At 47.1% G+C, this 144179-nt stretch overlaps 1 protein-coding gene across 5 annotated transcripts; it reads right to left on the bottom strand.

Annotated features, from left to right (window-relative positions):
• Positions 1 to 24225: 24225 nt before the first annotated feature.
• On the bottom strand, positions 24226 to 114380 carry CSPG5 (chondroitin sulfate proteoglycan 5). 5 transcript variants are annotated; one of them, XM_068235310.1, is made up of 6 exons: positions 114125 to 114379; positions 105168 to 105950; positions 104363 to 104753; positions 52416 to 52604; positions 42909 to 43065; positions 24226 to 29106 (listed from the first exon to the last, which is right to left on the bottom strand). In XM_068235310.1, exons 1-6 carry the CDS (start codon positions 114198 to 114200, stop codon positions 28945 to 28947), a joined length of 1758 nt encoding a protein of 585 aa, XP_068091411.1. In that variant the 5' UTR covers positions 114201 to 114379; the 3' UTR covers positions 24226 to 28944. The 5 variants fall into 5 exon arrangements, with proteins under 5 accessions (XP_068091411.1, XP_068091406.1, XP_068091407.1 ...); XM_068235309.1 differs by adding an exon at positions 32521 to 32570 and having other exon boundaries at positions 29020 to 29106; positions 42990 to 43065; positions 104363 to 105950; positions 114125 to 114380; XM_068235305.1 differs by having other exon boundaries at positions 104363 to 105950; positions 114125 to 114380.
• Positions 114381 to 144179: the final 29799 nt, after the last annotated feature.

Here is a 144179-nt window from a genome sequence, read left to right as displayed (position 1 = left end):
ACACCATGAAGCGTTGCGTTAGGGGCACATTATGCGACCATAACGTCCCTTAAAACGCAATGTCTTAGTGTGTAAGTAGCCTAAAGCTTGGGTGCATGTTACATAAAATGGGTAGGGGCACTCAATCCAACAAAGTAATTTTCAAAACTATGATCAAACTTGGGAAAGTCTCCTAGCAAAACTACAAGACATGCGTGGTAACATTTTTAAACTCCATTCTACAACTTGTCAGGGTTAGTCTTAGGGTTGAGGCCCATGTCTTCTGTGTTGCAAACTGAATCAAAAAATTACGTTTTTTTGCATATTCTGTACCATAAGACTTGTAAAAATGAAAACAAAGTGACAGAATATAAAAGCAAAAGCCTGTATTGTTGCCTTAGGAACTTGGCTTTTTAACCTCCTCGGCGTTATGGACGAGCTCAGCTCGTCCAGTAACACCGCAGTGCATTGCTCAGGCCCTGGTGGGCCGATATGCATAATTTTATTTTTAACACCCAGCTAGCACTTTGCTAGCTGCGTGTTTGTTGCAATATCTGCCATGAAAGGGCCCCCGCAGACCCCGTTCAGAATGTGCTTTCCTGTTGGGTATGATCGCCGGCGATGATCGGAGGGGTGGGTGGGATGGCGAAGGGAGAGGGAAGCGTGTAGCTAGCGCTAGGCTAGCTACATGGTAAGGAAAAAATGACTGAGGAAAAACCCTCCCGTGGCCATGCGCCGCAATTGATCAAAACGCCAGGGAGGTTAAATATGTATGCCATGATGGTATACTATTTTGCAAACAGTCTCATAGTCATCGATGGTGTACAATGAGAAAGCAAAAACCCAACAAAAGACAATTTTATTTCCAAATACAGTATTGTCAACATTTAGATTATGTTCCTGGCACTATGTATGGTAGTAACCAGGATGGGTAAGCAAATAAAATTTGTGGGTTTAACTTATACTTGGCACAGTTTATTATAAAGCTACAGTATATTGGATGTCAACGGGGAGGTTTTTTAACCCTCATTCCCTTTTTAAAATGCCTAGAAAATAAGAGAAGTACACTTTTCACACACTAAAAGCCCAATTTGTCCTGAAATATGTAGCAGTAGCTCTAATTACAAACTCGGCACTAAGCAACCATGGCACAAATGCAGTAATCTTTTTGAGATGCTCCCTGGAAAATGAATATAATGTATTTGCATCTTTTTATGTACATTTCTCAAGATGAGCGATGCAAGATGTAGGGCTAAGCATTACTGGGATAGGGTAGTCCTTGGCTATGGCGGTTGGGGTAGAAAGGGGGGTCCAGGAGTAAATGGAAAGCCTGGGGGAGAAAACATTTAAAGTAACACTAAAAATCTTGATTGTACAAATGTATTTTAATACCAAATCTACTGTATTTAGTAAATGGTGAATATACTTTAATTGGATAATTTAGGTAGTCCCTCATATTACATTTAAAGGGATATGGATTTTTTTCTTTCCTTATGAGCAGTTATTGCTATCCTGCATATCTTTGGCTGCAGGAGTATATGAACCACACACCTGAAACATGCAGCTTGCAACTGCAGTCCAACCAGATGAAGTCTGACTTAAGTCAAACCTCTGAGTTGTACACAATTCAATTCTTGGGCAGATTTACCAACCTGTCAACCCCCCCCCCCCCAACATGTCCAATCTGAATTTTGGTCGATTTCCATAGACGTGACTGGAAAATCTATCAAAAGAAAAAACTGACCTGGCATGCTCAGCACACAAATTTTCTGGCAATTTACCTAACGGGTATATGCTTATTCACCTTAAAGTATTAGAGGCAGAGGATCAGCAGGATAGTCTGGCAACTGGTATTGCTTAAAAGGAAAAGAATATGGCACCCTCCACATACCTCTTAGAGGAAAAATTTGTACTGAGGTAAGATTGTAACATTAATTGTAGACTTTTTTTTTTGTGCGTGATGGAAGATTTTGCATATTTGTGATCATCCCTACTCCTGACAAGTCTGTCTTCTGAGTTGATGCAAATATATGCAGCTTGGGGAAAAAATCAATTTAAACCTGGGTTTAAATTGGTCTATTTTCACACTGCTTATATTTTGTGTAATTTTGGAAGAATTTGCATCTAGTTAATCATCCCTAGTCAGGAGGGAGAGTTGTGGTGAATGTGGTCAGCCTTAAAGTGTACCTGAGATAAAAAAAAAAAAACCTAGATTTATACTTGCCTTAAGTTGCCTTGAGGCTTAGGTTGCCTTTAAGCAACATTCACATGTATTAGGGATTGTTGCCTTCTTAAAACCTCAGCAATGAGTACTGAAGCTGAGTACTGAAGATCCAAATTATAGCTGATGCAGGATTGGTAATCTGTGCATCTTGAAAATGGACCATTTAAAAAAACTAATTGAATTAAGCAATGGAGGGATTTAATGTGCATATTCTTAGATCAGTATGGAATTGGCCAGCATCCCAGCAAGTTTGCACCAGTAAATTAGGACATTTGTGTTATCTGTTATAATCAACATGACTCTGGCCACTGTATAATGCATTGCTTTTTATGTGTTCTGATTTATTTTTTTTGTGTGTTTTTCATTGACACCTGGGTAGTGTGTGGTTATTAACCTCCTTAGCGGTAACCCCGTGTGTGACACGGGGTAAGCCGCCGGAGGGTGCCGCTCAGGCCCTGCTGGGCCGATTTACATTTTTTTTGATGGATGCAGCTAGCACTTTGCTAGCTGCGCCAGCACACTGATCGCCGCCGGCCCACGCCCGATCGCCGCTATCCGTTGCGGCGCGTGGGCCCCCCCAGACCCCGTGCGCTGCCTGGCCAATCAGTGCCAGGCAGCGCCGAGGGGTGGATCGGGACTCCCAATGACGTCCCGACGTCGCTAACATTGGTGACGTCATCCCGCCATGGCGACGGGGGAAGCCCTCCAGGAAATCCCGTTCTTTGAACGGGATTTCCTGATCGGAGATCGCTGAAGGCGATCGAAGCGTGGTGATGCTGCTGAGCAGCGGCTATCATGTAGCGAGCCCTGGGCTGCGCTGGCCCCTGGCGGAATTTTTCATACCGCCAGGGGGGGGTTAATGGGAGTTCTTTGCTGGAAGAATTTTCTTCATTGCTGGTTGGTATAGACATGTTTTGAGTGGGAGAGGTAGATGCAATATGTTAAGTGGTCACTAGGGGGAGGCAGAGAAGCGTAAGGTGCATGTTGGTTTTGCCTATTGGAAAATAGTCACTAAACTAGGTCACCAAGTCTCTTCCTAAAAACTCTGCAATAATATACATTTGGAGTCCATAAATGATAAAGTGGAAATGAGTTAATATAAAGATAACGGGAACTTGGTTCTGAGTCTTCCAGCAACAGAATTTCAGCATTTCCCCAGACATAAGCCGTTGTGAATTTGCAATAGTCAGGTTGTCATCTGAAGGGTTAAGTACAGATTGTGCAGCACAATACTACCGCCTGCAGGTGCTGCATCTGTACAAGAGAGGGTGACACCTACCATGTGACATCATCCTACCCAGGTACAGATCTCTGTATACTATGCTACTGTGTAAGACCTTACACTACCAAGCTTCTGCTCTATACAGTATATCACACAGCTTTCAGCTCTCTATCTTGCTATTGTCTTGCCAAGGCACGGCTCTCTGTACATTTGAGATGAGTCCAGTCCCTTTTTTTATGTAATTAAAGTGTACCTGAGAGAGGGGTTAGAGAAAAACAAATTATACATACCTGGGGCTTCCTCCAGGCCGATAACACCCTTGCTATCCTGCGCAGCCTGGATCCTCCGCAGTTTGCCCCGAAAAGTCCTTCAGTTGGTGCAGGTACAGTCTGGACACGCGCTTCCCTGTCATGCCAAGGCCGGATTTCTGGAAAGGTCACAAAGGCCCGGGTCTTGGGAGGCAGGATCCCAAAGGGGGCATCTGAACATAAGAGGTGTTGCTATGTACAGTGTAAAGGAAGGCTGAAAATGGGAAGCAACACCCCGAAAAAGGGAAACTGATGCATGAGGTGTTCATGAAAGAGATGGGCTGCTGTACATGGATGATGCACATGGAAGAGGGGGCTGCTGTACATGGATGATATACATGGAAGAGGGGGCTGCACATGGAATGGGAGGGGCTGCAGTACATGGATGGTACACATGGAAGAGGGGGCTGCACATGGAATGGGAGGGGTTGCTGTACATGGATGATACACATGGAAGAGGGGGCTGCACATGGATGATACACATGGAAGAGGGGGCTACAGTACATGGATGATACACATGGAGGAGGAGCTGCACATGGAATGGGAGGGGCATTGCTGCACAAGAAAGGGGAGCCGCAACATACTTGGCCTAGGAGGCACAAAAAGTATAAATCCAGCCTTGCTCCTGGTGACGAGTGCGTGTGACTGGCCTATGCATGCGGATTAAGCCCTAGACCAAAGGACTTTCTGGTGTGAATTGCGGAGGCACCAGGCGGCACAGAAGGACGGCGAGGGAGTTAGCCTGGAGGAAGCCCGAGGTATGTAGAATTTTTTTTTCTATCTCAAGCCTATCTCATGGGCTTGATAGAAAAAGGCGCTGGGAAATTTGGGTGTAGGGTTAAAGTGTATAATTGTGTGAAATATGAATAATCGTCTGTGTTAAGGTCGTTAACAATCCAACTTCTAGCAAAAAAAAAATAATTTGTGCGATCAAATAATTCTGATCGGAAGCGAAATATGGTAATACATCATTCACTACACCATTAACAAACCAATCTTTGCTTCCTCTCTATCACAACCAACAAAATAAATCCAAATTTTGGTTTGACGAAAATCCAATTTGACGACTGTTTTTATAATTGTAATCGATTGTGCCCATCAACAGATTTTTTTTTTATTTAAAACCAATCCGATCAGAATTATCTGATCGATCAAATAATTTTTTTGCTAGATATTGGAACGTTAGTGGCTACCTTAAAACTGTCAATGTTTTACACGGACACAAGTGTGGCCTCTTAAAGAGAGTCTGAAGCTTTAAAAAATATCTATTTTTACTTACAATTCCTATAGTATGGCGCTAGCTAAATGATGCTTCTTAGCCCCCCTACTCCCTGAGGCAAAATATGGGGGGTCGCTTCCTGTTTGAGGCAGAGCTTTCCGCTTTAGCTCTGTCAATCGGCGCTGATCGGCGCCTCTCCCTTGCCACACTCTGTCTTACTTCACAGCGAGGGGCAGGGGAGAGGCGGAGATACATGCGCAGATTGACGCGCATGAGGCAGAGCTAGAGCAGAAAGCTCTGCCTCTCCGGGCAGCAAAATCTACGACCAAGAAAGTTGTGGATTTCTGCCCCGGGGATTTGAGGGGAAAGAAGCATCATTCAGCCGCGGGATAGCGGCGTTTCAGCTTGCGCCATACTACTCTATAGGAATTGTAAGTAAAAATAGATATTTTGTAAGGATTACAGGCCAAAAGAGAACCACAAATGTTTATTGAAAAAAAAAATTGCACCACTTTTAGATCCCAACTATCCAGAAAGAATCTGAACACCAAAGAGGTTAACAATGAGGGATTTTAATCTCACAGTATTGTGCGCTCTCATCAGTCTGCCTGTGGAAGGGTTTCCTAAGAGGATACTCCGCCTAAAACTGTCAGGAGGAGTGGGAATACCACAGGGACAGAGAAGAAAGCCAGAAATGGAAGTCCTTGAGTGACTTGGGAAGCAGGTACCTCAGCCTGGCTGACTCCACTGATAACTCTGGCATGACTAGGGTGGAGCAGCGCTGATGTTACACGCTCTGTTTCAGTCTCTCGGTGGACTCTGACACAGGAAGGTATATTTAGGTACCTGCCTGTTCTGCACGCGTTATTGTAACACACAGAAGTGCCACAGCTGCTGGGAGGTGACATCACACTTCTATTTTCAGTGTCGCTGGAATTTCGTAGTGTGCAGTGAGATGATGGAGGTTGTCTGAGGACACCTCAGTACAAATGTTAACCTTCATATCGCATCTACTGTATAGAAGAGTTTCAGATTCCTGTACTCAGCGATGCTCGAATGTACCCAAATTCGATTAGAATCTGGGTCAAATTTGGATTCGGCCGTGATCACGGCCATAGAATTCGATTCAAATTCGAGTTGTGATCAGTAATTGAATTTGGGTAATAGTCATGATCGCGAATTCGGATGGCCTAAAGCAAATTTTTATTTTTTTAAGGGAAATCACGATAAAATAGGTGTAATAAAAAAAAAATGGTGGAAAACTTTTTTCTGCATTTTTCGTCCCCGTCTTCACCTTCTTTTTCTTCTATCCATCTTTTTCTTCTTTTTCTGTTTCACCATCTTCTTTCTCATCACCATCATCTTCTTCACTGGCACCTGGTTCTTCTTCTTCTTCACCTGTTTCTTCTTTTTCTGGTTCATCTTCACTTGGTTTTTCATCTTCTTCACCTGGTTCTTCTTCCTGTTCTTCTTCATCATCATCTGGTTCATCATCATCATCATCATTGGGTTCTTCATCATCATCTTGTTCTTCTTCTTCACCTGGTTCTTCTTCACCTGGTCTTTCTTCTTCACCTGTTTCTTCTTCTTTTTCTTCCCCTGGTGGTTCTTCTCCTTTTTTTTTTTTAATTTAATTTTTTTTGTGTTCATATTCTTCCTCTTGTACCCAACTTAATGTTTTTTCCCTTACAGAACTCAACTGTTGTAAAAAAATTTCTTCAACAGCATAGCTAAATTTGTTGCGTAATAGCTAGTGGTGCATGGCAGCAGCGCATCATTTTGTGGACCCTGGCGGTGGGAACACAGCAGCAGGAGGAGGAGGAGGAGGAGGAGGAGGAGAAGTAGGAGTGACTTGTGGCAGCAGACAATGTAACGGGCCATGGCACCTAGCGTTGGTACCACGGCTGTAAATAAACACCAACAGCAGGAGGTTACAGGTCGCAGTCGTGAAGCCCACATTGTGTTCAATACGCAACTGGGACAGCACAGTTTTCAACCCAGATAACACTGAATATATATTTTTTCTAACAAAAAATGTAGCTATTGTAGTGGCGTAACAGCTAGTGGCGCATGGCAGCAGCGCATAATTCTGTGCACCCTGGCAATGGGAACACATACAGCAGGAGGTTAAATATAGCAGGAGGAGGAGGAGTGACATGTGGCACCAGGTAATGTAACAGGCCATGATACCTAGCATTGGTGCCACGGCTGTAATAAACACCATAGTTGCATAGTTATTTGGGTTGAAAAAAGACATACGTCCATCGAGTTCAACCAGAGAGTAAAGTACACCAGCCTGCTTCCTCACAATACCTGTTGATCCAGAGGAAGGCAAAAAAGTCTTACAAGGCATGGTCCAATTAGCCCCAAAAGGGAAAAAAATTCCTTCCCGATTCCAGATGGCAATCAGATAAAATCCCTGGATCAACATCATTAGGCATTACCTAGTAATTGTAGTCATGGATGTCGTTCAACGCAAGAAAAGCATTTAAGCCCCCTTTAAATGCAGGAGGTTCCAGACAGTAGTTGTGAAGCCCTCGTGTTCAATACACAACTGAGACATCACAGTTTTCAACCCAGACACCTCAGAATTTATTTTTTTTTACAAAAAATGTAGCTATTGTAGTGGCGTAATAGTTAGTGGCGCATGGCAGCAGCGCACAATTCTGTGGACCTTGGTGGTGGGAACACAGACAGCAGGAGGTTAAATACAGCAGCAGCAGGAGGAGGAGTAACGTGTGGCAGGCAGCATACCATGTAACGGGCCATGGCACCTAGCGGAGGTACCACAGCACCTACAGAAAAACCAGGCCAAATTAGCAGGGGACTGAAGGTTGATGTTTTGAAAAGTAATTCCCAGGCACCTCATGTCCTACTCTCGCCGACAACAGGTGCCTGGAACGTGCCTTCAATCCAGGCCTGGTTGATCTTAAGGAATGTTAGTCTGTCCACGGACTCTGGGGACAGACGAGAGCGCTTCTCGGTGACCAGGCCACCAGCCGCACTGAAGCACCTCTCGGACAGCACGCTGGAAGGGGGGGCAAGACAGGACTTCCAGGGCGTACTGCACCAGCTCACTCCAGATCTGCAAGCGCTCGACCCAGTACTCCAAGAAGTCCACAGGCTCCTCGCTGGTGTCAAGCCCACTGAAGCACCCCATTTAGTCGGCCACCATCAGGGTCAGGCGCTGGCTATGTCTTTGAGAGGAGGATGCTGCTGCACGCACCTCCTCTCTCGGCTGCTCTACCGTCATGTAAAGTGCCTTTGTCAAGGACAGCAGGTCTCGTGGGCGCCTGATGCTGCTGCTGGCTGCAGGCACAGGCTGCTGTGCTGGCTGGACAGGGACAGAGAGGGTGGAAGGGGAAGGCATCCTCCAATCGACGAACAAGGATCTGCTGCAACTCCCTTGTTCGCTGCTCAGGGTCTCCAGCAGGCAGGAACTGACCCACCTTCCCCTTCAGCCGTGGGTCCAGGATCATGCTGATGCAGGCGTCCTCCCGAGCCCGCATTTGCTTAACCCTGGGGTCTGTGCACAGGCACCACAGCATGTGTGCTGCCATAGGGAACAGGGTGGACCGTCCAGCAGAGACATCGGAGTCAGTGGCCACAAGTTCCCTGTCCTCCTCTGGCCCCTGAGCCTCTTCCTCCTTTCTCCACCCTCGCACCACTGCAGCAGCGCTCCGCTGTTCCCCTCAACAGCAACGTCCAGCACCTCCAACTTCTCCTCCTCCAACAACTCAAACTCCTGCGCAGAAGTGGACTGCGCAGGTGGCTGCTGTTCCAGCCGGATTCTCTCCCACATCCATCAGATCACCCCGGGCCCTGTCCAGCAGACAAACAATGGGCACGCACTGGCAGAGGGATGCCCATTCCTCGCTGACCAGGTTGATTCCCTGCAGGAAGGGAGCCAACACCAAGCAGACCTGCTGCATCTGCCCCCACTGTGCGTTGGAGAGGAGCTGGAGTTTGGTGGTGCCGGCGAGAGTGACCTCAACGATGTGGCGGTTGACAGCCCTCCTCTGCTCAGCCAGCTGCTCCAACGTCGCCAGGGTGGAGTTCCAGCGATTTGGCACATCGATGACAAGGCGGTGTCGTGGCAGGCCCTTGCGCTGCTGCATGCCGGCCAGGTTTGCTGCAGCAGCGGCTGAGCGGTGGAAACTGCGCACAATTTTCTGAGCGCTTCCAAAAGATTGTCGAATACATTTGAATTCGGGATCAGTATCGATCTTCGAATTCGAGTTCTGGAACCATGGCGAGCAACCCTGCCTGTACTTCCCAGATTCTAGACACTTTGATAGTTCTATGATGGTTCTGGGACCTAGAAGAACCATCAAGCTAGGAGCACACTAGACAGAATCCCTTGTGTTGCAGAAAACGCATGCCTTTTTGCACATAATCAAAGTCTATGGGCTGCATAAAAAAGCACTCATCTCAGCACATAATGTATTTCAATGGAGAGGCAGATGATGTACATTTACACATGCGTTTTTAATTTTAAAAATAGACTGTATCCTTCGCTATTAACCATTTCCGTACCAGAGGTCTCTGCCTCTGTATGGTAAAAGACTGCCTCCCGAGTCCCGACGAATCGCAACAATAATCCGTCGGTCACACCGTTCTGTCCATGCTGCAGGTCCCTCTCGCTGTTGTTCCTATGACGGAAGAGTGCTGTGCGCCGGTCAGGAGCCGCTTTCATTGGGTCCTGACCCTGTCAATCCATGTAAGCCAATGGGATTGGCTTACAGTGATGACAGGGCCAGGAGCCAAAGAAAACGGCTCCTGACCGAGTCACAGAGCTCTGTCGTCATAGAGACGACAATGGCGAGTGTATTGCGGCGGGGAGAAAACGGCACGATTGGTGGGAGTGGCATGACTACGCAGTGGGATGATTGAAATCTACGTCCTGTCATATCCGCACTGCCACATGCAGGACATAGATTTCAACTACATCGGTCCGCAATTTGTTAAAAAAAGTTGAAAAACCTCAAACGCACAAAACACGCAATGGCAAGCTCACAGAAAATGCAAAGAGAGACGCTGTGGAAATAAGTAATTCGGCTTCCGCTTATTGCTGGGGGTGCAATTACGCTGCTTTTATAGTTTGGTGCCCAAATATATCTGACCGCTGCTACAGCCGTAATTAAAAATACAGCCTATTTTTTTTTTTTTTTTTTTTTTTTTAGCTTTCTTAGCCCCTGTGGCATGCAACAGGAGCCCAGAGTGAGCAAGGCTTGATGCCAATGCATGGAAAAAGTGAAGGTGCATAAACACCCCACAAAAACATACATGGGCAGCCCCAAGCCCCGCCGAAGCAGGGCCCTTTCCGGTGTCCCCCAAAGGGGACCTCCATCTTTGCCTTTCGGCGCAGGGGGCTTTTGGTTCCTCCGATACCCGAAGAATTGGAGTACCCCAACCTAGGGCCTCGCCATGTGGACGCCCACATGGTCTGGGTGACTCCCCCAAGAGGGAGCCGGGTTGGGGACCGAAGTCCCTGGGGGACAAGGCCCCAGTGCCAGCAAGCTGGCCCTGACCTTGCGGTCACAATACAGCCTATGGTGCACCTAAATTTCCAGTGCTCTTTTTGCCTGTCTCGTGTCTGGCAACACTCTTCCCCCCTCTCCCCTCCCTTCCCTTGCATAGTAACAGAACACGTCGCTAGCCTGTAAAGTTAGAACTTTTTTGCCTTCGGTAAATCGATCCTGAGATCTCGGTGTATACCTCCAGCCAATCAGGACCTGGTCACATGACCCCGTGCAGTAGCTGACCCCAGAACATAGATGCTGTTGGCCAATGTGATGGATAACAAAATACTTATTCTGTGATGATGGCACTGGACGGTTGTCCCCTCGCCTGTGACGTGTCTTCCCGGCCGGAACGTGGCTGTCACAGTAAATCTACAGTGTAACGAAGCGCCGTAATCTAATAACAGGCGCTGCAGCTCATGCAGTGAAGACGGAGAGATCCCTAAAGTGTTTATGACATGGACGGGAATGTAGTGACCTGACACAAATCCGGCAACAAAAGCGACCTAAATCACAACGCCGTCTGTGAAAACAGCATCGCTGTCTGCGGTATCTGCATGGAGCCATAAGCTCCTCTCTGCATCATGTTCCTGGGAATATTCCAGGGGCCACATTCATGTGTCTACCAAAAGAAGCCATATCCACTGCCAAACACATTGTATGAAGCCTCTTTGCCGAAGTAGTTCATTTCAGCGCCCAGCCCAATCGTTAAAGTGTACCCGTTATTTTTTAAAAACTATGGTGTGTAGCAGCCTCAAGAAAATATTAAAAATGTGCAAAAAACTGTTCAGATTGTGGACTTTATTGTGGCACAACTACTAATTCACTACTAATTTCATATATCCCACTATGATCTGATGTGACCCAGGTGAGAGCTGAATTCTTTGCCAGCTAATAAAAAGTTTGAAAACAAGAGTTTTATGGATAAGGGCTGGTTCACAGGGGCTTTTGCCGAGCTCAACGTCTTTTTTAAAGGGACTCTGAGTACCTCTCATGGGTATGCCTTTAAGACTCCGACCAGTACTGCAAAGTACTTAAATATGCATACATTTCTGTAGCTTGTGCTCTCCTCTTTCATTTGATGCCTGAATCGCCATTCTACACCAAATAGTTTTCGTTCGATTTTAACTTAAAAATCACAGCTGCCATCTTGGCTATGTTATAACTTCCGGGTCACCCCTGTCTTCTCTGTTAGAGAAGTGCATCACTGAATGAAGCAGGAAGAGGAAGTGACGTGCATGGCCATTGCAAGAGGCTCCTCCAGAGGGTCATAGCACGACTTTGTTGGAAGCAGAAATGTAGCGAACGGTTCGCCGGCGAACGGTTCCAGGCGAACTTTAGTTGCGGAAGTTCGATTCGCCCCATAATGCACTATGAGGGTCAACTTTGACCCTCTGCAACACAGTCAGCAGGCACATTGTAGCCAATCAGGCTACACTCAGCCCTGGAGCCCCACCCCCCCTTATATAAGACAGGCTCGCCGGCCATTACACTCACTCGTCTGCCTGCTATTAGACAGACTAGGGCGAGCTGCTGCAGAATTGTTCTCCTAGGGACAGATTAGTCAGGCTCTTGGCTTCTTAGCTGCTCCTGGCTGATAATTATTGCTTTAATAGCACCCCTCATTCAACAGCTCTTTTCAGAGCTAATCCTGTTCTTTGAATTTTTTTTCTGTGTTTTAAACTGACATTTTTGTTGTATACACAGCCTTGCTAATTCATACTGTGTGTGTCACTGCCAGCAACCCAGCACATTCAGTGGCTACCTGTGTGTGTGACAGGGAGCTGCACATTGTACTACCCAGTATTGCATATACCCAGTACCTGTTGTGTTAACCCACCTCATCACTGCATATACCTACCTACCTTTGTGTTGAGTGAACCACCTCACTGCATCTAACTACCTTTTGTGTTGAGTGAACCCAGCTCACTGCATCTAACTACCTTTTGTGTTGAGTGAACTCACCTCACTGCATCTAACTACCTTTACTGTTGAGTGAACCCAGCTCACTGCATCTAACTACCTTTACTGTTCAGTGAACCCACCTCACTGCATATAACTACCTTTACTGTTCAGTGAACCCACCTTACTGCATATAACTACCTTTACTGTTCAGTGAACCCACCTCACTGCATCTAACTACCTTTACTGTTGAGTGAACCCAGCTCACTGCATATAACTACCTTTACTGTTCAGTGAACCCACCTCACTGCATATAACTACCTTTACTGTTCAGTGAACCCACCTCACTGCATCTAACTACCTTTTGTGTAGAGTGAACCCAGCTCACTGCATATAACTACCTTTACTGTTCAGTGAACCCACCTCACTGCATATAACTACCTTTTGTGTTGAGTGAACTCACCTCACTGCATCTAACTACCTTTACTGTTGAGTGAACTCACCTCACTGCATCTAACTACCTTTACTGTTGAGTGAACCCACCTCACTGCATCTAACTACCTTTACTGTTCAGTGAACCCACCTCACTGCATATAACTACCTTTACTGTTCAGTGAACCCACCTCACTGCATCTAACTACCTTTTGTGTAGAGTGAACCCAGCTCACTGCATATAACTACCTTTACTGTTCAGTGAACTCACCTCAATGCATCTAACTACCTTTACTGTTCAGTGAACCCACCTCGCTGCATATAACTACCTTTTGTGTAGAGTGAACCCACCTCACTGCATATAACTACCTTTACTGTTCAGTGAACCCATCTCACTGCATCTATCTAACTACCTTTTGTGTTGAGTGAACTCACCTCACTGCATCTAACTACCTTTACTGTTGAGTGAACCCAGCTCACTGCATATAACTACCTTTACTGCTCAGTGAACCCACCTCACTGCATCTAACTACCTTTTGTGTAGAGTGAACCCAGCTCACTGCATATAATTACCTTTACTGTTCAGTGAACCCACCTCACTGCATATAACTACCTTTTGTGTTGAGTGAACTCCATCACTACATCTAACTACCTTTACTGTTGAGTGAACCCAGCTCACTGCATATACCTAGCATCCCCCCGAGATGGACAAAATGGACAAAGCAGGTAGAGGAAGAGGTAGAGGCAGACCCAGAGGAAGGCCACCTGGCAGGTCTGTGCGAGGTCGTGTAGATGTGATTTCGTGCGGCCCTGGCCCAAAGTACAGTGCTCAGAAAAAGGCACATCCCATCACTTCCCAAGATTGTCAAGACGTGGTTGACTATTTAGCAACACAGAATACCTCATCTCCCGCAGCCACCAGCGCTAGTACAAGCACCACATCCACTGCATTTGACACTTCGCAGGAGTTATTTGGTGGTGAAATCACTGATTCACAGCCACTACTGCAACAACAAGATGAAGGCGCAGGTACACCACCTCATACGTCAGAGTTAGGTGGCGATAGTATGGACGTAACGTGTGAGGAGGGTGATGATGAACCACCTGATGTTGGTGCAGTTGTGGAGGTGTCTCCGGAAAGCGAAACTGGTCAGGAGGATTATGATGACGATTATACGGATGCGACGTATGTTCCCAATAGAGGAGATGACCAGGGAGACAGTTCAGAGGGGAAGTCAGAGAGGAGTAGGAGGAGACGAGTCCTTGAAAGAAGCAGAGGGAGCTCGTCCTCAGAAACAGCTGGGGCAGTGTCTGGCGCCATGTATCGCCAGCTATGGACAGGCAGCCAACATGCCCTTCAACGTCAGCTGCTGATGCCACCGTAGCGCCATCACCCCAGGAGGGCTCAGCGGTTTAGACATTTTTTAACATGTGTGTCTCAGAGCAAAGCCGTCTGTTGTCTCTGCCAGCAAAAATTGAGCCGTGGAAAAGCCAACTCTCACTTAGGGACAAGTACCTTACGAAGGCACCTGGAGAAAAGGCACAAACAGCTATGGCAAGAACACCTGAGGAAAAGCAGCACCCAAAAGACAAGCCACCCTCCTTCTTATCTTCCTACTTCAGGTGCATCATCTTCTTCAGCTGCTTTCTCCCTTGCACCTTCACAGCCACCCTCCTCCACACCGACTCTGCCCCCTTGAGCGGTTCCTTCTCCTCTGCCCACAGCAGTAGCCAGGTGTCCGTGAAGGAAGTATTTGAGCGTAAGAAGCAAATTTCTGCCAGTCACCATCTTGCCTGGCGTCTGATAGCTGGCGTGGCGGAACTATTAGCTTGCCAGCTATTACCATACAAGCTGGTGGAGTCAGAGGCTTTCCGTAAATTTGTGGCCATTGGGACACCGCAGTGGAAGATACCAGGCCGAAATTATTTTTCACAAAAGGCCATACCCAAACTGTACCGTGCAGTTGAAAGGCAAGTGGTGTAATCTATTGCGAAGAGTGTTGGGTCAAGGGTCCACCTGACCACGGATGCCTGGTCTGCCAAGCACGGGCAGGGCTGCTACATTATGTACACAGCCCATTGGGTCAACCTGGTGACCGATGGCAGCAAGCAGGGAGTACGTGGCTGCGCAGCAGATCAACTTGTGACACCTCCACGGCTTGCAGGCAGGCCTCCTGCCACCTCCTCTCCACGTGCTACATCCTTTTCGCTGTCGTCATCCTCCTCCTTGGCTGGTGCCGTGATCTCCTCTCCAGCTACACAGCCCCCGCACCCCATGGCCTATGCTGCATGCCAGGTACGACAGTGTCACGCCATCTTAGACATGTCTTGCCTCAAAGCGGAGAGTCACACTGGAGCAGCTCTCCTGGCTGCTCTTAACAAAGAAGTGGAGCAATGGCTGACCCCGCACCAGCTGGAGATCGGCAACGTGGTGTGTGACAACGGCAGCTATCTCATTTCCGCGTTGAATTTGGGAAAGCTGACACATGTACCCTGCATGGCACATGTGCTGAATCTGGTCGTGCAAAGATTTATGTCAAAGTACCCAGGCTTAGAGGACGTCCTGAAGAAGGCCAGGAAGTTGTGTGGGCATTTCAGGCGGTCTTACATGGCCATGGCACGCTTTGCGGACATTCAGCGGAGAAACAACTTGCCGGTGAGACGCTTGATATGCGATAGCCCGACTCGCTGGAATTCCACCCTGCTCATGTTCTCTCGCCTGCTAGACCAGGAGAAAGCTGTCACCCAGTACCTGTACAATTACAGTAGAAGGACACAATCTGGGAAGATGGGGATGTTGTGGCCCAACAACTGGACACTGATGCGAAATGCATGCAGGATCATGCAGCCCTTTGAGGAGGTGACCAAACTGGTGAGTCGCGCTGAAGGCACAATCTTGATCCCCTACGCTTACTTCCTGGAGCGTGCCATGCGTAGAGTGGTGGATAAAGCTGTTGAGGAGCGTGAACGAGAACAGTGATGGCAGGAGGAGTCGTGGGAGCAATTTTCATCCGAACCAGATGTTTCCTCAACACCTGAGGCAGCACAGAGGGGGAAGGGGGAGGAAGAAGAGGAGTCGTGTGGGGAAGGAGAGGAGTCAGACTCGGATGATGATGATGAGGAAGGTGTTTCTGTGGAGGAGGAAGAGGCGGCGGAAGAGGAACAACCGCAGCAGCCGTCACAGGGGGCTTCTGCTGCTCCACGTTCCCGTGGTATTATTCGTGGCTGGGGGGAGGAAGAGGATTTGCGTGACGTCACTCAGGAAGAGCAAGAGGAGATGGAGAGTACGTCTGCATCCAGCTTTGTGCAGATGGCCTCTTTCATGTTGTCCAGCCTGTTGAGGGACCCCCGTATCAAAAAACGAAAGGGGAATGACCTGTACTGGGTGGCCACGCTACTAGACCCTCGGTACAGGCACAAAGTGGTGGACCTGTTAACAACTCAACAGAAGGCGGAAAGGATGCAGCACTTGCAGAACAAGCTGTCAATGATGCTTTACAATGCGTTTAAGGGTGATGTGACAGCACAACGCAATCAAGGTACGACTGGCAGTAATCCTCCTCCTCCCAAGTCCACGCAGGCAAGGACAGGACACTCCAGTGATCTCAGGGTGATGTCGGACATGCGGACATTCTTTAGTCCAACGCCTCGCCATAGCCCTTCCGGATCCACCCTCCACCAATGCCTGGACTGGCAGGTAGCGACTACCTGGCCTTGAGTGTGGATGTAGACACTGCGAGCAGCGACGACGAACCCTTGAACTACTGGTTGCGCAGGCTTGACCTGTGGCCAGAGCTGTCCCAATTTGCCATACAACTTCTTTCTTGCCCTGCCGCAAGCGTCCTGTCAGAAAGGACCTTCAGTGCAGCTGGAGGCATTGTCACTTAGAAGAGAAGTCGCCTAAGTCACAACAGTGTTCAGTACCTCTCCTTTATCAAAATGAATGAGGCATGGATCCCGGAGGGCTACTGCCCGACCGAAGACCAAGTCAGTCCCCACACACAGCATCTCTGCCTGCAGGCCGCTTGACTGCCTTCTCCGCCACCACCAACAGGGTCCAGGACTCTATGCGGATTCCTGAATTTTTAAGGCCGCTGCTGGCAGCGGCCGCTATACTAATTTTTCTGGTGTGTGTACATGCCTGCCTATTTTTTCTGGCTGCATTGCGGGCGGCTGCAACAAAAAAACAAAAGGCATGTACATGTGCCCATCCCCCTTCGTGATCATTACCTTGCCACGGTGAAGGGGCTTGCGTATCACAATGAAGCAATGACCGCCGGCTATATGAGTGTCTCGGGTGGGGGTGGCACACCAAAGATAATAAGGTCGTTGCTTCATTGTGGTCAGACCAAATTTGATCAGCTGGACAGTCACTGTTGTTCTTTCTATCATTGAGCTACCACAGCCCGGCGACCATATGGCCTGGAAAACTGCCATGTTGCGCACCAGTCCAGCACAGCCATCACTACGCAAACAGCTGTTTGCGGTGCGTTACACAGTGAGTTTGGTGTGTCAGTGTGAAGCAGTACTCTAATTACACTCCCTGATTGATGTATACACAGGCAAGATGTTTGAAAGCACTTTAGGCCTGCAATTTAGCATTCAATGTGATTTCTGCCCTTAAAATCCAGATTTTTCCCCAGGACTTTTGGCGTGTATCCCACTCCGCCATGCCCCCCTCCAGGTGTTAGACCCCTTGAAACATGTTTTCCATCACTTTTGTGGCCAGCATAATTTTTTCTATTTTTCAAAGTTCGCCTCCCCATTGAAGTCTATTGCGGTTTGCAAACTTTTGCGTGAACCGAACCTTCCGCGGAAGTTCGTGAACCGAAAATTGGAGGTTCGCGACATCACTAGTTGGAAGTCGTCTGGCTTAAAGGCATGCCCACGAGAGGTGCTCGGAGTCCCTTTAAAGGGGAACTTTAGCCTAAACAAACATACTGTCTGTCATTAAGTTACATTAGTTATGTTAACTAAAATAGATCGGTAATATAATCTCTTACCCACCCTGTTTTAAAACAACAGGCAAATGTTTGTGATTTCATGGGTGCAGCCATCTTTTTGGTTTAATGGAGGTGACAGAGAACATGAAACACAGTTCCAATTGACCTGTGTCCTGATCACCCCTCCCAGCTGCATGCGCTAGGCCTCAAATCTCAAATTCAAAATTTAAAAATAAAAAAATTGCACCAAAACAGTAGAATAAGAACAACAACATCAGAAATCCCATCATGCTTTGCACAGCATCAGGGGAAAAATGCCCGGGCAGTTTCCTTTTGTGCAGCTAAAAATGAGGCTTGGGTAAGAAAAACAAAGTTCTGATGCTGTGAAACTGTTAAAGAAACACCAAGCCTTTTCAGTGCTGCTGAGTAGATTTTTAGTCTGTAGATTCACTTTAACAGCTAAGTTTTTAACGTCTTATGAAGTCTTTTAATGGCTTTTAGTGCATAGCGTTTGAGAGTGTTGCGCTTTATGGGCTTTTGTTGACCTTTGCAGGAAAGGGCTGCAATTTGTCTTTCAGACAGTTTGCAGGAAGTAGAAATACGGGCTTTTGTTGGCTTTCAGTGGCTTTTACTGGCATTCAAACGCATCGACAGCAACAGCAAACGACTTCTAGAAGCTGCAAGTTGCTTTTGAGACGAGACACCAGGATCTACTGACAGGCTTTCATGAAAGTCTGCAAAAGCTCGTACTAAATGCTCTCCCATTCGCTTGCATGGGATGGCGCTCAATCCCTAAAAACATCGCTTTTGCCCTTCGCCCAAAATGCCAGGTTTAAAGTCCGCAAGGCATCCATGTGAACCAGCCCTAAATCACATTCTCCGGTATTTCATTTCCAGATCACCGCCATGGTAACGTACAGCCCTGATCTGCACCCAGCAGGAGACGTCTTGTTGGAATAGGCTGTATACCAAAAACAAAAACCAATGACCTCAAAATAACCGCACCAGAACAGTAGTTGTCAAAATACAATATATTATCCTTTATTTGAAATTACAAAACATTAAAAACTGTTAAAACTTGAGCTTCGAAAAAGCCACGTTGTAGGTGGCGAATCGCGATAGCGGCGGTGGGGACCCGTGGAGACATCACACTGGTAGGATCATATTCTTCACTTTGACTTCAGTACTTGGTTCTGCCTCTTTTACTATTTCTATTTCAGATTTTATTCCTTATGCACTATTTTCTATGTGGTCACTTTGAGATGGCTCCTTGGCTGTTTTCTTTGAACTGATTTTTCACTTTTCAGGGGTCTGTTCCCCTCTTTGATGCTATGATCTCCTTTTCCCTTTCTAATTTGTTTTTTTGCATTGATTTTGGATATTCATTGGACATGTATATTTTTCTACGATTTTTTGCTATTTTATGTGTCACAACAGTATTATGCACGCTTAGTGCCATGTATATGATTTTTGAGGATGAGCATGTTTGTCACTAGCATTTTATAATTCCGCCATTTCTCCGATACTGTGGGTTTATACATTTCCCCACCATGTTTTAACAGTTTTTAATGTTTTGTAATTTCAAATAAAGGATAATATATTGTATTTTGACAACTACTGTTCTGGTGCGGTTATTTTGAGGTCATTGCTTTTGTTTTTGGTATACGATTCTGATTTTCTGACCGTTCTGCACAGTACAGACCCAAAACAATCCCCACTTACTTTGACATTTATTGGGTGATATATTGATTTTTTAGGGGATGGTGCTCCCTATGTGGTAGCTGTTCAATTCCATTTTGTTGGAATAGGCCGTCCTGGGATCGCCAGGCTCTCCTCGTTTTTGCATATGATCAGCAAGCAGTGCATTGTGGGGTGAATTCGGGTCCTCTCAGGACAGGGGGCGCGGTGCTGCTGTGTTCAGCACGCAGCTAATTAGCTGTACTCTCAGCAGACAATGATGTTGGCGGTGATTTGCAGCTGGCTCGCGGGGGTCATCCTGTCATTTAGTATTATGATACAGCTCTGCTTCGGTCGGCGTGTGATGCTGACACGCGTTCCGCACATCTGACATGGCAAAGCGTGCCGTCTGTCATTACCTCCAGCTGTGCATCGATTCTCCTCTCCCCCTGTTACTATGGCAACACAGCATCCCTCCGACCTTGAAACTGCCACACTAGAAGCAAGCGGCAGCTTGCTCCGACGAGCAGAAGGCCGAGAATGACACCGCCGCGCCAGAGAGTGGTACGCGACTCGCGAGTACTTACCTGTACCAGGAGATAATAAGGTCAAGGCTCGGCCTAAGGCGGCAGGACTTCAGGGGGTTCGTGTAGTTTAAAGTTCAGGGGTAAAATAAAAGAAGACATTTACATAGCTGTAACTGTAAAATGTAAAGTAATACGTTAAAACAAATTGTTTAAAGTGAGATGAAACTCAGCATTTCTTCATTGTTCTAAAAGATTATTTACAGCATAAAATCTACTGCCACAAAAAACATTTAGCAGGACAGCATTAAAACAGTTAAACACAGCACCCTGTTCTTTAGTGGAAATCTCCTTGCTTCAGGGGGCAGCTTCTGGCCACATTCGAATAGGTGAAGATTATCTTTTGTTTACATTCCTTTGTCTGCAACAGTTAGTATACATTCCTAGCTGTGCTGAAAATGAGAAGTTATCATTAGATAGATTTTAATATATAAATATAGCAGCTATGCAAGAAATGCAATAACAGCTTTAAGGGCTGGTGCACACCGAGCGGCTTTTTCAGCGTTTCTGCAGCCGCTTGCGACTGCGGATACGCTTGGTCAATGTATCTCAATGGGGTGGTTCACACCAGAGCGGGAGGCGTTTTGCAGAAACGCATACTCCCGGGGTGAGGCATTTTTTGGATTGCGGATGCCTTTCTGCCTCAATGTTAAGTATAGGAAAAATGCAAACCGCTCTGAAAAACGCCTGTTCAGAGCGGTTTTGCCGGCGTTTTTGTTACAGTAGCTGTTCAGTAACAGCTTTACTGTAACAATATATGAAATCTATTACACCAAAACCGGGAGACAAAACCGCAAAATGCTAGCTGAAACACTACAGAAAAATAAGAAAAAGCGTTTCAAAATCTGCTAGCATTTTGAGAATCTGCCAGCGGGTTTTGGTGTGCACCAGGCCTCAGAGTAGATGAACTGTACTTTGTAACCTGTAATTTGTAAACAGACAAAATTACTTGTGCACAAAAGCAAACATGGTATTTATATGGGTAATAAAAAGTAGAAAAACACTATTATTGAATGCTATGTCAAAGTTTTATCCCACTTTAAAGGATATCCGAGCTGAAAAGGAAGAGTTAATCCTTACTTAGCTGGGGCTTCTTCCAGCCCCTAGCAGTCTAGGTGTTCCCTTCAGTGGCGTAACTAGAAATCACTGGGCCCCCCTGCAAAACTTTTGATGGGGCCCTTTAGCCCACATTTTGTGCAGAAAACGCATACAGAAAACAGACAGACGAGTGATTTCCCAGCCTCAGCTTATTACACTCACTCTGTCCATCTCTGATGGAGCAGAACTGATTCTGCAGACTTCTCCGGCATCACTACTGTACAGAGCACTTGGGGAGGGGTAGAGAGGTTGGGGGCTGGGCGCACTGAATAGGACTGTCTGATTTGTTATCAGTGGCTGAGCAGATGCAGTCATTAGAACAATTGTGCAGAGAATAGAAGAAGTTTTTTCGCTCCATGCCTTTAGTTGTCAATTGTCTCAGGATGGGGCCCCTTGTGGCTTCTGGGCCCCCCTGCAGCTGCATCCCTTGCAGGGTCTGTTGTTACGCCCCTGGTTCCCTTGCAGTAGTTTCAATGCCCTTCGGTGCACTGCTAGCCCCTCCATAAGATCACAACCACATCTGTGGTTGCAAACTTCTGCGCATGGCGGGCATGTTTTGCAAACCTCTTGATCATGCTCCTGTTGATGAGAGCGTTCTGCACCTACGCAGTTTAAGCCTTTGTGAACTGCGCAAGCCCACAACTACAGCTGGGGTTGAAGGGACTAGCGGCGCACTGGAGGACAGCAGAACTGCAGAGTGGAACTACATAGACTCCTAGGGCTGTAAGAATCCACCAGGTAAGTAAGGCTTAACTTTTTTTTGCTTTTCAGTTTGGCTATTCTTGAAGTATGCAGCCCCTTTAGGTTAGGCTTTATAAACTAGAAGGGTCAGTTTACAGTATGGGGTAGATTAACGAAACTGCGGTAAGCAAAATACCAGGCATAAAGTCTTATGCATGAAGGTGAGCAGCACAGTGGTTATCACTCTCGTCTTGCAGCGGTGGGTCCCCGGTTGGAATCGCAGCCAGAAAACAATCTTCACAGATTTTGTATGTTCTTCCCGTGTCTGTGGAGGTTTCCTCTGGGCACACTGGTTTCCTCCCACAGCCCAAAAATATACAGATAAGTTAATTAGCTTACCCCTAAAAATTAGCCCTAGACTATTGTGGTGATTAGATTGTGAGCTCCTGCGAGGAACAGTTAAAGAGAACCCGAGGCTACCCCATATTAGGTAGACCCCATAGTAGCCAGATGTGCAGGGCCGGATTTAGGCCAAGGCCACTGAGGCCATGGCCTAGGGCACCACAGCAGCAAGGGCACCAAAGCAGCAGGCTAAACCGGTGCAGCTTGCAAATGCAGCAATGCAGGGAGATCAGGTGAGCGCCTGACCGTGGTACTCTGCTGCCAGCCGCCTGTGTGTGTGTGGGGGGGGGGAGGAGGGATTAAGAGTTATCTAGCTACCTATACTGGAGGGAGGGGTCATCTGGCTACCTAAAAATTTAACTTTTTTATGTTTTCTTTTTACGGTGGTTGGTGGCCAGAGGGGTGGTTTAGGTTAGGCGTGTGGGAGGGGTTGTTTAAGGTTAGAGTGTTTGTGCGGGAGGGTTAAGCGTCGGGGAGGGTGTTTGTGTGGGGGGGATGGTTAGGTTAGGCGTGGGGGGAGTGGCGGTTAAGGTTAGGCGTCAGGAAGGGTACTTGTGTTGGGGGACCAGTTAGGGTTAGGCGTCAGGGAGGGTATTTCTGAAAGGAGGAAGGTTAGGTGTGAGGTAGGGTGTTTGTGAGGAGGAGGGGGAGAGGGTTAGGCTTAGGCGTCGGGGGAAAGGGGGGGGGGGTTCTGTGTGAGAGGAGGCTTAGCTTATAGTAAAATATCAGTATTTCATTATTCAATTTTACGATCCAACTTTACATTTTTGGCTTTTCTGGGTGCCCAAACTTCCAGATGCCCTTTTATTACATACACATATATACTATATACACAGGGCCGGATTTGTACTCTTTACCGCCCTAGGCCGCAGTCACCAGCCGCCCTCTTTCAGTATAGGTAGCGAGATGAACCCTTCCTCCAGTATAGGTAACCTGATGACCCCTTCCCCTTCCCTCTTGTATAGGTAGCCTGATGACCCTCCAAGTATAGGTAGCCAGATTACTCCCCCCCCCCTTTCCCTCCAGTATAGGTATCTAGATGACCCCCTCCCCCTTCCCTCTAGTATATGTAGCCAGATGACCCCCCCCCCCCTTTCCTTCCAGTATAGGTAGCCAGATGACTCCAGGTGGCTAGCAGCACCGCGGTCAGATGCTTGCCTGATCTCCCTACATTGCAGCATTTGCAAGCTTGCAAATGCTGCACTAGTTTAGCCTAATGCTTTGGTGCCCTTGTTCCTGTGGTGCCCTAGACCATGGCCTAGGTGGCCTTGGCCTAAATCCGGCCCTGTATATACATACTCTGTATTAAATGCTAAAATCAATGATTGAACGTTTTTTAACCTTGGAGGAGCCGTGGAGCCAAAAAGCCTAAGAAGTTAGCCTTTAACATTGTGAGTACTGCCAGCGATTTGTGCTTATTGGTTTAGACTGCTGGTTAGTTGAGTTCCGGATAACCAGGACTCAACTGTGTTTATATTCCTGCTTTTAAACCTTTTATATTTTGTTTATTTGCTAGTGTATATTAATGACCCGAGGCAAAGCTACCTAAGCAGGCTTGGTCCGCCCATGATGCCAAGTGAGGTGACTTCCTCAGGCAGCAAAAGTCTGGGGGAAGCATAAGACAGAAACAGGAAGTGAAGAGAGTGCCTGGCCTGGCCAACAGCTATAACGTGCGGTGCAAATTGTCGGGTTCTGTGGGACCATTCCAATTTGGGGGGACACCCTCACAAGTTTGTCTCAGGGAGCAAACAATCTAGAATTGCACAGTACCTAAGGTAGGTACGGAGGTAGGTTCATGCTGGATCCACTTACCTCTGTGTGTTGTTCAATCCTCTCCTTGTTCCCCCCAACCCTGTAATCATTCCTTGAAAATTTTGACTTTCCGCTAAAGTCAAATTTACAGACAGGAAGAGGCGGGCTTGCGGTAATGTTGCCTCTGATCACCCTCCCATTTCCTGACCGCCATGACAGCTGGTCCGCCATAGGGTCTTCTAATCAACAGCTTAATCTTATGCCAAATCAGGGACGACAGTTAGGTTTAAAAACTTTTTTATTAGGATTCTTCTCCTTTTTTATTGTTTTTTGTATTTTACAGTATTTCCAAAAAAAGTCGGGTGAAAGTACAAAAAAATTCAGCTGCGCACAGCGAAGGTTTATCGTCATCTTGTCTTATAAGAAATTACACATGGCAGTAGTACAAGGGCACGTGGCCGACTCAAGCGGAAACGGAAACACGCAGGGCACACACGCCAAACAACACGCATTACATGTCAAATGTTCATCTACTTCTCTTAGTGGGGGGAAGGGGCGCTGGAGGCGGAGCAGCTCTCTCTCCGTGACGTCATTTCCGGCCGTCTCTCACATCACCAGAGATGAAATGTTGTCGGTTTATATTGTACAAAGAGGAAACATTTCCCTAAGAACAACCCTACTAGGTTAGTAAAGAGTGTTATGTGTATAATCACACACAAACGGCACAAGCTAACTTCCTGTCAGCTGACTTCCATACCCAATGGGAAGCCTACCTTTAGCTGAAAACTGACATTAGCTTGGTTTCGAGTTGCACACTATTTCCATCCAAACTCAGAATACCCCGGTTGTTAGTCACTAGTCGAGATCCTCAAAAAAAAAATCAACTAATGTGCAAATTCAGGTTTCACAGGAATCGGATTCCACAAATCAACAGATTAATAGTTAGTTTCCAAATAACTAACCAACCCTATATTTGATTGGCCCCTACAAAAGTGCAGTACCGCCCATGTAAGTATCAGTTACCTGTTGAACTGAAATTTGTATATTAGTGGAATCTTTTGCTCATCACTAGTTGCTAGGCAACACCCTGTCAACCATTCATTTGTAAGCATCCAGCAGTGCCCAGTTTCCTGTCAGCTCTCTGTTATACCAAACTGTTCCATAACAGCAACATACAGACCAGAAGGTCTGTGCCGAGATTTACCGATGCCAGTGGGAATCTATTTTATTTAACTTTACTTATAAACAAGTATTCTGCCCTCCACAAATACTGCGGCTATTTTGACTATCGTACCGTCACAGCCATGTTGTATGGTCTCATTATTGGCCAGTCTGAAAACCACAAATTCGAGACAAGGTTCCTTTACCCGAAAGGACCGCTCTGCGTTCATCTTATCAGTTATTTATACATCTATCCAGGCTTCCTATCAGGGAAAGAGGATTACTGTAGGATAAGACGGGGGAGACTAAGGACTTTATACTCTCGTAAGGTAACATGACTGGTGAGCACAGATTATAGAGAACAGCTTACCGTGTCCTCGAAAACATCTATCCTACTCTATAGCTCAATGCAGGCCTTCAGTGTTGAGACTGCCAATATCTACTAGAAGGTAAAGATGCTTTGCTGGGCTAATATAGACAGTTTGTACTTGCCCTTTAAGGAAATGTTTGCACAAGTTGGCAAACAAGACTCCTACAAAATGGATTCTTCATCTTGACCAATTTAGTGGCTTGCACAAGATGCCACTTTACCGGTTGTGAAGAGAACTTGAGAACTTCAAACTTTCAAGAGTCGAAGCACGACCTTCGGTAATAATCAATATGATTGTTAAATACCTAGGACAAAGTGCACCAGTCATAACCAATGAAAAGCTTCAAAGGAGGCCTCAAGTTAAAAAGCATTTTTTTGTCATTTGGTTTTCAGAAGATCAAATTCTGAATGTGGCAGCTTTCTGGAGCTCAGTGACCCATGCGGGCTGTGTGAAGCAGAGCAGGATCATCCACCAGGCAACCTAGGCTGGTGCATGGTGCCTAGTGGAGTCAAGGGGCCCACCTAACACTTTCTTTGACCTCTCTTCACTTCAGCTTACCAAAAGGACCACAAGAGGGCCGCAAACCTTGCCTAGGGCCACATTACATCCATCTCTGATGTGAAGTGATGCAGACACACCCTGGCATAAGAATTAAAGCTCAACTAAACAGTACGGTAAATAAGTCAAATTTTGAACGATGTCATGTTCATTATTGTAAATTGTATTACCTTGGGAAGCAAACTTTTCAGAGTGAAAAATCCTTAGTGTAGCTTTGCTTGGCGCACCTCTCTATATAGACTTAAAGGACTCCCAAGGTGAAAATAAACTAATAAAAAAAATCAACTATTGTATCTATCTTCCTTCTCCTAAAATTACTTTTTAAGATATTCCACAGCTTTATTTCATGTTTAAATCTACTTTTTAAGTTTTAACTGTTTTATTGTTTTTGCTCAATGACACATTCTTGCCAGAGTATGCCAGAGCTAAAATCTATGAACTATTATCTATGAACCCTTTTTATCTCTTTCCTGCCCTCAGAAGCTATTTTCTGCTAGGAAAGTGTTTTATAGTTGGAGTTTCTTATATGTGACGGTCACACTGTAGTCACTTCCTGTCTGAGTCAGGACTGAGTCAGCCACTTACATATCTGATATTTAACTCTTTCAGGCAGAGAAAGAAAAAAAAGGAGCACAGCATAGTTATTTGTGTGCTAGGCACTGTACATACCCATGTCTATCTCATCATGTCACATGTCACCTCGGGTATCCTTTAAGACATTGCCAGCCTGTTATCAGAGAAGGTCTTGCAGTTGTTTACGCCTACTTCCTGTGAACTACAAAGTCCCTCCTCTGTTGTTCTTCCTAGCTTGCCTGTCATATGGACACACCCTGAACTGATGCTCCCAACAGATTTATCAGTGGAAGCAAGTTATATTGCCTTGCAAATATATCTGTCCACTACCACCGGTATTCTCTCCAGCACCTTGCTTCACCGAACCATGTAAATGTGTTTATCCTGACCGCTGGTAAAATTTGTCCCTGCGCTATTAGAATTTGCCTTGTTCAATTCTGGGAATAACTCCCAAGGTTAGGAACTAATAGGTGATAAACTGTAGCACAGGCACTTCGGAAGGACAGAGTTAAAAGTAGACAATGGCCAAGGGATATAATGCATTATTGAATATTTTTTTCCACTGGAGGCCTTATGAATATAGGTCATAGGATAATGGGTGAGTATCGCTCAGCAGCCACAGGCAGATACAAGGGAAGTATTGTAAATTAGCTTCCAGGCACACAATAATACTTAGCTAGAGCATGTCCATTATTCATACCAGATCAGATATACGGTGTCTTCTATATATATCCCTATATTAATAGACTTTTTATTACCGGTAAAAGATTTGCTATTGTGTTATTATAGCAGGCATATTCTCACAGTTAGCATCCCCTGTCAGGTTCTCTTTCCCTTAAAGCGGATCCGAGATGAAAAACTAACTATAACAAGTAACTTGTCTATATATCTTATCTAAAGTTTAGATAGTTTACACAGCAAATATAGCTGCAAACAGCTTCAATAGAATATGATTATTTATTCTTGTGATACAATGAGGGCAGCCATGTTCTGTTTGTCACATTGTCACAGGCTGAGGGCTGGAGATGCTACCAGCTTGCCTGTGTGTAAATTCAGTCCCCTCTCCTCCTCCCTCCTCCCCTCTGCCTCTGAAATCAATGGCTAGTAACCTCCTCCTCCTCCTGCCCAGACTGAGCTCCCATAAGCCCTTGCTACAGTGCCAAGGCACAAAAGGAGCTGTGGGGAATTAGATTATTAAAACAAAACAAAAAAAGTATTTGGCTTGAGGAATGCCCTATAAACTATATGATAGGAACACAATTATGCAATGAGTAAAAGTTTATCTCGGATCCACTTTAAGCAATTTAAGTATCTACGGCAGTTAAAGGGAACAGATTTTTTTTTTTTGCTTTTTTTAGCTTAATGGAACTAAACCACAAACCAGAGAACATGTTCTGTGGCGGAGACCATCTAAATTTAGGATTTTAGGATCCTCCTGTCCAATAAGAGGTATTCCGATTTATATTAAAGCATAAGGTTTCAGATACTGGAAGAGCTCTCCTTAAAAAATTTATTTGATTTATTAATAACTTATTGATGGACTGTCACGATCCTGTAAAGTACAGGAAAGGCTCATCGTCCCGCACTCCGCCTTAATGGAGTCATATTTCCATTGTTAGTTCCCACATAAGAAACTTGTAGAACTAAAACAGCCCGATTAAATGTATAGTATGGTTTCAATAAAGTGGCTAGAAAGAAAGTCATCACTGCAAAGGGTAAGTGTATCATAAACAGGCGCTGATCAAAGCTGAGCGTGGGCTCAGTTGTCCACCAATATTTTTTTTTTCTGATAAATAAAATGGAACCAATAATCCATTTCAAAGAAAAAAATGCAACATGGGTCTAAAGGAAGGATTTTCTGGATGAACAAAATGGCAACATAGACACCTCATCTGCCCTGGAGGACACTTCAGAAACTGGACAACGGCTGGTACCAGAAAGTGAGAAACACAAAAAAGTTCTACCTCCTTCAGCTTGTCAGGATCAGTGAAACTGAGTTTCCCCATCACATTTTTTCTCTACATTAAACCACGTAAATGTTTCCTCTTTGTACTGACGCAGAAGCCTAATTCTTCCCATACATTGTACACCGGATGCGGCCTGTCTTCACCTCCATAACACGGGTTCATCTTTCTGCATATCTCTGTACAAAATACACCAAAGCATGCCAGGGGCAGGGGGCACATTAGAGGGGTGGTGTGGCTATGAAAGAAGAAACCCCTCGCAGTGCTGGAGAGGGCTGTGATCCGTCCTACCACCACCCCCTTCAGCACTGGAGAAGCTTAGAAAAAATGGCGCATTCATCTTCCGCCAGTTTCATCTGCTTATAGTTCTCCTCATGTTAAGTTGTTAAGGACACAGTTGACATCCACAATGTCTGGATCCCCTTTACTGCACTCGTGCTTGGGCGAGAGAGAGTTCTGTATGTTAAAGGGTTCCTCGTCCTTCAGGCAAGCCTTGGGCAGATCTTGGACCTTCTGAGGAGCATTGGGATCCTCCTGGAAAACAGATGGTAACTGTGAGCTGCATAACACACCAAAGAAGGGTTGATGAGAACCCATGGCAGTCCCCCAAAAATTGCCAATCATGCACATTCCACAACATTTTTATGAAGAGCTGAAATAATATACATCTAGGTATCTGATGGAATACAAACCTGCTACATATCTGAAGGAAGATACAGTCGATACAGTCATGTGAAAACGTAAGCGCACTATGAGTAAAGTTCTTATTTATTTTAATGAACTTGGATAGAATATTTTCTCTTAAGTAAATGAGGTGATTAAAAACTGTATTCAACAAACAATTAAAGAGATATGCAATTCCCTACTGTGGTAAAACTGGATACACCCTGGGATCCAATACTTGGTATTTCCCGGCTTAGAAACAGCCACAAGTAGGTGGTTGTTATAACTGCCTACCAATCACTGACTTCAATAGTTCGATTTGTACCATTCTTCCAAATAGATTTTTTTGGATGTGCTATGCTTGGAGGGGTTTTTGTATGCACAGCAAATTTCAAATCACCCCACAGAATCCTAATAGGCTTTAGATTCAGATTTTGCCTTGAAATTTCCAGGACCTTCCATTTTTATCCTTTTTTTTTTTTTTAGCCATTTTTTGGTGGATTTACTGAAAAGTTTAGGCCTCGTTTCCACTAGGGCCAAAACGCTCTGTTTTCCCATAAATGAAAATCACTGTAAGGATCTGCACAACTCTGAGAAAGGCCAAATGGTGGGTAGATGACTAGGTCACTGCATCTCCAAACAGCAGGTCAAAGATTGCCCTAGCTGTGCATAGTCCTGGCTAATCTCAGAGGGGACTGGGAGCACGCACAAGATGTTGGGGGTGCTGCTATTATCACTACTCTCTATAAAGACTCATCTGTAAGAAAACGTCTGCAGACTGCGGATCTGAAAGGATTGCTGAGAATACAACTTCGTGTAAAAAGAGTGCCAGAGATCGCCTCTAGTAGAATGTCAGTAAAATTACCGTAATTAAGTGTTACTACTTAATTCTGATGGTAAAATATCTGTAATCTTTACCAATATTTTACTATTACCTAACCCTACTCTCAAACAGAACCCTACCTCTACCGATGCCTAACACTAAGACCCCCCTGGTGGTTCCTAACCTCAACAACCCCCCCCCCCCCTTTCCCATGGTGCCTAACCTTAAAGAGACTCCGTAACAAAAATTGCATCCTGTTTTTTATCATCCTACAAGTTCCAAACGCTATTCTAATGTGTTCTGGCTTACTGCAGCACTTTCTGCTATCACAGTCTCTGTAATAAATCAATGTATCTTTCCCTTGTCAGACTTGTCAGCCTGTGTCTGGAAGGCTGCCAAGTTCTTCAGTGTTGTGGTTCTGCTATGAATTCTCCCTTCCAGGCCCCTCTATGCACACTGCCTGTGTATTATTTAGATTAGAGCAGCTTCTCTCTTCTCTCTTATCTTTTACAAGCTGGATAAATTGTCCTCTGAGCTGGCTGGGCTTTCACATACTGAGGAATTACAGACAAAGGCAAAGCTGTTTGCAGGAAGAAAAGAGAAGCCTGAAACTTCAGTGCATGAGAACTGCAGGGGGAAAGAAACACACAAATGATCTTTTGAGATTCAAAAGGAAGGCTGTATACAGCCTGCTTGTGTATGGATGTATTTTCTATGTGTGGACATACTGTACATCAACCTACTTCCTGTTTTGGTGGCCATTTTGTTTGTTTATAAACAAACTTTTTAAAACTGTTTTTAACCACTTTTAATGCGGCGAGGAGCGGCGAAATTGTGACAGAGGGGAATAGGAGATGTCCCCTAACGCACTGGTATGTTTACTTTTGTGCGATTTTAACAATACAGATTCTCTTTAAAGTAAACCAGTAAGGAAAAAAATCTCCCTTACGGGGTACTCACCTCTGGAATAGGAATCCTCTGGATCCCTAAGAGGCTTCCCCCGCACACCCCTTATACTGCTAGGACCCCCGAACAGTGGCACTCGGGCACTGGGGGAAATAGCCAAGTCCGATCAGGAGTGGTCCGCAGGAACCTGAGCAGCAGGCAGGGAGGAGCATACTGTTTGGATACCAAACTTTGGGGGGACAGCACTGGATCGGGGGTGCTACGGAGGACAAGGGAAGCCTCATTAGTATCCAGAAGCTTCCCTCTTTCAGAGGTAAGTACCCCTTAGATGCCCTTTTTTTCACTACAGGTTCTCTTTGGTGGGTTTGGGAGTCCCAGGTGGAGGCAGGGCCCGGGGCCCCCTTCTGCCATGTGCATCAGTGTTTGTGTTTTCCTTTTTGCATCTTCCAGTATGCAGATGCAGGTTAGTGTAGGGAGGGGGTATTGAGAGGTTTACCTGCACGTGGTGCCCCCTACTGGTCACATAGTCTACAATTATAGGCGATTGAACCCTCTCACCTGCTTTTTGCTGAACCTATACAGCTCCTGCTAGATTTACTACAGACAAGGGTGTACAATATTACACTTGATTGGCTGACTGGCTGTCTTTGAACCAATATAAAATGGCAGATCGATGGCTGGGGAGTGAGCATTTGCTTCTCTTGTGTTTTGCACTACTAAAGTATCCGGGAACGCTTTAACAAAGCAAGTAAAGCAAACAAGAAATTACAAAACAGGTCTGTGGGGTAGACAAGACAAGACCAATAACATTTATACAGCGCTTTGCTCCTGGCGGACTCAAAACGCTAGAGCTGCAGCCACTAAGGGCTGGTTCAGATGGACATTACATTCAAACCACGCTAGCTTTTGCGAAGCCTTCAAAGCTAGCGGTCCCTGCACTGCTTTCCCACGAGACGTGATGCCGGGATCTACCGCCGGGCTTTCATGAAAGCCTGCAAATGTCGATGCGGAAGGCTCCCATTCACTTGAATGAGACAGCGATAGATCCCAGTAAACGTCCCGTCTAAACGCTGGCGGTAAACGACAGGAAACCGTCCGTGTGAACCAGCCCTTTGGCGCGCTCAGTAGGCAGTAGCAGTGTTAGGAAGTCTAGCCCGAGGACTCCTTACTGAATAGATGCTGGCTTACTGAAAGACATGGACAATCTACAAGCCACCCAGTGCTGAGGACCTGCAAGTCCGGGCAAGCTGTCTGGAAACTAGGGAATGCATTCCTTGCAGTAATGCCATCATAATAGACACAGACAAGACAAATAGCATTTATATAGTGCTTTTCTTCTTAAAGCGCCAGAGCTGCAGCCACTAGGGTGCACTCTATAGGCAGTAGCAGTGTTAGGAAGTCTTGCCAAAGGGCTCCTACTGAATAGGTGCTGGCTTGCTGAACAGGAAGAGCTGAGATATGAACCCTGGTCTCCTGTGTCAGAGGCCCTTAACCAGCACACTATCCACTACGCAGAGCACTACATACACGCTGTGCACACATGAAGTTGTACTTACACTTGCACTCATTTTCAGTTTATTATTTTTCACACCGGATACGTTAATTACTGCAGTCAATGAGAGAAAAACATCATAAAAATAAGGTCTGCGCCAGCAGAGTAAAAGCAAAGGGGCGCTACCTAAGCTAAGCCAGCAGAATGCACCAGTGAGGGCAGAAGACGCCAGCTCTGCTCAGCGAAAGCACCAGCAGCTGATAGCGCTAAACCAGTGGCGGTTACTGCAGCGTCTCTACAGTCTACATAGCTGGTAACAGCAGCACAGAGTATATCAGGACAGGAGGGTTATATAGCAGAAGGAGCACAGAGTATATCAGAGGTGATAGTAAAGCAGTTTTTAGGTATAGGCATATCAGGCTGATGCCTAGGGTGAAATCTGCAGCAGGAGGGCACCACAGAGCTATTCTTAGCACACTGTGGTTTATGGCATTGTTACACTTATTAACTGGTAGTTCCATCAAAGAAGGGATGGATGGTAATTTTAAAACCTAAGTACTGCTGATTAGCATAACAAAGTGATGTCCTTATTGTCCTATAGGCAGTGTAATGTATTCCTGGTGATCTCTTATAGGCAGTGTAATGTGCTCTCTACTGCTGTGATGCTGGAGAAGTCTGCAGAGCCAGTTCTGCTCTATCAGAGATGGACAGAGTGAGTGCAATAAGCTGAGGCTGGGAGCACACTCATATGTCGGTTTTCTGTATGCGTTTTCTGCACACCACGGGCTTGATTCACTAAACCGTGATAATTCAAATATCACACCTTATGCAAGATATCACACCTTATCAAAGTTAACATGCCTTATCAGAGTAGCATAGCGAGCGCTAGGAACCCGCAGGGGCTCAGGGCAGGACCATTGCCAATTAGCAGGCATAAGGTCGTAGCACTCGCTATGCTACTCTGATAAGGTGAGATATCTTTGATAAGGTGTGATATCTTGCATAAGGTGTGATATTTCAATTATCACGGTTTAGTGAATCAAGCCCCATGTGTATCTGTATGTGTGAAAACTTTCAGTGTTTTGCAGGGGGGCCCAGTGATTTCTAGTTACGCCCCTGCTAGCAAAGCTTTATATTGTCACGCATCTGCTGGCCCAAAGACGTTGCCCAAATGCTCCCGCACCAAGGTTCAGAAAAGGTTCAATCAAAGATCCACATTGAACTAAACAAAGGACTGAATGGATTGAGAAGCTCGATGAAACATCAGATCAATATGCTGCTATCCTACAAGAAAATGATCAACCAGACACAAAGTATTTTTCAAAACAACAACAAAAATGCCACATGAGCTGCGTGGCGTCGCGACTGCCTCAGAAAACCTCAAGAACATCGCAAAAGCAGTCTGTTGATATGACAGAAAAAGGTTAATTACATTAAAAAGCGTAATGTCTGCATATTAAGCCCAGTCAGTTCACTCAAACGGTGATTGCTATCCCCAGGCCCTTCTTCCCGCCTAAAGCCCGGCTGTGGTTGCCTAGCAACTGCCATCTCTGCACAAAACGCTCCAGTGAGCACCGTGTCCTCCCCTCCCCCCACGAGTGCTCTTTATTCCGACCCCGGGAACGATTCGTGCAGATAACGAATGCACTCTGATCTCACTGACATTCCAGATGTACGGCCTCTGCAGTGTGTCCAACAATGACTGTGGAAATCATATCAGGTATGTAGCGGGGTGTGGTATCTGTGCCGGGCCGAGCGGAGGAACAACAACCCAAAAGGTGCCTGTCTGGCAAGCCAGGTCCATGCAGATCAGAGCAGAAAAGTGGACAGATTTTAGGATAAGAACATTCTGCAGTTTAAAAACAAAATGTGAGCTTAGAATGGTAAAAATATTCAGCTGGTCAGACAGAAGTCAGAATCTTTATAAGGCCTCGTTCACATCGACACAGAATGAATGTGCACGATTGCACGTCGTCTGCACTGCTGTGGGCTGCTGAACCCACTCACTACAGTGAATGGGTCAGCTCTGTGTTTGGCTAAAAAATGCATGCAGCAGTGGGACAGAGCAGCGCATATGATCTGAACGGCAGAAATGCTGCCCATGCACTTGACTTGTTTCATTCTTGCATGTCGCATACCATACGAACAGCCAAAATGTGCATGGCAGCACGTATAGTGGGAACAAGGCCTTACTCGTTAAAACCTTGATGCACACATTATGTCATATTCACTAATAATAACACATCAACAACATTTTGCACAGTTCAAAAGTTTAGGGGTGCAGTATCTGCGCCATTTTAGAATGTAAGCTGTTATGAGTAGGACCCTCATACCGCCTGTCCCATACTAGAGTGTACACTGTTATGAGTAGGACCCTCATACCGCCTGTCCCATACTAGAGTGTACACTGTTATGAGTAGGACCCTCATACCTCCTGTCCCATACTAGAGTGTAGACTGTTATGAGTAGGACCCTCATACCGCCTGTCCCATACTAGAGTGTACACTGTTATGAGTAGGACCCTCATACCGCCTGTCCCATACTAGAGTGTACACTGTTATGAGTAGGACCCTCATACCTCCTGTACCATACTAGAGTGTAGACTGTTATGAGTAGGACCCTCATACCTCCTGTCCCATACTAGAGTGTACACTGTTATGAGTAGGACCCTCATACCGCCTGTCCCATACTAGAGTGTAGACTGTTATGAGTAGGACCCTCATACCTCCTGTCCCATATTAGAGTGTACACTGTTATGAGTAGGACCCTCATACCGCCTGTCCCATATTAGAGTGTACACTGTTATGAGTAGGACCCTCATACCTCCTGTCCCATACTAGAGTGTAGACTGTTATGAGTAGGACCCTCATACCTCCTGTCCCATATTAGAGTGTAGACTGTTATGAGTAGGACGCTCATGTCTCCTGTTCCATACTAGAGTGTAAGCTACCATGAATAGGACCCTCATACCTCCTGTCCCACACGAGAGTGTAAGCTGCTATGAGTAAGACTATCACAACCTCTGCCTCAGAATAGAGTGTAAGCTGTTTTGAGTAGGACCCTCATACCTCATGTCCCGTGCTAGAATGTAAGCTGTTATGAATAGGAGCCTCATAGCTCATGTCCCATACTCGAGTCTAAGCAGTTATGAGGAGGACCCTCATACCTCCTGTCCTATACTAGAGTGTAAGCTGCTATGAGTAAGACCCTCTTACTGCCTGTCCCATACTAGAGAGTGACCTGTTTTAACTTTTGAGTAGGAACTTTACATCTCCTGTCCCATACTAGAGTGTAGGCTGTTATTATGAGTAGGACCCACATACCTCCCTTTCCCCTGTTACGAGTGTAAGCTGGGATGTGCAGAACCTTATACTTCCTGTCCCGTTAAGGTTTAAACTATTATGAGCAGGACCTTCATATCTCCCTAAACCTGTTAGAACATACATGTCAAACTCCGTCCCGTGGGCCAAATCTGGCCCTCAGAGCCATTAAATTTGGCCCTAAAGTGATTTCCCCACTTTTATTATGTAAGGCCCACTCTAGACCACCAGGCAAGCTATTTGGGAGGTGTAGCCCTAGATCTCCAGGGAAGCCATATGGGGAGGGAGGGGGAAAGCACTACATATCAGGGAGCTGTATAGGGAAGGCAGGGGGGGGGGGGGGGTCACTACACACCATGGAACTGTATAGGGGAGGATGGGGGCCTCTAGGCACCAGAGAACTGTATAGTGAAGGATTGGGAGCCTCTAGACACCAGGGAACTGTATAGGGAAGGGGGGGGCCACTAGACACCAGGGAACTGTATAGGGGTTGTAGGGTAATCATTAGACATCAGGGAACTTTATAAGGGAGGAAGATGGCCAGTAGACATTGAGGTTGGCCCACGACTTGGTCCCAGTGTACAATTTAGGCCCACTTTGTATTTGAGTTTGACATCCCAGTGTTAGAATATAAGCTGTAATGGGCAGAACCTCCTATTACCCATTAAAGGGTCAGCCCTTGTTTCTTGTTTCACAGTAAGATTTCTACTCTTTGTACAGAAATAGAGGCATTATGGGCACCGTGTGATCACAAACTCATCCGTTCACAATAATAATAATTTGTATAACACTTTTCTCCTGTCAGACTCAAAGCGCTCCAGAGCTGCAGCCAACAAGGGCGTGCTAAAGGGGCCACCGTGCAGTGTTCGAAAGTCTTGCCTTGAACGCCTTAATGAAAAGGTACTGACACTAGCCAGGATTCAAATCCTGGTCTTTCATGTCAAAGGCAGAGCCCTCTAAAGAGAAAACGTGACCAAGAGTTGAACTTCATACCAATCAGCAGCTGATAACGCCTTTCCCATTAAAAATATTTTCCTTTTCTTAAATGGATCATCAGGGGGCTCTGTATGGCTGATATTGTGGTGAAACTCCTCCCACAGTGTGATGTCAGGACCATGGTGCAGACATCACACTGTGGGAGCCTTGTTGCATTGTGGGAAATAACAGCTGTTTCCACTTGCCAAAACATTATCATCTCTTTCCCCTGACATCACCTGCCAGCAGTAAAAATGTCACCATGTGATACATGTCAGAATGTAAATCAGGGAGAGGAAAGATTTTGCAATAGGAAAACACTGACTAAATCATTTATACATAATTATTGTCAAAATTAAGCACTTTTGTTCATTACGTTAATTTTTACTGGAGTTCCTCTTTAACAAGTACACTCTCCGGTCACTACATTATCTCCTCACTGCCGGTGCTCTTGTGTCTGCTCATGTCACTCTAAAGCTGGCCACTAACGGTCCAATTTCTAGCGAAAAATCGTTTGAGCGATCAGAAATTCTGATCGGATTGGTTGTAAATAATCTCCATTGGTGGACACAATCGATTATGAACGAGTGAAAAAAAATGTCGCCCGAATGAATTTTCGTCGAACGAAAATTTGGATTTTCATGGTGGTGGTGATAGATAGGAAGCAATGATTGGTTAGTTGATGGTGTAGTGAACGATTTTTCATCCGATCAGAATTTCTGATCGCTCGAACGATTTTTCACTAGAAATTGGACCGTTAGTGGCCAGCTTTACACAATGTCATATTTAGCATGTGAAGCCTGTGATCTGGTGAACTGGCGGCCGCGGCAGATATGAGACGGGACACTTATCCTGTGTTGGATTCAGGCTCTCTGAAGGAACAGTTGCTCTTTCAGAAGAGAAAAGACAGAATTACCCTAAAGGGAAAATGTTGAGGCACTCTGCCACAGAGATGAATCATCTGTCTGGTATAAAAGGGAAGCTTTCCAGCCAATGTTTAATCTGTGATCTGAGGCATAAACAGATACAGAGTGTCTAGCAATAGAATTCAATATTTGCGTCACGTGCCATCCCTTACTTTTATAGAGTCACACAAGACTGTGGCTTGGAGATTCAGGCAGAGCTGTTCAAAAACAGATGCCTAATCTTCTTCCTATCCCAGTTAGTTAGATCCCAAATATATGTGTTTCAGTCTAATGGCCCATACTCACGGGCTACAATTGTCGCCGCAACCACGTGGCACGCGCGTGTTGCGGCGACAGGTCGCCCGTGAGTATGAGGCGCGCACACCGAACCGTCGCTGCTGCCGCCGCAACTTCGCCGCAACTGTCGCTAGTCCGCGTGTGTATGCAGGCAAGCGACAGCAACCAATAGACAATCCATGGCGCTTCCGGCGAGGGGGAGGATTGTCGGCGACAGCTTGTCGCTCCCGTGTGCTAGCGACAGGCCACAAAAGTAGCCCGTGAGTATGGGCCATAAGAGTGCAAAAGAGGTTAAGTTCCATACACACATTTTGATTGGCCAATTTTACCACCCCCATGTAGTATGGCCAACAGATTTTGAATAGTATGCACATAAGCTATCATACTAAATGGAAGTAGTAACATTGGCTAAACAAAGTTGTATGTATGTACCAGGCTTTAGAACGTCTTCTTTAGAACCGAAGTTTTACTGCTGTCTGTGTCCTTACGAGGAACTTCAGCCTAAACAAACATACTGTCATTAAGTTACATTCGTTATGTTAATTCAAATAGATAGGCAATATAATCTCTTACCCACCCACCCTGTTTTAAAAGAACAGGCAAAGGTTTGTGATTTCATGGGGGCAGCCATCTTTTTGGTTGAAAGGAGGTGACAGGGAGCATGAGACACAGCTCCAACTGTCCTGCATCCTGATCACCCCTCCCAGCTGCGCGCTAGGCAACAAGAACAACAACATCAAAAATCCCATCATGCTTTGCACAGCATCAGGGGAAAAATGCCTGGGCAGATTTCTTGGATGGGGCGGAGATTAGCTTCTGTGCAGCTAAAAATGAGGCTTGGGTAAGAAAAACGTTCTGATGCTGTGAAACTGTTAAAGAAACACCAAGCCTTTTCAGTGCTGCTGAGTAGATTTTAAGCAGTAGAATTACGTCTTCACCGATGGAATCTACGACGTGCTGTGATCACCCCTGGATTCACAGGGATTATATGTATCCGGGTCACCATGATGGTGACCCGGCACACACCTATACTTTGCCTGTGATGTTTTAAAGAGCTTTAATAAATACCTACTTTTTAGATGGTGCGGATCCTTTCAACTGCTGAGTAGATTTTAGTCTGGAGGTTCACCTTAAGGGCTGGTTCACACGGACTTCTGTCAGCGGTTTTTATTGTCATTAAATTGAGTTGTTTCTTTCGCTTCCAAAAGCATCGTGGTTGACCAACTTCTCTCAGAATGATTAGCGTTCATCAAATGACAATAGAATACGCTGGCAGTAGCCAACAAATAATTTGGTTGTATTTTCAAGGCCTCCTGGAGGTATGCGGCTGACAGGAAGTGGACCACAATTCCTCTGGGCCATTAAATCACTATAAAAATGCAAAAGCTTTAACAAATGCTGTTAACCGCTAACAAATGACTTGACTTAATGACATGGCGTTTGAAAGCCAGTTTAATTGCTGAGCCATTTGTGTGCCATTTGCTTCCAGTGTATGCAGGAGTGGTGTCCCTGCTGGATTCTGGCACTGGCAGTCTGCCCTACCCTCTTTCCCTGAAATTAAGACATCCCCTGAAAGTAAGCCCTAGCAGGAATTTAGAACATGCTCGATATAGGTTGCAGGGGGACACCAGCACACCAGGAGGACCCTACAGGTACAAGGGGGACACATGGGTACACAAGAGGTGGATCCAGCAGAGGAAGAGGTGACACAGTGGGGAAGGCAGGAGGACACACAGCACAGGAACTTGTGTGTTCATAGAAATATAAGACATCTCCTGAGAATAAGCCCTAGCACAATTTTGGTGTAAAAATGAATATAAGACACTGTCTGCAAAATAGTAAATACCATAACTTGCTTTATACTGTACATGCAACACTGTATAATAGGCAGCGTAAAAATTGTGGGTATACTGTGAGTTACACAACCTACATAACTTGCTACATGGATTGCATACATTTGCTAAACTTTACATGCACTGTAAAGTTCAGAGACCTGTAGTGAATAAACCACATATGTCAATAAATACACACGTATGAAGCATGTCGCCCAGCAAGGATTGGGACTCACCACGCTAGCGACACCTTCTGTTGCTATGGGGGTGGGGTGGGGAGAGGAAGGCTGACAGAGCGCAAAACGAGTCGCATCACACGGCAGCTGAGGAGAACAGAAAGAACCATTCTCTCAACTAGTATTTGGCCAAGTCAACCTGCCGGGCTGATCGCTGGCCGAGGTGTCTAGAGGAATTGGGTCTGCTGTACATTCTCGGCAGAGGTGGTCGTTATTTTATCCGACTGCTCCAACTGTGGACTGGTGGAATCCAGGGCCGGTTCTACACTTATTGCTGCCTGAGGCAAACTTGTGAGGATGCCCCCCCTAAATTTGGAATGATCGCACAGCACCTGACAATTTACTCTGCTACATTTAATGTTCGCACATGACATGCTGTAACTCAACACAATAACACACAGACTGGCTGTGAGTCTGTGACAAACACACTGCTCACCCTCAGCCACTCCATTCCTCCTCAGTCAGGACAGCAGTGCCACCTCCTCCTTTCTGCTGTGCAATTCAAATGAAACACTGCTGCTCTCCTGCCTCCCCCCTCCTCACTCACTGTCAGACTCCTCACACAGCACAACAAGCTGCTTTTCCCCAACGATGACCTCTTCACTTTGCTCTCCCCCCGCTTCTCCTTCTGCTCTGACTGCATGCTGTAAGTGTAAACACAGTACAAATATGCCGCCCCTGTAATCTCTGCTCCTGATGCAGCAAATGATGAACAGGACTATGTGAACCGGCCCTGGTAGAATCCCAACTCTATAAAGGGTCTTGTAAACTTTTGCAGGCTGGTGAGCATCATTAAGGGCCTTTCCACCCACTCTGGCTTGTGCAAGTTCAATGAACCTCATTCACTTGTGTAATACCGCAGTGATCAGTTGTGCACTATACAATTAAAGGTTGTCATGCAGTGCCGACCACCGCTCTATTGTTTGTTTGGATAATGACATCTTTAAGTATCCGGGCCGATCACGCTGGGTTTCTTAATGAGCAGATGCGACAAAGGCCTCCCCTCCACACTTCCATAAAGATGCCATAGTGCCAACTGTCCTTTCTTCTACTGCTGCAATCTATATAAATGTATAATAATAGGACAATGGTGCGTGTGACAGATAGGGACATTAGCTAAGTGTCAGAGGCACACCGGTTTGGGCACAGGAATGGAGGAACTGGCATATATACAGTTATCAGGGCAGCTTCATCCTATAATCTGTGCCAGAGGCAGCTCCCAGCTCTGCAGCCCTTTATGTGGTTATATCCTTTGTGGATGTCACTCTGGTCCACCATGAACCCAAATATTCGGGGCTTCTCCCTGTTGGCACTGGAGTACTATATATCAGAATCAGAATCAAGTTTAATGGCCAAGTACATGGGTTTGTACATGGAATTGTTTCTAGCACAGACAAGCTCAAGTAGTACACAAGACAAGATATACAGTAATGTAGACTAAACATACATGCGATAGTAGTACAGGAAGACGATGGAGTACCTAGTAGGTCAAGACCACCTATATATATATATATATATATATATGGTATATATACCTCATATGCCCCCCATATAAACGCCATCACCAGCAAACTGGAGACGAAGGTCTCGCTGGAGGAACCACAGCACCATCATTGTGCCAATCACTGCACTCAATCAGTATCAGGGACCTATACGAGGCATATATCGACACCTCCCCATCTTGGGAAGTCATAGGGAAGGGCGTCAGGTTCCACCGGTCGAATGAGGACAGGGATTCGGGATGCGTGGATGAGGAGGGTAGTGTGTGTGCCAGGGGGGTGGACAGGAGAGTGGAGAGGAGGCAGGCACCAGGTGGCCCAAACTGTTTTGTCCAAATGCCGCCCCCTAGATTTTGCCACCTGCATCACGTGATTCATGTGGCTTTATGGTAGGACCGTCCCTGCCTGCATCCCCTCTGATGGCAGCCCTGATCTCATCTACACAATAATTAGAGGATATAGGGGGAAATACAGTATAGAGATATTAGTCACAGTTAGCGGTTAATTTAATTTTTTGCGAAGACTATAAAAGTGCAATCACAAGAAGACAGCACTGGACTCTGATGGCTACAAGAAGAGTACAAGACAATAGGTCATAGGAATGGTCGAGAGAGAGATGGGTGGGAATTACTAGAGTTGGAGTAGAGGACTTACAGGGAAGTGACATATTTGGTTGGGAGGAGTCACTAGGAGATAGGAAAAACATGTGATGGGGAGGAGTTACAGGGAGATTGGGGGTGAGGTTAGAGAAACAAGGGGTGGGACAGTAAAAAGGGGTGGAGTTACACAGAGGTGACACAGCGGAAGTGGAAGAGTTGCAGTAAGTTAGCCAAAAAAAAAATCTGTAGGTGGGAGGGACTTACCGGAGACGACACATGTTGAGAAGTAAAGTTACAAGGAAATTAGTGGGAACAGTAGAAATAGGTGGGGTTACATGAAAGGTGTCACAGTTGGAGGGGAGGGAGTACAAAGAGGTGGGCGGAGCACCTCTTGGGGAGAGATCACAAGGAAATGCTACATGTGGAGAGGTGGAGTTCAAGGCCATTAGTGTGGACAGCAGAGGGAGGGGAGGAGTTACAGACAGCTATATTCGAACTTGTGATTACAACAGTTAGATTTCATGCAGCATTCTCAGGTCACTCGCAGGCAGGGAGATTAGTTGCAGAATTAGTCATTATATTTTTGTAAAAGGATTTTCCACATTCAGCAGAGATCACCAGACAAGTGGAACATCCCTTGAAGTGGGAAGTTAATGGAAACTCTAATACTAAACAGACCCATGCAGAAGCTGGCATTGCATAGAAAGTGGCGCTCTGGAGCCGCCCCTGCAGAGCGAAGAGGAGGAGGCTGGAGGCATGCAGAAGGGGAGACATAAACAGACCAGTTACCTGACAGATAACGTTATCATAGTAAGCCAATGCACGGGCATGGGGGGAGAGGTTAGATGGAGTGTCGCAAAGTTTCCTTACATTTGGGTGAGAGCCTTCCGCTATGGTGGACAGAGAGAAATTATCATTGTGGAGCTCTGATGGAGTCCGGTACCTGCTGGGGAGGGGAGAGGAAGAGGGAGGCGGCAGAGAGGGGAAGGGAGAGAAGGGGAGGAGATGGAAGAGAGATGGGGAATGAGAACATGAGAGTGAGGGGAGGGAGGAGTGCCAGAGCCAGGTAGACGTATAAGGGGGAGATGGGGACGAATAGGGTTGAAGGAAGGGAAAGATTGACAGAGGCAAGTGAGAAGAGAGTGCGAGTAATAGAAGGAGGAGGAAGGGAGACAACGTGTGGAAGAAGAAACAAGAGGAAGAAAAGAGGCAGAAAATGAGTAGAAAGAAGATGAATAAGAAAAGAGGACAGGTAGGGAGGAAGTGAGAGACAAAGTTAGGAGGAGACAAGGTGGAGGTAGAAGGAAGGCGATAGAAGGGCGAGGATGAGATGGGGGGAGGGGAGGAAATAAGTGAAAAGCATGGGAGTAGACAAGGTGGAGGTAGAAGAAGGGAGATAGAAGGTTGAGGATGTGATGGGGTGGGGGGTGGGGAGGGTTGGGGACATAAGAGAAAAACACGGAAGGGGACAAGGTGGAGGTAGAAGGGGGGAGATAGAAGGGTGAGGATGAGATGGGGGGGGGGGGAGGAAGAGAAAAGCATGGGAGTAGACAAGGGGGAGGTAGAAGAAGGGGGGGGGGGAGGGGGGGAGGAAGAAAAAGTTAAAGAGAAATGTGAAGGGTGGGAGAGAAAGGAGTGGGGGGGATGGAAGGAGTGATAGAGAGGAAGGAGGATCGAGATAAGGGGGCAGATGGGCAGGTTGAAGAGGAGGTGAGGTAGAGATAAGAGGATTAATGGGAGGAAAGGGGGGAAGGGAAAGGGGTAAAGAGCAGTAGACAGAGGAAGGGAAGAAATAAGGGAGGGAGAGAAAAAAGGCAATTGGTTACTTCATAGCAAAACCGCAGATTTCACATACATGACATCTGTTTATGAGGCTGTGACCAGTACGATGAGGATGATCTTATTTTCTTTATATCTGTTGTAATACAATCTCAACAGCAAACAAAATAAACCTACTGACTTATGAAAGACATTTCATATAATCAATCGATAGCGGGCGCTATTTCCCTTCTTTGACTACAAATCTCAGATCTTGTAATAGGCGCCTGCGCCCTTTTTTCCTGATCCACCAGAAAAATTATAGGAGGGTAATGTGGATTTTGCTAGGCAGGGAGACGACAGGTATAGGGTTAGGGATCCAAAAATGTATCAAATGGGTAAAGGGGCTTATGGCCCCTTTCCACTTGTGCCGCGCGAGACGCGCAGTGGCACTTCCTGGTCTGCGGGTACGCAGACGAGTCCCATCACCCGTGCCATGCTTGGCTATGGGATACACTGCCTCCCGCACGGAAACATATGGCAATGTCAGCCGAATCGCTAGGGCAAGCAATTCCGCCGGCGGCGACATTATTTCCTATGGCAGAGTTTCCCTGCGCAATTTGCCTGCGGGGAAACTCTGCTGATTCGGCACGAAAAGCGCGCTAGTGGAAACAGGCCCTTACAGTTAGGAAAAAACAGATGGTTTCAAATGCACCACCTGCAGCTGTTGCTCTGAATTCATATACGATAATATTGCACCGCAGGCTGATTCACACAGGAGGACACAACCCTGTTTTCTATATCTGCCAGCAAAGTAAATACAGTATAGAGCCCCATATGCAATTAACTTTTTCTCCTGAGTTATCTCCTAGGAGATACTTTTCACATTCTCTTTAATATAACTTTTAAGCACTTTACAATTGAAAAAGTACCTAAAAGTTGGTGAAAAAGTACTATCAGAATTATTTTCTTGCTTGCTGGTGGTTTAAAGGGCGTTTTATGACAAAGTGTGAAAATATCAGGAGAAAACTCAGGAGAAAAAGTGAATTGCATATGGGCAATATGAGTTGTGTGCAAGCTCAGTTGGTTTACTAAAGGAAAGAAGTTCAGAAATACCCATCTTATCCATGTGGATAAATAATACATCCCTTAATGTATGTCGTGCCATCTTTAGAACCATCCACTGCATTCAAACTCTTCTGGTAAGATATGATCAATATTTGGCATCACTGTGGAGAAATTATCACCCATCCTCCTCCACAAAATCCACAACATCTTAATGGGGCTTAAGTCAGGACTTTGACCATGCCACATTAAAAAAAAACCTTAATTTTGAGCTATTTTATTCAGAGGCGGACTTGCTTTTGGCCATCATATCAGATCAAGGATTGATGACTGGATAGATCTTTTTATGATTTCATGCTTAATCAGTTCTGGAAAGTCACCCAGGCATATCGTCCCTACAACATCACTCTACCACCACCACCACGCTTCACGGTGGGCATGATTTACTTTACCCTAGTAAGCTGTGTTATAGTACACCAAATGTTATAGGGCCAATGTATTACAAGAATTTCCACTTTAGTCTCACTAGTCCACTGGATGTTATCACAAAAGTCTTGTTTGTTTAATCAAGGTGTTGTTTTTTTTTTTTTTTACAAATGTTAGATGCATCTTTATGTCCTATGTGATGCATTTTGTATGTGCTCCTGGAGTCATTTACATAGATCCTGAAAAAACGTCAGGGTAGCAGAAGAAAAGGATGTCTGGCACTCACATGCAGACCGGATTCAAGGATTGCACACTGGATCCTGGAGAAAATCCACACTCACCACCCAAAGATTCAACGATGAGCGTAATAGAGAGTAAAGCAGGTCGGGTACAGGTTGCAAACTTCCAGAATTAGTTTAATCCAGCAAGGTACAGATAGTTACCTACAATGAAGTGAAAGGGATGGCCTGACAGCCATTTCGCAGGTCTCCCTGCTTCTTCAGAGGCCAAAAGGGAGACCTGCGAAACGACTGTCAAGCTATCCCTTTCACTTCATTTTGCAACCTGCGCCCGACCTGCTTTACTCTCTGCTACGCTGATCATAGATCCTGAAGAAGCATGCAGATCAGATGTCTGACTGAAGTCTAATCCTGAAGAAGCATGCAGATCAGATGTCTGACTGAAGTCTGATCCTGAAGAAGCATGCAGATCAGATGTCTGACTGAAGTCTGATCCTGAAGAAGCTTGCAGATCAGATGTCTGACTGAAGTCTGATCCTGAAGAAGCATGCAGATCAGATGTCTGACTGAAGTCTGATCCTAAAGAAGCATGCAGATCAGATGTCTGACTGAAGTCTGATCCTGAAGAAGCATGCAGATCAGATGTCTGACTGAAGTCTGATCCTGAAGAAGCATGCAGATCAGATGTCTGACTGAAGTCTGATCCTGAAGAAGCATGCAGATCAGATGTCTGACTGAAGTCTGATCCTGAAGAAGCATGCAGATCAGATGTCTGACTGAAGTCTGATCCTGAAGAAGCTTGCAGATCAGATGTCTGACTGAAGTCTGATCCTGAAGAAGCATGCAGATCAGATGTCTGACTGAAGTCTGATCCTAAAGAAGCATGCAGATCAGATGTCTGACTGAAGTCTGATCCTGAAGAAGCATGCAGATCAGATGTCTGACTGAAGTCTGATCCTGAAGAAGCATGCAGATCAGATGTCTGACTGAAGTCTGATCCTGAAGAAGCATGCAGATCAGATGTCTGACTGAAGTCTGATCCTGAAGAAGCATGCAGATCAGATGTCTGACTGAAGTCTGATCCTGAAGAAGCATGCAGATCAGATGTCTGACTGAAGTCTGATTGGATTAGCCGCATGCTTGTTTCAGGTGTGTAAAGCTGCGTACACACTTTATGGCCCATACTCACGGGCTACAAATGTCGCCGCAACACGCGGCACGCGCGTGTTGCAGCGACAGGTCGCTCGTGAGTATGCGGCGTTGCATGGGCGCGCACCCCGAACCGTCGCTGATGTCGCCGGACGATTGAACCGCTCAATCGCCTGGCGACAGTCGCCGCCGCAACTCCGCCAGAACTGTCGCTAGTCCGCGTGAGTACGCGGACTAGCGACAGCAACATGATGAGAAATGTATTGGGCTTCCGGTGGGGGGAAGAGCAACAGCGACAGCTTCCGCCGCATCAGTTGCCAGGTCCCTCCGCCGTGTGTATGCGGAGGGACCTGGCGACGAGCTGTCGCCGGCCTGTCGCGCACACGCTCACGTGTGCTGGCGACAGGCCAAAAAGTTGCCCGTGAGTATGGGCCATAAGACTATAGTCGCTTGAAAAGGTTCCAAAACGATTGCTCATCAGATAATTGTACACAAAACTTTCACAATCGATCTTTAAAAGTACCAATGTTCGACCGACATTGGTGAATTTTACATAGCTGGATAGATTCTATTTATGTTATATGCTGATTCCAGGTAGGATTCCAGGCCATCTCTCTGCATGGAGTGTGTAGGTTCTTCCTGTCTTTGCATGGATTTTCTCCTGTATCCAGGTTATTCCCATACTGGCTGTAGTGATTGTGGTCGGGATATTAAAAGTGTGAGCTCCTTTGAGGGACATGAATTGTTTTTGTGCATGGATGAAGATGTCAGCGCTACATAGTGCATAATATATATAGGGCTGATGGCGGATGAGCTGGATGTGTCTGGTCTAATTTTACACGCCCACTAGAGCTGCAATTTATGCTTTCTAGGAATCGCTGGCTGACTAGCGCTAGGCTAATGAAAGCCTATGGCAGTGATTCCCCAGGAGCGATTTGCTGCAATCTTAGTGCCTGCAGCATTTTTGGAGCGATTTAATTCAGTTAAAGCAGGATTGTCAGCCATAAAATTAAATTTCATCTCCCCACTGCTCTGTGTTTCTAATGTAGTCTACATACACTCTGCATTGCAAGCATTCCAATATAATCATAAATGTTTTTGCTATAATGAATCTTATCTCTGTCAGCCTGACTCCTTTCTGGTACAATGCCGGGGAGAGGGAAGCTTATTATCTCCCCTCCCACATTCCTGCTCCTCACTGATTGGCTGAGGGCAGTTCAGTGTGACACGAGGCTGAGAAGGGAATTACACCTCACCCCTCTGCAGAAGCTGCTGAAATATGATCTATGCTGTGCTCATGTGTTTACAAAAGTAAGCTAGATATGACAGTGCATTCTTTAGTACAGAGCTACAATGCATACACTATTTCAGGCAGGTGAAAAAAGAGTAAGGGAAGAAATTATATCAGGACTGGCTTCAGTCAGAGGCAGTAAAGATGGAAAATGCCTGGAACAGTTTTTTCTTTATTTACTACATAACATTCACTGAAGCCAAAAGGTGTGCAGTATAATACATGTGTTATGTAAGTAGAACAAGTATTTATCTACTTATATATGTTTTTTTTTCCTGGGATAGTATGGCTGTCCCTGCTGCTTTAATGCAGTGGTGAAAAACGCATTACCTAAAATAGCTCTTGCAAATGCTGTTTTTAGTAGTAAGATAGTGATGTGATCTCCAGTGGGCCCAATGCCTTACTGAAATTTGGCTGGTTGATTGGCTGAGTAAAGGGGAAATTACTTTTTCACATGGGCTATATGGGTGTTGGGTTTAAATGGAACCTTAACTCTAAAAAAAAAAAATATGAGTTTTACTTACCTGAAGCATCTACCAGCCCCCTGCAGCCATCCTGTGCCTACGCAGTCACTCATGACTCCTCCGGTCCCCCGCTGCCAGCTAGTTTTGTTTTTGCCGACTGGGAGTCGGCCGGCCGCCATGCGTACGTTTTTACGCATTCCTGCTGGTGCAGTAAGCTATTGCAAACATCAACAAGTACATTTTTACGTGTTATGGGTGTAACACGCGGCACGTCATCACAGCAGGGGGTGCTGTTACCTACGCTCCCCCCCCCCCCCGCCGCTGTGCCCCCCTCCTGCCGCTTAATCCAGCGCCCTGAGCGATGGCACGCTTTAGACGCCCATAGAAACGGCGCTGCTAGTGGGTGTCAAGGAGCCTACCAGCCAACTTCTCTAACCTATCTCCACTTCAGCATACTAAAAATACCTCAAGGGGACCCCAAATCTACCTTGCCTAGGCCCCCGGTACATCCTAATCTACCTCCAGTGTAGTCCAGCCGTGATGTGCTGAAGGCATGAACTAGGGTTGGAAGATCTGCTGGAGGTTTAACTTTTTTAGGGGTGAACTGTAATTGAGAATACACTGAGCATGTCTAGGATGATGCGCAGTGCAGTGATGTAGGCAGCAGTAGGGCAGTAAAGAGTGACATACAATACAATAATACAATACAATAACATTTCTATAGCGCTTTTCTCCCATAGGACTCAAAGCGCTTAGGCTCTCTCAGATTCAGTAATTAGTAGGATGAAGTATTCACACAACAAAAGTTATATTTCTGCAAATGCCAAACTGAACAGGTGGGTTTTCAGTCTGGATTTAAACACGTCCAGGGATGGAGCTGTCCTGATCTGTTGAGGTAAGGAGTTCCAAAACGTAGGGGCAGCATGACAGAAGGCTCTGGGACCAAAAGTTTCCAAGTGGACTCTGGGTATGACTAGATTATTAGAACCTGTTGATCTGAGAATGCGGGGATTGCTACGCAGCTGCAACATATCTTTCATGTATCCAGGGCCTAAATTATTCAGGGATTTAAATGTCAGTAGGCCGATCTTGAATAGGACCCTCCATTCTATAGGTAGCCAGTGAAGGGAGTGCACTACTGGCGTTATGTGGCAGTGACGGGGTTGGTTGGTTAGCAGTCTGGCAGCAGTATTCTGTATCAGCTGTAGTCGGTACAAGACCTCACATCAGCAGGCAATCTGAAGACCTCCCTGTATCGCTTCATGCCTGGACCACATCAATAGAAGTCCTCCTCAACATGATGGCATTTAATCAGACTTAGTAACGGTTGTCCAATCAGAGGTCGGCCTGATGTATAAACACACCACCAGCACTTGTGTTAAATGCTGAAGCAGGCTAGACCCCCACCTCCTTCCTGTGCCTGGCCAGTCCGCCATATAATATCCCCCCAGCCCTCCCTTCCCCCTCCTCTGTAATCTCTTATTATAGAGCAGCTGCTGCACAGCAGGGGGCTCTCCAGCCTCAGTTCTGGGGGCCGACAGATAAGTCTTTGTGTGGCAGCCAGAAAACTTCATCCCAGCAGACCAGCCGGACAAGAACGATGCTGGAACTTCCCATCCTGCCCCCGAACCTTCCTGGGGTGAAATATACTCATCAGAGTAATATCACCTCTTCATAAGAGGACTCCGGTTACAGAATTCATCTTTGCTGAGTGATACAGTCATACAGAATGAATATAAATTGACTCCTGGAATGTGTTTTTGCACCTGCTGTGCAGGTAGTAACTGGTTAACAAACAAGAAAGGGACAGGGCCTGTTCTAGACTTTTTGCTGCCTGAGGTAAACTTGAGAGGATGCGCTCAATTTACTCTGCTTTATTTAATGTTCTCACATGACATGCTGCAGCTCAACTCAATAGCACACCGTCTGGTTCACCCTTAGCCACTCCATTCCTCCTCAGTCAGGACAGCAGTGCCACCTCCTCCCTTCTGCTGTGCAATTCAAATGAAACACTGCTGCTCTCCTGACTCCCCCCCCCCCCCCCACTGTCAGACTCCTCACACAGCACAACAAGCTGCTTTTCCCCAATGATGATCTCTTCACCTTGTATGTTCTCCTCTCGCTTCTCCTTCTACTCTGACTGCATGCTGTTAGTGTAAACACAGTGCAAACATGCTGCCCCTGTAATCTCTGCGCCTGATGCAAATGTTTAAACCTTGCTTCATGCGAGAACCAGCCCTGGATAGGGACTGAAGGTTTGTTCTTAACCTGAATCTGTCCATAAGTCAATACATTGCGCTATCTCTGTCACCTGTGTCCTCGGTGTTCCACTCTGCTTCACCTCTGTTCCCCCCATGCCTTCAGCAGTATCCTCTGTGCCACCCCTGCTCTGCCCCTCCACTGTGTCACCTATGTCACCCCCCTCTGTTCCACCTTTGCCTCCACTGTGTCCCTCTGTACAAAATCAGAACTCGCTATATAGTAAAGAGTACCGCAGCAAAATGTCATCTCACCAGTTTGACCTTCTGGGGACCGGCAGCCTAACCTCCCTTGAGGACCAGTGTATTTTACATGTGGGAAAGGGGGGGGCACGTTTGGGGGGGTCAGGCAGCCAGATCCCCAGTATATATAGCTAGGCATTGGTGTCCCCAGTATTGCTAGGTGTCTCCAGTACAGCCAGCAACCTTTACTCACCTCCCTGCGATGAGCAGCTCTAGCCCCCTCCTCTCTGGCCGGTGTAATGTCTGATCGCGCTGCCCGGAAGCTCCCTTCCACACTGAGTAGCACGCAGCGGGTCTCGGGGGCTGCAATTTGGCATAGAGGTCGTTCTGGGGGTTCCCTCCCTACCCTGAAAATTTGGGGAGTGTAAGAGGTGTGGGAGCGGAGATATTTAGTATTTTACCTCCAGCAGCATCATTCTATAGGAAATGTGGCCGCACAGTCTCCTCCTGCGCATGCGGGGCAGCGCAAATCCACAGGCAGCGTAATCAGACACAACACCGGCATCTCTGCTCGCACTGACTCTAAGTTCCAGGTCTCGGCTTGATGACGTCATCAAGCCGGGACATAACCTTAGAGTCAGAGCGAGCTGGGATGCCGGCCAGAGCGGAGGGTAGCGATGATCGCTAGGGGGAACGTCAGGAAGGTGAGTGGATCCTATTCTTCCCCTCCTACCACTACTGCTCTAATAGTGATCACTACGAACAGCCATCGCTCATAGTGATCACATGATCAGGAGCCAATCGCCATGGCTCCTTATCACTGAGGGGAGATGTCAGCTGTCATGTGACAGCTGAATCTCCCCTCTCGGGAGCGCACGATCGTGGCAGGAGCGGAATGAGCAGGCGGCGTAAATCCTATGCCGCATCAGAGTTCAGCAGCCATAAGCGCGGCATAGGATTTACTATAGGAGGTCCTCAGAAGGTTAAAAAACATGTTAGTCAAATTTTTATTTAAAATCTATTTTCTTAAAAAGGTACAAGATCTTTCTTTGACTTGTTCCCACAGAATCAAATGTCACAAACTGAAGGGCCGTTGGTATCAGCCAGGCATCAGCGGGTCATTCATAAGTGTACTATCTGTACACTTGAACTGAGAGGGATATGATGGCATTTTTATTTCTTTTGAAGCAATGGCAGTTTCCTGGCTGTCCTGCTGAGCATTCTTGCATAAATAGTGTCTGAATCACACACCTGAAACAAGCATGCAGCTAATCCAGTATTAGGGACAACAGAGATTGAATACTATACTATAAGCAGACTGTGTAGGTAAGCCCTCCCTCATACTACATGGAGGTGGTAAAATTGGACAGTGATTGGCCAATCATAATTGTAAATGTGTACCAGGCTTTAGACTTTTACTGAGACCTGCTGAGGATAAATCCTCGGGGATTGGGGTCACTTACTTCCTTTTCCGCAGTTTGTAATTCTCTGTTTTGAGCAGGTAGAGTTTTTTGGCAAAGAAGACGGTCATCATGAAGAGGAGGAGGACCACCAGCGCCGCCGTGCCCACCGCCACGCACATGACCTGGAAGTCGGTGATAATGGACTCGCACCGCAGCCCCTTGTGCCAGATGTAGTCCTGTGTGTTACACCTGCAGGAGACAAGACCAGAGGTCAGCAATAATATCCAGTCACTGTGCTCAATCTGAAGAAGAGGAAATATCGGCTAAAACTTGCTACACACATCCAATATTGATTGGCCAATCATTGGTTCTATTCCATGTAGTATAAGAGCTTATCTGCACAATCGGTTTTCAACACAATACAATAGTTTTCAAAGCTCTCAGACTATATGGAGGTGGTAAAGTTGGCCAGTCATTGGCCAATTAAAATTGGATGTGTGTACAAGGCTTAAAGAGTACCTGTAGTAAAAATAACATAATGAATATAATTGCTTATTTTTTGCAATAAACATTTACAGATGAATTAGTCATTGTTTGCCCATTGTAAAATCTTTCCTGTCCCTGATTTATATTCTGAAATGTATCACTTGTGGTGACATCTTTAGCCCTGCCAGGTGATCTGTGCGGAATGTTTGTTACTGAGAGTTCTATGCACAGAGGGGGATACGGCTTGCTTGGCAGTAGGAAAAAAAAAGCTGTTTTTTCCCACAATGCAATGAGGTTCACAGACAGGAGACATTCAGGACCATGGTCATGACATCACACTGTGTGTGTGTGTGTGGGGGGGGGGGGGGTAACCATAATATCAGCCATACAGACGTCCCTGATGATCTTTCCCAGAAAAAGATTTCCCATAGGAATGGGGGTTCAGCTACTGATTGGGAAGAAGTTCAATCTCTCTTTAAAGGGAACCTAAGATGGGGACTGAAAATAAAAAAATATATATTTCTGGGGCTTCCTTCGGCCATGGCCGATCGCTCCCTCGTCTCCGAGGGACGCTCCAATCCCCCACCGGACGGCCCGGTACAACATAGAAGTCGCACGGCCCGGCCGCATGCGTCCCTGTCATGCTCCTGTGGCCATGGGACGTTCTGTGCTTGTGCAGCACTATAACTCCTGCGCAGACGCAGAACACTCCCGTCCATGAGAGCACAACGGGGGAGTGCGCAGCCGTACTGCTCATGCACAGACCGAAGCCGACTGGCGGCTTTATTGGCCCGCCTAACGGAGACGGCCAGAGAGGATGGCGTGGGAGCGATCAGCCTAAAGAGGTGTAGAGGAAGCCCCAGGTATGTATGAGGGCCTATTGACAGTGGGACATCGTGTTGTAATGCAACATTAAAGTCGCAACGCAGCATTACAACGCAATGCAAAAAAAAAAAGGTGGTAACAAGACAAATAACATTTATATTGCGCTTTTCTCCTGGCGGACTCAAAGCGCCAGAGCTGCAGCCACTAGGGCGCGCTCTATAGGCAGTAGCGGTGTTAGGGAGACTTGCCTAAGGTCTCCTACTGAATAGCTGCTAACTGAACAGGCAGAGCCGAGATTCAAACCCAGGTCTCCTGTGTCAGAGGCAGAGCCCTTAACCATTACACCGTACAGTAGATACAGTGGAGCATACAGGCAATGAAAAGTATGCCTCTCTGTATCTGTTACCGTCTGCTTTTAGAGGTAACGCCCTGCAAGCAATGAGTTTCCATAATGCAACATATACAACTCAACCTTAACGTCGCACTGTGATTGTCGCATAGGCTTAACATTACATTAATAAACAACAAGTGTCAGCGCCAAGGCAGAAGGCGACCGCAGCCGAGAAGGACAATGTCCAAAAGTCCACACAAGCAATGAATATATAAAGTCAGCGCAGGTCTATAATAATACAGCTTTCGTCATTTTCTGGTATACAGGATCTTCGAACAAAAGGGTAAAGAAGCAAGGCTTACCAGATTCCAACAACCCACATTATAAGGTTGTAAACGAGTCGGATAGATGGTCCGCAGCACTTTCAAATGGTGTCGTTTCACCAGCGATGTTGCACACCACAGATTCCTCCGGAATATAGTAGATATCCTGAGATCGCAGAGACTCACCAAAGGGGAGTCCAATAGGATAGTGACATGAAAGAGATGTACGGCACATCTAAGTGTAAACCGTCTTTATTACATAACAAATAAAACAATTTAAAAACAAGGAGAAAGGAAAACTCACATACGGGGCCCGTGCACTGGGAACCCCGAAAAAGTAGCGCGCATAAAATGGTCAATAGAAGACCTCAAATAAAGTGCCGCCTGTCGCCTTTAGGGATGTGCCGTACATCTCTTTCATGTCACTGTCCTACTGGACTCCCCTTTGGCGAGTCTCTGCGACCTCAGGATATCTACTGCATTCCGGAGGAATCTGTGGTGTGCAACATTGCTGGTGAAACGACACCATTTGAAAGTTCTGCGGACCATCTATCCAACTCGTTTACAACCTTATAATGTGGGTTGTTGGAATCTGGTAAGCCTTGCTTCTTTACCTTTTTGTTCGAAGATCCTGTATACCAGAAAATGACGAAAGCTGTATTACTATAGACCTGCGCTGACTTTATATATTCTTAACATTACATTGCTTTATCCTGCGTTATAATGACTTTATAACGCAGGACAATAACGTCCCACTGTGAATGCACCCTCAATTTTTTTTCTTCCCCATCTAAGGTACCATCAGGTACATTTTAAAGGGAATCTGAGGTGAGAGAGAAATGGAGGCTGCCAGATTTATTTCGTTTTAAACAATACCAGTTACCTGGCAGTCCTGTTGATCTATGTGGTTGCAGTAGTGTCTGAATCACACACCTGCAGCAAGCATGCAGCTAATTTGTCAGACTTCAGCCAGAAACCTTTGATCTGTATGCTTGTTCAGGGTCTATGGCTAAATGTATAAGGCTGCATTTCCACTTGTGCGGTGCGGAATCGCCGCAGACGAAATCGCATGCGGGTGCGATTTTGCATGCGTTTTTCCCGCGATTTCGCATAGGGTAGTACGTGGGCGATTTTAACCATGTCACTGCCTGTGTAAATTAACATTACCTCCTATGCGAAATCGCGGGGGAAAACGCATGCCAAAACCGCATGCGATTTCCCTATTAAGATACATTGTATGCGATTCGCTTAGCGGTGTGCGGGGAGCGAATTCTGACGGCTCTGCCGTGCAGATTTTCCCCGCACACAAAAACGCTCAGCACAACGCACAAGTGGAAACAGGCCCATCCACTTGTATTGGCTGTGCGAATCCGCATGCAGACAACGCATGCAGATTCGCTATAGTGGAAATGAGCCCTAAGAGGCAGTAGATCAGCAGGACAGCCAGGCAATGTCATATCACTCTCACTTCGAATTGCCTTTAAAGCGGACCTGAACTCAGAACTTCCTCTCTGCTCTAGAAGATACGCATCAGCATGATATCCTTTAAAGAAAAACATTTCTTTATTATAGTTGATACAAATCCTGCAATACATCTGCAGTGTTTCTACTTCCTGCTTTCATGGAAGCTGACATATTGTTAACATCCTGTATTTACCAATTAACTCTCTGCCTTGCCAGGCAGCTGACAAGGCTGAGGGATTAAATTACACTTGTGCTTAGTCACAGATGAGGGCGGAATTAGACAGGCTTAACCGGTTCAGCGCCGCAGTGCCGAAAATCTCATGCATCCGAGCAACGTTCACCTCCCATTCATTCGCCTATAACTTTATTGCTACTTATCACAATGAATTGATCTATAGCTTGTTTTTTCCGCCACCAATTAGGCTTTCTGTGGGTGATACATTTTGCTAAGAGCCACTTTACTGTAAATGCATTTTAACAGGAAGAATAAGAAAAAAACGGAAAAAATTCATTATTTCTCAGTTTTTGGCCATTATAGTTTGAAATTAATATACGCTACCGTAATTAAAACGCATGTATTTTATTTGCCCATCTGTCCCGGTTATTACACCATTTAAACGATGTCCCTATCACAATTTATGGTGCCGATATTTCATTTAGAAATAAAGGTGCATGTTTTCAATTTGCGTCCATCACTATTTATAAGCTTATAACTTTAAATAATATAATAACATATTCTCTTGACATGCATATTTAAAAAGTTCAGACCCTTGGGTAACTATTTATGTTGTTTTTTTGTTTTTTTTTAATTGTTTTTTTTTTTTTTTTTATAAAAAAAGTGTATGTGGGTAATTTTTGGTGTGGGAGGGAAACTGCTAATTTTAAATGTAAAATAATGTTTTTTTTTAATCAAAAATGTATGTGGGTGCAGTTTACTATTTGGCCACAAGATGGCCACAGTGAAAAAAGTCCTAGATGCGAACCAGCTCGCATCTAGGAACTAAAATGCTGAGGAGTTGTTTCCTGGGGGCAGAAATACCGCGCTCTCTGGAGAGAAAGCGTCGGTATTTCTGCGGGGAAGTTAGATCGGTGAATGGGAATTATATTCCCATTCACTGATCGGGGGGCTAGCGGCAGGCAGCGGGAGCGCGCGCGGGGGCGCGCCCGATCGCGCGCACGAGCCGGCGGCAGCACCAGTGCCTATCTGGACGAGGAAACTCGTCCAGATAGGCCGAACTGGTTAACTCACAAAAACATACAGGGTGCATTTCTATGTTTTCCTTCTGTCCTGTGCAAGAGTTCAGGTCCACATTAAGGTTGCCCCCCCCCCCTCCCCCGAACACACACACAAACACACTCACAGCAATCTTATTGTACAATCGTACAATACATAAACTGGCGACACACCAAAGTTGGAGGTAACATTGCAGGGATGGTCTATGACAGGGGTCGAGGGCCAGGTCAACGTATTTCAGACTCCCGGGGGGCCAGAGTATGCATAAAGTGATGTAGAAGACTTTGCGGGCCAGACAGTGAAGCTTAAGGCTCATACACACATCAGACTATAGTCTTTGGAAAATGAAAGATCACAGACCAATCTTACCACCCTTCATGTAGTATGAGAGCCATACTCTACACAGTCTATTCTATGGAGCTGAACTCCCCATCAGACAGAAATCTTTGCAAGATGCTGCACACAAAGATGCTGTACAGACACAAAAGATCAGTATCTACCAAAGATCTGTTCCTGCCAAAGATCCATTCCTGCAAATTGCAATGATAGTCTATAAGATCTGCAGATCATCACACACACATGATTTAACTGACATTCATCTGCAGATCAGATCCACCAGGATGGATTTTCAGATCTGCGGATGATTGCTTGATCTGCAGATGAATGTCAGTTAAATCATGTGTGTATGATGATCTGCAGATCTCATAGAGTATCGTTGCAATTTGCAGGCACGGATCTTTGGCAGGAACAGATCTTTTGCAGATACTGATCTTTTGTGTCTGTACAGCATCTGTGTGTGCAGCATCTTGCAAAGATTTCTGTCTGATGTGGAGTTCAGCTCCATAGAAAAGACTGTGTAGACTAGAGTATGGCTCTCATACTACATGAAGGGGGTAAGATTGGTCTGTGATCTTTCATTTTCCAAAGACTATAGTCTGATGTGTGTATGAGCCTTTACCCAAGTGACAACCTGCAGTGGACAGCAGTGTCACCTGATGTGGAATTGGATTGGAAACCAGCGAATTACTGCTTTCTGGCCTCCATGTGGATGGGTGGTGAAAGCACTGCTATTCTATATGCGTACCAACAATATTTAAAGATGTAGCTGACCGCATCTATAAATAACACAATTTGTGTGTGGGGGGGCCGGTAAAAAAGGCTCAGGGGCCGAGGTCTCTTCGCCTTGTTTCAGCAAAAGTACCTTGATTTCCAGTGCAAAATCGATAACTTTATATTACTGACTGTACATACAATTGGGACTATATCATGTATGGGCACACCAACATTTCTTAAACGTTTACTGTGTCACAATCTAGAAAAGGCATTTTTAGGAGAAGTGAGAATAAATCATAGCAGAATAACAAGATTAGGGACGACCATCCAGAGCCGGATTAAGGCCAAATGGGGTCCTAAGCAAAGTAGTCGATTTGGGCCCTCCCTCCCTCAACCACCCTATAGTCAGATGTGCCCCCTTTTTACCATCCCCATATTGTCAGATGTGCCCCCTTTCCCCCATCCCCCTATAGTCAGATGTGCCCCCATTTCCCCTATAGTCAGATGTGCCCCCATTTCAACCAGTACCCCTCCCTCCCTCTCCATGCGGGACAGTGTGGGTACAGGAAAATACCCACACTGTCCTGACAGCTCTCTTCCGCATCACCCCCGGCTTCCTCTCCATGGTTACAGTAGCACCATGTGACTGCACGTGCGGTGTGTCTCTTGTCATGTGACGCACCGGGAACGTACGGTCACATGTTGTTGCTGTAACCATGGAGAGGATGCCGGGGGGTGCTGCGGAAGAGAGCTGTCAGTGCAGGAATTTCAGAAGCCTTGAGTATCTTCCTGTGTACCCGCAGTCCGCAAGGAGAGGGAGGACGAAAAGGGGAGCACTTAGGAAAGCCAGTGAGCCGCCCTCGCCTCACCCCAAGGCTGCCAGTAGCCACATCATACCTACCTTGCCTGGGGCCCTGAGACAGTGACTGCGGCCCCAAGCAAGTGCTTTCGTTGCCTGGCCCTGCGACCATCTGGGCACAAGAAAGAGAACTTTCTGGGATTTTGAGGAAAACCTAGCAGGCGATTCCTTCTTAAACTACTGTATATTTAATCTATATGTATGGCACGTATGTCTTGGGAATCTTTTCCCCGCCAATGAGCGTCTCCTCTTGCCACGGACAAGCTCTGCGCTCTATTAATAAATGATCTGGCTCGCAGAGGGAGCCAGATGCAGATAAAAGCCCTATAAGAAATGAATGAGAATTATCTTCTGGATTGTGCGCCTGCACGCGATGTCATGCGGAACACGGGCGAATGAACTTCTCCACACGCGCGGCTACATTACACACCTGTCCGCACACAACTAGGGGAGGCGCTGAGCTGTCTGACTACAGCGCTTCCAAAAGCTGGGACGCTCTGTGAAATGTAAATTAAAAAACGAATGCGATGACTTGCAAAGCATTTACACACTATACAGGGAGTCCCACGCTTAACGAACGAGATGGGAACTGTAGGTTTGTCTTAACCAGAATCCATTCTTAAATCGGAACACAGTGTCATCTTTGTCCCCTGCACCTCCTATGTACAATCCTGTGAGTCCATGGTCCCCCTCTGTGTCATCTCTGTTCCCTTGTGCCGTCAGTGTCCTGCTCTGTTCCACCTCCGCCCCCACTGTCACCTCTGTCCCCCTGTTCCCTCAGCGTCTCCCTCTGAGCCACCTCTGCCTCCACTGTTCCACCTCTGCCTCCACTGTGTCCCCCTGAACCACTTCTGCTTCCACTGCATCCCTCTGTACCACCTCTGCCTCCACTGTGCCCCTCTGTACCACTTCTACTTCCACTGTGTCCCTTTGTACCACTTCTACTTCCACTGTGTCCCTCTGTACCACTTCTGCCTCCACTGCGTCCCTCTGTACCACCTCTGCCTCCACTTCTGCTTCCACTGTGTCCCTCTGTACCACTTCTGCCTCCACTGCGTTCCTCTGTACCACCTCTGCCTCCACTTCTGCTTCCACTATGTCTCTCTATACCACTTCTGCCTCCACTGTGTCCCTCTGACCCACCTCTGCCTCCACTGTGTCCCTCTGTACCACTTCTGCCTCCACTGTGTCCCTCTGTACCACTTCTGCCTCCACTGTGTCCCTCTGACCCACCTCTGCCTCCACTGTGTCCCTCTGTACCACCTCTGCCTCCACTGTGTCCCTCTGTACCACCTCTGCTTCCACTCTGTCCCTCTGTACCACTTCGTCCTCCACTGTGTCCCTCTGTACCACCTCTGCCTCCACTTCTGCTTCCACTGTGTCCCTCTGTACCACTTCTGCCTCCACTGCGTTCCTCTGTACCACCTCTGCCTCCACTTCTGCTTCCACTATGTCTCTCTATACCACTTCTGCCTCCACTGTGTCCCTCTGACCCACCTCTGCCTCCACTGTTCCACCTCTGCCTCCACTGTGTCCCCCTGAACCACTTCTGCTTCCACTGCATCCCTCTGTACCACCTCTGCCTCCACTGTGCCCCTCTGTACCACTTCTACTTCCACTGTGTCCCTTTGTACCACTTCTACTTCCACTGTGTCCCTCTGTACCACTTCTGCCTCCACTGCGTCCCTCTGTACCACCTCTGCCTCCACTTCTGCTTCCACTGTGTCCCTCTGTACCACTTCTGCCTCCACTGCGTTCCTCTGTACCACCTCTGCCTCCACTTCTGCTTCCACTATGTCTCTCTATACCACTTCTGCCTCCACTGTGTCCCTCTGACCCACCTCTGCCTCCACTGTGTCCCTCTGTACCACTTCTGCCTCCACTGTGTCCCTCTGTACCACTTCTGCCTCCACTGTGTCCCTCTGACCCACCTCTGCCTCCACTGTGTCCCTCTGTACCACCTCTGCCTCCACTGTGTCCCTCTGTACCACCTCTGCTTCCACTCTGTCCCTCTGTACCACTTCGTCCTCCACTGTGTCCCTCTGTACCACCTCTGCCTCCACTGTGTCCCTCTGTACCACCTCTGCCTCCACTGTGTCCCTCTGTACCACATCTGCCTCCACTGTGTCCCTCTGTACCACCTCTGGTCCTCTGCCTCCACTGTGTCCCTCTGTACCACCTCTGCCTCGACTGTGTCCCTCTGTACCACCTCTGCCTCCACTGTGTCCCTCTGTACCACCTCTGCCTCCACTGTGTCCCTCTGTACCACCTCTGCCTCCACTGTGTCCCTCTGTACCACCTCTGCCTCCACTGTGTCCCTCTATACCACCTCTGCCTCCACTGTGTCCCTCTGTACCACCTCTGCCTCCACTGTGTCCCTCTGTACCACCTCTGCCTCGACTGTGTCCCTCTATACCACTTCTGCCTCCACTGTGTCCCTCTGTACCGCTTCTGCTTCCACAAAGCCAAAAACCAACACTGGTTGGAATTTCAGGACCGCAGACAGCATTGTATTGAAAACACACAACATTATCTAATGGAAATTACTGCATATGCCTAGTTGCAAATCTCATGTGCAAAAAAAAATAAATATATATATCAGTGATGACTAACCTTGGCACTCCAGCTGTGACAAAACTACAAATCCCATCATGCCTCTGCCTCCCCGAGTTATGCTTAGAGTTGTCAGAGTATTGCAATGTCTCATGGGACTTGTAGTTCCACCACAGCTGGAGTGCCAAGATTAGCCATCACTGATATATATGAACATGATCCAGAAACCTTACTGCCTTCTCTAGGCCCAGACTCATTCAATATAGACTATGGTGAAGTGGAAAACTGTCCTGTGATTCGACAACTTACATTTTAAAGGACGAAAAAATGTTTTAGTGACCTCCATAATAGATAAGGTCTCCAGACAACTCCAAGCTCCTTATTGTCCCCGGCCTCCCCTCCATCTTGCTTATTATTTATTTAAGTATTTATATAGCGCCGACATATTATGCAGCGCTGTACAGAGTATATATATTGTCTTGTCACTAACTGTCCCTCAGAGGGGCTCACAATCTATTCCCTACCATAGTCATATGTCTATATCGTGTAGTGCATGTATCATAGTATAGGGCCAATTTTAGGGAAAAGCCAATTAACTTATCTGTATGTTTTTGGGATGTGGGAGGAAACCAGAGTGCCCGGAGGAAACACACGCAGACACGGGAAGAACATACAAACTCCTTGTATGTTTGACCTGGCTGGGATTCGAATCGGGGACCCAGCACTTGCAAGGCGAGAGCGCTAACCACTACGCCACTGTTCTGTCCTAGCTCCATTCGTAGCTCCGAATGGTCACACTCGGAGTGCGCCACATGAGCTGTCCACTCAGCGCATCCTCGTGGATCGCGCTACCGAATATTCAGAACTGCTCTTACTCAGGAGGCTCCCGGCTGCTACACACAGCTTTACATGGTGCATACAGAAAAGCAGCATGGATGAACTTGTACCCTGGAGATCCCACCGGAGCTGTGAATGGGAGCTACAGCTCCAATACGGAGGGGTAGCCAGGCACAACAAGGAGCTTGGAGGCAGCGGCATAACTAAAATGCTCAACCCCCCTCCACTCGCAAATGCAGCCAGCTAATAAAGGGAAAAAAATATATAAGAAATTCACCTCCTCCCGCCATGCTGGGTACACATGGAGCCGGTGTAATATTTACCTGCTCCAGTGCTGCCGGACTCCTGCATGCTTCACAGCCACACACACTCTGCTGCAATCTTCTGGCTCCTGATCATGTGACTCACACCGGTGATGTTAATGGGAGAAGGCTAATCGCAGCAGTTTGCGGGTGTGAAGCATGGATGAGACTTATCGGACTGGAGCAGGTAAGTATTGCATTGCCCGGCATGTAGTTGGTGGAGGGAAGAGTAGCAGGCCCCTCCAGCCCCCTCCCCTTCCACCCATGATCACAGGGGCCCCAGGGACTATGCTTGGAGGCGTCTGTAAACCTTATATATTATTGAGGTAAGTGTAACTTTTTCCATTTTTTTTCAAATTAAGGCCGCATTCACAGTGCCACATTGCGGAGCTGCATTATAAAGTCTTATAACGCAGTTTACCTCACTGCAATGCTAATCCTATGACCCATAGGATTAGCATTGCAGTGCGACATTATCGAAAATGTTGCATTGTGGTAACTCACTGCTTGCAGTGCGTTACCTCTTAACGCAGACAGCCTGCAACTTTAACGTTGCATTAAATTGTAACGTCTCACTGTGAATATGCCCTAACTGTAATTTAAAGATCTTTTTTAAAACATCATTTCCTTTGAGCCAAAGAAGTCAAGTGAAGGAGTTTTTATTACAACAACATGGCCTCTGGCTGCAGTTCACATCCCCCACCCACTGCAAAACATCTGACTCAATATGAAACAAAAGATACAATAAACAATATCCCAAAATCCTACATCAGGGAAAAATGGGATAACAAGCAATGAGCATATGTTTAGCAAAAGACATTGGCCTCAATTCACTAAACTTATCTCCTGTCTTTAATAACTCTTCTAGAGTTGTTACCATGGTGATAAGGCATGTAGTATTCAGGAAACATTTTACCTCAGGCAAGCCTAAAGTTAACTCTTCTGTCTTTAAATTAACTCTCCAATCCTTAAAATAACTCCAGAATTAAAGACAAGCTGTTAATTAGCTGCATGTGAAATTAACTACAGAGGAGGTAAATTAACTACAGGAGAGGTAACTTAAGGAATGAAGAGATAAGATAACTCTCTCACGTGTGGAGGTAAGTTTTCTCTTGCCTTATTATCTCTAGCATGATCTTAGTGAATTGAGGCCATATAATTAATATCAATTTACATGATTTCCAAATCATCATACTATCATATTATTTTCACTAAAGATGCCCATTAACAGGGTAAAATTTTAGCGAACCATCTTATTTTCCATTGACACAAAAGATCCTATTGCAATGATACCCAGCATTGTACAATCCAAGCTATTCCTGATGTCCAAACCAGTTGGGATCTTATCTATGAAAAAATCCTCTTCGCTGATTGGCCAGTTCTTTAAAGCATACCTGAGCCAAGTGGCAGTAGAGGATTTATACTTACCCGTGGCTTCTTCCAGCCCGCTGTATTCCATCAGCTCCTCAATGTCCATTCAGGCCGCTCTGTTCTGGAGCCCCGGTAAAGTACCCAACTGAGCCAGGCAAGCACGATCAGGCGTTTCCTTGTCCACGCTCCTATAGCGTCTGCATATTTACAAGACTTCACTAACTGTGGAGGCTAAGAACGCTCTCAGCCATGGGAACGTGACCAAGGAGGTGCGCGGCCAGGTCCATGCATGCGCAGTGGTCAGCGACTCCCGAGGCTAACTGCGGGAGAATGGGGGGGGGGGGGGGGGGGGGGCTGGACAAACACCTCATGTAAGTATAAATCCTCTTGCTCCCCCTATGACTTCTTGACCAATATTGTGATCCTGTAGGCTTGCCTGGACTGTTCAGCTTCTATGTTTTCATACAACCTTGCAGCACTGGGTCCCTGGTTTGAATCCCAGCCGGGGCACTATCTGCACAGAGTTTGTATGTTATCCTCGTTTCCTCCCACAGCCCAAAACACTTACAGATAAGTTAATTGGCTTCCCAATAAAATTGGCTCTAGAGTACAATGGACACATGATTATGATAGTGACATGACTGTATACTCTGTACAGCGCTGTGGAAGATGTTGGCACTATATATTTATGTAATAATAATATTACTCTGATCAAAAATACGTTCACTAAACATTGGGCGGTTAATGAACTGACTCTTGCGGCAAGAGTCTTGCCTCCTTCTCATTCCCCTGGCTTATATTGAAAGTATATGAGATGGATACAGCACTTCTTACAAACCTCAGATGACTTGGTTCTAGTACAGAGAGCTTCTACAAAAAAAAACCCACAAATGCTATGAGAAAAAAGAAATACCAAACCCTAAAAAGTAGGGACTTTAATTAATTCTTGTAACTAAAGTTTTGCAGTGTTTCTCTGGCAACTAAGAAACCATAACAAGATTACACGCCAGAACTGAATTAAAAAAATCTCAAGGGGTCCTCTACATGCCAACAGCCACAGTAAGCCTATTTGCAATACCAGTGACCATTAAAGCAAAAAGAAATTTTACCTTCCGTGTGAATGGGTCCTTTTATGATGTCAACCAGATTGTTGTGATTTTCAGCTTTGTATTACATTATTTTAATTAAAGGATACCCGAAGTGACATGTGACATGATGAGATAGACATGTGTATGTACAGTGCCTAGCACACAAATAACTAGGCTGTGTTCCTTTTTTTCTTTCTTTGCCTGAAAGAGTTAAATATAAGGTATGTAAGTAGCTGACTCAGTCCTGACTCAGACAGGAAGTGACTACAGTGTGACCCTCACTGATAAGAAATTCCACTATAAAACACTTTCCTAGCAGAAAATGGCTTCGGAGAGCAGGAAAAGATAAAAAGGGGAATTTCTTATCAGTGAGGGTCACACTGTAGTCACTCATCTCATCATGTCACATGTCACTTTGGGTATCCACTTCTTTATATAGCACTGACTTCTTCTGCAGCACAAGATTAAAGCAGAGCTGTCCCATTCAGTATAGTTGAGTGGCATCAGCTCTGCAACGTAGAAGTAGGTGTCATGTTAGGGGATGTGGGAGAAAACAACAGTACTTGGAGTAAACCCACCCAAACATGGGGAGCAGAAACAAGCAGATAGTGCCTAGATTTCAACTGTGACCCAACACTGCAAGGCAAGAGTGCTATTCACCATACTTGATTCTCTTATCTCATTAACCACCCTGGCGTTCTGATTAAATCGCCAGGGTGGCTGCGGGAGGGTTTTTTTTAAATAAAAAAAAAACTATTTCATGCAGCCAACTGAAAGTTGGCTGCATGAAAGCCCACTAGAGGGCGCTCCGGAGGCGATCTTCCGATCGCCTCCGGCGCCCAGAATAAACAAGGAAGGCCGCAATGAGCGGCCTTCCTTGTTTTGCTTATATCGTCGCCATAGCGACGAGCGGAGTGACGTCATCGACGTCAGGCGACGTCCTGACGTCAGCCGCTTCCGATCCAGCCCTTAGCGCTGGCCGGAACTTTTTGTTCCGGCTACGCTGGGCTCAGGCGGCTGGGGGGACCCTCTTTCGCCGCTGCTCGCGGCGAATCGCCGCAGAGCGGCGGCGATCAGGCAGCACACGCGGCTGGCAAAGTGCCGGCTGCGTGTGCTGCTTTTTATTTCATTAAAATCGGCCCAGCAGGGCCTGAGCGGCAGCCGCTGGCGGTGTTGGACGAGCTGAGCTCGTCCAGACCGCTCAGCTGGTTAATCAGCTGTCTACTGAACCCTTCATCCACCCTTACAAGAGCGGTCCTGAGTACATTTACTGGAGACTGTTAGGCGCTCTCCTGTGCATGCAGCAGACGAGGGACCTATGCACAACCCTACAGCGGCCTCTGTGATCTGCGTACATTCAATAAAGGCGCCTGGAAACTTAGGCACCCAGTAATGCCGATAGTAAATTCAGTATTAACCACTTTACCCCATAGCGGTTTTTACCCTAACGGAGCAATTTTCACCTGTCAGTGCTCCGCCCTTTTATTCGCCAATAACTTTATTACTATTTATCTCAACAAAATGATCTTGTTTTTTTTTGCCACCAATTAGGCTTTCTGTGATTAGTATATTTTGCTAAGAATTTTTTTTAATCTAAATGCATTTTAACGGGAAAAATAAAAAAAAAAAAGGAAAAAAAATCATTATTTCTCAGGTTTTGGCCATTATATTTTTAAAATAAAACATTCTCCTGTGTATAAAACCCACAAATTGTATTTGCCTATTTGTCCCAATTATTAGACCGTTTAAATTATGTCCCTATGACAATGTATGGCGACAATATATTATTGGGAAATAAACAGAAGGTGTAATTTTTCTGTCTTTTTTTTGTCCAATCCATAATTACAAGCCTCTATGTAGTAAAATAATAGTAATATACCCTCATAAAATAAAATCTAAGTCCCTAAGGCAACTATTTACGGTGGTGGGGGAGGCGCACACATGCGCACAGCAGCGGCGGGAGCAGGCGACGCATTAAAACGTCCTGGAACCGTTAACAGGCTCTAATACAGTGGTCCTCAAACTAAGGCCCACGGGCCGAATGCGGCCCGCCTAGGCTTTTTCACTGGCCCCCCCAAACACAAAATGTATAACTTATAGATATGACCCACTGTGCTATTTATAGATTACCAGTGCTGGCACCACCCATCCACATACTGTAGAAGCCAGTGAGCAGTCATTCGCTGGCTTCTAATACAATTCTGCATCAGGTGACACTGCTGTCTAACTGAACGGCAAGTTGTCACCTGGGTATGCTTCACGGTCTAGTGCACAAAGAAGTTCTTCGGGTGACGCTTGACTGAATGGCTGCTGCTGGAAGTTCTCCTCTGGGCATGATTGGGGGGAATCAATACCTAGATTCAGTGTAATGTTTTTCAACATCATTGTATTTAGGTTCCGGCCCCCTGGCAGTCTGAAGTATGTTGACCCGGCCCTTGACCGAAAACGTTTGGGGACCCCTGCTCTAATAGGACCTTTTAATGCGTCAGCTTGTCAGTAAGTGGTTAAATACCAATTTTGTACTATAAAACACCTAACCCTTAACCCCAACGCCCCCCCCCCCCCCACACACACACACACACACACAAACTACCAACTTAACGACTTACCTTTAACCCCCCAAACAAATAAACTACCTTATGCCTAACCCCCCCTTCCCCCACACAAACTACCTACCTAGCGCCTCACGCTTAAAGGACACCAGAGGTGAAAATAAACTAATGAAATAGACAATTGTATCTATCTTCCTTCTCCTAAAAATGACTTTTTAAGATATTCCACAGTTTTACTTTATATTTAAATCTACATTTTTAAGTTTTTACTGTTTTGTTGGTTTTGCTCAATGACACATTCATTGAAGTATGCCAGAGCTAAATTTAAGAACTATTGCCCCTTTTTATCTCTTTCCTGCTCTTAGAAGCCATTTTCTCCTAGGAAAGTGTAGTTATAATTTCTTATCAGTGAGGGTCACACTGTAGTCTGACCCAGTCCTGACTCTGACAGGAACTGCCATTTACATACCTGATGTTTAACTCTTTCAGGCAGAGAAAGAAAAAAGAAAGGAACACAGCATAGTTATTTGTGTGCTAGGCACTGTACATACACATGTCTATCTCATCATGTCACATGTCACCTCGGGTATCACTTAAACCTAACCCTTAACACACACCCCTCCCCCCCCCCCCCCACACACACAAGCAACCTACCTAACCCTTAAACACCCCCCACACACATCACACACTACCTGCCTAATGTCTAACCCACACACACTAGCTACCTAAGGGCCCATTTCCACTAGCCGCAGTGCGCTGTGATGATCACATCGCCTCCGTAGCAAATAAAAAATAATGCTAATTCTCATGTGTTGCTATAGGCGCTTAAAAATATTGTCATTTGGATGCCCGCAATATCCGATATAAAGCGGGCGCTGTTCCGGCACCAGCTACTTACCAGGCGCCCAAAATTTCTGCTCTGGTGTCCAATTACCGATATTTAGTCCACTTGCCGCATGCAGCCAAATTTGCTGCTTCGCTCTGGTCTCCTCTATAATGATGGTCTTGTCTAGGAGAAGTCATGTAGAAGCATGTGATCAGTTTGGTCAGGTGATAGATATGTAAGTCTCCGATTTGCTAGTTCTGATCATGTGCTAAAGCAGGATGTGATCACAGGGAATCACACGCTTCTCCATAAGTACTCCTAGACATAATAATACAATACAATAACATTTGTAAAGCGCTTTTCTCCCATAGGACTCAAAGCACATGACCATCACTACTTCTTCTACCACCTCTAAACTGCACCTGCATCCCTCTGCTCTCCACGTAGGGCCCAGTGCATTCTGGGAAGAAGATGCTTCCTGCAGATTGTGCCACGGCCGAGACAGTCTTCTTACTATAAAAAGAATCTGCTTCCTTAGCATTAATGCCTCGTCCATGGCGATCAGCAGCCTCACGTCTCTCCGCATGAATATTTATGGGAGCGTTCAGCTCAGAAACCGAGCGCAGTCTCGACAAGCAGCTTCTGAAGACCCTCAAGGTGATGGAGACGTGAAAATGAATTGATTTATCCGCGCTGCATCCGGCGTAACAAGACAGCTGCAAAGAGCAGGGAAGACGCTGGGGAAAATTCAAGGGCAAACAAAAGACAGATGGGGGCGATTATTCTACAAAGCAGGGAGTTACAGACAACAACTTCTCTCCATTTCTACCGATCTCACAGAGGGCAGATGTTTCATGACAGGTGCCGAGCGACCTAGAGCAGTTGTCCTGAACAGCCAATCAGAATCCTTGCTTCATTTAACAGCTGAAACCTGATTGGCTGCTCCAGTGGCGTAGCTAGGGAGATGTGGGCCCCAATGCAAGTTTTACAATGGGGCCCCCCATGATGCACTCTATACATAACAATTGATACGGCGCACCAAAACCGGCCAATGGCAACTACAGTGTCAGAGGTGCAAGAAGGGAATGGGGAACAGTTTGTTAATGATTACCACTATTCAAAGTATCTATAGAAGTTATTAAAGGATACCCGAACTGACATGTGACATGATGAGATAGACATGTGTATGTACAGTGCCTAGCACACAAATAACTATGCTGTGTTCCTTTTTTCTTTCTCTGCCTGAAAGAGTTAAATATCAGGTATGTAAGTGGCTGACTGCTTACAAATCTTTCACTGCAAAACTTAGTATGATTCCTTATCAGTGCTGAGCAGATGCAGTAATTAGAACAATTGTGCAGAGAGCAGAATGTTTTTTCTCTGTGCCCTAAGTTGTCTGTCTCTCAAGATGGGGCCCCCTGTGGCTGCATCCCTTGCAGGGTCTATTGTTACGCCCCTGCCCATACCATCTTACCATCACAGGAGCCTATAGGCACAGATGTTCTGGCACCCTAGACTTAAAGGATACCCGAACTGACATGTGACATTATGAGATAGACATGTGTATGTACAGTGCCTAGCACACAAATAACTATGCTGTGTTCCTTTTTTTCTTTCTCTGCCTGAAAGAGTTAAATATCAGGTATGTAAGTGGCTGACTCAGTCCTGACTCAGACAGGAAGTGACTACAGTATGACCCTTACTGATAAGAAATTCCAACTATAAAACACTTTCCTAGCAGACAATGGCTTCTGAGAGCAAGAAAGAGGTAAAAAGGGGAATTTCTTATCAGTGAGGGTCACACTGTAGCACTTCCTGTCTGAGTCAAGAAAAAAAAAAGGAACACAGCATTGTTATTTGTGTGCTAGGCACTGTACATACACATGTCTATCTCATCATGTCACATGTCAGCTCGGGTATTCTTTAATATGAGCATAGGACCAATAGAGAGCTAATACTGTAGTTGAGGGAGGGCCCTTCGGGCCCCGATGCGGTCACTACCTTTGCAACCCCTATTGCTATGCCCCTGGGCTGCTCAGTCCTAACCACTGCTCCACTTTCGCTCCATTTTTCTTTGCATCTGTCTATACACCATACAATGTAAACTATGCAAGTCTTACCACTTCCATGTACCATATGTATATTTGCATATAAGCCGACCCGCTTATAAGCCAAGGTACCCAATTTTCCCTCAGAAACCAGGAAAAAGTGTATCCACCTACGCAGTAGCCAGATGTACTCCCAGTACAAGTCAGCCCCTCTCCCCTTAGCCAGATGTACTCCAAGGTTGATACAGCTGTGTCTTAAGATGCCACTAGATAGCATCATAGATATGAGATACAGCGATTGCCACACAGGACATGTTGCTTGCACACTCCGCTCCACAAGCCAGGGGACACAGGTAGTCTTGAGCAGCGCACTCTGCACACCGTGCTGCAGGGGATGGGGGGGGGGCACGGACACAGCAGGGAGCCGGCTGGTAAGAGCAGGATCACTAGTGCACAATCCTTACTCCTCTGCCAGTAACAAAACCTGCCCCACCATCTGTTCTGCTCCACTGACTCGTGTATAAGATGAGGGGGTAACTTTTCAGCACATTTGTTTTGTGCTGAAAAATTAGGCTTATACGTGAGTATATAAGGTAGTCTGACACAGGGCAGGATCATCCACCAGGCAACCTAGGCAGGTGTCTGATGCCTAATTGGTGTCAAGGGCCCACCTGCCTCCTTCTTTGACCTCTCTCAGCTTACCAAAAGGACCACAAAGGCTCCCCAAATCTACTACCTTGCCAAGGGGACTCTCTGATGTCTCGCTCTCTGACCTCCCAAGTTCCCAGGTCTATACACCTGCAACATCCATTAGCAGGTGGATTTCCTAGTGCTGGATTCTTTCTCCCAGGTACTCCAGTGGTGAGATCTCTGTTCTCAGAAGATCCCATCTCTACACCCCTGCAGTGTCTATAACTTGCATCTTTCGGAAACTCTAGTGGTGTGATCTCTGTGCTCTCTCTTAGCTCTGCTCACCTGCACGCTCATTAACATGTACTCCCCCCACTCACCCTCCTAGATTCCTGAACCTTGGTGTTAAGTCCCTTGCAGTCGTGAGCCGCGACACTGTGGGGGCCTCGGGGGTCAAAGTAAAGTTGGGGAGGAGACCTGGGTGAGAAACCAGCAGTACTCGTGGGTCTTGGGGCAATTGCCCGGGCTGACACTATTGTAGCACCGGCCCGGAGAATAGCTGCTCCAAATGCCACCTGACGTCTAAGCCAGCAATCAGCTCAGCAGATAGCTTTGGCCAGTCGGCGGTCAAGGGCATTGTTCTCTACACTCACCCTGCCCGTTGCGTGATGTCACTTCTGCACTGCTCTGTTGCTCCACTTTTCACAGCAACAGAACAAGCCGCTAGCCTGAAGGCTAGTGATGTATCTGTACAGCCTTGGCCCTACCATGTAGTGCCTAATTTATGTGTGTGAGGCTGAAGATGCAGGAGCAACAGCAGTGAGATCTCCCCTCTGGTATTCCCAGGAGATGATAAAACATGCCGGGGGGGGGGGGGGGGGGTTGATTCGGCCAGCCAGACGCCACTTGTAACCCAAATATCATTGTTGGGTGGACCGGCCCGTTGTGTGCGACTTCAGATCTTACAAGAGATTCTCAGCATTGATTCTCCACAGAGGAGAGGGCGCGGGAGGCGTATTATTTGCATCACAAGCTCGGCTCTCCACAGAAAGCCTTCCCCATCGCTGACTGATGAGTCTGAAGCCTCCATCTCTTTCATGGCTGCTCCAATTACATGCGGGGAAGTGAGCGGGCCCCGGGCTCCTGCCAGATAGAATTAGAATGCTGGCATTGGCGGCGGTGGGAGCTCTCGGGGTCAGTTTAAATCCCCCAGTGATTAGCCGGCTTTCAGGAGCTCACAGCACAATGCCAGTCTGTCTCTGTACAATGCCACCAAGAGCCTTTTCATCCCCGACGCTTGGATGGGCTCCGAATACCTCCAATAATGATGGCTCAGTTATCAGAAGAAGAACCGTCAACAGGCAGGAACATCGGCTAACTGGCAATGCGGGCAACGGAAAATTCCCACAGGGGCTCCCACACTTTAATGAAGAGGTATTTGTATCCCCAGAGGGAGAACGTTAGCGCAGGAAGTTCACCCCACATGAAAGATTGGGACTGAACTCACCTCCTAACTAGGGGACTTCTCACAGTCGCCCTGGCATTAACCTAAATGTGGCCACCTAAATTCCAGTTGTTTTTACGGTTTTTTTTTTTTTAGATTCCAGCATTCCTTTACAGTTGCATAGCTCCCAACTGTCCCTGTTTTGGAAGGACAGTCCCTCTTTGGGAACCAAATCCCTCTGTCCCACTTTCTTCCTTATTTGTCCTGATTTCAGGACTGATGTACAGATTTCTGTAAATATGTGTATTTTTCTCCTGAAAAATGAGTTTAACTGAACCTAATCTAAACATTATTCCCATCAATTAAATGGAAATATTTCTGTGACACTGACACAGAAGTGACACTGAAATGAAGAAAACAAAAACAAAAAAAAACTTATGATTTAATGATTTGTATGTGTAGTAATGATAATTAATAGAACATTAACAGCAAAGAAAATAGTCTCATATTCTTAGATATATAGCTTTATATGTACTATATATATATATATATATATATATATATATATATACATATATATATATATATATATATATATATATATATATATATAACATTGCATAATTATGCCAAATTTGCAATTAGAGGCCACACTCTGTGTTTTAAACTAAAAAAACAAGCAGAGCTAATGACCCTTTCAACTTTCCTGCAGTAATTCCTGCAGTCATTTCAGGTGACTACCTCCTGAAGCTCATCAAGAGAATGCCAAGAGTGTGCAAAGCAGTAATCAAAGCAAAAGGTGGCTACTTTGATGAAGAACCTAGACTATGACATATTTTCAGTTGTTTCACACGTTTTAGTTATGTACTATACTTCCACATGTGTTAATTCATAGTTTGGATGCCTTCAATGTGAATCTACAATGTTCATAGTCATGAAAATAAAGAAAACTCTTTGAAGGAGAAGGTGTGTCCAAACTTTTGGTCTGTACTGTATATATATATATATATATATATATATATATATATATATATATATATATATATATATATATATATATCTGATGCCACATGGTTATTCACAGCTAATGATATAAATGCTTAACATCGCAGCACCGAAGCAGCAGCAGAGCATGCTGGGACTTCCCGGCCATTCTGCCCCTATCTATGCGCTGTGTTCATCTTGTAAATCCAGGTCACCCATATTTACACCTGATCAGCTGATGTTCCTTGCTGTGTTCCCAGAACTCCCGACTGCTACAAGATTAATTACTGCATCTTCCTGTGCGAGACTGAGGGACCAGGGCAGAGTCACCATCAGAGCTCTGTACACAGCAAATACGCGGTGAGGCTGGAGGATGCAGCTGAGGTGATGATGTGCAAATTATAACCTGATAACAGCCACTGGTATTATCATTATTGATTTATAAAGCGCCAACATATTCCGTGGGGCTGTACAAAGTAAGAAACAAACATGGGATACAAAATACTACAGACAAGACAATGGTATACAGTACACCGATTTCCAAAATGCAGAGTTGGTACAAAATACGAAATCAGTTCAAAGTCCAGAATCAGTAATAAAAAGACAAACACTTATACGCCTTTTTCTCTTGGCGAACTCAAAGCTCCAGAGCTGCAGCCACTAGGACACGCTCTATAGGCAGTAGCAGTGTTAGGGAGACTTGCCTAAGGTCTCCTGCTGAATAGGTGCTGGCTTACTGATCAGGCAGAGCCAAGATTTGAACCCTGGTCTTCCGTGTCAGAGGCAGAGCCCTTAAAGAGAACCCGAGGTGGGTTTGAAGAATATTATCTGCATACAGAGGCTAGATCTGCCTATACAGCCCAGCCTCTGTTGCTATCCCAAACCCCCCCTTAAGGTCCCCCTGCACTCTGCAATCCCTCATAAATCACAGCCACGCTGCTGACAATCAGCTTGTCAGAGCTGGCTGTGTTTATCTCTATAGTGTCAGTCTGCTGCTCTACCCGCCTCCTGCAGAACTCCAGTCCCCGCCTGCATCCCTTCCCTCCCTGCTGATTGGAGGGAAGGGACGGGGGGCAGGGACCGGAGCTATGCAGGAGGCGGGGGAGCAGCTGAGACTGACACTACCGATGTAAACACAGCCTCACAGCATGGCTGTGATTTATGAGGGATTGCAGAGTGCAGGGGGACCTTAGTGGGGTTTGGGATAGCAACAGAGGCTGGGCTGTATAGGCAGATCCAGCCTCTGTTTGCAGATAACATTCTTTAAACACACCTCGGGTTCTCTTTAACCATTACACTATCCAGCCACCCCAGTAACAGAATTAATATGAATAAATGTGTGACACAATTAAAAACACAAAAGGGTGAAAGAGCCCAGACCTTGTGAGCTTACAATCTCAAGGGAGGGGCGACAAGAGGTGGGGTAGTATACAGTATTCATACCTAGAGGCAGTGTGTTTTAGGTTATCTGGTAGCAAGTACAACTTGGCCAGAGGTCAAAAGGGGAACTGGCCTAAGGTTGAGCGTATGCTTGATGGAAAAAGTGAGTTTTGAGGGCACATTTAAAGACATCAAAGGTTGGGGAGTGACGAAGGTGTTGTGGCAAAGGATTCCAGAGGAGGGGTGAAGCACGTGGGAAATCTTGTATATGTGAATGCAAGGCGGTAATTCTAGAGGAGGACAAAAGAAGGTCATGTGCAGATCTGAGATTGCGGTTGGGTTGGTATCTGGAAACTAGTGAGGAGATGTACAGAGGAGAGAGATTGTGGAGAGCTTTGTAGGTTAGGGTTAAGAGTTTGAACTGGATCCTCTGGTTAATTGGCAGCCAATGAAGAGTTTGGCAGAGAGAAGCAGCAGAGGAAGAGCGAGAAGAGAGATGAATGAGACAAGCAGCTGAGTTCAGTTGATTGGAGCGGTGCCAGTCTGTTAGCAGGTAGTCCACAAAGTAGTATGTTACAATAGTCCAGAAAAGATATTATGTGTACTAACATAAGATTTTAGTTGTGTCTTCGGTGAGAAAAGGTCAGATGCGAGACATGTTTTTGAGTTGGAGATGGCAGGAGCTGGTTAGTGGTATAATTCTTATTATCTATTACTTGGAAACAACTGAAATCCTTCAAATGAAAGCAAGGCAGAGCTCAGCGATTTTGCTCAGTAGACAGGTCCTCTTTGCACTGAAGACAGATGTGAATGCTTCTATGGTGATGCTTGGTCTGCCTCTCCTGTTCCCAGTTGTGGCTGAGCGTTTTATGGATATTCCCATAATAAGCAGAGAATAATCAGCCTCATTTGCTGTAATTGTTCTTTTCCTATAATGAGGATTCCTTGCCGTTTAATGGCCTTTCCCGCCGAGTTGTGACAATACAAAAATGTACGCGGCTTCCCAGAATGCATCTGTGCCAGCACCTTTCCCTCCAGACAAGTCAGCGGAACACACTAAGCTAAGCTGCTGCACAGGAAGGTACTACAGGCAAGGCTCTTGAATTTGCTCTGAATAGGAGACAAGGAATTAAAGAGAACCTGAAATAAAGAAAAGGACCCCTGGGTGCTTACCTCGGGAGGGGGATGTCTCTGGATCCTATCAGAGGGTCATCAGGTCGGCGAAGAGGATCGCAGGAAAGCCCCTCCCCTTACTCGCTCTCCTATACAACACCAGACTGTGTTCTAGAGCACTGGGGATTACCAGTGACCAGTCTTACCCACGGCATTGCTTTTTCATCGCGCTCCCTTCGGGTCAGAGGCTCTGGGCCATTGCCACCAGGACCATTAGACACAGGAACTCTATCTTTCCCTTGGCTGTCAGCCTCCTGAACTCCCTACACATACTGCCCCACTAAGCTGTGGCCAATCAGTCAACCTAACTGATCTGACTCTTTGTGTCTCTTTTTGTGAACTGTTGTATGATGTATACTGTGCTTTTTTATTTTATTAGCCTCATGTTGTGCACCTATCTTTCTATTTCTATCCTCTACTGGAGCTTGTATTGTGCCAAACCCAGTTCCGGGCATGACCCAGTCATGCTTGATGAAAAACGATTCTGATTCTATTGAGGATTCCCCCTTCCCCCTGTGCAGCACCGATCCAGCGCTGGATTCCACAATCAGCAGCAGTGGACCCGATCAGTCTTGGCTATTTCCCCCAGAGCCCGAGGGGGAAGATGATACTGCGCCTGCGCGGAATCCAAAAAGGTAAATGCTACAGGCGCTACTGCACCTGCACACATACAAACTTGTCGGCAGATTTTTGGGGGGTGCCACAGTGCTGGATTGGGGCTACCCAGGAGGACAGGGAAGCCTCATTAGGATCCAGAGGCTTCCCCCTCCCGAGGTAAGTACCCCATAGGGGCACTTTTTTTCCTTACAGATTCTCTTTAACCACTTAACGACCAGCTAACGCCCATAGGCGTCAGCAGGTCTTAAGTGGGTTACCATGGAAATGGCCGCTCTTTCCATGTCAGTTCATAGAGGGTGTCTCCGTGAACAGCCGGAGAGCCACCGATCGCGGCTCGCCGGCAAAATGTAAACACGCGGGGAAGAAATCCCCGCTGTTTACATCATACGGTGCTGCTGCGCAGCAGCACCGTAGGGCAGATCGGCGATCCCCGGCCTCTGGGTATCCGAGCGCCCCTGATTATGTCACGAGAGTATACATTTTTGTCTTGTGCATGTTGCCTTGATAAAGTGGCCCTATGGACTCAAAATGTTGGCTGTACATTCTGTTCGAAACAATAAAGTTTGTTTATTGAAGAATGAGGTACTGGCTTTTACGTATAAACTGGTCTAGTCCACCAGGATTGGCTCAACTGTGACGAGTGCAGGAAAAAACGTAGTGGTACCTTTTGTAGTGTCCTGGCCCAGACTTGAACCTCGGACCCAGCACCGCAAATAGAGAGTGCTGTCAACTCTGCCCAAAGTATTTACCAACTGAAAGTGACTACACTGTGCAAAATACAGAGCCCCTAGTATTCGGCACCAGCGGGGATCACCTGAGGCCGGATACATGTGCCTGCTGCGGGGATCACCTGAGGCCGGATACATGTGCCTGCTGCGGGGATCACCTGAGGCCGGATACATGTGCCTACTGCGGGGATCACCTGAGGCCGGATACATGTGCCTGCTGCGGGGATCACCTGAGGCCGGATACATGTGCCTGCTGCGGGGATCACCTGAGGCCGGATACATGTGCCTACTGCGGGGATCACCCGAGGCCGGATACATGTGCCTGCTGCGGGGATCACCTGAGGCCGGATACATGTGCCTACTGCGGGGATCACCTGAGGCCGGATACATGTGCCTGCTGCGGGGATCACCTGAGGCCGGATACATGTGCCTGCTGCGGGGATCACCTGAGGCCGGATACATGTGCCTACTGCGGGGATCACCTGAGGCCGGATACATGTGCCTACTGCGGGGATCACCTGAGGCCGGATACATGTGCCTGCTGCGGGGATCACCTGAGGCCGGATACATGTGCCTACTGTGGGGATCACCTGAGGCCGGATACACGTGCCTACTGCGGGGGTCACCTGAGGCCGGATACATGTGCCTGCTGCGGGGAATACCTGAGGCCGGATACATGTGCCTGCTGCGGGGATCACCTGAGGCCGGATACATGTGCCTGCTGCGGGGATCACCTGAGGCCGGATACATGTGCCTACTGCGGGGATCACCTGAGGCCGGATACATGTGCCTGCTGCGGGGATCACCTGAGGCCGGATACATGTGCCTACTGCGGGGATCACCTGAGGCCGGATACATGTGCCTGCTGCGGGGATCACCTGAGGCCGGATACATGTGCCTGCTGCGGGGATCACCTGAGGCCGGATACATGTGCCTGCTGCGGGGATCACCTGAGGCCGGATACATGTGCCTACTGCGGGGATCACCTGAGGCCGGATACACGTGCCTACTGCGGGGATCATCTGAGGCCGGATACATGTGCCTGCTGCGGGGATCACCTGAGGCCGGATACATGTGCCTGCTGCGGGGATCACCTGAGGCCGGATACATGTGCCTACTGCGGGGATCACCTGAGGCCGGATACATGTGCCTACTGCGGGGATCACCTGAGGCCGGATACATGTGCCTGCTGCGGGGATCACCTGAGGCCGGATACATGTGCCTGCTGCGGGGATCACCTGAGGCCGGATACATGTGCCTGCTGCGGGGATCACCTGAGGCCGGATACATGTGCCTACTGCGGGGATCACCTGAGGCCGGATACATGTGCCTACTGCGGGGATCACCTGAGGCCGGATACATGTGCCTGCTGCGGGGATCACCTGAGGCCGGATACATGTGCCTACTGCGGGGATCACCTGAGGCCGGATACACGTGCCTACTGTGGGGATCACCTGAGGCCGGATACATGTGCCTACTGCGGGGATCACCTGAGGCCGGATACATGTGCCTACTGCGGGGATCACCTGAGGCCGGATACATGTGCCTGCTGCGGGGATCACCTGAGGCCGGATACATGTGCCTACTGCGGGGATCACCTGAGGCCGGATACATGTGCCTACTGCGGGGATCACCTGAGGCCGGATACATGTGCCTGCTGCGGGGATCACCTGAGGCCGGATACATGTGCCTGCTGCGGGGATCACCTGAGGCCGGATACATGTGCCTACTGTGGGGATCACCTGAGGCCGGATACACGTGCCTACTGCGGGGGTCACCTGAGGCCGGATACATGTGCCTACTGCAGGGATCACCTGAGGCCGGATACATGTGCCTACTGTGGGGATCACCTGAGGCCGGATACACGTGCCTACTGCGGGGGTCACCTGAGGCCGGATACATGTGCCTACTGCAGGGATCACCTGAGGCCGGATACATGTGCCTACTGCGGGGAATACCTGAGGCCGGATACACGTGCCTGCTGCGGGGATCACCTGAGGCCGGATACATGTGCCTGCTGCGGGGATCACCTGAGGCCGGATACATGTGCCTGCTGGTTGCTTAAGCATTGGTAAACAAACACACTACTAGTATATGCCGTTCAACCACCTGATATTTATTGAGAATCAAAGGTTTTTTTTTACCTTGATTAATAATAGTTAAGTCTGTAAAAAAAAGTTTTTAATGTAGCACACCATAATAATGCACAATTTTTCATTAAACGGGGTGTTACCCCACAATGTCTCAAACAGAAAGTCTCAGGGGACTGTGCACAGACCAGAATATAACCAGTTGACCATATCACTCCCTCAACATGGGGAGAGGCGGGCACGGACACCTACAATGCCAAAAGATTAAAGCATCTAATATGCTAATTGCCCGTCAAACGTGTCCGCATCACCCCATGCGCTAATATCACAGTGGTCCACAGCAATAAAAACAGCAGTACGTCCTGAGGAAGTCCCTGGGCGGGGCGAAACGCGTCGACGTAGGCCTGCGTCACGCGCTGAGATGTGCCTCTCTGCCCCCCCTCTGCCCTCCCGCCGGATCGGAGCACGGTGCCCGGAATTATGGCGTATACTTTCAAGGACTGAATTCCCGCTTGGCCGGGGTAATACAAGTCTGAGGCCCTGAGTTGGATACTCCCGCAGATACACATCGTGGACACTGCGGTCAGTTGGGCAGGCTAAAAACCGTCCATGCGGACACTGCATATCGCATCAATGGAGGAGGTGGTAACTATGTGAAACAGTGCATACGGCATCTATATCCGCAAAGTTCATGTGTATATCCAATTATGGTGAAGTATTACATGCATGGAAACTTCGTTGTCACGATATATGGCTTGGCTGAAATACTGAACTGTTTTGTCCGCATAGGCCTATAACTTTATATTACAGCAAACTGGCTAGGTGCACCAGCCTTAAATGGTCTGAAAAGACTCTTGAAGGAATATAGTGATCTTTCTATGACTATCTTCTTAATGTGGAACTTTATCTCATGCCATTGAATTTTGAAAGCAGGACTTGCTGTGGGATATTTTTCATATATGCCTCTCATGGACTGTGTTCTCAAGTGTCATGATTTTTCCGTGGGTGACGACCCATGTTAGTTGGTATCTTGATGTGGATGTCTGCATGCAGGGCATGGTGTTGTGATTGCGGGGGGGCTTTGGGGGGGCACATTTTTATTGCTGTTGACCACTGTGATATTAGCGCATGGGGTGATGCGGACACGTTTGACGGGCAATTAGCATATTAGATGCTTTAATCTTTTGGCATTGTAGGTGTCCGTGCCCGCCTCTCCCCATGTTGAGGGAGTGATATGGTCAACTGGTTATATTCTGGTCTGTGCACAGTCCCCTGAGACTTTCTGTTTGAGACATTGTGGGGTAACACCCCGTTTAATGAAAAATTGTGCATTATTATGGTGTGCTACATTAAAAACTTTTTTTTACAGACTTAACTATTATTAATCAAGGTAAAAAAAACCTTTGATTCTCAATAAATATCAGGTGGTTGAACGGCATATACTGGTAGTGTGTTTGTTTACTAATTCTAGGTTTTTGACCAGTGCATGTACCCACTTGTTTAGCACACCCTAGCATGTACACTTTCTGTGTAGTAGGTTTTTGTGGTTGCTTAAGCAACCTGCCAAAAAAGGACAAACCTTCTCCCTCAAATACTCACCGAGCCTCCAGTAATGTCTCGTATTCTCCCTGCAGCTCCTAGCGGGCTCCTGTCCTAGCAGCTTTCCGGCGTCCTCTGTGCACATAGGCTGGTTTGTCACCTTACCCGCATTGGGTCAGGTGATACACCGCCTGCCGTGCACGGCACTGGAAAGCTGCTAAAAGCTGCAAGAAGACTATGAGACATTGTTGGTGGCTCAGTAAGTATTAAAAACGCCTTCAAAGCCCCCCCCCCCCCTCCCCCCCAAGATCCATCAGGTTGCCGGAGTTCTGGATAACAGGAACTCTGCTGTATGTGTCCCTCTCTCTCAGAGCCGGTTCAAGGTCTGATGGGTCCCCGGGGCAAAGGTAACCTGGGCCCCCCCAGCAAACTCAACTCCTAGGGCCCCTCAAACTGACTGCCAACCCGTCCCCATCTCTCCCCTTATCTCCTGTGTGGTCCCTGAGCCCCTGTACAATTACAGCATCCAGGAGCAGAACAATAGACCTTGCAAGGGATGTAGCCGCAGGGGGGCCAGAAAGCCACAGGAGGCCCCCGTGAGGGAGAAGTTTCTTTACCCTGTCCTGAGAGACTGACAACTAATGCTGGGAATACATGTTTCGTTTTTGCCTTCGTTTTAGCCTTCGATTCGTTCGGTAAACGAATCGAGTGTTGAAAACGTATGTGAAAATAGTCATAATCTCATTATAGTTTCGATTAATAGACCCCAAAAACGAACGACTAGTGATCGAACATGTTTGATATTATCTCTCTTTATCCATCTAATCGAGCCATTGGTAGGCTTGATGGCTGTTCAGATCGATTATATATTCGTTTATGCCGTCCGTCCCTGTACTACGTTTCGTTTCTTTGCAGCCTTCGATCATTGGAAAAACGAAACCATCAGAATTGAAAAAAAAAAAAAACGAAACCGTGGGTGGTGATATTAACCGTACGGTCGATTATTTCGGGATCGAAAAGGACAAAAGGCACAATCGAAACGAAGGTTTAAACGAAGGCAAAAACGAAACGTGTATTCCTAGCATAAGGGCACGGAGAGGGAAAAAAAAACTTTCTGTTCTCTGCACAATTGTTCTAATAACTGCATCTACTCAGCCACTGATAACAAAACATACAAAGTTTTGTAAACAAAGATTTGTAGACAGTCCCTATTCAGTGTGCAGCAGGATCTTGTGTACAGCCCCCAGCCCCCAGCCTCTCTACCCCTCTCCAAGTGCTGTGTAATGTAGTGATGCTGGAGGAGTCTGCAGAGCCAGTTCTGCTCTATCAGATGTGGGCATAGTGAGTATAAGAAGCTGAAGCTGGGAGCACACTTATCTGTCGGTTTTTCTGTATGTGTTTTCTGCACACCAAGTTAACACGCCTTATCATAGTAGCATAGCGAGCGCTACGAACTTATGCCTGCTAATTGGCAATAGCACTTGTCCTGCCCTGAGCCCCTGCAGGTTCGTAGCGCTCGCTATGCTACTCTGATAACGCGTGTTAACTTTGATAAGGTGTGATATCTTTGATAAGGTGTGCTATTTGTCGTATCACGGTTTAGAGAATCAAGCCAAAGTGTGAAAACATGCATGTTTTATCACAGAAGCTAATGTAACCAAGAAAATGCGTGCAGTGCTTCACTGCTGTCCGTTTTTATCTGCATGGGGGAAACACATTCAAGTGTGCACTAGCCGATTGAAGAACATTGGTTCTCAGTTTACCTGTGCAGAAAGCGAGAGGGGAGGGGCATACAAAATTTCTCAGGGAGGCCCAGTGATTTCTAGTTACACCCCTGACAGCATCGTAACTTAACTGTCCCAGCAACCGGCGCACTGCTCCTGTCTTCTTCCTGCTGTCTGCCTCTTGTGAGCAGCGCATGTTATACATAAGCGTAATGACATGCGACGGTCACAAGAGGCAGGCAGTAGGAAGAAGGGCAGGAGCACGAAGGAATGGAAAAGTATGCCGGCCACCAGAACAGGTGAGATACCAATGCTGCTATTGTGCAGGGGCCCCAGGAAGCACGTAACAGTTATAAGGGGGAGGTCAGTGGTCTGGCCGCGCTTGGGGGCCCAGGGGCAATTTCCCCCTTGCATTAATGGAAGCGCTGGCCCTGCTCTCTCTAGTCTGACAAAAGGTAGGAGGTATGTGCTCTGTGGAGGGTGATCAGAGCTTGCTGGGACTTGTAGTTCCTTGCCAATGAGCAGCACACGGTGAGCCTGCATCGCTCTGCTACAGTTAATAATCCCTCAGTAAGTTTTCCACACATTAATTCCTATTCCAGACGGACCTTCTCCTCTCTCACAAGGAATTTCCTGTCATCTGTTCTACAGTCAAAAGACTTCTGTGGTCTCCAATCACCTCTGACTGCTGGAAAATAGCTTCTTATTCAGTGCGGATACAAAAATGTGCATCTGGCCCACCAAGATGGGAGCCACCAGGACTCTTGTAATACGAGAGGCCATCCTGAGAGACGCAGAGAGGATATTATCTTCCGATGCTCCAGAAAATCAGGAGGTACCTTGATTACGCCCCTATTTTCAGTAGATGCGGTTGTCCGCATTTCTCTGCATGCAAAAAATGCATTTAGGCTCAGAGATGGATTAAAGGACAACTGTAGTGAGAAGAATATGGAGGCTGCCATATTTATTTCCTTCTAAACAATACCAGTTACCTGGCAGCCCTGCTGGTCTATTTGGCTGCAGTAGTGTCTGAATAACACCAGAAACAAGCATGCAGCTAATCTGGTCAGATCTGACAATAATGTCAGAAACACCTTATCTACTGCATGCTTGTTCAGGGGCCCTGGTGGGCCGATTTGAATAATTTATTTTACTTTGCTAGCTGCGTGTTTCTCCGATCGCCATTCAACCGCCGCTACTCGACGCGTAACAGCCCCCCCCCGAGACCCCTGCGCAGCCTGGCCAATCAGTGCGAGGCAGCGCTGAGGGGTGGATCGGGACTCCCTGTGATGTCACGACGTCGATGACGTCATTCCATTCGTCGCCATGGCGACGGGGGAAGCCCTGAAGGAAATCCCGTTCAGAACGGGATTTCCTGATGGGCATGATCGCCGGCGGCAATAGAAAGGGTGGGTGGGATTCAGCAGGGAGAGGGGTATCTAGGCTAACTACATGATTTAAAAAAAAAAAAAGAGGTTAAAAAAACAACCCACGGCCGCACGGCAGGGAGGTTAAGATGTAATGGAGCCCTAGGCAAGGTAGTGGATTTGGCGCCCCCTTGTGGTCGATTTGGTAAGCTGAAGTGGAGAGAGGTCAGAGAAGGTGGCTGGTGGGCCCCTTGACACCCACTAAGCCCCAGGCACCCGCCTAGATTGCCTGGTGGATGATCCTGTTCTGTTTAGGCCATGTTCAGAGTGGGCATTGCGTTGCATTCCCGGTGACAGCAGAAACACAACAGAAGAGAAAAGTAATACGCTTTGCACAATTCCATGTTTTGCGTTAAATGCAGTCAATGAAAAGTATGCTTCAGAGTCACTGGTAAAGCGCGCATTTTGCGGTAACACACTCCATTGCATCAGTGTGTTTTGCTCTGGGATACCGCATGCCGGTATACTGCACTGAGCACACTGTGAACGTTACATGGGCGGTCGGTTGCATAGCCACTGATACCGGAAACCATTCCAAAGCAAAAGACACAGTTATATAATTCAGACCACACTGGTCCTCCCCATCATCAACAGTTCTCCTTCATTTAAACATAAATGAAAATAAGAAATATGTCAATTTAAATGACAGCAATAACATTTAGTGTATTGAACACATTGTTCAGTAGAAAATGACATATCTTTACATAGATCTGTACATCGGTACTGAAAGAGGGACAAATGAGGGAGAAAGTGGGACGGGGGATTTACTTCCCAAAGAGGGACTGTCCCTCCGGAAAAGGGACAGTTGAGAGCTATGGCATATACTGTTTATAGAGCATACATGTCTAACTCCGGCCCGCGGGCCTAATCTGTCTTTGAGCGGCTGAGCGGCGAGTGACGTCGGGTGCGGCGTAGTTACAATGTAACAAAGTTGTTACATTGTAATAACTTTGTTACATTGTAACTGATAGAACATTTCCGAGGATATTGCGAGGGATCATTTATTTAAAGGGCCAGGTAAGTATTATTGGTTAATTAAGAATATTAAAGGACTTTTTTCGTGGTTATGTTTTTTGTTCAATTAAAATACTTTTTCTAAGTGTTTGTGTGTTTATTTACTTTTAACTCTTAAAGGAAATGGGTAAAAGGTACAAGTACCCCTATACTCATTTCTCCTGGGAGGGGGGGTGGGCATCTGGGGGACCCCTTTTTAAAGGGGACTCCCAGATTCCACCATGAACCCCCCCCCCAGGAAATCGCGGCCTCCACCTCCACCGCCCATCGGAGGTGGAGAAGAGCCCCTTGTCCTTGGATTGGACAAGGGCTCGGAGGGGGAGGGGAAAGCTTGGCTGCCCCTCCCCTTCCGAGACCCCCCAATCCATGGACCATGCGGGCTGGTATAGTCAGGGTGCGGAGCCCCACGAGGCCGGTGCTCCGCATTCTGGCTATCCCAGCCTGCATGGGGGACAAGGGGTTAAAGAGGTCTGGGAGGGGGGACCCCACGTCGTTTTATTTTATATTTCCCACACTCAGAACGAAGTAAGTAAAACTCTTCCCACTTGGGGGAATCTATGAAAATAATACACTATTGTTACCTGTGCAAAAAAAACTGACATTTTCCGCATTTAAAAGACATTTTTGCCCTTGAAACTTAAAAATCGATTTTCTCAAAAACTATAAGGTCTTTTTGAAAAAAAAATGTTTCCTCTTATTCCCACTGATCCCCTTAATATACCCTAGGAATTTGGTGTTCCTAAACTTTAAGCAGGCTTTGCTATTAACCGTTAAAGTCGGCGGGTTTTTAACTGTATACATTTTTACTTTGAAACTTTAACATCGATTTTCTCAAAAACTATAAGGTCTTTTTGAAAAAAAAAAATTTCCTCTTATTCCTCCTGATCTCCTTAATATATTCTCCAAATTTGAGGCTCTTAGCATTTAAGGGGGCTTTGCTATTAACCCTTAAAGTCGGCGGCTACCTAACATTGATCCATGCGTCAACTTTTCCGCTTGTGAGCATGGCCATACGCATTAATTTCGTAATAACCACTGTAATGCGAAAATTACGCGAAAAATTACGCTTGCGCGAAATTTCGCGAAATCCTTCTTCATTACGATTATGTACTTACGGCCATAATCGTAATTACACTAATTACGCGAAATTTTGCGAAATCGTAATTACGTCATTACTCTCATCTCTAGTTAGGGTAAGTATATCGGTGAGAGGGAAGTCGGTTAGGGTTCGGCACCTGTGGAGAAGGTCAGTTAGGGTAAGTATCGGTGAGAGGGAAGTCGGTTAGGGTTGGGCACCTGTGGAGTGGGTCGGTTAGGGTAAGTATCGGTGAAAGGGAAGTCAGTTAGGATTGGGCACCAGTGTGGAGGGTCGGTTAGGGTTAGCATCGGTGAGAGGGAAGCCGGTTAGGGTTGGGCACAAGTGGAGAAGGTCAGTTGGGGTTAACATCGGTGTGAGGAAAGCCGGTTAGGGTTGGGCACCAGTGGAGAGGGTCAGTTGGGGTTAGCATCGGTGTGAGGGAAGCCGGTTAGGGTTGGGAACCAGTGGAGAGGGTCAGTTAGGGTAAGCATCGGTGAAAGGGAAGTCAGTTAGGGTTTGGCATCAGTGGAGAGGGTCGGTTAGGGTAAGTATCCGTGAGAGGGAAGCCGGTTAGGGTTGGCACCAGTGGAGAGGGTTAGATAGGTGAAGCATCGTGAGAGGGAAGCTGGTTAGGGTTGGGCACCAGTGGAGAGGGTTGGATACGGTAAGCATAGGTGAGAGGGAAGCCAGTTAGGATTGGGCACCAGTGGAGAGGGTCAGTTAGGGTAAGTATCGGTGAAAGGGAAGCCATTTAGGGATGGGTACCAGTGGAGAGGGTCGTTTAGGGTAAGCATTGGTGAGAGGGAAGCATCAGTGGAGAGGGTCGGTTAGGGTAAGTATCGGTGAGAGGGAAGTCAGTTAGGGTTGGGCACCAGTGGAGAGGGTCGGTTAGGGTTAGCATCGGTGTGAGGGAAGCCGGTTAGGGTTGGGCACCAGTGGAGAGGATCAGTTGGGGTTAGCATCGGTGTGAGGGAAGCCGGTTAGGGTTGGGCACCATTGGAGAGGGTGGGCTTGTTTGAGACTAGGGTTAGGTTTAGCGATAGTAAAATTCACAACCTTTCAGCTGCTATCTTGCACCGGCCGGGTGCTTGCTTGCGCTCGTTACTGGTGGTAGACAGGCAGCCTCCCCATAGAATCACATATGAGCGCGTCCGCAGCCATATGTCCAAGTTCTCTGCCACCGGGTATCGTCACCGCATATCAGCGCTTGACACATATGATGTTACAACCGTTACAATGTGACTGCATTTAAATTGCACCCGAATTGCACTGGTGGGAGACAGACAGGATGCTTAACTAGTTGGCAAGCACGCAGTTCAGTAGTCTGTCTGCACAAATGCAATACTCTACTGTTACCCCTAAGCAAACCACACACAGCAGTAATTCCCTATCCCACTGGCTTCTACTCTGCTTTGACATTTTAGGGGGTGTGCTGGAAGCGCGGAAATTTCAGCGCCCAGTAATCCCAATTCCCATTCCCAGCAGAGTCGGGACAAGGTTCTCCAGCACCCAAGGCTGAGACACCAAAGTGCGCCCCTCCATCCCTGCCACCCCAGCCGTCACACACTGATTGCTATTAGACTAAGAGGTGCCACAGGGCCCACAACCTCCCCAACACCTTAATATCTAGTTATCTGGCTTGCAGTCACTGCTATGTATCCCCTTTTTTTATTTCTTTCTGCTTTAAACACAATTAGGAATGACAGCTGAATGAATTCTGCGCCCCCTCCTACACTGCGCCCTGAGGCTGGAGCCTCTCCAGCCTATGCCTCGGCCCGGCCCTGATTCCCAGTAACCCCATTCAATACTAATATTTTACAATGGCTAAACTTAAAGAGGGACTCCTGTGAAAATAATGTAATAAAAAAAAGTGCTTAATTTTTACAATAATTATGTATAAATGATTTAGTCAGTGTTGGCCCATTGTAAAATCTTACCTCTCCACGATTTACATTCTGACATTTAACACATGGTGATGTTTTTACTGCTGGCAGGTGATGTCAGTGGAAGGAGATGCTGCTTGCTTTTTTGGCAGTTGGAAACACCTGTAAACAGCTATTTTCCACAATGCAATGAGGTTCACAGACAGGAAACTGTCAGGACCATGGTCCTGACATCACACTGTGGGCGGGGTTTCACCACAATATCAACCATACAGAGCCCCCTGATGATTCGTTTGAGAAAAGGAATAGATTTCTCATGGGAAAGGGGGTCTTAGCTACTGATTGTTATGAAGTTCTTGGTCATGGTTTCTCTTTAAGCTTCTCTCGCACAGGACCCCCCCCCCGACGCTTAACCCTAGCCACCCCTCCGCCCGCACAAACTTCTTACCTGATGCCTAACCCTAAACTCCCCCTCCCCCAACAACCTACCCGACGCCTAACCTTAACCCCCAAAAAACGTCCTACCTGACGCCTATCCCTAAACCCCCTCCCCCCCCAATTACCTACCTGACGCCTAACCCTAACTGCCTCCCCGCCCAACCTTAACCCATCTCCCGCCGCCAATTGCCGCAACCCCCCAAGAAAGAAAAAAAACATTATTTCCCGGCCGCTGCCGTAGACGCCTATTGAAATATCAGCATTAAGTTGTAATTTGGGCGCCCGGGGTGATCAATAAAAAGCGCCTGTAATGTATTGGGTGCCACGGACGCCCAAATTTCCTCTCAATGCCGATATTTTAATAGGCGCCTATGGCGGTGCCCAAACTTCTACTGCTTGCGGAGACCCACATTGCCTGCTTCAGTGCTGGGAAGTGTGACAGGTGGTTTGCAATGAACACAGCACAGAATGGGAAACCAGTTTTCCTTCCTCTTTGCTCCACATCCTATACATTGGCTGAGCAGGTTATAGTGTATAAGAATAGTGCAGGTGCTGGACGCATGTGAATCAGGGCCAATGCGGGGGAGAGAAGAATGCACAGCAGCTGACAACTTGTAAGTAACCCTGCAGGAAACTGAGATCCACTCAAACCACCCTGTAGCCAAGAGCAGGAAGGAAACCTGGAGCTAATCAACTGCAGAGATTGAGAGTAAAGCGCCCTGCCAATTACTGCTGCAGCACCAGCCAAGAAAATCACAGCTCTGACAGCCTAAGAGGGCTAAGGTCTATGCACTATAAAGTAATATCTGCTCACACAAAGCCTGTACTATGTCATGCATGACAAGGGAATATCGTCTATATACTGCTACTCACTGAACACTAGTGGCATCACTGAGCATGCAGCCTATACATTTACATGAGACCAGCGACATCACTGAGAGTGCAGCCTATCCATTCACTAGAGACCAGTGACATCACTGAGTATACAGACTATCCATTCACTAGAGAGCAGTGACATCACTGAGAGTGCAGCCTATCCATTCACTAGAGACCAGTGACATCACTGAGAATGCAGCCTATCCATTCACTAGAGACCAGTGACATCACTGAGGATGCAGCCTATCCATTCACTAGAGACCAGTGACATCACTGAGAATGCGCCCAATTAATTCACTAGAGACCAGTGACATCACTGAGAATGCAGCCTATCCATTCACTGGAGAGCAGTGACATCACTGAGTATACAGACTATCCATTCACTAGAGACCAGTGACATCACTGAGAGTGCAGCCTATCCATTCACTAGAGACCAGTGACATTACTGAGAATGCAGCCTATCCATTCACTAGAGACCAGTGACATCACTGAGGATGCAGCCTACCCATTCACTAGAGAGCAGTGACATCCCTGAGGATGCAGCCTATCCATTCACTAGAGACCAGTGACATCACGGAGAATGCAGCCTATCCATTCACTAGAGACCAGTGACATTACTGAGAATGCAGCCTATCCATTCACTAGAGACCAGTGACATCACTGAGGATGCAGCCTATCCATTCACTAGAGACCAGTGACATCACTGAGAATGCGCCCAATTAATTCACTAGAGACCAGTGACATCACTGAGAATGCAGCCTATCCATTCACTGGAGAGCAGTGACATCACTGAGTATACAGACTATCCATTCACTAGAGACCAGTGACATCACTGAGAGTGCAGCCTATCCATTCACTAGAGACCAGTGACATTACTGAGAATGCAGCCTATCCATTCACTAGAGACCAGTGACATCACTGAGGATGCAGCCTACCCATTCACTAGAGAGCAGTGACATCCCTGAGGATGCAGCCTATCCATTCACTAGAGACCAGTGACATCACGGAGAATGCAGCCTATCCATTCACTAGAGAGCAGTGACATCACTGAGTATACAGACTATCCATTCACTAGAGACCAGTGACATCACTGAGAGTGCAGCCTATCCATTCACTAGAGACCAGTGACATTACTGAGAATGCAGCCTATCCATTCACTAGAGACCAGTGACATCACTGAGGATGCAGCCTATCCATTCACTAGAGAGCAGTGACATCGTTGAGAATGCAGCCTATCCATTCACTAGAGACCAGTGACATCACTGAGAATGCAGCCTACCCATTCACTAGAGAGCAGTGACATCACTGAGAATGCAGCCTATACATTTACATGAGACCAGCGACATCACTGAGAATGCAGCCTATCTATTCACTAGAGACCAGCGACATCACTGAGAATGCAGCCTATCCAGTCACTAGAGACCAGTGACATCACTGAGAATGCAGCCTATCCATTCACTAGAGAGCAGTGACATCACTGAGTATACAGACTATCCATTCACTAGAGACCAGTGACATCACTGAGAGTGCAGCCTATCCATTCACTAGAGACCAGTGACATCACTGAGGATGCAGCCTATCCATTCACTAGAGCCCAGTGACATCACTGAGAATGCGGCCAATTCATTCACTAGAGACCAGTGACATCACTGAGGATGCAGCCTATCTATTCACTAGAGAGCAGTGACATCACTGAGAATGTGGCCAATTCATTCACTAGAGACCAGTGACATCACTGAGAGTGCAGCCTATCCATTCACTAGAGACCAGTGACATCACTGATAATGCAGCCTATCCATTCACTATGACAAGTGACATCACTGAGTATACAGACTATCCATTCACTAGAGTAGAGGTCCCTAACCTGGGGGCCGCGGCCCCCTGGGGGTCCGTGGGCAGATTTCTGGGGGGCCGCGGCAGATCTGGCCTTTCTCCCTCTCCCCCCAGCGGCCGCCGTTCCTGATACCTTATGAGCGGGCGGCCGCTTTCTTCCTTATATTCCCGATAGCCCCTCTCCTCTTTGAAGCATCTCGTATTACAGCAGCGCTTGCTGTGCGCATGCTGTAAGGAGGGAAGGAGGCGGGCAGCGTTCCCATGGTAACGGCGATTGCCGCTACAGGAAGCCGCTGCCCTATTTCCTACCCTTCCTTACAGCAGCCGCGCGGGAAGCGCTGCTGTAATACGAGGTGCTGCAAGAGGAGAGGAGCTATGGGGAATACAAGGAAGCGACCGCCCGCTCGTAAGGTAACAGGAGCGGCGGCCACGGGGGGCTGTGCGGGGGAGAGGAGAGGCTACACTGGGCTAACTGTACTGGCGACACTGGGGCAGCGATACTGGGCTAACTATACTTGCTATACTGGGCTAACTATACTTGCTATTCTGGGCTAACTATACTTGCTATTCTGGGCTAACTATACTTGCTATACTGGGCTAACTGTACTTGCTATACTGGGCTAACTGTACTTGCTATTCTGGGCTAACTATACTTGCTATACTGTGGTAACTGTACTAGCTATACTGGGGTAATTATACTTGCAATACTGGGCTAACTATACTGGCAATACTGGGCTAACTATACTTGCTATTCTGGGCTAACTATACTTGCTATACTGGGCTAACTATACTTGCTATACTGTGGTAACTGTACTAGCTATACTGGGGTAATTATACTTGCTATACTGGGCTAACTATACTGGCTATACTGGGCTAACTATACTGGCTATACTGGGCTAACTGTACTTGCTATACTGGGCTGACTGTACTTGCTATACTGTGGTAACTGTACTAGCTATACTGGGGTAATTATACTTGCTATACTGGGCTAACTATACTGGCTATACTGGGCTAACTATACTTGCTATACTAGGCTAACTGTACTTGCTATACTGTGGTAACTGTACTTGCTATACTGGGCTAACTATACTGGCTATACTGGGCTAACTATACTGGCTATACTGGGCTAACTATACTTGCTATACTAGGCTAACTGTACTTGCTATACTGGGCTGACTGTACTTGCTATACTGTGGTAACTGTACTAGCTATACTGGGGTAACTATACTTGCTATACTAGGCTAACTGTACTTGCTATACTGTGGTAACTGTACTTGCTATATTGGGGTAGCTATACTTGCTATACTAGTCTAACTGTACTTTGCTATACTGGGGTAACTACTGGCTATACTGGGGTAGCTATACTTGCTATACTAGGCTAACTGTACTTGCTATACTGGGGTAGCTATACTTGCTATACTAGTCTAACTGTACTTGCTATACTGGGGTAGCTATACTTGCTATACTGGGGTAGCTATACTTGCTATACTGGGGTAGCTATACTTGCTATACTAGTCTAACTGTACTTGCTATGCTGGGGTAACTACTGGCTATACTGGGGTAGCTATACTTGCTATACTAGGCTAACTGTACTTGCTATAGTGTGGTAACTGTACTTGCTATACTGGGCTAACTGTACTTGCTATACTGTGGAAACTGTACTTGCTATACTGTGGAATCTGGGAAAAAAGGGGGGGGCTGCTGCCGCCGACACTAGCCACGCCCACTCCTCCCCCCGCCCCCAGGGGGGCCCCGGAAAAAAATTTGGTCGGGATAGTGGGCCCCGGGCTCAAAAAGGTTGGGGACCCCTGCACTAGAGAGTAGTGACATCAGTGATAATGCAGCCTATCCATTCACTAGAGACCAGTGACATAATTGAGAATGTGGCCAATTCATTCACTAGAGACCAGTGACATCACTGAGAGTGCAGCCTATCCATTCACTAGAGACCAGTGACCTCACTGAGAATGCAGCCTATCCATTCACTAGAGACCAGTGACATCACTGAGAATGCAGCCTATCCATTCACTAGAGACCAGTGACATCACTGAGAATGCGGCCAATTCATTCACTAGAGAGCAGTGACATCACTGAGGATGCAGCCTATCCATTCACTAGAAATCAGTGACATCACTGAGCATGCAGCCTATCCATTCACTAGAGACCAGTGACATCACTGATAATACAACCTATCTATTCACTAGAGACCAGTGACATCACTGATAATACAACCTATCCATTCACTATAGACCAATGACATCACTGAGAATGCGGCCAATTCATTCACTAGAGACCAGTGACATCACTGAGAATGCAGCCTATCCATTCATTAGAGAGCAGTGACATCACTGAATATACAGACTATCCATTCACTAGAGACCAGTGACATCACGGAGCATGCGGCCTATCCATTCACTAGAGACCAGTGATATCACTGGGAATGCTGCTATCTATTCACTAGAGACCAGTGACATCACTTAGGATGCAGCCTATCCATTCACTATAGACCAGTGACATCACAGAGAATGCAGCCTGTCCATTCGCTAGAGACCAGCGACATCGCTGAGAATCTTTCCTATCCTTCTATAGAGACCAATCACATCACTGAGCATGCAGCCCCCTTTCCCTGGAGATCAGAGTAGGTGAATTAGTGGAACAGAGTGATACAATTGTTGTGGCAAGTATTTTTTTCAGTCACCTTATCCTCCCTAGCTTCAGGTTTGGCAGAGCAGACATGCGTAAATCTCCCGCCATCAGCTAAGGCCCAGCTAGCGACAGCCAAGCTGCGAATTCTTTCCACGTGAAGTCGACAGATTTAAGTTAAAGTGAAGAAGTATTTCCTTCACGTAGGAGAGATGTGGGGGTGTGCTAATGTTCCCCAGTCCTACAGCCAGATCTGCTCTGTGCATGGAGACCGCAGCTTATTTACATCCCTCGGTCGTGATGTAACGACAGTTGCAGATGGGACAGAAGGCAAATGATCTAACTGCCATTAAAACTTCATTTCAAAATAAAGCACAGAGGAGGAGAGGTGACTAAAAGAATAAAAAAAGTAAAAGGTTAAAATCACATGAGGTGTCTTGACACCACTTACGGTACAAAAACTGTTTAATAACACAAGGCAACGCGTTTCGTGAGCCAGAACTTCTCACTTCATCAGGCCGACAATCTGTACAAGGTGGATAACAAGTATCAGCATCGGTCGCCTGATACTTGTTGTCCACCTGGCACAGATTGTCAACCTGATGAAGTGAGGCGTTTGGGCTCACGAAATGCATTGCCTTTCCGATGCACCGATGAGGATCAAACAATCCGAAACAGTGTGTATGCATGTTGGATTATTATGGCTCTGTACAAATTAACAAGCTGACACATCATTGCATTCCAGCGGTTTTGGAAGTGTGTTTAGCTTCTAAGGGTAGCAATGGTTAATTTGCATATATTCAGCAGTGATGCACTGGGAGACATCTCAAGCTCACTCCAACCTGAATTATCGCAAATTCTTTCTGTTCTAAGAAAGCAAACTTTTGTTTTTCTTGAGCTATTAAGCAATTTTTGAACCACAAGTGGTGTTATTGTTGAGGCAAGCCATCCTCATGTGAGTTTAACATTTAATTATTTTTATTCTGTTTGACGCCTCTCCTCTTCTGTGGTCTACATATACAGCCGACCCCCCCCCCTCCCCCACCCGAGGGGTGACCTCCTTGAGCCTTTGGGCCCCGGGATCCTTTCCTGGAGTGCGACCGACGTACGGTTCCTGCCCATACCCAATTCGAGACGGTTATTCTCCACAGGTGGTAATTGGATGGATGCCCAGAAATGCAACTCACCTTTGTGAGTACAACACCTTCAGCCCCGGGCCGCCCATGAGGTGGGGTGAGGCAGGTTCCTCAGGCAATGGAAGTGGGGGGGGGTGGAGCCCGCCTGGCCGTGGGGGGAGGAGGCACAGCGGCGGTGGGGAGGAGGCGGGGAAGTAATTACTCACCTCTTCCTTCCGCGTTCCAGCGCTGCGTACCACCGCTCATCACTCCCTGCAATGCTGCCCACTGTACCTGCGCCAGTACAGTGGGCGGCATTGAGGAGGAGACGAGCTGTGATACGCAGTGCTTGGAATGCAGAAGGAAGAGATGAGTAATCACTTCCCCACCCACTGCCTGACACGCTGCGCTCATAGCTGGAGGGGGAGAACGGACGGAGGGACCCAGGTGAGAGAGGGGGGTGTGACCCTCCCTCCCCACAACTGTACCCGCTTCCCCCCTTCCTGGCTGCTACCCCCTCTAGGCAATCTATACTGGGGGCAATTATACTACATATGGCGGAGTGGGGGGCGCATCCTCACAAGTTTTCCTCAGGCGGCAAAACGTCTAGAACCGGCCCTGCACACCTTTTGAATTTTTTAGCCCAGTCTAGAACGTGCTGCACTATTTGGGCTCCTGGTCTCTCTGGGTGTTTTTTTTATAACGTTTACCTTATCCACTATCTCCATTTCAAAGTGTTGCTTCCCATAATGCTCACTGTGATTGCCGAGCCCATCAGGTGGACTCCTCATCAGGTGGACTCCTCATCAGTGGACTTGGGAACACTTCTGCTCTAGCCAGTTGTGTTTGATCTGAATGTTTGTGGCGCACGCCACAATCTGCACGTTTTAATCTTCAATTTTTTTACTCTTCATTTTTTAAATCGGCATTTGAGAAAAATGGCACTGAATAGATGTGACATGTGGAACGTAGGGAGAAAAATACACACAAAACTGGAAGTCATCTCTGACCGGCATAATGTGGCCAGATGCAGGGGCGTAGCAATAGGGGTTGCAGAGGTAGCGTCCGCATCGGGGCCCTTGGGCAAGAGGGGCCCCGAAGGCCCTCCCTCAACTACAGTATTAGCTCTCTATGGGTCCTGTGCTCATAATAATCACTTCTATAGATACTTTGAATAGTGGTAATCATTAACAAACTGCTCCCCATCCCCTTCTTGCACTTCTGACACTGTAGTTGCCATTGGCCGGTTTTGGTGCGCCGTATTAATTGTTATGTATAGAGTGCATGGGGGGCCCCATTGTAAAACTTGCATCGGGCCCACATCTCCTTAGCTACGCCACTGGAGATGGATGCCATCAGATGACATCAGCCTCCACTGTCTGGTACACTAAACAAAATTTGCACAGCAAAATCTTCACAACTGTGGCTGTGATTCCAGCGTGGAGATTACCGTGTGCCCATACTATGATTTCCTAAACTCCACAATGCCAATGTCCATGCAAAGAGGTGTACTCTCTTTGACATCCCATCACTCCCAGCAGAGGCATAGGGAAAACAGCGCCTATGGGTAACACTGAAATCCTCCGGGGAAGAGAAGAGGGGGGGGGGGGGGGGCACACCTTCCCAAAAGTTAAAGGTACAGTCGTTTTGTGGAATTGGTTGTGTCCAAGTTAGCGTAAAGCATGGCCTGTAAGACTGAAGTATGGCAATAGGCCAGCCTGTACATATTCACCAAAAAACAATTAGGCAGGTTGTCCCCCCCAAAAATGTAACCAGGCAGCAGAATGTCCCCCAGATAAAAACTAGGTTCTACAGGTCCTTCTAAAAAAATTAGCATATTGTGATAAAGTTCATTATTTTCTGCAATGTACTGATAAACATTAGACTTTCATATATTTTAGGTTCATTACACACAACTGAAGTAGTTTAAGCCTTTTATTGTTTTAATATTGATGATTTTGGCATACAGCTCATGAAAACCCAAAATTCCTATCTAAAAAAATTAGCATATTTCATCCGACCAATAAAAGAAAAGTGTTTTTAAAATAAAAAAAAAGTCAACCTTCAAATAATTATGTTCAGTTATGCACTCAATACTTGGTCGGGAATCCTTTTGCAGAAATGACTGCTTCAATGCGGCGTGGCATGGAGACAATCAGCCTGTGGCACTGCTCAGGTGTTATGGAGGCCCAGGATGCTTCAATAGCGGCCTTAAGCTCATCCAGAGTGTTGGGTCTTGCGTCTCTCAACTTTCTCTTCACAATATCCCACAGATTCTCTATGGGATTCAGGTCAGGAGAGTTGGCAGGCCAATTGAGCACAGTAATACCATTGTCAGTAAACCATTTACCAGTGGTTTTGGCACTGTGAGCAGGTGCCAGGTCGTGCTGAAAAATGTAATCTTCATCTCCATAAAGCTTTTCAGCAGATGGAAGCATGAAGTGCTCCAAAATCTCCTGATAGCTAGCTGCATTGACCCTGCCCTTGATAAAACACAGTGGACCAACACTAGCAGCTGACATGGCACCCCAGACCATCACTGACTGTGGGTATTCGACACTGGACTTCAGGCATTTTGGCATTTCCCTCTCCCCAGTCTTCCTCCAGACTCTGGCACCTTGATTTCCGAATGACATGTAAAAGTTGCTTTCATCTGAAAAAAAAGTACTTTGGACCACTGAGCAACAGTCCAGTGCTGCTTCTCTGTAGCCCAGGTCAGGAGTTTCTCCCGCTGTTTCTGGTTCAAAAGTGGCTTGACCTGGGGAATGCGGCACCTGTAGCCCATTTCCTGCACACGCCAGTACACGGTGGCTCTGGATGTTTCTACTCCAGACTCAGTCCACTGCTTCCGCAGGTCGCCCAAGGTCTAGAATCGGTCCTTCTCCACAATCTTCCTCAGGGTCCGGTCACCTCTTCTCGTTGTGCAGCGTTTTCTTCCACACTTTTTCATTCCCACAGACTTCCCACTGAGGTGCCTTGATACAGCACTCTGGGAACAGCCTATTCGTTCAGAAATTTCATTCTGTGTCTTACCCTCTTGCTTGAGGGTGTCAATGATGACCTTCTGGACAGTAGTCAGGTCGGCAGTCTTACCCGTGATTGCGGGTTTGAGTAATGAACCAGGCTGGGAGTTTTTAAAAGCCTCAGGAATCTTTTGCAGGTGTTTAGAGTTAATTAGTTGATTCAGATGATTAGGTTAATAGCTCGTTTCGAGAACCTTTTCATGATATGCTAGATTTTAGAGATATGAATTTTGGGTTTTCATGAGCTGTATGCCAAAATCATCAATATTAAAACAATAAAAGGCTTGAACTACTTCAGTTGTGTGTAATGAATCTAAAATATATGAAAGTCTAATGTTTATCAGTACATTACAGAAAATAATGAACTTTATCACAATATGCTAATTTTTTGAGAAGATCCTGTACACTCTACCTTAGGCCATTTTCCCTTTGACCCAAGGCCAAGTTGCATTCACTAGATATCCTAAAAACACACTGCCTTTAGGTATGATTACTGTATACTACCCCACCTCTTGCTTCCCCCCACCCCCTTCAATTCCTTAAAAGGGGCACTACAGCGAAAAACTGTAAAATTTAAAATATGTGCAACCATATACAAATAAGAAGTACATTTATTCCAGAGTAAAATGAGCCATACATGACTTTTCTCCTATGTGGCTGTCACTTACAGTAGGCAGTAGAACTCTGACAGAAGTGACAGGTTTTGGACTAGTCCATCTCTTCATAGGGGATTCTCAGCAAGGCTTTTATTCTTTATAAAGATATTCTCTAAAAAGGATTTAAACAATAATGCTGGCCAGCTTTCCTGCTCGCGACACAGTTTTTTGGCAGTTGGACAGAGCAACTGCCATTCACTAAGTGCTTTTGAAAATAAATATATCCCTGAGAATCCCCTATAAAGAGATGGACTAGTCCAAAACCTGTCACTTCTGTCAGATTTCTACTACCTACTGTAAGTGACAGCAACATAGGAGAAAAGTAATTTATGGCTCATTTTACTCTGGAAGAAACGTACTTCTTATTTGTCTATGTTTGCACATATTTTAAATTTTACAGTTTTTTGCTGTAGTGTCCCTTTAAGATTGTAAACTCACAAGGGCAGCTCATCCTTTTGTGTCTTGGATTTTGTTATACATTTTATTCATGTTACTTTTGCCACTGTAACCACCGATTCTGTATTTTGTACCAATTATATATTTTGTATATTAGTGTACACCATTCTCGGTATTGTTTTGTATCCCATGTCACTTTATTACTTTGTACAGTGCCACGGAGTATGTTAGTGCTTTATAATTCAATAATAATATTACCATGAAGAAGTAAGAGCTGGTCCACACTAGGTCCGGAAACGTATCCGTGGCTGCGTTTTTCAAACCTGATGAAAAACGGAGTCCCGGATACTAATGTTTAAAATAGCAGCCAGCCTCACCCAAGTAAAAAACGGATCCGTCTGCGTTTGCGGGGACCCATTTTCAAAACCTGAACGGAAGGTCCGGATCTGCTGCATTTTCACGCAACGGATCAGGACCACGGATACACACAGGGGTAGTGAAAGCAATGAGAAAACGCATCTCCAGCTCCACAGGCAAAAAACGGATGTGAAAACCGATAGCCTGAGCTTTCTGATTGGCCCAAAAAAATCCTCCCACTCCTTCCTAATGATGGAGACGTTTTCTGTCAGGGAAAAACTGAACGGAAACGGAACGGAAACTGGTGCAAAACTGATGCACTTTCATCAGTTTGCAGTACAGTGGTACTTCCCCTAATCTTCCCCTGATCCGGACTGCAGTGTCCGTCCTGCAACTGTGTCTAGTGTGGACCCAGCCTTAGAGGTCACATATGACCACCAGGGCCGGGCCGAGGCAGAGGCTGGGAAGGCTGGGGCCTCTGAGCGCAGCCACCAGGGGGCGCAGTCCTCTGTGCTATCCCCACCTGCCGCAGTTCTGTGTGATCTTCCTGGCCGACTGCCTGCTGCATTCACCAGCGCTATTTGTTCCTGCTTGTGTCCCATCCTGTGTTCCGTACTGAAGTGTGCACTGGCTTGAGTTCCTTCCTGTGTGCACATGTACTTGCTACAGTGGTGGAAAGGAGAGACTGATTGTGGATGCTGATAAAGAGGAGCTGGACCTAAGCGTAGCCAAGCAGAACACAGGCGTATGGCTGGTCAAGTTTCCGAAGTACTTGGCACAGCAGTGGGCAAAAGCCACAGGAAGGAGTGAAGTGGGAAAGCTCCGGATTGTCACATTTATGACTGCATTGCAATTGCCCGAGTCCCCTAGTGTTGCCATCCTCCTAATCAGTGTGCTTGTGACTCAAACAGCCGTGCTGTCATCAGAGAGATAACAGGCACGGCTATGGCATTGTGTTGCTAGGCAACAGCAGGAAGCCGACTTCAGCTCCAACGGAAGTGGCTTCCTGCAGCGATACCCGTGTAAAACATTTGAGCTGAGCTGTGGCTGGACTGGACAGGGAGGAGGGAATCCCCCCTTGATCTCATTCAGGAGGAAGCAGTGAACCTTTCACTGTCAACACCGTGCCCATGGATGACTGGACGAAGGGACAGGGAAGCAGCTGTTATATGGATGTCTGGAATCATCCATGCCTAGAATGAGACCGGTATGGAGGGGGAAGGGGGTTTGGAGAGGGGCAGACAGTTATCTGATAATCACACACATCAATAGCTGCCACTGTGAGTGACCAGATGTGTGTTCTCAGTACTGCAATGCCCTCAGTCAAATGGCTCATACACATGTGGCATGTGTTGTGGCGACAGGTCGCCCGTGTGTATGACGTGCGTGCCCCGAACCGTTGCTACTCAGAGCTGTCACCGGGCGATTGACTTGGCCAATCACCTGCAACAGCTTTCGCCGCAACTGTCGCTAGTCCGCCGTGTGTATGCGGACTAGCGACAGCAACCCACACACAGTGAGCGAAGCTTCCGGCGGGGGGAGGGACCTTCGGCGACGAGCTGTCACAGTTTTTTTTATTTGTGTGTGTGTCGCTTGCCTTGTTTTGTGCCTTGTGTGTATGAGGCTTTACTCCCCCTCTATGGCTAATAATTTTAGAATTTTGACCACCCAAATGACCTACTTTGGGGGGGGCGCACTTTGGAAGCTCAGCCTCTGTTGCTGGGGAACCTTGTCCCGGCCCTGATGACCACCACTAGATATGATGCATAGCTCCCTACTGTACCTCTGTCCCTATGTCCCTCTTTCCTCCTTATTTGTCCCTCTTATAGGACTTTGTCCCTCTTTCTATGTAAATATATATATTTGTCTAGTACAAAATGTGTTTGATTGACAGTGGCGTAGCTAAGGAGTTGTGGGCCCCGATGCAAGTTTTACAATGGGGCCCCCCGAGCTCTCTATACATAGCAATTGATACGGTGCACCAAAACCTGCCAATGGCAACTACAGTGTCAGAAGTGCAAGAAGGGGATGGGGAGCAGTTTGTTAGTGATCACCACTATTCAAAGTATCTATAGAAGTGATTATTATGAGCACAGGACCAATAGAGAGCTAATACTGTAGTTGAGGAAGGGCCCTTCGGGGCCCCTCTGGCCCAAGGGCCCCGATGCGGTCGCTACCTCTGCACCCCCTATTGCTACGCCCCTGTTGATTGACCATAAACTTTATCTCCATCCTTCAAATTGATATATTATTCATTTTAAAATGTTAATATGAAAGAAAATGAGCCAGGGTAGAAAGAACCAGTGTGTTTTGAATTATAAAACAACATATTTTTCTTATGAAATCTTTATGGTATGCATGACTAGGGTTGTGTCGGGGGCGTGATTAGGCGTGTGGCAGGGCGTGGCTTAAGTGTCCCTCTTTCTCATCTCAAAAAGTTGGGAGGTATGTATGATGTCATTATCTCACTGCTGCAGAGGTCTCTCATAGGAGTAGACAGGTGCCATGCAGTGACACAGAGCCATTCTGGGGGTAGGTTGGAGGGCACCGGTCACAATATGATTGGCTGGATTAGTGGAGGGGTCAGAGGTCACTAAGAGAGCAGAGTGAATGGCTGGGGAGTGGGACATCTGCTGGATCATTGTTCTGCTAACACCACAAGACAACAATGGCACCGCAATGTCACATCAGCCAGATTCCTGAACAGCAGCAGATGTAACAACTTGGAACTAAATGCTCTCAAAACCATGGAGATGATAATAGACTTTAGGAGATCTCCCCCCCAGCACCTCCCCTTAACCATAAATGGATCCACAATAACCCAAGTAGAGTCATTCCAGTTTCTTGGGTCCACGATCTCAAACGACTTAAAATGGGACAACAACACTGCCACTATTGTCAAGAAAGCACAACAGAGAATGTACCATCTGCGGCAGCTGAAAAAGTTTGGCCTACCTCAAAATCTAATGGTGCAGTTCTACACTGCAATCATCGAATCAACCATAACATCATCTATGACTGTATGGTTCAGCTCCTGCTCAGCATTAGAAAAGGGGAGGCTGCAGCGCATCATCCGATCAGCGGAAAGGATAATTGGCTGTAGCTTACCTTCCCTGCAGGATGTTTACACTAGCAGGTGCAGAAAGAAAGCAACCAAAATTGCCTCTGACCCCTCTCACCCTGTCCACTCCATCTTCCAGCGCATGCCTTCAGGAGTAAGATTCAGGTCAATCGCTACCAAAACCTCTAGACACAGGAACAGTTTTTTTCCTCAAGCGGTAGCCATACTGCTGAACCACGTTAGAGCTGCTAGGACTTGAAAGTAATCAGCACAGAACTAAACATGAACAATTCTCACATTGCTTACTGCCACTACTTATACTGCTTACTTATAATGTCCTTAACTTGTAATATTCACACTGTCTGTCCTTGTATTATTTTTGTTTGTGTTTGTTAAGCAACTGCCAAGACAAATTCCTTGTAGGTGCAAACTTACTTGGCGAAAATAAATTGATTCTGATTCTGATGTCATCGGAGGAGTCAGCATTGTCTCATTGTCATACAGCTCATACTGGTTTTATGCTCCTAAATCTGAATGACACTTTCTAATGTCCTCTCATGAGTGACATGCTAAATTATGACGCCAAAGTACAGAATTCAGAAGCTAATTCCAGGTTATCACTTCAACATGTCCTAAAAGTCGTACACATACCTGTTTCATTTTTCAATCAGGTTTTTAAGCCTGTTAAATTATTTTAATGCTATAAAATGTCTGTCATTTAAATATGGTACAAAATACACTTAGGGTCCTTTTATACTATATCAGTTGCTGTTATATATTAATGGACAACTGATGTTCAAGGTAATGTCCATGCTTCCCTATTTCTCTGTTCACATGATATGCGTTTTAGCTGAAAGCTTTTTGACAGTGCACTGCTATGGAAAGTTAAAACGCAGCAGTTTTTCAGCGCATAGTGTAAAAGGGGCCGTAGGGCCCATTCACACTTAAAGGGATACTGTAGGGGAGTCAGGGGGAAAATGAGTTGAACTTACCCGGGGTTTCTAATGGTCCCCCGCAGACATCCTGTGGCGGCGCAGCCACTCACCGATGCTCCGGCCCCGCCTCCAGTTCACTTCCAGAATTTCAGACTTTAAAGTCTGAAAACCACTGAGCCTGCGTTGCTGTGTCCTCGCTTCCCCTGATGTCACTAGGAGCGTAGTATGTGTTCGAACAAGAGAATAGTAAATGATAAAAGGTCTAGTCACAAAAGTGGGTTGATTGCAATGGGAGCGACCAACCACTGGAAGCAGGTGGAGAAAACCCGAATGCACTCAGGGTGTCCAGCCTGGACTGGATGGGGTTGCTCTCTCTGGTTAAAAAGGGACTGGCTCTCACAACTGTGTCAACCAGGTGAGGCCAGAACGGACCCCACCAACCTCTGTGGGGTGGGGTGGTATGTAAAGCACGCTCAATGGGGTAAAGAGGAGCCCAGGTTTAATAAAACTATGTTAAAAACACTAAAAACTTAAAGGATGAGGTGGCTTATCTCAATAATGACAGTCTCGTAAGACAAAGGATTTATTTAGCACAGGCAACACATTTTGTGGGTCCAAGCCCCCTTCCTCAGGCCAATAACAGTGCCAAAGAACAGATTAGCCAGTAGCATTGAGTGCCTCTCTGCTAGTTTTATTGCAGTGCCTCATCATAGTCTCATCATAGTGCCTGCAGATACGAGATATCACACAGTACTTTATAGAAGTTAATGGAGTCAAGGGACAGAGAAATGTAATAATTATAAGCCATACCTGCAGAATGCCCCAAGGTTCTCCACAATGTAGCACTGCCCGCCATTAAAGCAGTAGGTGGGGTAGATGTCACACAGTGACTTGCAGGAGTTGTTACGCCTCACATAGCCATTCTTGCATTCGGTCCCATTCTCGCCTGTGCCCGCCATGGTGTGCGTTTGATCCTTGTTCACGTCAGGGTGAGGTTTGGGGTACGATTCTCCACGGTACGGGAAGTCTTGTCGGCTGGTTGGCTTCTCATCGACCACTGAAGTCTTTATCTTAGGAGCCATAGTGTTGACTTTGGGGAAGTTCCGGACATCTTTGGCGGTGATATCATCATCTGCGTCTTCAGCTTCCTCAATATCTTCATCGTCATCGTCATCCTCAATCCCCACCTCCTCGTATCCATCTGCGTAGAAAGGAGGGGTGGGGTAAAGGTAATCAAAGGGTGAAAAGTCATCATAATGCAAGTGCTTGTGCCAAGGATCAAGCTTATCATGAAAGCCCTTGGTGGAGTCACCACCTGGAGGGTAGCCAAAGTGGTCATGGTCATCTAAGTCAGAGGGCTCCCTATAATCTATGTCTATAAGGTCAGAGGGGGGCTCAGAGGGTTTTGTTGGGATGTTAGATGGGACACTAGTAGATAAAGTATCTACTTGTGCTTTTTCTGTGACCACTGCAATATCAGTGCTCCCTTGAGCTCCCTGTGCTGTGGAATGGCTTGAAACTTTCTCCAACATCGTATAAGGACCCTGAGATTTTCCTGCCTCAAAACTGACCTCTTTCTGGGACTTGTATAGGGTGTCACTGCCCAGTTCAGTACCTGAAGGCGATGGAGACTGAACAGACGTCTCTCTGGACACTTGCAGGAGATGGTCTATCTCGGCAGAATCCGGGCTGATGGCTTTTTCTGTAGATGGGCTCAGCATGGAACTGCTCCCAGTAGGCGACATCTGAGAGGGGGTGGAAGTGGCCATGTCAAAGAAACTGTGTAAATTCCACCCAGTTTCAGATAATGTAGAATGGGTAGCTTGGCTTGAGGAAACCTTGAAGTGCGGGTCACCGCTTCCTGAATCTTCTTGGCTTTCAGCCGCAGAAGGTTTATCGCCTTTGACAAAACTCTTTCTGAAATCCAGGTCAACTGTTCCTTGGCCAACAGGCCAGATGAAACCTGTGACAGATTCCACCTTCCCATCACCATTTTCAGACAGCAAAGACCTTGATGGAGACTTCCCATTAGTGTAATCATCACCATTGCATCCCGCACAAACCGAGGACTTGTTGTCTGTATTTAACCCAGGTGACTTTATTGTACTTTCAGTAGACAAAACTCCACTGGCTTGGCTATCAGGAGCTGCTGAAGATGCTACACTTTCTATGGATGCCAAAGATTTGGGTGACTTTTTCTTTCCTTTTTTTTCCTTGCGTAGACTCCAGGATTTATTATCCAAGAAGGAATGTTCACCAGGAGCCCTCCAGCCTGTCGCCTTTTCAACGTCTAACACTCCTGTTTGGAGAAGCGAGGCCAGAATTTCTGCTGCTGGTTCCTTGAAAGAGTCATCACCTTGCTCATCGCGACTCAGCAAACCAGTTCCATTTCTGGGGTCTGACACATAAAAAAACAGAGAGGGAAAGTATTAAAGATGAAGGGTCATTTAATGGACCTGCTTTGTACATGAAACAGAGAGCTCAGTGTTTGGACAATTAAACAACTTAATGCACCACATCAGTGGCATAACCACAATTCATAGGGCCCCCCAGCAAAAGTTTGATGGGACCTCCCCAATGGTCACACCCTAAGCCTTGCCTCCCCTAGGTGCCCTTCACGGGCCCGGGGGCCCATCTCGCACGGGACATAAATCAAGTGTGGCCATCATGATCTTCACACCCATAACAAGTGTCGCCACAAAAACAACTGACCTGAAGTATAGTCCCCTGTATCGGTGGAAGGGAAGGTTAGTAGTTAGGGCCCCACACCGCTCTAGGCCCCCTCTAGTTACACCCCTTGAACCATATGCACCCATTACTAATTACTAGGAGCCCCAGTTCCACCCTCTGGGTTCTTCTGTCTCTTGTTGGCTCTGATGGTATTTTTCCTGCTTTTGAGATCTATGCTTTTCTGTTCTCAGCTCTGCACGCCGGTCGCCGGACAGCTGCAGAGTCAGAGAGGTGTGAGCAGGGGAGGGAACGGCCGCAGTGTCAGAGAGGTGTAAGCAGGGGAGGGGAAGGTCGCAGTGTCAGAGAATGTAAGCAGGGGAGGGAACAACCGCAGTGTCAGAGAGGTGTAAGCAGTGGAGGGAAGGCCACAGTGTCAGAGAGGTGTAAGCAGTGGAGGGAAAGGCCGCAGTGTCAGAGAGGTGAAGGCAGGGGAGGAGACGGCCGCAGTGTCAGTGAAGTGTAAGCAGTGGAGGGGAAGGTTGCAGTGACAGAGAGGTGTAAGCAGGGAAGGGGACAGCTGCAGTGTCAGAAAGGTGTAAACAGGGAAAGGGGCAGCCACAGTGTCAGAGAGGTTCAAGCAAGCAAGGGGACAGCTGCAGTATCAGAGAGGTCTAAGCAAGGGAGGGGACAGCCGCAGTGTCAGAGAGGTGTAAGCAGGGAAGGGGACAGCTGCAGTGTCAGAGAGGTGTAAGCAGGTAGGTGACAGCTGCAGTGTGAGAGAGGTGTAAGCAGGGGAGGGGACAGTCGCAGTGTCAGAGAGGTGTAAACAGGGAAATGGGCAGCCACAGTGTCAGAGAGGTGTAAGCAGGGGAGGGGAAGGTCGCAGTGTCAGAGAATGTAAGCAGGGGAGGGAACAACCGCAGTGTCAGAGAGGTGTAAGCAGTGGAGGGAAGGCCGCAGTGTCAGAGAGGTGTAAGCAGTGGAGGGAAAGGCCGCAGTGTCAGAGAGGTGAAGGCAGGGGAGGAGACGGCCGCAGTGTCAGTGAAGTGTAAGCAGTGGAGGGGAAAGTCGCAGTGACAGAGGTGTAAGCAGGGAAGGGGACAGCTGCAGTGTCAGAGAGGTGTAAACAGGGAAAGGGGCAGCCACAGTGTCAGAAAGGTTCAAGCAAGCAAGGGGACAGCTGCAGTGTCATAGAGATCTAAGCAAGGGAGGGGACAGCCGCAGTGTCAGAGAGGTGTAAGCAGGGAAGGGGACAGCTGCAGTGTCAGAGAGGTGTAAGCAGGGGAGGGGACAGTCGCAGTGTCAGAGAGGTGTAAACAGGGAAATGGACAGCCACAGTGTCAGAGAGGTGTAAGCAGGGAGGGGACAGCTGCAGTGTCAGAGAGGTGAAAGCAGGGGAGGGTACAGCTGCAGAGTCAGGTGTAAGCAGGGGAGGGGACATTGCAGTGTCAGAGAGGTGTAAACAGGGGGTGGGGGCAGATCCGGGACAAGGTCCTTCAGCACCCAAGGCTGAGACAGCAAAGTGCACCCCTCCATCCCTGCCACCCCAGCCGTCACACAATGATTGCTATTAGACTAAGAGGCGCCCCAGGGACCCCAACATCCCCAACACCTTAATCTCTAGTTATCTGGCTTGCAGTCACTGCTATGTATGTCCTTTTCTTTCATTGTGCTTCAAACACAATCGGGAATGACAGCTGAATGAATTGTGCGCCCCCTCCTACACTGCGCCCTGAGGCTGGAGCCTCTTCAGCCTCTGCCTCGGCCCGGCCCTGGGTGGGGGGGAGGGCAGCTGCATTGTCAGATTCTGTTAATGATTATCACTATTTAAAATACATATAGACGTGATCAATACCAGCATATGCCTAATGGAGAGTTTATAGATCTTTTGAAGTGCGACTCCTGGTTAGGCACTCTGGTCCAGAGACCCAGGTCTGGTCACAACCTCTGCAATCACTATTGCCATGCCTTTGCAACATCCAGTGACTCTGTACTCTGGAAGAGACTTTATCACTCTGTAACTGAGATGCACTGCCTCCTCACTTGACTTAAAGAGAATCGGTACTCTAAAATTCTTACAATAAAAAGCATACAATTCTATTCATTATGTTCTCCTGGGCCCCTCTGTGCTGTTTCTGCCACTCCCTGCTGCAATCCTGGCTTGTAATTGCCATTTTTATGCAGTGTTTACAAACAAAAGACATAGCAAGTGATAGGCTGAGAGTAGCTCAGTGTGTGAGTCATACAAAGTGTGCAGGGGGCCTGGAGAGGGCATGTATAGCTTCTATCCAATCACAAGCAGCACAGCACATTTCAGCTTGACTGCCTCAGCCCGACAGACCCGACAGAGGAGAGAAGATTAGATCATATAACTGAGATAATACAGCCACCGTGCAAGTAGGAAAGGCTGCAGTTAGACAGAGCACATTAGAACAGGTATAGGAACTTATAGGATAGAAGAAATAAGGATGAAAATTTTGTTACAGAGTCTCTTTAAGTTTGGTGGATATCTAGGTGCTCGGCCTTCTCACTTCTCTGAGGTTTTGTTGATCTCTAGGTGCTCTGCCCACTTCATGTTGGATACATGACTACACTTGGTCCCTAGCAGTAACTGATAGCTGCCAATACTTCATGGTCTTCACTGAATCCTCATTTTGTAGTTCTGATGGCCAATAAAGTGCAGCCTTGGGACAAATTCCAATACGTATCTCCATTTAATTTTCCCCAATCACCCCCTGCTCTGTGGATCCCTACAGTACCCTACGCCTGATATCTAAATCCACAATCTTCTCACCCACCCTGTGGATCCCTGAAGTACCCCACTTCTGATCTCTGGATCCCCAATCTCCTCCCGCCCTTCAGATCTCTGATGTACCCCAACCCTGATCTTTGAATCACCAGTCTCCTGCCCTGCAGATCCCTATAGCACCCAACCACTGATCTCTTGATCCCTAATCTCGCCCTGCCCTGTGGATCCCAGCAGTACTCAACCCATGATCTCTAGATCCCCAATCTCCTCCTGCCTTGTGGATCCCTGCAGTAGCCCACCCCTGATCTCTGGATCCCCAATCTCGTTCTGCCCTGTGGATCCCTAGAGTACCCAACACCTGACCTCCAGATCCTTATCTCCTCTGGCCTTGTGGATCCCTGCAGTAACCCACCATGATTTCTGGATCCTTAATCTCTCCCTGTCATGTTCTCTGTCTCTCTGCTTTATCCTTGCCAGAAATGACTTGCCTTGACTTTTGCCTCCCCACCCAGGCTGCACCCTGATCTTTGGTTTCCTGCCATGACCTCTGACTCCACACCCACCTTGACTTTGGGATCCTCAATCTCTCTTCACTCTGATCTCTGGCTCACCTGTTCTCTGCCCCATTGTGATCTCTAGTGCATCACTTCGCTCCTGCTCTGCCCCTCCCTGATCTTCAGACCCCTGCTCTACACCTGCCCTGAAATCTGGATTCCTACTCTGTCTCTTCATTGATTTCCAGATGCCCTCCTGCTTCCAGTTCATTGTGCCACAACACCAGCCTCCTATTCCAGTCTGCCACTACACTGATCCAACTCCCCACTCTATCCCTGCCATAATGTGTCTCCCTGCTGCCCCACTCCACTGATCTCTGGCTGTCTCCATTCTCCACCAGCCTGAACTCTGGCTCCCCGCGCTGCCTTCTTTCTGATGTCTGGCTACCCACTCTGCCCTTGTCCTGATTTCTGGATCACTGCTCTGATCCCACCAGGATCTTTAGCTGTCCTCCTCTGTCTCTGGCCCCGATCGCCAACTCTCAAGCTCTGCTCCTGACCTTACCCTGCACCTCCTCTCTTTTTACCACCCTGATGTCTGTCTTGCGACCTGATCTCTGGCTCTTCACACTGCCCTTGCCCTGATCTCTGGCTATCTGCTCTGCCCCTGACCTTATCTCTGGCTCCTTGCTCTGTCCTTGCTCTGATCTTTTGGCTCTTCGCTCTGCCCCTGTCTTGATCTCTGGCTCTTTGCTCTGCCTTTGACCTGATCTCTGGCTCTTCACTCTGCCCCTGCCCTGATCTTTTGTCTCTTTGCTCTGCCCCTGCTCTGATCTCTGGCTCTTCATTCTGCCCTTGCCCTGCTCTCTGTCTCTTCACTCTGCCCCGGCCCTGATCTCTGGCTCTTAACTATGTCCCAGCCCTGCTCTCTGTCTCTTCACTCTGCCCCTGCCCTGATCTCTGGCTCTTTGCTCTGTCCTTGCCTTGATCTATGGATCCTTCTAAGTTCAGTCTCCGTCTGTCTTGCCCCGATTTCTGCTCTCTGCCCTGCGATATCTCTAGCTTCTCTTGCCTCTAATATCCCCATCCCTGATCTACTGCTTCCCTCTCACCCCTGTATTGGTCTCCAACTCCCTTTTCTGCCTCCACCCAGTTAGGTTGCTCCTCAGGCTCTCCCCCACCCCAGCTCTGGGTCTTGTATTTCCCCAGGTTGACTCCACAGACTTGCTCTCAACTCACAGATTGTTCAAGGGGTCAGAGGAGGAAAGAGCACTGAAATGGTGGCATTTTAAGGATGACTGTATAAATATAGATGCAAAGATTACTGGAGCACATATGGCAAAGTGGTCCAGATCAATTAATAAGGTTTAGGGTGAAAAAGGGGAACAAGGCCTCTGACCAGCTGCTCCAGGTTTCTTTCATCTCATCTTAAATTACCCCCAGAGTGGTCATCAGAAGAGAACACTATGAGAGCAATACGATAGAGGTTAATCAGTCAGTGGTGTCTCAGGACAGTCTGGGTCACTGTCAAAGTCAATAATATAAATACCAATGCAGAGTCCTCGGGGGAATCAATACAAAACGTGTTCCTAAAGGGACAGGCCCCTAGTAGCACACTAAAACATAACTTATATTGGTATATATATATATATATATATATATATATATATATATATTATATATATATATATATATATATATATATATATATATATATATCTCTATCGAGCAACCAACATGTAACAGCGGTGACACAGTCCTCAGTCTCTGTAAGTGTCCACTGTGATCCTGGTCTGTCAGTGTTGCAGTGCAGTCCCAGTCTCTGTCAGTATCATAGTGCAGTGTCAGTCTCTGTCAGTATCATAGTGTAGACTCAGTCTCTGTCAGTGTCGCTGTGCAGCTCCAATCTCTGACAGTGTCATAATGCAGCCTTAGTCTCTATTGGTGTCACAGCCTGGTCCCTGTCTCTGTCACAGTGCAGTCTCGGTCTCTGTCACAGTGCAGTCCTGGTCTCTGTCACAGTGCAGTCCCAGTCTCTGTCACAGTGCAGTCCCAGTCTCTGTCACAGTGCAGTCCCAGACTGTCACAGTACAGCCCCTGTCACTGTCACAGTGCAGTCTCAGTCACAGTGCAGTCCCGGTCTCTGTCACAGTGCAGTCCCAGTCTCTGTCACAGTGCAGTCTCAGTCTCTGTCACAGTGCAGTCCTGGTCTCTGTCACAGTGCAGTCCCAGTCTCTGTCAGTATCATAGTGCAGTCCCAGTCTCTGTCACAGTGCAGTCCCAGACTCTGTCACAGTACAGCCCCTGTCACTGTCACAGTGCAGTCTCAGTCACAGTGCAGTCCCGGTCTCTGTCACAGTGCAGTCCCAGTCTCTGTCACAGTGCAGTCCCAGTCTCTGTCACAGTGCAGTCTCAGTCTCTGTCACAGTGCAGTCCAAGTCTCTGTCACAGTGCAGTCCCAGTCTCTGTCACAGTGCAGTCCCAGTCTCTGTCACAGTGCAGTCCTAGTCTCTGTCACAGTGCAGTCCCAATCCCTGTCAGAGTGCAGTCCCAGTCTCTGTCAGTAGTACATTAAGGCCCAAGTATCTGTCTGTCAGTGTCACAGTGCCCCTGTAAGTCTATAAGTGTGCTGAGATCCCCGACTTGCATTCATCTCTTATGCTTTTAGAATTCTGCCTCTTTAAAAAAGTGGCCATTAACAATACAACTCTTTGGAAAACAGTTCAGCCTATTTGATCGTAAAATCAATCAGAAAAGATCGATCTGGTCAGCCACTAATGGAAGGAAAGCTGCTATCCAATTCAATCAGTTTAATGGAATCGATTTCATCAATCTCATCAGATTGGTTAGCAGTTTTCCTTCTGTTAGTGGGGCCGAAAGATTGTTTCTGATCAACATTATGATCAGATAATTGCAAACGATAATGGTCTTCTGATTAGTTACGATCGTCCAAATTGCGTTGAGAGATCACATCTGATGAAAAAATTGTACTATGAAAGAGGCACCTTTACAGGAATGGCTCTTTCAAAGACCAAAACCAACCCAGAGATTTATCCTTCACAAGAGCCATCATTGACATCAATACAGGCATCATTGTCCATTTAAAAAACAATTACTACCCCTGTGGTAAATTATCCCCCCACTAAGTACCTGGGGCCTCCATGACCCAATAATAGCCAATAATTTCCAGCAAGGATGGATTCAGTCACTGATATAGACAGCAACTGCTGAACGCTACTTGCTATCATTGGCCACTGTCTCTATGGCGACTCCACAAGGAACTTCGCTATGTATATTCCCATCACCGGGAACCTGCAGCCTCTGGCCAGCATGGCGTATGCCAATAATTGGCAGGATTGAATATTCAGGACACGTGTCGTTACCTATACATCACACGCCATGTGACACCCTCTGTCTGCCTGGTTACTGGGGTCTGCACTGCCCACAGTCCCGCCCTTCTGAGGGCATCCGTTATACATAATCTGTGGTAGTGGGTGATAGCGAATTGGGAGCTGGGAAATGAAGAATATTTTCTGTTGCTCTGCAGAGAAGGACGGGGGGAGGGGGAGACTCTCAAGAGAGCTAAAATCGCTGTAACATACCACAAGAAATGCCAAAATATGTTCTATTTCCACCACAATCACCCCCAGTTGGCAAATCTAACATCTATTGTCCAGATATACCCTCAAGAGCGAAATTAACCCCTCCAACCCAGGTGAGCCAGTCAGAGTAGAGTGCGGTGTGTTGCTAGGGGCTGCGGGGTAAATGGGAGGCGGCCAAGCGGACCCCACGAGCCAGACCACCTTCGTTCAGTAGGCAAGGGGTTAACACGACCACCAATGCGTTGTACTGGCATTGAAAGACAAGCAACATCCCCCCCCCCCCCCATTCACCCTTCCTGCCCCACAGGTGGCTAAATAAATTCCAGCAGCAGATCTGCAGCCAGTGCATGGACTCGGATGTCTTCGGCTTCTGCACAGAGCAGAGACCACCCTTCAGGGGTTACAGACCAGGAAAACCAGGGGGAAGCGTCTGCAGCATCAGGTGAGATGATTGCAGCAAATGCAGATGCCATCGGAGATCAGAGCTAGATGAGGACTGAGGGGCAAACAGAAGGGGTCTATGAGGCATCATGAGGAGATCTTTGAGGGCAACCTACAGGAGTCTACGGGGCAAGAACGGGAAATCTATGGAGCTACATAAAGGGGGGATGGGACATCTGGAAGAAGAAGGGGTCTGTAGGGCAACAAGAGGTGATGCATTGGGGGCGGCAGACTCTATAGAACAAGAGGAAGTCTGTGGGGCAGTTAGAGGTGGCCCACAAGCCATTTTCTGTAGAGGAGATCTAGGGGGTAGATTTTATAGAACAAGAGAACTAGGAGGCAGATTCTGAAGAACAATGGCAGGGTTGTGGTGGAGATCTCTGGAACAGGTGGGTGTTTGGGGCAGATTTTATGGGATGGGCGGAATTTATTACACAGGGTCCCAACTACCTGGCAAAATCATAAAATAAAATAGTAATAGGTTAATGAAAACCCCTGACAAGAACACATGCTGCAGGAGAAACCCCCAAGGCGCAGCCAGACTGTGGCCAACGCTGCTCCCCCACCATATCTGTCTATAACGGGTGGTCACCCACCTGCCCTCAGGAACACCTACCTGCAGCCGTGTCTCCACTGCCCAGCAATGAGCAGAGCAGGGCAGTCAGGCTCCAGCAGGGCAGCCAGCTCTCCATGGTCAGATATTGCTGTGTGATGGCTCAGGGGGGGTCCGCAGAAGGTCTGGACGTGGGGGGGCTTCAACCCCAGATGTGCTGTGTGGCCCCTCCACACTGAGCAGGGACAGGCTGGGGGGACATGGTGCGTCCTGCAGCCTCCTCACTCAGACTAATGCTGCTGCTGCTGATGGGGAGGGAGGGATGGAGGGGGCTGGGGAAGAGGGAGGCAGGGGGAGGGAGGGCAGGATGGAGAGGAGGGGGGAGATGGAGCCATTCTCTCACCCTCTCCTCTACCACTGCTCTAATAAATTGCTCTTTAATTATCTGGCCATTAGTGAAGGCTCAGGGGAGGCTGCTGGCCTCAGCCAGGGGTCTGCATGGACAAGGCGCAGGTGTCCAGGGATGGGCGCAGGTGGCAGCCACATGCCGGGTATCATACCCATACATCATATGATGGACTTGCTACATTCCCAGGGACAGCACACGCCACCCACACCTGTCCTTGAGAATGTTTCCATCCTTTCCTGTCAGCCAGCCGCTGAAAACATCTCTGTGCAAAGATCAGCTGCAAAAGCCAACACCACTATCTGCCCCTGTCACACTGCAAGGCACCATGTCTGATAGCCAGATTCTCAGTATCTGCTCTTATTCTGTATGTATGGAGGCTGCACAGTATGACTTCTCTTGTCCTGTATGCCGGTGTAATTCTCAGTATCTGCTCTTATTCTGTATGTATGGAGGCTGCACAGTATGACTTCTCTTGTCCTGTATGCCGGTGTAATTCTCAGTATCTGCTCTTATTCTGTATATATGGAGGCTGCACAGTAACACTTCTCTTGTCCTGTATGCCGGGTGTAATTCTCAGTATCTGCTCTTATTCTGTATGTATGGAGGCTGCACAGTAGCACTTCTCTTGTCCTGGATGCGGGTGTAATTCTCAGTATCTGCTCTTATTCTGTATATATGGAGGCTGCACAGTAGCACTTCTCTTGTCCTGTATGCCGGGTGTAATTCTCTGTATCTGCTCTTATTCTAGATGTATGGAGGCTGCACAGTAGCACTTCTCTTGTCCTGGATGCGGGTGTAATTCTCAGTATCTGCTCTTATTCTGTATGTATGGAGGCTGCACAGTATGACTTCTCTTGTCCTGTATGCCGGGTGTAATTCTCAGTATCTGCTCTTATTCTGTATGTATGGAGGTTGCACAGTATGACTTCTCTTGTCCTGTATGCCAGGTGTAATTCTCAGTATCTGCTCTTATTCTTTATGTATGGAGGCTGCACAGTAACACTTCTCTTGTCCTGTATGCCGGGTGTAATTCTCTGTATCTGCTCTTATTCTGTATGTATGGAGGCTGCACCTTATGACTTCTCTTGTCCTGTATGCCGGGTGTAATTCTCAGTATCTGCTCTTATTCTGTATGTATGGAGGCTGCACAGTATGACTTCTCTTGTCCTGTATGCCGGGTGTAATTCTTAGTATCTTCTCTTATTTTGTATGTATGGAGGCTGCACAGTAGCACTTCTCTTGTCCTGTATGCTAGGTGTAATTCTCAGTATCCGCTCTTATTTTGTATATATGGAGGCTGCACAGTAACACTTCTCTTGTCCTGTATGCCGGGTGTAAATCTCAGTATCTGCTCTTATTCTGTATGTATGGAGGCTGCACAGTATGACTTCTCTTGTCCTGTATGCCGGGTGTAATTCTCAGTATCTGCTCTTATTCTGTATGTATGGAGGCTGCACAGTAGCACTTCTCTTGTCCTGGATGCGGGTGTAATTCTCAGTATCTGCTCTTATTCTGTATGTATGGAGGCTGCACAGTAGCATTTCTCTTGTCCTGTATGCTGGGTGTAATTCTCAGTATCTGCTCTTATTCTGTATGTAGGAAGCTGCACAGTAGCACTTCTCTTGTCCTGTATGCTGGGTGTAATTCTTAGTATGTTCTCTTATTTTGTATGTATGGAGGCTGCACAGTAGCACTTCTCTTGTCCTGTATGCTGGGTGTAATTATCAGTATCTGCTCTTACTCTGTATATATAGAGGCTGCACAGTAGCACTTCTCTTGTCTTGTATGCTGGGTGTAATTCTCAGTATCTGCTCTTATTCTGTAGGTATGGAGGCTGCACAGTAACACTACTCTTGTCCTGTATGCTGGGTGTAATTCTGAGTATCTGCTCTTATTCTGTATGTATGGAGGCTGCACAGTAACACTTCTCTTGTCCTGTATGCCGGGTGTAATTCTCAGTATCTGCTCTTATTCTGTATGTATGGAGGCGGCACAGTAACACTTCTCTTGTCCTGTATGCCGGGTGTAATTCTCAGTATCTGCTCTTATTCTGTATGTATGGAGGCTGCACAGTAAAGGCCCGTTTCCACTACGGCGATTTCGCCGCCGATTCTGCAGAGTTTCCCCGCACATGATTCGCACGGGGAAACTCTGCCATAGGGGATGACGGCGCCGCTGCGGAATCGCTCGCGGGAGCGATTCGCCCGGAATACCCCGCAGTTTTCGCTGCCGAGGCTGCGAATCCCATAGCCGTGCATGGCACGGCTCATGGGATTTGCCTGCGATCCCGCCCACTCGCTCAGTGCGGCGTGCGTCTGCGAGACGCACGCCGCACAAGTGGAAACGAGCCCTAACACTTCTCTTGTCCTCTATGCTGGGTGTAATTCTCAGTATCTGCTCTTATTCTGTATGTATGGAGGCTGCACAGTAGCACTTCTCTTGTCCTGTATGCTGGGTGTAATTCTCAGTATCTGCTCTTATTCTGTATGTATGGAGGTTGCACAGTAGCACTTCTCTAGTCCTGTATGCTGAGTGTAATTCTCAGTATCTGCTCTTATTATGTGTGTATGGAGGCTGCACAGTAGCACTTCTCTTGTCCTGTATGCCGGGTGTAATTCTCAGCATCTGCTCTTATTCTGTATGTATGGAAGCTGCACAGTAGCATTTCTCTTGTCCTCTATGCTGGGTGTAATTCTCAGTATCTGCTCTTATTCTGTATGTATGGAGGCTGCACAGTAGCACTTCTCTTGTCCTGTATGCTGGGTGTAATTCTTAGTATCTTCTCTTATTTTGTATGTATGGAGGCTGCACAGTAGCACTTCTCTTGTCCTGTATGCTGGGTGTAATTCTCAGCATCTGCTCTTATTCTGTATGTATGGAGGCTGCACAGTAGCACTTCTCTTGTCCTGTATGCCGGGTGTGATTCTCAGTATCTGGTCTTATTCTGTATGTATAGTGCTGCACAGTAGCATTTCTCTTGTCCTTTATGCTGGGTGTAATTCTCAGTATCTGCTCTTATTCTGTATGTATGGAGGCTGCACAGTAACACTTCTCTTGTCCTGTATGCCGGGTGTAATTCTCAGTATCTGCTCTTATTCTGTATGTATGGAGGCTGCACAGTAGCAATATTCTTGTCCTGTATGAAGGATGTAATTCTCAGTATCTGCTCTTAGGGCTGGTGCACACCAAAACCCGCTAGCAGATCCGCAAAACGCTAGCAGATTTTTAAACGCTTTTTTTTATTTTTATGAGGCGTTTTGCTAGCGTTTTGCGGATTGCTGCTGCGGTTTTCAGTATAGTAGATTTCAGATATTGTTACAGTAAAGCTGTTACTGAACAGCTTCTGTAACAAAAACGCCTGCAAAACCGCTCTGAAGTGCCGTTTTTCAGAGCGGTTTGCGTTTTTCCTATACTTAACATTGAGGCAGAAACGCCTCCGCAATCCAAAAAATGCCTCACCCAGGCATTTTTCGTTTCTGCAAAACGCCTGCCGCTCTGGTGTGCACCACCCCATTGAGATACATTGACCAAGCAGATCCGCAGCCGCAAGCGGATCTGAAAACGCCCAAAAAGCCGCTCGGTGTGCACCAGCCCTGATTCTGTATGCATGGGGCTGCACAGTAGCACTTCTCTTGTCCTGTATGCTGGGTGTAATTCTCAGTATCTGCTCTTATTCTGTATGTATGGAGGCTGCACAGTAGCACTTCTCTTGTCCTGTATGCCGGGTGTAATTCTCAGTATCTGCTCTTATTCTGTATGTATGGAGGCTGCACAGTAGCACTTCTCATGTCCTGTATGCCGGGTGTAGTTCTCAGTATCTGCTCTTATTCTGTATGTATGGAGGCTGCACAGTAGCACTTCTCTTGTCCTGTATGCTGGGTGTAATTCTCAGTATCTGCTCTTATTCTGTATGTATGGAGGCTGCACAGTAGCACTTCTCTTGTCCTGTATGCTGGGTGTAATTCTCAGTATCTGCTCTTATTCTGTATGTATGGAGGCTGCACAGTAGCACTTCTCTTGTCCTGTATGCTGGGTGTAAATTTCAGCATCTGCTCTTATTCTGTATGTATGGAGGCTGCACAGTAGCATTTCTCTTGTCCTGTATGCTGGGTGTAATTCTCAGTATCTGCTCTCACTCTGTATGTATGGAGGCTGCACAGTAGCACTTCTCGTGTCCTATATGCTGGGTGTGATTCTCAGTATCTGCTCTTAGGGCTGGTGCACACCGAGCGGCTTTTTGGGCGTTTTCAGATCCGCTTGCGGCTGCGGATCTGCTTGGTCAATGTATCTCAATGGGGTGGTGCACACCAGAGCGGGAGGCGTTTTGCAGAAACGAAAAATGCCTGGGTGAGGCATTTTTTGGATTGTGGATGCGTTTCTGCCTCAATGTTAAGTATAGGAAAAACGCAAACCGCTCTGAAAAACGGCACTTCAGAGCGGTTTGCCAGGCGGTTTTTGTTACAGTAGCTGTTCAGTAACAGCTTTACTGTAACAATACAGGAAATCTACTACACCAAAACCGCTAGACAAAACCGCAAAACGCTAGCTGAAACGCTACAGAAAAAGAAGAAAAAGCGTTTCAAAATCTGCTAGCATTTTGCGGATCTGCTAGCGGGTTTTGGTGTGCACCAGCCCTTATTGGGTATGTATGGAGGCTGCACAGTAGCACTTCTCTTGTCCTGTATGCTGGGTGTAAATTTCAGCATCTGCTCTAAAGGTCCTTTCCCACTATTGGTTTTTTTGAGATGACCGGCATTTTTTTGGGTGACAAGCATTCGTTTCTGCGATCTTGAGACATGAGTACACGCGCACGATTATGTGAACTACATTTAGCAACGTGCAACGGTAACGACCGTCACGGCAGATCAGATTTTTAGGATCCCCGACGACGGCCCAAAGTACCGCGATCGCTTGAAGTCTCATTCGCGCCGGTCATGTGATGTTGCGTGTACCCGCCAGCAGGAAGATGGACCGGGGAACGCTCATCATCGGGGGACGTCACTGGGATCCATCTTTCTGCGTCATTAGGTGAGTATTTGGCTTTACTCTGTATGCACAGATGCTGCATCTGCTTTGCACCTGGTTAGATTGTCAGCTCTTGGGCCCAGCAGTACATGTGGGACTCTGGGAGGAGGCTTGGAAAGTGTGGTTGGGAATTGGATCAGGATCTTGGTACGGGTTCAATGTTGTGAATGCTGCCTACAGTCTGCAGCTTGTCTGATTCATGATAACAAACAAACCCACCAACGCGGCAGATCGCGGCGAGGCCCCCCCTCCTGGAGGGAAGGAAGCGGCTCCCACGCTGCGACTGCCGCTCCCCCGTCACTGCCTCTATTCATGGACCCCCAGCACAGCTCGCTGACTAAAGGGGTGATGGGGGATTAGCAGCAGCCCCCGCAGTGACCACAGAATGCTCAGCAGCCTCCGCTGGGAGCCGATTTCATCCACTTGGTTTTATCTTTGTTATATTCCGTTATCATCCCAGCATTGCAGGAAAACCACATGACCATTACATCATACAATTCCCACACACACATCCAATCATTTCATCGCTACAGACAGACTTCCATCTCTCAGGTTCTGTATCATCCCACTGAGAGAAGCATTTTCACTGCAAATTCTGAAATGTTTGGTATGATTATGAGAGAACCCTGCTGCAAAGTCAGCCAGTTCCTTTTTTCCTTCCTCCTTTTATTTCTAACCCTTCTTCCCATCCGTCCCTTCCTCCCCATCCGTCCCTTCCTCCCCACCCGTCCCTTCCTTCCCATCCGTCCCTTCCTCCCCATCCGTCCCTTCCTCCCCATCCGTCCCTTCCTCCCCACCCGTCCCTTCCTCCCCACCCGTCCCTTCCTTTCCATCCGTCCCTTCCTCCCCACTCGTCCCTTCCTTCCCATCCGTCCCATCCTCCCCACCGGTCCCTTCCTTCCCATCCGTCCCTTCCTCCCCATCCGTCCCTTCCTCCCCACTCGTCCCTTCCTTCTCATGCGTCCCATCCGTCCCTTCCTCCCCACCCGTCCCTTCCTTCCCACCCGTCCCTTCCTTCCCATCCCTCCCTTCCTACCTCCTCCTCTGTTCCTTCTTTACTCTGCCACTGATCCTTAATATCTTTCCTCCTCCTGTCCCTTCCTTCTCCTCTGTCCCTTCCTTCTCCTCTGTTCCTACCCTCTCTCTCTCTTCTCCCCCCCTCTCTCTGTCCAACTCCCTACTGCCCCCCCCCCTCCTTTCTTCCCCCTCTGTCCCTTCTTCTCATCCATCCCTTCCTCTCCCTCTCTCCCTTCTTCAACCTTTATCCCTTTTTCCCATTCATCCCGTCCTCCCCCTCTGTCCCTTCCTTCCCCCCTCTCTACCTTCTTCCCCTTGTGCCTTCTTCCCATCCAACCCTCCCTCTCTCTCTGTACCTTTCTTCCCCTCTGTCCCCAACCCCCCCCCCTCCCTTCTTCCCCCTTGTCCCTTCTTCCCATCCATCCCTTCCTTCCTCCCCCTCTGTCCCTTCCTTCCCCTATTTGTCTGCTGTTACTTTGTTCCAGTATTTTTCTCTGTCACCAACTTCATTTCCTTATTCCTCTCTGTCTCTTGCTTTTCCCCTCTTTCTTCTTTCCCTTCTTCCCCTTATTTCCTTCTGCCCTTTTTTTCCTTACCTTCTGCCACTTTTTTCCTCTTCTTACCCCTTATTTTTCCTTTTTCCCATTGTCTTTTTTCCCTCTGTCCCTTCCTTCTGTTACCCCCTTCCCATCTATCACATCCTTTCCCTTCTTTCCCTCTGTCCCTTCCTTCCTCTTGTACCCCATCCCTTCCCTTTATTCCGTTTGTCCCCTCTTACCCTTCTTCTTCCCTTTTCTTCCTCTTCTTACCCCATGTAACTTTCTGTCTCTTCCTTCTAGTATCTTGTCTCCCTCTATTTGTTCCTTCCATTATCTTCTCTCCCTGCTTCACTTCTCTCCTTTTCTTCTTCTTTCAACTTCCTTAATCTTATTCTCCTACTCACTTTCTTCCATTTTCTCCCCTTGCCCCTTCCTTCCATTTCTTCCCATTGGGGCATTGGCACGATGGCTTGGGTGTGGTACGGCAGTATCATAGAGTGCAATAATAAATTGTGGCGACAGGGCACTGTGGTGCTTGAGTTGGTGCAAGGTCTGGCAACCGGCAGCAGCTTTGGCATGTGCTCAGCAAGCAGCGGCTAGTGATTAGCATGTGGCGCCACTTCTGCTAAGTGTTTGCATGCAGCAGCTACTGACTGGTAAGTGGCACTGGCTTTGGCAAATGCTCGGCAAGCAGAGGCACTGCAATATTAAAGTGAGGTCATGAGGTGCTTGAGTTTGGCTTAAGGTTCGGCAAGCGGCAGGGCCGGGCCGAGGCATAGGCTGGAGAGGCTCCAGCCTCAGGGCGTAGTGTAGGAGGGGGCGCACAATTCATTCAGCTGTCATTCCTAATTGTGTTTGAAGCAGAAAGAAATAAGAAAAGGAGATACATGGAAGTGACTACAAGCCAGATAACTAGAGATTAAGGTGCTGGGGGCCCTGGGGTGCCTCTTAGTTTAATAGCAATCAGTGTGTGACGGCTGGGGTGGAGGGATGGAGGGGCGCACTTTGGTGTCTCAGCCTTGGGTGCTGGAGGACCTTGTCCCGGCTCTGGCAAGCGGCGGCTGGTGATTGGTAAGCAGTGCCAGCTTCTGCAAGTGTTCAGCAAGCAGCGGCAACTAATCGTTAATTAGCTTTGGCAAATGTTCAGCTAGCGGCAGCAAGTGATCGATAAGCAGCTCTGGCTTTGGCAAGCATTCAGCAAGTGGCACCTGGTGATCGATAAATAGTGCCGGCTTTGCAAACCGTTCGTCAAGCAGGGGCGTTGCTAAGATCGGAAGAGATCCGGGGCACTTTTGGGCAATCCAGCCGGAAAATGGGTGAAGCCACGCACCAGAATGTGGGTGTGGTCATGGGTGAATCCATTTGTACAAAAAACAAAACAAAAATGCAGCATATCACATAAATAGGCAGTGTCGCTTAAACATAACTAGACAGAGTTACTTGGCTCCTGTGCTGACTGGTCTGGCTTTCTGCAGGGCGGGCTGACCTGCTGTCAGGTTATCTGGCAGTTCCCCCATAGTAGTCCCTGACCTTCTAGTGGACACCCTCCTATGTGCCTCCCATTCAGGCACCACAACTCCCAGCATGCCCCCATAAAGGCATCACAGTGCCCAGCATGGCACCAAAACACCCAGTATGCCCACATAGAGGCTCCACAGCACCCAGCATACCCCAATGCACCACAGCTCCCAGCATGCCTGCCATTGAGGCAACACAGCTGACTCTGCCTGGGGGACATCTGGGGCACCCCAGAATAGATCCGGGGCACGTGCCACTGATCTTTGGGGCTAGTAACGTCTTTGTCGTCAAGGGGTGGTGAACGAGCAGTAAGTGGCGCTGGGTTTGGTAAGAAGGATAGTGTTAGTGCAGTGGCATAGCTGTGGAGCTTGGGGCCCCAGTTCAAGTTTTACATGGGGCCCCAAGCACTCTATTGATATGGAGCCCCAAAACCTACCAAGGACAGTTTCAGTGACAGAGAGGTGTAATCAGAGTTAGGAAATGGTTAGTTGAGGATTACTACTAATCAGTGCACATATAGAGGTGTTTTTTTATCAGTATAGCACCAATGAAAAGCTAACAAGATGGATTAAGGATGGCCCCCTCTAGTCCAGGGGCCCCGCTATGGTCGCAGCAACCTCTGTATCCCCTATTGCTATGCCACCGGTTAGGTGTATCGGTAGGAAGGTCAGTGTTAGGGATTGCAATAGGAAGCAAGTGGTAGGATTGTTAGTGTTTGGTGTATCAGTAGGAGTGTTAGCAATATGAGGGTAGCGGTAAGAGTGTTAGTGTTAGGGATAGTCATAGGAGGGTAGCGGTAGGAGTGTGAGGTGTATCGGTAGGAGTGTTACTGTTAGGTGTATTGGTAGCAAAGTCAGTATTATGCTAGGAATACACGGTAAGTTTTGTACCGCTGAATCAAGCTGCTGATGGCTCGATTGATAAAATCCGACATGTTCGATCACTCGCCGGATCGATTCCGCGCTCGATACCGCGGGCAGGACAATGGAAGAAAACGAGCAGATGAGTAGAAGCGCCCGCGGGGAAGCGCCGGAATTGATCCAGCGGCTCGATTCAGCGGTACAAAGCATACCGTGTATTCCTAGCATTAGGCATATCTGTAGGGTTAAGAAGCCCATACACTCAGCCGATTTTCTGGCCGACCGATCGATCCCGATCGATCGATCGATTGATCGTTTGCAAATCGGTTGGCCGATTTCGATCGATTTCGATGGATTTCCATCGAGCTGGCAGGATGGAAAATTTAGGTCGATCTGATGAGATTGCTTATCAGTTTGCATTGGCCTTAATGGAAATCTGATGGCAAAAAATGCCATCAGATAGAATTCCAATAGATTTCAAACTGAAATCTATTGGAATTCTATCCTGGTAAAAAATGTTCTAAAAACGCATCAGATAGATCATCAGATGCATTTCTTATCTATCTGCTGCCAATCTGACGAGTGTATGGGCACCTTTAGTGTTAGAGGGAAGGGTGGGGGAGGTTATAGAAAGGGTAGCCTTAGGAATATAGACAATCGCAAAAAAAAAAAAATGCCACTATTTGTATTGACGAATACTGGTAACATTTTGCTAATCAGCAGAGTTCATGCCCAAGTTCCATTTTGATGTTTACAGTATAGACATTTGCATTCTTCCTATCATAACAATGCATTCCCTTCCTTCTGCTCTTCTCAGTCCCCTTCTTCCCTTTTCACCTTTTTTATTTCTCTCTGTCCCTTACTTCTCTTCCATCCTTATCCTTCCTCTCTGTCCCTTCCCTTAGTCCCTTCCTTTCCTTTCTTCCTTGTGTCCTTTTTCTTTCTTCCTCCTTGTCAGTGGCGTAGCTAAGGAGCTGTGGGCCCCGATGCAAGTTTTACATTGAGGCCCCCCAAGCACTCTATACATAACAATTGATACTGTGCACCAAAACCTGCCAATGGCAACTACAGTATCAGAGGTACAAGAAGGGGATGGGGAACAGTTTGTTAATGATTACCACTATTTAAAGTATCTATAGAAGTGATTATTATGAGCACAGGACCAATAGAGAGCTAATACTGTCATTTAGGGAGGGCCCTTCGGGGGCCCCTCTGGCCCAAGGGCCTGATGCGGTCGCTACCTCTGAAACCCCTATTGCTACGCCCCTGGTCCTAGTAATTTCCTTCCCACTTTCCCTTCTTCATTGTGTCCTTTTTTCTTTCTCCCTCCTTGTCATTTCCTACCTATTTTTCACCTCTACCCTTTCCTATCCCCCCCCCCCCCCCCCCCCATTGTAGAAACAGTGTTCTGAACACGACAGATTTCTCTCAGGTCCATGGGTTTCCCTCCATCAGCCACGGCCAGCCATGGGAACACAAGCTGGAGGAGGATCAAGCCAGACCAGTTAGAGATGGATCCCATAAGCTGGGCCTCTGTGCCCGGCTGTGGTAGAGTTTCTGGAGAAGGAACCCAGAGCTTTCATATTCACAAACAGGTCAGTTATTGTAAACAGGTCAGTTATTGTGGCTCCCATTTTGCTCTCACTACCGATTCCCGGTATTCCCATGTAGAGTCCACTAGTCTGAGATGCCGACTGTCATTGACATTATCAACAGTTCATTCCTTTATTAGACACCTGGAACACCCATATATGGCAGAGGAGTGACGACATTGACTGTTGACGGTTGGGCGGCCCCAGACGGTAGTACTCTTCAGAGCATGGGTGTGGTGGAGATACTTTCTGAGGAATAATTGGTTAATATTGTCCTATCTTCGTACTCCTGATTGCTGCTCCCCATTCTCAGCGCATGGCGTTACGTCCCATTTGTTGCATATTGTGTGCTGACTGCGCTGGAACGCACAGCTGTGTATAACAATGCCGAGTGTCAGAGATCGTTGCGTTCCTCCTCATCAGGACCCCCGGGAGGAGGGGGGGAGCAGTCTATAGGAATCTGCCTGGGAACTGACTGCGAGCAGCTGTCCTAGTCCTCCTCCTCTGTGCCACAGAACAATGGCAGCCCCCCCTCCCCTTCTCTCCTCCGCCTTCCCCATCAGAGTCCAGCATCCCACAAACGCCGTCAGATACGCCGCCGCCGCCACCTGACCGAGAGACAAAACCTCCAGTGAAATTGCCTGAAAATCTCTATTTAGGCTATCGCTACAATCCTTCGGCTATACAGAGGAACAGTGGCAGGATTGCTGCCTTGTAACAACTTCCTGAAACGACGGAAGATCACATCATGAGGGTTCACCAAATCTGGGTAGATTACCGCATCCTCCACCAGCCTGGCAACATGCTTCAGTGTTTATCATGCTGCTTAGCGAATTAGGTACAGATAAATATGGCTACAATACACTAACGGGTTCAACAAACATTTTACGTTCATTAATTTACCTCATGAGGTATTTAAGACTTTTTTTTATTCCAAATTAATTAAAAATGTCATACTTGCAGTAATAGTTCGGTAATTTATATATATAAAAAAAAACCTGCATGACAAGATTTTTACCTCATGTTGTATTTAAGCTGGTATTTTAAAGAACACTTGAAGTGAGAGGTATATGGAGGCTGCCATATTTATTTCCTTATAAGAAATACCACTTGCCCAGCACTCTTGCTGATCTCTTTGGCTACAGTAGTATCTGGATCACATACCTGAAACAAGCATGCAGGTGATCTAGTCACACTTCAGTCCAGGACTGGATTTTCCATAAGGCAATGTAGGCACGTGCCTACAGGCGCCTGATAATGGAAATTCAGCTCAATCCCCTTCACTAGCGCCTCCCTCCTTCCATCCCTATGCAGAGTCCCAAGAAGAGTGTTAATGAGAGGTTACTCACCCTGCTCTTGGCATTCCACTGACAAGATCTCCCTTCAGTAAAGGGCATCTCTAGCTACTTAATACTGAGGGCACCTCTGGCTACATAATGCTAAGGGACACCTGTAGCTACCTACATCGGGCAGGGGAAGTAGGGGAGAGGTGACAGATGGGACAGCTAGCATACTAGGGGTGCGGTTTGGTGGGGGTTTGTAGGTTCATGGAGGGCGAGGTCTGACATGCCAGGACATCTGTGCCTATAGGCTCCTGTGATGTAAAACCGGGCCTGCTTCAGTCATTAACACTTGATCTGCATGCTTGTTCATAGTCTATGGCTAAAGGTATTAGAGCAGCGGGTCTCAATCTCGCGGCTCGCGGGCCATTTGCGGCCCTCGATACAATATTTTGTGGCCCTCACCAGCAAAAGCTTCCTCATAGTTCGTTTCAGTGCTCCCAAGTAATCCGCCGCATCCCCACCGCTAAACGAGGGCTGCAGAGCCCCCAAATCGCCCGGGGGGATCTCCGCTGGCATTTCCTGGAAGGGGCAGAGCTTGCAGCTTCAGCTCTGCCCCTCCTAACGTCAATCGCCGCCTCTCCCCGCCCCTCTCTGTGAAGGAAGAGTGAGAGGGGCGGGCAGAGGCTGCCATGTGCCGCGATTGTGAAATTCCTTATGCGGCCCAGCCTCATCCTGACTTTGCCTCCTGCGGCCCCCCAGGTAAATTGAGTTTGAGACCCCTGTATTAGAGGCAGGATCAACAGGGCTGCCAGGCAACTTGCATTGTTTAAAAGGAAATAAATCTGTCAGCCTCCATATCCCTGTCACTTCAGGTGTGCTTTGAGGAATCATGCGGTATTTCATGTGGTATCTGATGGATTATAGCAGTGCAGGTAAAATGGATGAAAGATGTGATACAGACATCATTTTTTAAATTATACTAACAAGTAAAGTCCAAGCTGTATAAAATTAATAAACAATTTGTATCAGCTAATTCATTTATTATTTCCAATCAGATGAAATTAGGGAAATGTGTTTTTATTATTAACTTTCTTATTTCTCTGAATAGTGTAATTAAACTAATTACACTATTCAGAGAAATAAGAAAGTTAATAAAACCACATTTCCCTAATTTCATCATTATTATTATTTAGTGATTGAAAATAATTAATTAGAGCGGATACAAATTGTTACCTTTTCTCTGTTTCCTCCCTTCTGTAACCTTCTGTAGGCTTTATTAGTTACTGACAGTTCCAGACTGGAGATACCAAATATCTCACTAGCTTTACCACTTGCTCTTATCTATGTGACACGCAGGGCCGGCCCTAGACTTTTTGCCGCCTGAGGCAAAATTAGAAAAAAATCGCCGCCCCCCCCCCCTGTCCGTGGGTGGGGGGGCTGCCGAGCTGGAGGGGTAGCGGGCAGGAAGGGGGTATTGGGGCTAGCGGCGCTTTACTGACGTCACTTCCTGCAATGCCGTCCACTTACAATACAGTGGGCGGCCTTGCAGGAAGTGACGTCAGTGGAGCGCGCGCTGGAACGCGGAAAAGGTGAGTGATCCCCGCCCGTTGCCTCTTATCATAGAGCTGGTACTTCACTTTTTAAAGCTGGAGAGGAGCACAGATCGGGGGACCCAGGCGAGGGAGGGTCCGACCCCCCTCCCCACCGCTAGGCCCAATACCCCCGTTCTGCCCGCTACCCCTCCAGCTCGGCGGGCCGCCCCCCGCACCCATAGACAGGCGGGTGCCGCCCCCTCAGAAATGCCGCCGGAGGCAAATGTTTCACCCCGCCTCATGAGCGGGCCGGCCCTGGTGACACGGGAGACCAGGGTTCGAATCTCAGCTCTGCCTGTTCAGTAAGCCAGCACCTATTCAGCATGAGACCTTAGGCAAGTCTCCCTAAGACCTCTTGCACACTGCAAGCGATTCCGATTCAGATTCCGCTTTTTAATCAGTTTTTACATCCGATTCAGATTCCGATTTGCAGTGTGCAGGGAGTGTGCAGGAATCGGAAGTAAAAACCAATTAAAAAGCGGAATCTGAATCGCTTGCAGGTGTGCAAGAGGCCTCGAGCAGCTGATCCGGCCAGCTGATAATATTCAGCTGGTCCAATCAAGCTGCTTGACCCGCGCCTGCTCGATCCCCGCCAGCGGACAATGGCAGGGAATCGAGCAGCTGATAAGGAGCGCCGGCGGGGGGGGGAGCGGTAATCGATCTGCGGGGACGAGGCGGGAGTCGATCCGGCAGTTAATCAGCCGCCGGATCGACCCGTGTATTTGCAGCATTACACTGCTACTGCCTGTAGAGCGTGGCCTAGTGGCTGCAGCTCTGGGGCTTTGAGTCCGCCAGCAGAAAAGCGCTATATAAGTCTTTGTCTTTGTCTTTGAATTGACATTTATTGAGATATTTACCTCACAAGTCAATTACCTCAGCTGTGAAATTAGCGGTTTTCTGCTTTTCAAGCATTCCTTAAAGCTTTTAACTATAAATATTTAGTTAGGGTAATTTAAAAAGAATTTATCATTTTTTTAATCTCAAAACTTAAAATAAAAGATTGACTATGGCAAGCACAAGAGAACAATCTTAATACAACCCATGAAAAAATTATAAATGAAGACATCATCACCAAAGTTCCATCATCAGAAAAATACCGATGAATGTATGCACCAACAGTACATTTTATCACAAGTACCCCTTAACAAATATATATTTAATTGTAGTACATGATAATTGGTTCTAAACAATTTCCAAGCATTTACTATTGCTTTTAAATAGCTAAAACACTAATTTGGTGGTTTTTTAAATAAGATTTATCATTTTCTAAAACTCAAATTTTGTCATTTTTGGTCAAGTATATCAAGCCCAAGTACCCCCTGTAACCATCAGAAGTACCCTCTGGGGTACGCATACCACACATTGAGAACCTAGGTTGTAGAAGACAGTCATCTCCTTTAATGGCATTGCATTTCCGTCTATAGCTTATGCTGATGGTTCCTGTGATTGTAACAACCGCAGGCTCATCTAAAAGACATAAAGAGACCAGGAGCCCAACGACGCAGAATCGTGTAAGATTCAGAAAAGCAAAATGCTAAGGATGTATATGCTTACAAAGGTGGGTTGCAAATCCCTGCAACCACCATCACAGCAGGCGGGAAATTAACCGTCCCCGCTCGGTTTCCCAGGTCTGTGACAGGAACTGGACGGTCGGTCACATTACGAATGTTCTTTAGGACAACTTAAAAAACTATCACCTTTAAGGCCCTTTTCGACTAGCAGCGTTTGCGATGCTGAATCGCAAAATCACAAACCGCTAGTGATTTTTTTAAATCTCTACGGTTTGCTAAATAACATAGGAATCGCGGTAGGTTATGTCCACTACTGCGATTCGTTTTTGGCTCAAACGCGATCGCGCTGCGGAGCGATATTTGCCGCGATTTTGCTATGCACACTACAGCATAGCAAAATCGTGAACGCAATCGCCGGAACTTTCCTGCATTTTGCGATTCAGCATTTGCTAGCGCTCAGCGTGAACGCTAGCGATTGCTAGTGGAAAAGGGCCCTTGAAGTATGACAAGACACTTAACCTCCTGGGCGATAATAAGCCGCCACGGAGGATTTATCAAGCCCTGGTGGGCCGATTTGCATAATTGTTTTTTTGTTTCACGCAGCTAGAGCGCTGATTCGACGCTACCCACAGTGCCAGGAATCTGGACCAGTTTATTGAAACAAGGTATTTTATTTGAGCACATAAATTTGACAACGCGTTTCACAGGTGCTTGTCCGCTTCCTCAGGTCAGTAAAAAAAACAGGTGCCTTACCTGCTATGGCTGTGTAACAAGCATGAGCGCCTCTCTGAGCGCACAGAGAGTTTAATGCCTCCACCTGTTTTAAGTGTAATTTCTGTCTATGCTCATCTGCTCTTTGCATCTTCAATAATGAACTATAGTGGGATAAAATAGCCTTCTTGTGCAAAAAGGTAGGTGAAGCAGGGGCAAACCCAGGATTTTCAAGGTGGGGGGGGGATTATTGAAAGGTCTCCCTCAGCCACGTACAATACAGCATAATAATAATGTGGGTACACACAATGCAATTACCTGTCCGACTGACAGGATATGACAATTCTTTCCTAAATGTCCGATCTGCTCCTGATCGATAACAGGAATGATCAGGATCAGTTTGGATACAGATAATAATGAGGACAGACGACATTTCTAATGAAGGGGAAAGTGAAGCATTTCCAGCAGAGCAAAGGGCGGTGCTCATACCTGACTCTGTTAAGTTCCCCAGAGCTGCTCTGTACACACACTGCTGCTCCATGCTCTGTACGCACGCTGCTGCTCCATGCTCTGTACGCACGCTGCTGCTCCACGCTCTGTACGCACGCTGCTGCTCCACGCTCTGTACGCACGCTGCTGCTCCACGCTCTGTACGCACGCTGCTGCTCCATGCTCTGTACGCACACTGCTGCTTCATGCTCTGTACACACGCTGCTGCTCCATGCTCTGTACACACGCTACTGCTTCATGCTCTGTACACACGCTGCTGCTCCATGCTCTGTACACACGCTGCTGCTTCATGCTCTGTACACAAGCTGCTGCTCCATGGTCTGTACACACACTACTGCTTTATGCTCTGTACACACGCTGCTGCTCCATGCTCTGTACATACGCTGCTGCTCCATGCTCTGTACACACGCTGCTGCTCCATGCTCTGTACACACGCTGCTGCTCCATGCTCTGTACACACGCTGCTGCCCCATGCTCTGTACACACGCTGCTGCTCCATGCTCTGTACACACGCTTCTGCTCCAGGCTCTGTACACACGCTGCTGCTCCATGCTCTGTACACACGCTGCTGCTCCATGCTCTGTACACACACTACTGATTCATGCTCTGTACACACGCTGCTGCTCCATGCTCTGTACACACGCTGCTGCTTCATGCTCTGTACACACGCTGCTGCTCCATGCTCTGTACACACGCTGCTGCTCCATGCTCTGTACACACGCTGCTGCTCCATGCTCTGTACACACGCTGCTGCTCCATGCTCTGTACACACGCTGCTGCTCCATGCTCTGTACACACGCTGCTGCTCCATGCTCTGTACACACGCTACTGCTTCATGCTCTGTACACACGCTGCTGCTCCATGCTCTGTACACACGCTGCTGCTTCATGCTCTGTACACACGCTGCTGCTCTATGCTCTGTACACACACTACTGCTTCATGCTCTGTACACACACTACTGCTTCATGCTCTGTACACACGCTGCTGCTCCATGCTCTGTACACACGCTGCTGCTTCATGCTCTGTACACAAGATGCTGCTCCATGGTCTGTACACACACTACTGCTTCATGCTCTGTACACACGCTGCTGCTCCATGCTCTGTACACACGCTGCTGCTCCATGCTCTGTACACACGCTGCTGCTCCATGCTCTGTACACACGCTGCTGCTTCATGGTCTGTACATACACTACTGCTTCATGCTCTGTACACACACTGCTGCTCCAGGCTCTGTGCACACGCTGCTGCTCCAGGCTCTGTACACACGCTGCTGCTCCATGCTCTGTACACACGCTGCTTCATGCTCTGTACACACGCTGCTTCATGCTCTGTACACGAGCTGCTGCTCCATGGTCTGTACATACACTACTGCTTCATGCTCTGTACACACACTTCTGCTCCAGGCTCTGTACACACGCTGCTGCTCCATGCTCTGTACACACACTACTGCTTCATGCTCTGTACACACGCTGCTGCTCCATGCTCTGTACACACGCTGCTGCTTCATGGTCTGTACATACACTACTGCTTCATGCTCTGTACACACACTGCTGCTCCAGGCTCTGTGCACACGCTGCTGCTCCAGGCTCTGTACACACGCTGCTGCTCCATGCTCTGTACACACGCTGCTTCATGCTCTGTACACACGCTGCTTCATGCTCTGTACACGAGCTGCTGCTCCATGGTCTGTACATACACTACTGCTTCATGCTCTGTACACACACTTCTGCTCCAGGCTCTGTACACACGCTGCTGCTCCATGCTCTGTACACACGCTGCTGCTCCATGCTCTGTACACACACTACTGCTTCATGCTCTGTACACACGCTGCTGCTCCATGCTCTGTACACATGCTGCTGCTTCATGCTCTGTACACAAGATGCTGCTCCATGCTCTGTACACACGCTGCTGCTCCATGCTCTGTACACATGCTGCTGCTCCATGCTCTGTACACACGCTGCTGCTCCATGCTCTGTACACACGCTGCTGCTCCATGCTCTGTACACACGCTGCTGCTTCATGCTCTGTACACAAGCTGCTGCTCCATGGTCTGTACATACACTACTGCTTCATGCTCTGTACACACACTTCTGCTCCAGGCTCTGTACACACGCTGCTGCTCCATGCTCTGTACACATGCTGCTGCTCCATGCTCTGTACACACGCTGCTGCTTCATGCTCTGTACACACACTGCTGCTTCATGCTCTGCACACACGCTGCTGCTTCATGCTCTGTACACGAGCTGCTGCTCCATGGTCTGTACACACACTACTGCTTCATGCTCTGTACACACACTGCTGCTCCATGCTCTGCACACACGCTGCTGCTCCATGCACTGCACACACTGCTGCTCCATGCTCTGCACACACACTGCTGCTCCATGCTCTGTACACACACTGCTGCTCCATGCTCTGTACACACACTGCTGCTCCATACTCTGTACACAAGCTGCTGCTCTATGCTCTGTACACACACTGCTGCTCCATGCTCTGTACACACGCTGCTGCTCCATCCAAAGTCAACTGTAGCAAGGAAAGAAAGGGGGCGGTGCTGTGAACTGCAGGTTGTCTGCTGATATTCTGGTGTCTCAACTCGTACCGGTCCCAAGACACTGTACTGGCCCTGGTCTGAGGGGGGATTCTGGGCAGCTGTAATCCCCCCCCCCCCCCCTCTTCTGCGTTTTCCTATGTGAAGCTGGGGATCCCAACTTGATGGAATCTCATGAATAAAAGTTTCTTATTCTGTGTAAAGGTTCTTTACTCTCGGGCGTGATAGTAAGAACTTCTCAAGGGGGAATGCTTGATTTGTCCAACATAAATTACGGTTATAACAGATGCGAGCTGATTAGAATGGAGTCCTTGCTGCCAAGACCAGTTAGTCCGAGCTCCTTGGACATCATCATCATCAGCTGTCTCCAGCATCTTTGAAGTAAGAGCAGTTCTTTTAGCTCTAGTGACCTTCACTCTCCACCTGGAGAACAAAGAGGACCAATTCCGTTTCGAGAACAAAATGCTGGTGGCATATGTTCAGCATCAAAGAGGAACTCGCAGTAGTTTTTATGCACAGATTATTTCCTCTAATGGTTTGGGTGCAAGCCAACGTACAGAGACTGGAAGCAGTTTGTATATTGGGAAATGGGAACACCCAAGCAGACTATCTTTTTCATCAGACTCTCTGCAACAAGTGGTCTCTGAGGCAGGACATTTTCCATCTGGCGGTACGACATCGGAGACTCCCTGAAAGAAGACCTCTTTGTATTACCAATCATCCAATCACTAATGTTTCCTGTTTCTTACTAGGCAGAAACCTAACAAAAAAAAATCACAGGAACGGAGGTGCTTTCAGGGCTGGTGCACACCAAGTGTTTTTGGTAGCGTTTTCAAAACCGCTGCCGCCTGCGAAAACGCTTGGCTAATGTATCTCAATGGGCTGGTGCACTGCACACCAGCGGTTTGAGGTTTTTATCAAACTGCAAACGTGGGTTCTGCAGCATTTTTGCAGTTAGCAGATGCATTTCTGCCTCAATGTAAAGAATAGGAAAAGCTCAACCCGCTCTGAAAAACGGCAGATCAGAGTGGTTTTCCAGGCGTTTTTATTACAGAAGCTGTTCAGTAACAGCTTTAGAGCCCATTTCCACTTGTGCGGTGCGGAATCGCAGCTGATTCCCCGCTGACGAAATCGCATGCGGGTGCGATTCCGCATGCGTATTTTACCGCGATTTCGCATAGGTTAGTATTTATGTGATTTTAACCATGTCACTGCCTGTGTGATTTAACATTAGTTTCTATTGCGAAATCGCGGTAACCTACGCATGCCAAAACCGCATGCAATTTCCCTATTAAATATATTAGCGGCGATTCGCATAACGGTGTGCGAATTCTGGGGGCTCTTCCGTGCAGATACAGAAAAACGCTCAGAATTACTGACAAGTGGAAACAAGGCCATCCACTTGTATTGGCTATGCGAATCAGCATGCGCATTCGCGATAGTGGAAACGTGCCCTCACTCTAACAATTTATGAAATCTGCTAGACAAAAATGCTCCAAAAACTGCTAGGCATGTTTAGAAAATCTCTCTAAGGGCCCATTCACACTTGAAAGCGCAAAACGCCGGCTTTGCGTGAGTGATTTTTCAACTGAAAAAAAAAAAATCACTGAACACTGCGGCGATTTTTCCACGACCGTGTTTAACGCTTCTATAGCACTGAAACGCGATCGCCAGGAAATCGCCTGAAAATGGTGCAGACGAGGTGTTTGCGTTTCGCGATTTTGGGCGATTTGCGGTGATTAGCGCAAATCGCCCAAGTAAGAACGGGCCCATAGGGTTTAATTACACTGGCGCTTTCAAAAGCGCTAGCGTTTGAGCATTTTGCCGAAATCGACAGCAAAATGCTCAAGTGTGAATGGGCCCTAAACATGCCTCTGAAAATCTGCTTCAAAAACCTCTAGCGTTTTGCGGATCTGCTAGAGGTTTTTGGTGTGCAGTGGCCCTCCATCAGCCTTGGCTGTTCACACAAGGCTATGGCTATTCCTCCAGTTCTATCAATCGTGTCCATCGGGAGGCTCAGGTCAGAGGACTGAACAGCAGTAGCTATAATACCATTCTACCTTAAAAGCTCCTCATCTCCTCTTCTCCTCCAGGTGAGTTTCTCTCATCAATCATACTATTTCTGCTACAGGGCCATCTGTTCTTTCCAAATCCTCACAAGTAACTTGTGATGGCCTAAAAGTTTTATGCTAGGTACACACCATACAATTTTCTGGCAGATTTACCTGTCAGATCGATTATTCCCAACACATCCGATCTGAATTTCGATCAGTTTTCCATTTTTTTTTAAATCCTTTTTTTCGATTGATTTTCATAGAACATAAAAATCGATCAGAAAAACAAAAAAAAAAAAAAACAATAGGAAAATAAAAGCAATCGATCGAAATTCAGATCGGACATGTTGGAAATAATCGATGTGGCAGGTAAATCTGCCAGGATATTGTATGGTGTGTACCTAGCATTAGGCAGAAGACTAGCGGTTCTAATCTGTTCTTTATCAGTTTTCTAACTTCACACCCATAACAAGTGTAGCCACAAAAAACACCTGATCTGAAGGCCAGACTCCTTTATCAGGGAGTGAAGTAGTAGTTAGCACTCCCTTACTGTGCAGGGTCCCGCCGCGGTCGCAGGGCCTGCTCCCCTGTAGTTACACCCCTGACATGGCTGCAGATATCTGGGCAGGGCCGGATTTACCATAAGGCATTGTAGGCACATGCCTACAGGCGCCTGATGATGGAAAGGCGGTTCACTCCCCTCCCCAAGCACCTCCCTCCCTCCTTCCCTATGCAGAGTCCCAGGTGAAGTGAAAATGAGAGCTCTTGGCATTCCACTGACGAGATCTCCATTCAGCCAGTGGAACCTCTAACTACCTAATACTTGGGGGAACTTCTATCAATTTAATACTGAGGGTACCTCTGGCTACCTAATACTTGGGGGCACCTCTAGTTACGTACACCAGGCAAGGGAAGTAAAGGAGAAGTTACAGCTGGGGCAGCTAGCATACTTGCTGTGCCGCTCGGCAGGTGTTTGTACGTTTATGGTTGGTTAAGTCTAGGGTGCCAGAACATCTGTGCCTGTAGGCTCCTGTGATGGTAAGTTGGTATGGGCAGGGGCGGAACAATAGACCCTGCAAGGGATGCAGCCACAGGGGGCCCCATCTTGAGCGACAGACAACTTAGGGCACAGAGAAAAAACATTCTGCTCTCTGCACAATTGTTCTAATTACTGCCAATTGTTCTAATTACTGCATCTGCTCAGCACTGATAAGGAATCATACTAAGTTTTGCAGTGAAAGTTTTGTAAGCAGTCCCTACTGAGTATGCAGCAGGCTCTTGTGTACAGCCCCCAGCCTCTCCACCCCTCCCCAAGTGCTCTGTACAGTAGTGATGCTGGAGAAGTCTGCAGAACCAGTTCTGCTCCATCAGAGATGGACAGAGTGAGTGTAATAAGCTGCGGCTGGGAGCACACTTGTCTGTTGGTATTTTGTATGCGGTTTCTGCTCACCATGTGTGTTGGTATGTGTGATAACACGCACGTTTATCACAGAAGCTAATGGAATTGATATAGTAAATGCGTGCAGTGCTTCACTGCTGTCTGTTTCTATCTGCATGGGGAAAACACATTCAAGTGTGCACTAGCCAATTGAATAACATCAGTTTTCAGTTTACCTGTGCAGAAAGTAGGGGGGAGGGTTGGCAGGAGGGGGCCCCATCCAAAGTTTTGCAGTGGGGCCCAGTGATTTCTACTTACGTGTGTGTACGTGTGGTTAGTTTAGATAACATTTTCCGTGACAACCCACTCAGCTTGCTGGTACATAGATGGTGGTCCTAAAGGCTAGAAAAATGTCTGTACAAAGTGGAGTTGAGTTGGGGTGTCTGTTACACATTCCATACCCCTCGTTCTCTTCTGTCTTTGTCCACCTATATTCCTGTTCTCACCTCCAAGCTGCAGTTATCATTCATCTCTCTGGTCCTGCGACTCTATTCCTGCATCATTTCTTTGCATGGCTTCTCCAGCTGCGGTCTACTGACATTCCTACTTTCATTATGAAAGATTGCCACACGGCCATTAACACCACCAATCCTGCTGCTGTGAAACTTTTCGCACTCACCTCCCCCTGTGGTCTCTTTGTGATCCTTTACACCAACTCAGACTACAGGTCGCACACTTGACCTCAGCTTTACCCATCTCAGCTCTGTTATTGATTTCACTAATTCTGCTTTCCCACTCTCTGACCACAAGATATTAACATGCACCCTCCGCTCTGCTCCCCCCCCTCCCCCACAGACAAGCATGCAAACAGATATAATCTTGGCCCTGCTGCTCAGCAACCTCTGCTCACCTTTCCCTCCTTTAGGCCTTGCTTACATCTAAAATCAAAATCACTGACGGCAGCGATTTTCATTTCCCCCCCCCCCCCTCCCGGCACTCCACGCTACAATTTTCGTGCAAAGTGCTTTTGCAGAGCGATTCAGTTTTTTTTCTTCTTAACGTCAGTCAGGAAGTGAACTCTTTGACCCATTAAAAATGTGAACGCAATCGCCGAATTAAAAAAAAAAATAAAAAAATGATTTGAGCGGTTTGCGTTTTTCCTATAACTTCCATTTTCCATTGTAGCAAAATCGCCCCAAAAATGGTAAAGGCACCACTTTGCAGAGCGCAAAGCTGACAAATTGCGCTGATATGAACCTTCTCATAGAGAATCATTGCACAAGCGTTTTGTGAGCGATTTTGAAATTTGCCTGCGGTTGAAAGAAGGCCGAAAACACCCCTAGTGTGAACTGACCCTGAGACAATATCCTCCATTTATCCACAGCTCTGTTACATCAGTCATGGGCTCCAATGCCCTTCTTGCCAGTGTCTGTACTCATTGTGTCAATCTCCAACCCTAACTTAGTAAACTTCTGAGGAAGAGTTCTAGAGTGGCCGAGTGGCTTTGGAGAACAGCAGCTGAGGTCTGTCTTTCTACACGGCTTCAGGAATGCACGCTAATGCATAAACCAGTCCTACCTCTTTCCTCATGTGCTCAAAGTTCCAAACAACCTAACCTATCAACTGCTTAATATCTGTATCTCCTTTCTCAGTTTACCTTCTACTGGTATTTTCCCATCCTACTTCAAAAATGCTTAACCACCCTGGCGTTTTGATTATTTGCGGCGCTCGGCCACGGGCGAGTTTTTTTAACCTTTTTTTTTTTTTTTTTATCATGTAGCCAACCTAGCACTAGCTACATGATTCCCCCCCTCCCTGCGGCATCCCTCCCACCCCTCCATACCCAACAAGAAATCCTGCTCTGAACGGGATTTCCTGTTAGAGCTTCTTTCGACGCCATGGTGACGATCGGAATGACGTCATCGACGTCAGGGGGAGTCCCGATCCACCACAAAGCGCAGCCTGGAGGTGATTGGCCAGGCTGTGCTGAGGGTCTGGGGGGGCCCTCTTTCGCGGCGGATCGGCGGCGATCGAACGAAACACAGAGCTAGCAAAGTGCTAGCTGCGTGTTTTTTTTTTTTTTTAATTATAAAAAAAAAACAAAAACACCCGGGGCTGAGAAATCCACCGCAGCGGTCATGGACGAGCTGAGCTCGTGGTTAAAGTGAATCTGCGTTTAAAAAAAAAAAAAAAGTATATTATTGCACCATCAGTATTATAAATAGAAAGTACATCAGAACTACCTAACTTATGCTAGGTATACACCATACGATATCCTGGCAGATTTACATGCTAGATCGATTATTTCCAACATGTCCGATCAGAATTTCTATCAATTTTTTGATTTTCCGAATTTTTTTCTCAATTTTTTTTTGATCAATTTTCATAGAACTGAACGAAAATTGTTTGAAACGACTAAAAATAAAAAAACAACTTAAAATACAATCAGAGAATTGAAAAATCTATCAAAATTCAGATCGGACATGTTGGAAATAATCGATCTGGCAGGTAAATCTGCCTGAAAATTGTATGGTGTGTACCTAGCAAAAGGGCTAGTTCACACGGGATTCTGCCCGGCTTCCAGCGCCGAGCCATTTGGCGGAGTCTCGTTCTGGCTTTCAATGGCTTCCCGCCGTGATCTGCGGTTTTTCGAATCCCGAAGACATGTCGGTAATTGACCCTGGACGCCGCATGTAGTGCTCAGGGTCACCTAAAATGACGGGGAAAATTAGGAATTGGAATTCCGCGTTCATGCAAACGTCGAAAAGCCCAATACAAACTCTCCCATTCACTTAAGGACGAGTCCACGATGCTGGCGTTAATGCCGCTAAGCGTCCGTGCGAATCAGCCCTATGCTGCACCAGCAGCATTATAAATACAAGAACTAGAGAACTATCTAGCTAAACCGCGTGCATGAAAAAGGGGTGCGAGCAGTGGCATCGCAATAGGGGTTGCAGAGGTCTCGACCGCACCGGGTCCCTAGGGCCCTCCCTCTACCGCAGTATTAGCTTTTTCTTTGTCCAGAGCTGGTAATGATCACTTCTATAAATGCATTGAATGATGATAATTATTAACAAACTGTTCCCCATCCCCTTCTGGCACCTCTGACACTGTAGTTGTCATTGGCGGGTTTTGGTGCGCCGTATCAGATTTTATGTATAGAGTGCTTGGGGGGCCCGCAGCTTCTTAGCTACTCCATTGGGTGCGAGGAAGAAAAAAAAAAAAAAAAAAAAAAAAAGCAAAAAAAAAAAAAAAGAGCGCAGGGTTTAGTTAATAAAATATTGTTAATATTAATTTTGTTAATTAAATGTTAATATCTACCAATAGGCTTAGTTTTTAAAGTGTAGATAATGTATATTACCGTAATAATATTGCTGAATGAAAATGGTTAATGATGATAAACCAGTAAAGAAGTATTTTTCCCCTTCAAGACCAGAGCAATTTTTCCATCCTAACCCCGCCTTCCCACCTTGGTGGTGCCTAACCCTAAGCAACCCCCTCACCCTGGATGGACAAACACCCTTCCTGACACCTAACCTTAAGGCAGGGGTCACACTTGTCTTTCAGTTTCTACACTTTGCAGAAAACTGAAAGACAAGTGTGACCTCTACCTTACAACAGCTAATGTAATTTATAGAGAAAACTGACAAATTGCGCAAGATGTCAATTTTTTTTCTGCGCGCAAAATCTACATTCAAGTGTGACCTATCTCATTGATTAACATGAGTTCTCATTTGAAAACAGTTTTTCTGTGAAGAAAACGCGCACGAAAGCCGACAAGTGTGAGCCCTGCCTTAACATTCTCCCCCACACAAACACCCTTACAAGCAACTATTTGATAATGTAAAACTTGTACATACAAACTAAATAATATTACAAAAACTATTATAACGTTACAAGTTTCAAAACGATAACATATTTCAAAAACTTAATATTCCAATGTTGAAACGATATTTATAGGGCTCCAAAATTTTTGCTTTGCTTTAGGGGCCGTATTAACAATATTTGCATGGCAGGCATCCAAATTTCTTGCTACCACTTAAGGCCCGTTTTCACTTGAGCCGCACGCCTCTGCGAGACGCACGGCGGCACTTCCGGGTCTACGGGTACGCAGACGACTCCCATCAGCCGTGCCATGCACAGCTATGGGATTCGCACAAATTCGGATGGAAATGCCATTGTTCCCTATGACAGAGTTTCCCCGCACGATTAACCTGCAGGGAAATTCAGCGCGGAAACCGCGCAAGTGGAAGCGGGCCCTAAACCTCATCCATGGGATGCATGGGAGAGTCGGCCAATCGGCCATTAGTGATGACCCCACATTTGATCTTGGAACCACTTTGAGGCCCCATTCGCACTAGAGCGTTTTGCCGCGATTTTGGCAAAATGTTTAAACGCTAGCGCTTTTTAAAAGTGCTAGCGTAATGAAACCCCATGGGCCCGTTCTTACTTGGTGTTTTTACCTGTTTTTGGACGATTAGCGCAAATCACCCAACGCAACACATATAGCCTGCACCATTTTCAGGCGATTTCCAGGAGATTGTGTTTCAGTGCTATAGAATCGCAAAACGCGATCGTGCCAAAATCGCTGCAGTGTTCACTGATTTTTCCACGTGAAATCCTGGAAAAATCACTCCTGCAAAACGCCGGCATAAAGTAACTTCCTCTAGTGCACAGAGTCCTCCTCACCTACTGCCCCTCTTCCCTGCACATCCAAATACTGAAATATCTCTTTTTTGATTAATACTATCATCTTTTTTGTCTTTTTCTAAAGCACCAATAAGGCCCTGTTCTGAACTACTTGGTCTCCCAAGCATGACAAATCTGTGCCCCTCTTGCATAGTAAGAAAACAACGCATTGTCTAAAGAAGCCTGAAGGAAACACATGAAAAAAAAAATGTGCATTTTCAAAGCGCATGCAAAAACTGCATGCATTTTAACACATGCGATATGACACTTTGCAGTGGAAATGGGCACTAAGGGCCCTTTCACACCAGAGGGATTTTTCGGCGTTTTAACGCCACGGCCGAAGTTGGCGTTTTGCTAGGTAAAAGAAAGTCCACAGACTTTCATTTTACCTTTCACATCTAACTCGGCGTTTTGGAGCGTTGCGTTTCAACGCTCCCAGGAGCTTTTTCAGGGCTGTTTACAGCCGAAGTTGGCTGTTGGCGTTTCAATGATAGTCAATGGAAAACGCCAACTTCAGCGTTTTCAAAGTGTTTTACAGCTGACTTGTTCACTTATTTTTATAGAAGAAAAAAAAAAAAGGACGTTTTCATATGAGCTGTAAAACTCTTTCAAAACGCTTTGTATTGGCGTTAAGCAAAAGGCTGACTTTCAGCCTTTTCTACCGCAGCCTCTAGTGTGAAAGAGCCCTAAGGGCTGGTTCACACTGGGGCAGCGATCAGCAAAGCGCTGGTGCAGGGTCACCCAATGTTTCACAGTAACTCTTTGATTTTTAGAAAATCGAAAACTTGCTGCATGTACCAGAGATTCTGCTTAAAGGATACCTTTCTCGCAGCCGCACGCGGTGGCTAGTAGAAACGGGCCCAGACACTTGAATCAATAGACGATTTTTATATTTTTGGAACACATAGTTCTCATAAAGGGACCCTTAGCTGCGAGGGATATGGATGTTTTCTTTCAAACAATTCCAGTTGCCTGGAAGTCCTGCTGAACTCTTTGGCTGCAATACTGGCTGAATCACACACCTGAAACAAGCATGCAGCTAATCCAGTCTGACTTCAGTAACAGCACCTGATCTGCATGCTCGTTCAGGGGCTGTGGCTGAAAGTATAAGGGCTCGTTTCCACTAGTGCGGCGTGCGTCTCGTAGACGCACGCCGGCACTGAGCGGGTGGGCGGGATCGCAGGCGATTCCCATCAGCCGTGCCATGCACGGCTATGGGAATCGCAGCCTCCGCCGCGAATTCTGTGGGGGTTTCCGGCCGAATCGCTACTGCAAGCGATTCGGCCGGCGGCGCCGTTATCCCCTATGGCAGAGTTTCCCCGCACGATTTGCCTGCGGGGAAACTCTGCGGATTCGCGGCCGTTTCCGCGAGAGTGGAAACGGGCCCTTAGAGACACAGGATCAGCAGGAGAGTCAGGCAACTGGTATTATTTTAAAAGGAAAAATTCATATCCTTCTCAGTTTAGGTTCCCTTTAAGACAATATACTCTGTACAGCACTGCGGAAGATGTTGCTGCTATATAAATACTAAATAACCACACACACACACACACACACACACACACACACACACACACACACACACACAGTTTTGCTTTAAAGCGGACCTGAACTAAGAACTTTCTCTCTGCTCTAAAAGATACGCAACAGCATAATAACCTTTAAGCCTCTTTCACACCAAGACGTTGCGTTTTAGGGGACGTTAAGATCGCATAACGTGCCCCTAACGCAACGCATGGTGGTGTTGAAGTTGGACGTCAGATTGAGCGCGTTATGCTCTTGGTGCGCTTCTATACTGATAGAACAGCCGCTCCAGGATAGTGATGGGAAGTCCGGATCTTTTCAAGGATTCGGATGATTCAAATCTGATCATGGAAAAGATCCGGATCTTTGAACCGAATCATTTTAATTTACTAGGGAAGCAGACTGGGGGCGAAATGACCAGCAGGACAGGACTTTCCCTGCACTGTACATTCTGTATGTTCCTGTTTCTTCCAGACAGACATCCACTGCGAAACCGAATCGTTCATTGTGATGATCCGGATGATTCAACTCACAAAAAAAATCTGGATCAAATGAACGATTCATTCATGATCCAGACAACACTGAGTCCAGGTTACGTCACCACAGTGCAGTGAATATTAGCCATGTGGCTAGGCACTGAGCATGTGCAAGCAGTCTAAGGCCTCATTCACATCATACGCGCTTCTGTGCAGATATGGAAGCGCATATGATGTGCTGAAACGCAGGAACGGCAGAAGGGCATAGACTGCCCTTCTACCGTTCACATCTACTGCGCTGAGCAGCAGTACGATGCGCTAGGAAGCGCTTGCGTACTGCTGCATGCATTTTGCGGAGCGCAGAGCTGATCCCATCACTGTCAATGGATGGGATCAGCAGCGCAGAGGCGCAGATGGCGTGCGATCGGATGCGCTGCGTTAGTAGATGTGAACGAGACCTAACGCAGCTAAAGCCCAGTATAACGCACAGCATGCTGCACTTTCCCAGAACGTGCAGCGTTACAATGTAACGCAACGTGGGCATTGTGAACAGCCCATTGATTTTTCATTACTGTGAGTTAGGCTGCGTTACAGGCTGCTCTGACGTGCGCCTGTAACGTCCCACTGTGAAAGCAGCCTTAAAGAAAAACATTTGTTGCAGCTGATACAAATCCTGCTAAAAATCTGCAGTGTCTTTCATGGAAGCAGACATAGGGTTAACATCCTGTGTTTACATTGAGCTCTCTGCCATGACAGTCAGCTGACACAGGGGAAAGACCAAATTACAACTAGTGCTTATGCTGGGTACACCCGATGCAATTTATTTTTGACATGTCCGATCAGCTCTTGATTGATAGAGCGGTCGATTTTGCTCACTTAGCA

Source organism: Hyperolius riggenbachi, chromosome 5 (genome assembly GCF_040937935.1).
Source record: "Hyperolius riggenbachi isolate aHypRig1 chromosome 5, aHypRig1.pri, whole genome shotgun sequence".
Taxonomy (NCBI): domain Eukaryota; kingdom Metazoa; phylum Chordata; class Amphibia; order Anura; family Hyperoliidae; genus Hyperolius; species Hyperolius riggenbachi.
This window is presented reverse-complemented; position numbering and strand designations above follow the sequence as displayed.

Coding starts and splice junctions, on each gene's coding strand:
- CSPG5 (XM_068235305.1), bottom strand. CDS start 114,200: ATGGAGAGCTGGCTGCCCTGCTGGAGCCTGACTGCCCTGCTCTGCTCA. Junction 52,605..104,362: donor AACCTTGGGGCATTCTGCAG/GTATGGCTTATA, acceptor TGTCTCCTGCAG/GTGTAACACACAGGACTACA. Junction 29,107..42,908: donor ATGATAACGTTATCTGTCAG/GTAACTGGTCTG, acceptor TCTGTTTTCCAG/GAGGATCCCAATGCTCCTCA.